The 144,179-nt window shown below is 51.8% G+C and overlaps 1 pseudogene; it reads left to right on the top strand.

Annotated features, from left to right (window-relative positions):
• Nucleotides 1–59,599: 59,599 nt before the first annotated feature.
• On the top strand, nucleotides 59,600–137,851 carry LOC109942836 (translation initiation factor IF-2-like; annotated as a pseudogene).
• Nucleotides 137,852–144,179: the final 6,328 nt, after the last annotated feature.

Here is a 144,179-nt window from a genome sequence, read left to right as displayed (position 1 = left end):
CAAACCCTCTTGGAAGCATGTTTGATGCTGTTATCAGTTTTGAATTTGGAAGGAAAAATTTATGCCTTTTTAAATCCTTTCGGTTTAAGTTGGAATCTATCATTTTGCTTTTAACTCTTTTCGCCGCGATTAAGCCTTAAACTTGGAGTTATGGTGTTAAGTATATATGTGGTTTTTCAGATGGCCGGGAGGCAGCGTCGTGGCCAGAATGAGCGCGTCCCTCCACCGCCGCCACCGCCTCCCACTCTGCAGGAGCTGATGGCTCAGCAGAATGAGATCTTGGGGCAGCTAGCTCAGCGTCAGCCACCACCTCAGCACTATGGTGGCGGAGACCATCAGCGTCACCCCGCGGCAGCTACCTACCAGGAGTTCCTCAGTACTCAGCCCCCATTGTTCACAAGGGCAGAGGACCCACTTGACGCAGATGTGTGGTTGCGAGTGGTGGAATCCAAATTCCCGCTACTCCATGGAGCTTGCTCAGAGGTCACTAAAGTCAGGTTCGCCACCCAGCAGCTTCGCGGACCCGCAAGGACTTGGTGGGACCATTTTCTTGCCATGCAGCCAGAAGATCGAGAGGTGGAATGGAGGGAGTTCAAGGCAGCTTTCAGAGGACACCACATACCAGCCGGGATTATGGACCGAAAGCTCAACGAGTTTCTAGCACTCACTCAGGGCAACATGACAGTGTTGCAGTATGCCCAGGCTTTTAATGACTTGTGCCAGTATGCTGGATATCACGCAGACACGGATGAGAAGAAGAGAGACAGGTTCAGGAGGGGGCTCAGCACTAAGCTCCGTGAGCGTCTCAACACCGTCAGGGCCAACAGCTACAATGAGTTGGTCAACATGGCTATCTCCCAGGAGGACTGCATTACAGCTCGACAGGCAGAAAAGAAGAGGAAGACCCCTGTGGCAGGACCCTCAGCTCAGCCACAACGCTTCAGGATTGTGTCCGACACACAAAACAGGGGACCCCAGCAGCAGCAAGGAAGATGGGTGATCCGACCACAGCAGCAGCAGCAGGCACCCAACCGTACCCAGTTTCCAGCTCAGAGGAACAACCAGCAGCAGCAGCAGTACCGCCAGGCAAATGATAACAAGTGTTTCACATGTGGCAACACCGGACATTATGCCAAAAATTGCCCCAGGAACCAGCAGAGGCAGGGGCAGAATGTTAATCAGAACCAAGGCAAGAGGCAGAAGGTGCAAGTGAGGCAGGGCAGGCTAAACTTCACCACCATGGCCGATATTCCAGAGGGAGCACCCATCTTGACTGGTATCTTTACAGTTTTGAATTATCCTGCTATTGTTCTTTTTGATTCTGGTGCATCACACAGTTTTATCAGTACCAAATTTAGTGCCAAGTGTCAATTGCCTTTTCACCACACCAATGGGGGCATTACAATCTCAACACCAGGAGGCAGGGTTGCCACCTATCAGATCAATATACACGTACCAATTAAGCTGGGTAGTTTCATTTTCAAAACCACTCTCTTAATAGTGGGATTGGATAGTGTGGATATCATCTTAGGGACTGATTGGTTATCATGGCACCACGCGGTGATTGATGTTGCAGCCAGAGCCATAGAAATCCACTCTCCTTTGGATGGCGAGATTACCTTATATCTGCCCGACCAGGGTTGTACCCGTTCTTGTGCCTTCGTTATGATAGAGTCCCCAGTGGAAAAGATCCCAGTGGTCCGTGACTACCCGGATGTGTTTCCGGATGAGTTGCCAGGGATGCCACCAGACCGAGACATTGAGTTCGCAATCGAGTTACAACCCGGGACTGCTCCTATCTCCAAGAGACCTTATAGGATGCCTCCCGCGGAATTGGCAGAATTGAAGAAGCAATTGCAAGAGTTGTTGGACAAGGGGTTTATTTGCCCAAGTACTTCACCATGGGGATGTCCAGCATTATTTGTGAAGAAAAAGGATGAAAGTTTGAGGATGTGTGTTGACTACCGCCCTCTCAATGCGGTGACAATCAAGAACAAATACCCGCTGCCCCGTATTGATGTTCTGTTTGATCAGCTAGTGGGAGCCAAGGTATTCTCCAAGATAGACCTTCGCTCAGGTTACCATCAGATCAAGATCCGTGCCAGCGATATTCCCAAGACGGCCTTCTCAACCAGATATGGGTTGTATGAGTTTTTGGTGATGTCTTTTGGGCTGACCAATGCCCCGGCTTATTTCATGTACCTGATGAACTCAGTGTTTATGCCAGAGTTGGATAAGTTCATGGTCGTTTTCATTGATGATATTAAGGTCTATTCCAAGAATGAAGACGAACATGCTGAGGACCTGCACATCGTGCTCTAGCGACTGCGCGATCATCGTCTTTATGCTAAGTTGTCTAAATGCGAATTCTGGCTAAAGGAGATCAAATTTTTGGGTCACACAATTTCTCAGGATGGGATATCAGTTGATCCTGAGAAGGTGCAAGAGGTGATGGATTGGAAACCCCCGACTACAGTGAAGCAAATTCAGAGTTTTCTGGGATTGGCAGGGTATTATCGACGATTTATTCCGGATTTCTCCAGGATTGCCAAACCAATGACTAAATTGTTGAAGAAAGGAGTCAAGTATGATTGGAGCCAAAAGTGTGAAGATGCCTTTCATACTTTGAGGCAGCATTTGACAACAGCCCCAGTGCTGGCTCAACCTGACAACACCAAGCCATTTGAAGTTTATTGTGATGCTTCTGGTACAGGATTGGGATGTGTCTTGATGCAAGAGAACAGAGTCATTGCTTATGCTTCCCGAGCCCTCAGGCCCCATGAGCAGAACTACCCTACACATGACCTGGAGTTGGCAGCTGTGGTTCATGCTCTTAAGATATGGAGACAATATTTGATGGGAGCTCACTGTAACATCTATACTGATCACAAGAGTCTCAAATACATCTTCACTCAGGCAGATCTGAACATGAGGCAAAGGAGATGGTTGGAGTTAATCAAGGACTATGATTTGGAAGTGCATTACCATCCTGGCAAAGCCAATGTTGTGGCAGATGCCTTGAGCAGAAAGGCCCAGTGCAATTGTATAAGCATGGATACAAGAGTTACCACCCTGTGCGATGAGCTGTGCAAGCTGAACCTGGAAGTTGTTTCTTCAGGTGACTTGAGTTATATCTCGGTGGAACCCACATTGCAAGAGCAAATAGTGAGGGCACAGATTGAGGATAAGGGTGTTCAAATGATTAAGGAAATGATCAAGCAAAAGGCAGAGAAATACAAGTGCTTCCGTCAGGACAACAAGGGAATTTTATGGTTTGGAGACCGATTGGTTGTTCCCAAGGACCCTGAGCTCAGAAAGAGGATATTGGATGAAGCTCACCTTTCCAAATTCTCCATGCACCCTGGTAGCAACAAGATGTACCATGATCTCAGAACTTTATATTGGTGGACCAGAATGAAGAGGGAAATTGCCAAGTACATCTCCGAGTGTGACACCTGCCAGAGAATCAAGGCTAGTCACTTGAAGACAGCGGGTCCTTTGCAACCCCTTCCCATACCATCTTGGAAATGGGAGGACATTTGCATGGATTTCATCGTAGGATTGCCCAATACCTCCAGGCACCATGACTCCGTTTGGGTTATTGTGGACAGGTTGACCAAGACCGCTCATTTCTTGCCAGTGCACACCACCCACAAGGCGGAGAAGTATGCAGAAATTTATGTTGATCAAATAGTGCGATTACATGGTATTCCAAAGACCATCATATCTGACAGAGGAGCACTGTTTGTGGCACGCTTTTGGGAACAGCTGCAAGAACCACTTGGGACCCAAGTAATACGAAGCTCAGCGTACCATCCCCAAACAGATGGTCAGACAGAAAGGGTGAATCAGGTTCTGGAAGACATGTTGCGAGCATGTGCACTACACTACGGGAAGGATTGGGACAAGTGTCTTTCTTTGGCAGAGTTTTCCTATAATAACAGCTATCAGTCCAGTCTGAAGATGGCACCTTTTGAAGCCTTATATGGGAGAAGGTGTAGGACCCCACCGAATTGGTCTCAAGCAGGAGAGAGGGAAATTTTTGGGCCAGACTTGGTACTTGAAGCAGAGGCAAAGGTCAGGATCATCAAGAAGAACCTAGAAGCTGCTCAGGCCAGGCAAAAGAGCTATCATGATAAGAGGCGGAAGCCTCTACAGTTTGAGGTGGGAGATCATGTTTATCTTAAAGTGTCACCCACCAAGGGTGTCGAGAGATTCGGGATCAAGGGCAAGTTAGCTCCTCGCTACATTGGACCCTATGAAATCAAAGCAAGTTGTGGACCTGTAGCCTATCAGTTGGAATTGCCACCTCACATGTCAGCAGTTCACAATGTGTTCCATGTATCTCAGCTGCGGAAATGTGTTCGTCTACCCACTGAAGTGCTGCCAGAACCAGATATTAAGATAGAACCAGACTTGTCCTACCAAGAGTACCCCGTCAAGGTATTAGATCAAAAGGAGAGATCAACTCGGGCAAGGTCGGTCAGAATGTATAAGGTTCAGTGGAGTCACCATTCAGCAGAAGAAGCCACATGGGAGACTGAGGATTTTCTGCGCTCTCATTTCCCCGACTTTCTACCCAAAGGAGTCGGTACGTAACCCCAAAACCCCACCCCCACCTGCCCTTTGAATTCAATTATAAGAAAAGCTTAGGTAACAAGGATAGTCTAAGTTGTGGACTTAACTTAAAAAGGGCTTCCTTCTGAAGTTGGAAAGAGAATGACATTCGAAGAGCAGATAACCAGAGAAACTTGAGTAAGAGAAAAAGTAGCACACCTTCAAGCACCCCTCCAAGGGACTATACCTAAAATCTCGGGACGAGATTCCTTTAAGGGGGGAGGGCTGTAACACCCCAGGTGTTACTCAGGGTGTCCACCCAGGGCTACCCCTTTTAACCTATTATCACATGAGGATTGATTTGGGCAAAGTACATCAAACATGGAATTCAAGGTCCTAAGCAAGTGCAAACCATCTTGGATATCATGCCCTAGCTTTTCATGCACATCTAAGGGGGGGGATTTCCCAAAACCCTAAAGCAAACCCTCCTTGAGCAATAGGAACCCTAATTGAAGCTAGGATCAAAAGGTCATGTACACCTTATGATCATGGCTTGGGCCAAATATAAAAGTTGTAGTATGCTTCATAACCTACAAATAATAGTAAGAAAGTACCCCCAAAACGATTTCAGAAAAGTCCCAAAAAGTTCACCAAATGTTGAGCACAAGGGAAAAAATCAGAATTTGCCTAAGTATAAAAACTAACCCTTGAGCAAAGATCCCACATGTTCACCTTAATCCAAAATTCAAAACACTTCGACCCAATTGACAAAGTGGCGCCAAATTAACCCTAGAATGCCCTGGAAAGAGGTGACACCTACCCTAGGACGTTTGACATGACTTCGCACCATTTTTGTCTCGGTTTGGACCTGTCTGACACAGCCGACTTCCCACCCTCATATCTCTCTAACCCGACCACATCTACTCTTGGAACTCACATGAACTAGGTAGCTCTAGGTGCAGGGAAGAGATCTCCCACAGGCGATAGGGTAAGATTCGTACGTTTTGGCCGCTCAGCAGAGGGAAGAACACGGGCAGAAGCAACGAGCCACGTGTTCGACGTGCTCTGAGCTCGCCAGAGCACGCCCGCGCGCGCCCCCGCGTGCCCCGCGTCGCGCCAACGGCCAGCCGGCGCCCTGTCCCGCGCTCGCGCCTATAAAGCCCACCCAGGCGTCGGTTACACTCTTCCGCGCACGCTCAAACCTCACCGGAGCTCAGTTCACCGCCGTTTGCTCGTGCGCGGCGTGTCCGCGGCCACCCGAGCCACTGCCGTCGTAGACCGGCCAGTCCAGCTTTCCCCAGCCCCATCCAACCCTCTGAGACGAGTAAGCACACCTCGGTGAAGCTCCCCGGGCGAGGAATCGAAGCCTACTTCGCCGGAGAGGCCAGTCCACGGTCGCCGGAGTTCACAACCCCGCCGGAGTTCACAACCCCGCCGGAGTGCGTGGACCGGGTAAATCACTGAGCCATTTCTCGATTCACTGCACAGATAGCCTATACGTCACCCCAGGAAGCTCACCGTGCCCTTGGATTGAACCAGATCGCCGTGGTTTGGCCGGTACACTCGCCGCCGATGAGAACACCCGCCTGCGCACGTGGACCGAGCGATTCCGGCCATCCCCGCCGTCGAGCCGCACCTCGCTGTGACCGCCAGAGCCTCCCCGAGCCAACCCTGCCCTTCGCTGGACCTATCTCACCGCCGGTAAGCCGCGCCACCCTTTTCTTTCCCGCGGGTACTGTTTACATTGGGGGAAGGACTGCGGGTGAGAGGAAGAGAAGGTCAGGGGGCTTTTTGAACTGTCAGCGACCCAAGGGAACAGTGGCGCAGGGGTAGATTTGTGCGAGTTGATTTAGTCTAAACCCAGGGGCCTCAGTGTAAACTGTTTTTCCAGGAAACTCTTATTCAATCTTTGTTTTTAAATTGAACAGAAGCTTTAAAAATTCATAACTTCTGTTTAGTTCATCCAAATTTGGTCAAACCAATTTTGTCAGACTCTAAATAATGTAACCTGCTTAAGAAAAATACAAAACCCCTATGTACTGTAGAAAACTATAAGGTTCTTATTTAAGTATAGTTTTGGCCAAAAGCTCAATAATAGAAAGAAAAAATAGTTGTACTATTTGACTAGGATTAGAAAAATTTGGGGAAGTTTAAATCTACCTACTGACCTGTTTAAAAATGTTAAACCTCTCTGTCCACTCCATTAAGTTAGTTTTTACCCCTTATTCTATAATATGCTTAAGGATAAGAAAAATAGAAAAGGTGATTCAAATAATGAACCAGAGGGCACCCCTATTTTTGTTAGGATACTTATTCAATATAGTTCACTGGAAAAATCTATCATACCCTGGTTGAGTATAAAATAAGTGGGATACCTTTTATTTGAATAAAACAATGAAAACTTAGAAAACAACAACAACAACAACAACAACAAAGCCTTTTTGTCCCAAGCACGTTGGGGTAGGCTAGAGATGAAACCCCGTATGAAAACCTCAGAGCTCAACCCCCAAAGAACAGAAAAGGGAAACAAAGGCAAAGGAGAACCGAAAACAACGAAACGGGGAAACACATAAAAGAGATAAAACCCACAAGGACCAGCAAGATCTAAAATGGACACAAGAAAAAGGTCAAACGATTAAGGAGGAAAAGCGAAACTATCAATCAGGGTTCTGGCACGTGAATTGCACACTTCCACCCCTTCCTATCTGCGGCGAGCTCTTTGTCAATATTCCACTCCTTCAGGTCTCTCTTCACAGCCTCTGTCCACGTCAAAGTTGGTCGACCTCTACCTCTCTTCACATTTTCGGGACGCCTAATTATTCCGATATGCACTGGTGCCTCTTCAGGTCTTCGTTGGATATGTCCAAACCATCTCAAGCGATGTTGCATAAGCTTCTCCTCAATTGGCGCCACTCCTACTCTCTCTCGTATATCATCATTCCGGACTCGATCTCTCCTTGTGTGGCCACATATCCAGCGCAACATACGCATCTCTGCCACACTTAGTTGTTGGACATGTCGTCTTTTAGTGGGCCAACATTCTGCTCCATACAACATAGCCGGCCGGATTGCTGTCCTGTAGAATTTGCCTTTTAGTTTGCGTGGCACCCGGTGGTCGCATAAGACACCCGCAGCTTGTCGCCACTTCAACCATCCGGCTTTAATTCTATGACTGACATCCTCATCGATGTCTCCCTCCTTTTGAAGCATTGATCCTAAGTAACGAAAAGTGTCTTTCTTGGGTACCACTTGCCCATCAAGACTAACATCGCCATCCTCATACCCCATGGCACTGAAATCACACTTCATATACTCTGTTTTAGACCTACTAAGCCTAAAACCTTTTGCTTCCAGCGTCTGCCTCCACAATTCCAACTTTTGAGAAACACCACTCCTACTCTCCTCAATAAGTACCACATCATCGGCAAAAAGCATACACCACGGTAAAACTCCTTGTATGTCCCTTGTGACCTCATCTATCACCAAAGCGAAAAGATAAGGGCTCAAAGCCGACCCTTGATGTAGTCCTATGTTAATTGGAAAGTCATCGGTGTCTCCATCACTTGTTCGGACACTTGTCACAACATTAGTGTACATATCTTTAATAAGATTAATGTACTTTGTTGCTACTTTGTGTTTTTCCAAGGCCCACCACATTACACTCCTAGGTACTTTGTCATAAGCCTTCTCCAAGTCTATGAAGACCATAAGCAGGTCTTTCTTTTGTTCTCTGAATCTCTCCATAAGTTGTCTTAGTAAGAAAATGGCCTCCATAGAAAAACCCTACAAAAATAACCCCAAGGTAAAAACACCCCCATCCTTGGGATAGTTAATTTTTTGTTATTAAAAACTTAGAAAAAATATGAAATCTGCTGTTTGGCATTTTTCAAATAACAATGTAGTAGAAAGTGCCTTTTTGACATTAAACTTTAGAAAATCATAACTAAATAACCACCCCTTAGCTTGCTGTGATTTTTTGCACAGAAGCCTATTATTACTGTTAGATGCCAACAAAAATAACCCTTAGGGCAGAACTCACCCCTAATTAAGAGATGTAATGTAAAGTGGCCCCTTTTACACAACTCTTGTTATTTTTGTCTAAAGCATAGCCTTTATGTTTTAAGCCTCAAATTCTGAAAACAGGCTAGAATAGCAGATGGCAACCCACTGTAATTTTTACAGAATTTTTGGAAAATATTAAACCACTGTCATAGTTCAAACCTACACTAGAAACCCTAAGGAGAAATTAAAGAAAGGAAAATGAAGAATGGTAATTAGTGTCATCCTAAAACCCTTGTAATTTGTCCAATGAAATGTATAAAGACAATACAAATCCACTAGGTTATCCTCAATGAAAACCTAAGCCTAAAAGTAATAAGCATAACCCACTGGAAGACCCGCATGACTAAGAAACCCTAAGTTACTATTTAACTTAGCTTTCTTTTTAGCATAATGTTATTAATCCTGCATAATCATGACATACATGTTCATTGCATTTCGATAGACTGTAACCTTGCTGACGGAGAGTACGTCCTCGTGCCGGAGCAAGGAGCTGCTCAGGAGGTAGCCCCAGATCCAGCACCAGAGCCTGCACTAGAGGACCTGTCTGCCACTGCTTTGGAAGGCAAGCCCCGGTTTATGCATAACCTGTTATTTATGCTATTTTACTTCACTTAATGATTGTAGGATTGATTGTGCACTTAGGTGTAGGAATTGTTTGAAACCCTACTTGCATGATCTCAGGAATCCTTTTGAGATGGATACTAATATGCTAGGTCGAGTAGTTGCTTTATTGAATTAGGATCTCGGTAGAAGACGAGTGATTTTTCTAGCACTCGCAGGAGATCAGGAATTGGTTGTACCCACTTTTCATATCATATTGATAGTTGGTTGGTGGACACGGATCCATGGGGATGCGTGGTCTGCGAGGTGAAATTGGAATAAGGATTAACGTGCGGATACCTGTGTCAAGCGATTGAACGTACTAAGCACATGCCGAGAAATATGGTAAATCGGTAAGCCTAGTACCTGATTGAACCTAGCAGTAGACTTTGCCCCTCACGCGACCTGAGACGTGGTCTCCCATTCCGGTTATGGTGGGTACAAGTGCGGTCACTGCACGACGGCAGTCGGGGTCAGTGAGGCATTGTACGCCAAGGCGGTGAGCCCTGTTCTGCTGACAGGGAATCGATGGGGACGGTTGATGTGTGTGGGGACGGAGTGCCCCTACATGTCGTGTGTTTAGGTTTACCTTGCAAGGATAAAAACTCGATTCGAATCGTCTGCTTCTCGCAGCTAATGAGACTGCTTGATCCATTGTACTGCATTGAGTAACAAGTGGAAATATGATGAGTTGATACAAGCTGTTGATTGCTAATAATGCTTGCTACCATGTATGAGTAGATAGTACACTTTTAGCCTTAAGAGAGTCACACTTAATTTGACAAAGTTAAAACTTGACTTAGAAACTCAGCTAGTGCTTTTGGCAACCAAACCCCACAGCCAAACAGCTGCATGTCTAGAGGTAGAGGAGTAGACTCCTCACACCGGGTAAGTCTAGCTGAGTATTAGTGTCGGGGACCATAATTAGGGGTACCCTCAAGGCTCCTAATTCTCAGCTGGTAAACCCCATCAGCATAAAGCTGCAAAGGCCTGATGGGTGCGATTAAGTCAGGGATCAGTCCATTCGAGCGACTCGATCACGCCTCGCCCCGAGCCTAGCCTCGGACAAGGGCAGCCGACCCCGGAGGATTTCCGTCTCGCCCGAGGCCCCCCTCCAACGGCGAACATATTTTCGGCTCGCCCGAGGCCCTGCCTTCGCTAAGAAGCAACCCTGACCAAATCGCCGCACCAACCGACCAAATCACAGGAGCATTTAATGCGAAGGTGGCCTGACACCTTTATCCTGACGCGCGCCCCCCAGCCGGCAGAGCCGAAGTGACCGCCGTCACTTCGCCGCTCCACTGACCGACCTGACAGGACGACAGCGCCACCTGCACCGCACCGACTGCGGTGCCACTTGACAGAGTGAAACTGACAGGCAGTCAGGCCCTGCCGAAGGCATCATAGGAAGCTCTGCTCCGCCCGACCCAGGGTCGGACTCAGGCTAAGTCCCGGAAGACGGCGAACTCCGCTCCGCTCGACCCAGGGCTCGGACTCGGGCTCAGCCCCGGAAGACGGCGATCTCCGCTCCGCCCGACCCAGGGCTCGGACTCGGGCTAAGTCCCGGAAGACGGCGAACTCCGCTCCACCCGACCCAGGGCTCGGACTCGGGCTCAGCCCCGGAAGACGGCGATCTCCGCTCCGCCCGACCCAGGGCTCGGACTCGGGCTCAGCCCCGAAAGACGGAGAACTCCGCTCCGCCCGACCCAGGGCTCGGACTTGGGCTCAGCCCCAGAAGACGACGAACTCCGCCTCGCCCGACCCAGGGGCTCGGACTCGACCTCGACCACGGAAGACAGACTCGACCTCGGCTTCGGAGGAGCTTCCACATCACCCAACCTAGGGCGCAGACCAGCCACGTCAACAGGAGGCGCCATCATCACCCTACCCCGAGCTGACTCGGGCCGCAGGGAACAAGATCGGCGTCCCATCTGGCTAGCTCCGCCAGACAGGCAATGATGGCGCCCCACGTACTCTGTGACGACGGCGGCTCTCAGCCCCCTTACGGAAGCAAGAGGACGTCAGCAAGGACTCGACCGCTCCGACAGCTGTCCCTCCGCCAGGCTCCATCGCTCCTCCGACGGCCACGACATCACACCAGCTGGGTGCCAAAATCTCTCCGGCTGCCACAACGGCATGTACTTAGGGCGCTAGCTCTCCTCCGCTAGACACGTAGCACTCTGCTACACCCCCCATTGTACACCTGGATCCTCTCCTTACACCTATAAAAGGAAGGACCAGGGCCCTCTTAGAGAGGGTTGGCCGCGCGGGGACGAGGACGAGACAGGCGCTCGCTTGGAGCCGCTCGCTCCCTCTCCCGCGTGGACGCTTGTACCCCCCTACTGCAAGCGCACCCGACCTGGGCGCGGGACGAACACGAAGGCCGCGGGATTCCCACATCTCTCACGCCGGTCTCCGGCCGCCTCGCTCTCCCCCCTTCGCGCTTGCCCTCGCGCTCGACCCATCTGGGATGGGGCACGCGACGACATTCACTCGTCGGCCCAGGGACCCCCCCGGTCTCGAAACGCCGACAGTTGGCGCGCCAGGTAGGGGCCTGCTGCGTGTTGACGAACAGCGTCCCGTCAAGCTCCAGATGGGCAGTCTCCAGCAACCTCTCCAACCCGGGACGGTGCTCCATTTCGGGAGTCTTGAGTTCATGTCCTTCGACGGCAGCTACGACATGATACTCCTTCCACCGCCGCGCGACAACGACAATGGCGGCCGACAGCCCGCCCGCCGGCGGCGGAATCGATGACGTCTTCCCCGCGTGGTGGAAGAACAACCTTCGAGCTCATCCTGCCCTTTCCCCCGCCGACGGAGGGGAAGGCAGGGCGACCAAGGCCAAGCAGGAGGCAGCGCCTCGTCGGCTGTCGAGCGAGTCGACAGTTCCGGCACCCCAACGGGGGGCGCACCGGGTATCGACTTCGTGCTTGAGACGAAGACGGCGCTGACTCCCCGCGACACGCCAATCCCGAGCAAGCGGACAACGCCAGCGCGCTCGCGAAAAGCTTGCTGGACGTCACCCTCGTACCTGAGACGACGGTGCAGTCAGTCCCCGACGTGACTTTATCGCTGCTCGTCGACCAAGAGGTACCGACCGATTCCCATCCCACGTCATTTGGATTCAGCCTCAACCCGCCTAGCGACCTCGCTTTGGCGGGCGCTCTCGTAGAGGCGAGTCCAAACCCTCTGGGGTTTCGCATGCGGTCGCCTTGGGACCGGCTAACGGACGTCTCGACCTACGGGCCCTCTGGGTCCGAGGAAGACGACGAGCCCAACATCTGTTGGGATTTCTCTGGACTTGGCAACATCAGTGCCATGCGGGACTTCATGACCGCATGTGACTGCTGCCTCTATGACTGTTCCGACGGTAGCCGCAGCCTCGGCGACGAGGACTGCGGCCCAAGCCGCGAATGCTTCCACGTCGATCTAGGGGGTCCCTCCGAAGGCAATCATCTCGGCATGCCGGAGGATGGTGATCTCCCTAGGCCGGTGCCCCGCGTTGACATCCCACGGGAGCTAGCTGTGGTCCCCGTTCAGGCGGGGGGCCATGACCCACAGCTCGAGCAAATCCGCGGGGTGTAGGCCAGGCTCGACGAGGGAGCAGGAGCGCTTGAGCCGATCCGCCGGGACGTCAGGCAGGCATGGGCGGGCCAACCCCCGGCCGGAGAAATACGCCATCTGCCCCAGGGCTTCCAGCATGCCGTGACTTCCCGATTCATGCGGGAAGCCTCGGTCTACACCGGGCGCACGCGCAACACCGCGCCTGCGGCCCCGGGCTGCCTCGGCAACGAGCACCATCACCGCGACCGTCGAGCCCACCTCGACGAGAGGGTGCACCGAGGCTACCACCCCAGGCGTGGGGGACGCTACGACAGCGGGGAGGATCGGAGTCCCTCGCCCGAACCATCCCGTCCGCAGGCCTTCAGCCGGGCCATCCGACGGGCACCGTTCCCGACCCGGTTCCGACCCCCGACTACTATCACAAAGTACTCGGGGGAGACGAGACCGGAACTGTGGCTCGCGGACTACCGTCTGGCCTGCCAACTGGGTGGAACGAACGATGACAACCTCATCATCCGCAACCTCCCCCTGTTCCTCTCCGACACCGCTCGCGCCTGGTTGGAGCACCTGCCTCCGGGGCAGATCTCCAACTGGGACGACCTAGTCCAAGCTTTCGCCGGCAATTTCCAGGGCACGTACGTGCGCCTCGGGAATTCCTGGGACCTCCGAAGCTGCCGGCAGCAGCCGGGAGAGTCTCTCCGGGACTACATCCGGCGATTCTCGAAGCAGCGCACCGAGCTGCCCAACATCACCGACTCGGATGTCATTGGCGCGTTCCTTGCCGGCACCACCTGCCGCGACCTGGTGAGCAAGTTGGGTCGCAAGACCCCCACCAGGGCGAGCGAGCTGATGGACATCGCCACCAAGTTTGCCTCCGGCCAGGAGGCGGTCGAGGCTATCTTCCGAAAGGACAAGCAGCCCAGGGCCGCCCATCGGAAGATGCTCCCGAGGCGTCGACTCAGCGCGGCGCCAAGAAGAAAGGCAAGAAGAAGTCGCAAGCGAAACGCGACGCCGCCGACGCGGACCTTATCGCCGCCGCCGAGTACAAGAACCCTCGGAAACCCCCCGGAGGTGCCAACCTCTTCGACAAGATGCTCAAGGAGTCGTGCCCCTATCACCAGGGGCCCGTCAAGCACACCCTTGAGGAGTGCGTCATGCTTCGGCGCCACTTCCACAGGGCCGGGCCACCCGCGGAGGGTGGCAGGGCCCACGACGACGACAAGAAGGAAGATCACCAAGCAGGAGAGTTCCCCGAGGTCCGCGACTGCTTCATGATCTACGGTGGGCAAGCGGGGAATGCCTTGGCTCGGCACCGCAAGCAAGAGCGCCGGGAGGTCTGCTCGGTGAAGGTGGCGGCGCCAGTCTACCTAGACTGATCCGACAAGCCCATCACCTTCGACCAAGCCGACCACCCCGACCACGTGCCGAGCCCGGGGAAATACCCGCTCGTCGTCCACCCCGTCATCGGTGACGTCAGGCTCACCAAGGTCCTCATGGACGGAGGCAGCGACCTCAACATCATCTACACCGAGACCCTCGGGCTCCTGCGCGTCGATCTGTCCTCCGTCCGAGCCGGCGCTGCGCCCTTCCATGGGATCATTCCCGGGAAGCGCGTCCAGCCCCTCGGACAACTCGACCTTCCCGTCTGCTTCGGAACGCCCTCCAACTTCCGAAGGGAGACCCTGACGTTCGAGGTGGTCGGGTTCCGAGGAACCTACCACGCGGTACTGGGAAGACCATGCTACGCGAAGTTCATGGCTGTCCCCAACTACACCTACCTGAAGCTCAAGATGTCGGGCCCCAACGGGGTCATCACCGTCGGCCCCACGTACAAACACGCGTTCGAATGCGACGTGGAGTTCGTGGAGTACGCCGAGGCCCTCGCCGAGTCCGAGGCCCTCATCGCTGACCTGGAAAGCCTCTCTAAGGAGGTGCCAGACGTGAAACGTCATGCCGGCAACTTTGAGCCAGTGGAGACGGTTAAGGCCGTCCCCCTCGACCCCAGCGGCGACGCCTCCAGGCAGATCCGGATCGGCTCCGGGCTCGATCCCAAATAGGAAGCAGTGCTCATCGACTTTCTCCGCGCGAACGCCGACGTCTTCACGTGGAGTCCCTCGGACATGCCCGGCATACCGAGGGAGGTCACCGAGCACTCGCTGGACATTCGAGCCGGAGCCCGACCCGTCAAGCAGCCTCTGCGCCGATTCGACGAGGAGAAGCGCAGAGCGATAGGCGAGGAGATCCACAAGCTAATGGCGGCAGGGTTCATCGAAGAGGTATTCCATCCCGAATGGCTTGCCAACCCTGTGCTTGTGAGAAAGAAAGGGGGGAATGGCGGATGTGTGTAGACTACACTGGTCTCAACAAAGCATGTCCGAAGGTTCCCTACCCTCTGCCTCGCATCGATCAAATCGTGGATTCCACTGCTGGGTGTGAAACCCTGTCTTTCCTCGATGCCTACTCAGGGTATCATCAAATCAGGATGAAAGAGTCCGACCAGCTCGCGGCTTCTTTCATCACACCCTTCGGCATGTACTGCTATGTCACCATGCCGTTTGGCTTGAGGAATGCGGGCGCGACGTACCAGCGGTGCATGAACCATGTGTTCGGCGAACACATTGGCCGCACAGTCGAAGCCTATGTCGATGACATCGTAGTCAAGACGAGGAAAGCTTCCGACCTCCTTTCTGACCTTGAAGTGACATTCCGATGTCTCAAGGCGAAAGGCGTCAAGCTCAATCCCGAGAAGTGTGTCTTCGGGGTGCCCCAAGGCATGCTCTTGGGGTTCATCGTCTCCGAGCGGGGCATCGAAGCCAACCCGGAGAAGATCGCAGCCGTCACCAGCATGGGGCCCATCAAGGACTTGAAAGGCGTACAGAGGGTCATGGGATGTCTCGCGGCTCTGAGCCGTTTCATCTCATGCCTCGGCGAAAGAGGTCTACCTCTGTACCGCCTCTTAAGGAAGGCTGAGTGCTTCACTTGGACCCCTAAGGCCGATGAAGCTCTCGGGAACTTGAAGGCGCTCCTCACAAAGGCGCCTATCTTGGTGCCTCTAGCTGCCGGAGAAGCCCTCTTGGTCTACGTCACCGCGACCACTCAGGTGGTTAGCGCCGCGATTGTGGTCGAGAGGCAAGAAGAGGGGCATGCATTGCCCGTTCAGAGGCCAGTTTACTTCGTCAGCGAGGTACTGTCCGAAACCAAGATCCGCTACCCACAAGTTCAGAAGCTGCTGTATGCAGTGATCCTGACGCGGCGGAAGTTGCGACACTACTTCGAGTCTCATCCGGTAACTGTGGTGTCATCCTTCCCCCTGGGGGAGATCATCCAGTGCCGAGAGGCCTCGGGTAGGATTGCAAAGTGGGCGGTGGAAATCATGGGCGAGACAATCTCGTTCGCCCCTCGGAAGGCCATCAAGTCCCAGGTCTTGGCGGACTTCGTAGCCGAATGGGTCGACACCCAGCTACCGACGGCTCCGATCCAACCGGAGCTCTGGACCATGTTTTTCGACGGGTCATTGATGAAGACGGGAGCCGGCGCAGGCCTACTCTTCATCTTGCCCCTCGGGAAACACATACGCTATGTGCTACGCCTCCATTTCCCGGTGTCCAACAATGTGGCTGAGTATGAGGCTCTGGTCAACGGGTTGCGGATCGCCATCGAGCTAGGGGTCCGGCGCCTCGACGCTCGCGGTGACTCGCAGCTTGTCATCGACCAAGTCATGAAGAACTCCCACTACCGTGACCCGAAGATGGAGGCCTACTGCGATGAGGTTCGGCGCTTGGAAGACAAGTTCTACGGGCTCGAGCTTAACCACATCGCTCGGTGCTACAACGAGACTGCGGATGAGCTGGCTAAAATAGCCTCGGGGCGAACAACGGTTCCCCCGGACGTCTTCTCCCGGGATCTGCACCAACCCTCCGTCAAGATCAACGACACGGCCGAGCCTAAGGCGCCCTCGGCCCAGTCCGAGGTACCCTTGGCCCAGCCCGAGGTATCCTCGGCATAGCCCGAGGCACCCTTAGCTCGGCCCAAGGCGCCCTCGGTCCAGCCCGAGGTACCCTCGGCCCTCAAGGGTGAGGCACTGCGCGTTGAGGAGGAGCAAAGCGGGGTCACGCCTGATCGAAACTGGCAGACCCCGTACCTGCAATATCTCCACCAAGGAGAGCTACCCCTCGACCGAGCCGAGGCTCGGCGGGTGGCGCGGCGCGCCAAGTCGTTCGTCTTGCTAGGCGATGAGAAGGAGCTCTACCACCGCAGCCCCTCTGGCATCCTCCAGCGATGCATCTCCGTCGCCGAAGGTCAGGAACTCCTGCGAGAGATACACTGGGGGGCTTACGGCCATCACGCAGCGCCTCGAGCCCTTGTCGGGAATGCTTTCCGACAAGGCTTCTACTGGCCGACGGCGGTGGCCGACGCCACTAGAATTGTCCGCACCTGCGAAGGGTGTCAATTCTATGCGAGGCAGACCCACCTGCCCACTCAGGCTCTACAGACGATACCCATCACCTGGCCCTTCGCTGTGTGGGGTCTGGACCTCGTCGGCCCCTTGCAGAAGGCACCCGGGGGCTACACGCACCTGCTGGTCGCCATCGACAAATTCTCCAAGTGGATCGAGGTCCGACCTCTGAACAGCATCAGATCCGAGCAGGCGGTGGCATTCTTCACCAACATCATCCATCGCTTCGGGGTCCCGAACTCCATCATCACCGACAGCGGCACCCAGTTCACCGGCAGAAAGTTTTTGGACTTCTGCGAGGATCACCACATCCGGGTGGATTGGGCCGCCGTGGCTCATCCCATGTCAAATGGGCAAGTAGAGCGTGCCAACGGCATGATTCTACAAGGGCTCAAGCCTCGGATATACAACGACCTCAACAAGTTCGGCAAGTGATGGATGAAGGAACTCCCCTCTGTGGTCTGGAGCCTGAGGACAACGCCGAGCCGAGCCACGGGCTTCACGCCGTTCTTCCTAGTCTACGGGGCCGAGGCCGTCTTGCCCACAGACCTGGAATACGGCTCCCCGAGGACAAGGGCCTACAGCGATCAAAGCAACCAAGCTAGCCGAGAAGACTCGCTGGACCAGCTGGAGGAGGCTCGGGACAAGGCCTTACTACACTCGGCGCGGTACCAGCAGTCCCTGCGATGCTACCACGCCCGAGGGGTCCGGTCCCGAGACCTCCAGGTGGGCGACCTGGTGCTTCGGCTGCGACAAGACGCCCGAGGTAGGCACAAGCTCACGCCCCCCTGGGAAGGACCGTTCGTCATCGCCAAGGTTCTGAAGCCCGGAACGTACAAGCTGGCCAACAGTCAAGGCGAGGTCTACGGCAACGCTTGGAACATCCAACAGCTACGTCGCTTCTACCCTTAAGATGTTTTCAACTTGTTCATATACCTCGCACCCACACAAAGTTTAGTCATCAAGGAAGGGTCGGCCTCGCCTCGGCAAAGCCCGACCCTCCCTCGGGGGCTAAAAGGGGGGGAACCCCCTCTGTGTCGAAATTTTCCTCGAAGAAAGATCTTTTCTGCCAGAATGACTTTCGTGCTTTTTGACTACTTCGAAAAGTGGATCCTGAAAACGACAGAGTACACGTAAGCAGCCAAGGCTGACCGAGCCGAGGGACTCCTACGCCTCCGGGATACGGATACCTCACTCATCACCTTCTGCGATAAGTAACTCACGTTCAGATAAGTGATTCCGCGGACCGAACAAGTCTTCACGTTCGGAAGTTCTTCTGCCGAAGCGATCCTTCGAGCCTTCTCGACCGAGTCGGTGACAGAGCCCCATGGACGGGTAAGAGTGCGCGTAAGCGGCAAGGCCGACCGAGCCGAGGGACTCCTACGCCTCCGGGATACGAATACCTCACTCATCACCTTCCGCGAGAAGCAACTTTCGCTCGCACAAACATCCCTGTTACCGACAAAAAAGTCCAGATACTCGAAACAAGAGGAAAAGAGACGCAGCTTTACAACACAGCGAGGGTGTGTTTTGGCCTCGGCGGCCGCAGGAGACACACGCTACAAGACAATCCGATCCTGCAGGCTCGGGTCTTGACGCTGGAAGGGGGCAGCAGCACCCTCGGCATCGACGACACCTTCGGCGAGGTCCGACCTGGCCTCGGACGGCGACGCGGTCTGAGGATCTCCACTCTAAAGGACGACGTCATCACCACGCCCGGGCAATCACTGCCAGGGTTTTCTTCGGGAATCCGGCCTGAGCAGGCGGCTCGGCCGGTCACCCCGGGGCCTCGGCCAGCTGTCCTCCAAGGGCGTCAGCCCAACCCGAGGCCTCGGCTGGTCAACTCCAGCGTCGGTCCCGCTAACGGACGACCCGGCCAGGCTCCGGCCAACCAGGTTTCATTTTCGAGCCGACTCTGCCTCTGTCCGTGCTGACACCGCTACCCCAGGCCTCGGCTCATCGAAGAGCGGCCGAGGGGTTCCTTTAACTAAGCAAGAGAAGCCTCGGACAACAAGGCCGACCGAGCCGAGGGACTCCTACGCCTCCGGGATATGGATACCTCACTCATCACCTTTGCACGGGGCGACTCACGCTTGGTGAAGCGGTTCAGACAACCAACAGGCGAGTCTTAGTGCTCGAAAATGAGGAAAAAACACGGCTCCGTGCCCAAAATTACATACATGTTCAGGCCTCGACAGCCACAATGAACAAAAACACTGGCATTCGAAGTGCCATTACAGACGGAACTCTGGTTCCGTCCCCGCGGGTATGTACAACCTCCACATCGGGGAGCCTGCGGGGCAACGAGCACCAGGGGACCCACCAGTGACCTCTGCAGCAGCAGCCATGGTCCCAGGATGGACGCGGCCGCCGGAGGGCTCTTGTTCGCGTTCCCGCTCAAGGGACGCGAACTAGCTATTAAAGCCAAAGAGCGGGCTGCTCCAAAGCGCACCGGCAGGTCCTCGCCCCTGTCCTCGCCACGAAAGCGAGGAAGAGGACGGAATGTTGCATCCTAGCTGGGCAGCAACAGTTCGCCTTCCCCGGCATGGCTGGAGGACGTCTCCTCCGCAGAGCTAGAGGATGGTTGCCACCACCAGAAGCTGGAAGAAGAGGTGGCCCGCCGGCCCGCACGGGAGGTAGAGCCCCGGCTCGCCTCGCTCCCCGCCCCAGCGAGGATGACGAACACCCTCGAGGCTGAGGGCGGGACCAAGATCACAGCCCGACTTGCCTCTCCCCATCCAGGGGCTGGAGGTCACCGTTTTGGGTGACCACCAGCGGAGGGGTGCAACCGGGCTGTGCGATGAAAATCCTTGAAGCCGAACGATGGCTGAAAGGTACCAACTCCCACGGAGTTGCATTCCTCCAACGATGAGGCGGAAAGACGGCGGGTATCCCCCATCCGGGGGCTTGGAAAGTGGAAAGACACGATGCATAAGGGAGCGCGAAGACATGGTCGCCTTCCAAAGGGGGTCGCCCCCTTTTAAAGGAGACTCTCCCTACTTGCGCCCCCAAGCGTCGCGGGCTGAGTCTTCTCCAACACACTCCAAGGTCCTCCCCTGCGGCGCGGGGGCTGGGTCCCACACGTCATGCAAACCGGCTCAGAGCAGAAGAAGCCAAACCGCCGTGCGCGGTGCGCCCAACCGCCCAGCGGTTACAAGTGACCCTCCACTTTTGCCCAGACCGACGGGCGAAAGGGGCGGGCAGCCATGCAGGCGGCATGCATCCGCGCCAAGTGGGCGTGCTTCTCCGACTCTCAACACGCCCAGCATGGAGGCCCAGGCCCACGCGTCATGTAACCGGTGCGCCGAATGCTTCGTGCATGCAACTGCACCGCCACTTGTGCCACCACCGCGCCTCCTCGACTGCGGAACCAATACCGCGACTCGAGGCGACCCAGCGCACGACCCAGCAGCCCCAGCCTGGCACGGCGGTCAGTGCGGCCAAAAATAGGCCGGCAGTAATGACGGTGGCAGGCGGGCAGGAGCAGCAGTCACGTCGTCAGCCAAGCTCACGTCCCATCCGGGGGCAGCGAGAGAACCCTCTCTCACGGCGTGAAGACAACGCGCCCGTGTTCCGTTCCTCGAACGGCTCGCGCACGCGCAACGGCCGCCCCGCGAACCACTCGCCCCGTCGCATTAACTCCGCGGCGGGACAGGCGGCGCCTCTGGCAGGAGAAGCAGGCGAAGCTTCACCTTCGCCATAATAACCGCGTCAAAAAAGGTACGCCGCGTCATTCGATTTAGTATCCTTTTCCTTTTTTCCTCTTTCTCTCTCTTGCAACAGGGACCGGGAAAGGGGGATACCCCGAAAAGGATCCTTCCCCGTGAAGGAACCAGGCTCCGAGCCTCCCTACTGATCATAGGTTCGAAGGCTGGCCCCCCGGAAGGGTTCGACAGCCGCCTCAGATCGCGTGGGCCCTACACCCACTACTGGTCAGAGGTTCGAAGGCCGGCCCCTCGGAAGGGTTCCACGGCCGCCTCAGGCTACTCGGGCTCCGCGCCTGTCGGCGTTTCGAGACAGGGGGGTCCCTAAGCCGACGAGTGAGTGTGCTGCATGCCCCAGCCCAGATGGGTCGAGCGCGTGGGCGAGCGCGGAGGGGGGAGAGGCGAGGCGGCCGGAGCCGAGCGTGAGAGAGGTGGAAGTCTCGTGGCCTTCGTGTTCGTCCCGCGCCCAGGTCGGGTGCGCTTGCAGTAGGGGGGTTACAAGCGTCCACGCGGGTGAGGGAAGCGAGCGGCCCCAAAAGAGCGCCTGTCCCGTCCTCGGTCCCGCGCGGCCAACCTTCTCTGAGAAGGCCCTGGTCCTTCCTTTTATAGTCGTAAGGAGAGGACCCAGGTGTACAATGGGGATGTAGCAGAGTGCTACGTGTCTAGCGGAGGGAGAGCTAGTGCCCTAGGTACATGCCGATGTGGCAGCCGGAGAGATCTGGGCATCCTGCTGGCGTGATGTCGTGGCTATCGGAGGTGCGGCGGAGCCTGATGGAGGGACAGCTGTTGGAGCGGTCGAGTCCCTGCTGACGTTGTCCTGCTGCCGTAAGAGAGCTGGGGGCCGCCGTCGTCATAGAGCTCGTGGAGCGCCATCATTGCCCCTCTGGCGGAGCTGGCCGGACGAGACGCCGGTCTTGTTCTCCGTGACCCGAGTCGATTCGGGGTAGGATGATGATGACGTTTCCTGTTGACGTGGCGGTCTGTGCTCTAGGCGGGGCGACGTGGGGTTTCCTCCGAAGCCGAGGTTGAGTCTTGCCTTCAGTTGCCGTGGCCGAGCCCGAGCCAAGGGGTCGGGCGAGGCGGAGGTCGTTCGGCCGAGGCCAGGGCGGAGTCCGAGCCCTGGGGTCGGGCGGAGCGGGGTTCGTCGTCTTCCGAGTCTTAGCCCGAGTCCGAGCCCTGGGGTCGGGCGGAGCGGAGTTCGCCGTCTTCCGGGTCTTAGCCCGAGTCCGAGCCCTGGGGTCGGGCGGAGCGGAGTTCGCCGTCTTCCGGGTCTTAGCCCGAGTCCGAGCCCTGGGGTCGGGCGGAGCGGAGTTCGCCGTCTTCCGGGTCTTAACCCGAGTCCGAGCCCTGGGGTCGGGCGGAGCGGAGTTCGCCGTCTTCCGGGTCTTAGCCCGAGTCCGAGCCCTGGGGTCGGGCGGAGCGGAGTTCGTCGTGGCACCCTTGGCAAGGCCTGATTGCCTGTCAGACTCACTCTGTCGAGTGGCACTGCAGTCGGAGTGGCGCAGGTGGCGCTGTCCTTCTGTCAGACTGGCCAGTGGAGCGGTGGAGTGACGGCGGTCACCTCGGCTCTGCCGGGGGCGCGTGTCAGGATAGAGGTGTCAGGCCACCTTTGCGTTAAATGCCCCTGCAATTTGGTCAGTCGGTGTGGTGATTTAGTCAAGGTTGCTTCTGAGCGAAGCCAAGACCTTGGGCAAGCCGGTGATGTGTCCGCCATAAAAAGGGGGCCTCGGGCGAGACGGAAGTCTCTCGAGGTCGGCTGCCTTCGGCCGAGGCTAGGCTCGGGTGAAGCGTGATCGAGTCACTCGTGTGGACTGATCCCTGACTTAATCGTGCCCATCAGGCCTTTGCAGCTTTATGCTGATGGGGGTTACCAGCTGAGAATTAGGCGTCTTGAGGGTACCCCTAATTATGGTCCCCGACAGTAGCCCCCGAGCCTCGAAGGGAGTGTTAGCACTCGCTTGGAGGCTTTTGTCGCACTTTTTTGCAAGGGGACCAGCCTTTCTCGGTTGCATTTCATTCCGGTGGGTGCGCGCGAGCGCACCCGCCGGGTGTAGCCCCCGAGGCCTCGGAGGAGTGGTTACACTCCTTCGAGGTCTTAATACTTCGCTTAACGCTTCGGCTGGTCTGGTCGTTCCCTCATGCGAACTGGCCGTAGCCCGGGTGCACGGTCGGGGCCCAAGCTCTCGGGCTGGTATGTTGACGCTGTCAACGATTTGGCCGGAGCCGGTTTTTGCGAGAGCAGCCCCCGAGCCTCTGCACAGGGCGAGAGGACGATCAGGGACAGACTCGGCTTTTTACATACGCCCCTTCGTCGCCTTTCCGCAAGGAGGAGGGGGGGAGTGCGCCATGTTACCCTCGATGGGCACCGAACATGGTGTCTCCGGTGAGCTGCAAGCGGGTAATCCGAGTGGACGTCCGTGCCCCGTTCGTTGGGGGTCGGCTAGGGGCCCAGAGGCACGCCCAAAAGTACCTGCGGGTGATTTGCCGGACCCGGTCCCCTGGCGACGGGGTCCGAGGGCTCGATGCCTCCCTCCGATGGGATTCCGTTACAAGATCGTTCCCGCTGGTCTCGGAAATGTCCTAGGGTACCTCGGGAGCGCAGCCCGAGCCTCGGTTATGTATCGAACGTACCCCTGGTCATCCCTCGCTCGGTGTCTGAGGCGACTGTGAACCCTTCGGGGGCCAGCCTTCGAACCCCTGATCAGTAATGGGCGCGGAGCCCGAGTAGCCTGAGGCGGCCATGGAGCCCTTCGGGGGGCTGGCCTTCGAACCCCTGACCAGTAGTGGGTGTCGGGCCCACGCGATCTGAGGCGGCTGTTGAACCCTTGGGGGGCCAGCCTTCGAACCCCTGATCAGTAATGGGGGGCTCGGAGCCCGGTTCCTTCGCGGAGAAGGATCCCTTTCGGGGTATCCCCCTTCCCCGGTCCCTGTTGCAAGAGATAGAGAAAGAGGAAAACGGAAAAGGATACGAAATCGGACGACGTGGCGTACCTTTTCTGAAGCGGTTATTACGGCGAAGGTGAAGCGTCGCGCGCTCCTCCTACCAGAGGCGCCGCGTGTCCCGCCGCGGAGTTAATGCGACGGGGCGAGTGGTTGGCGGGGCGGCCGTTGCGCGCGGGTGATCCGTTCGAGGAACGGGTCACGGGTGCACCGTCTTCACGCCGTGAGAGGAGGCTCTCTTGCTGTCTCAGGATGGGACGTGAGCCTGACTGACGACGTGACCGCTGCGCCCGCCCGCCTGCCACCGCTATTACTGCCGGCCCACTTTCGGTCGCTTTGACCGACGCGCCAGTCTGGCGCTGTTGGGTCGCCTCGAGTCGTGCATAGGCTTCGCAACCGAAGAGGCGCGATGGTGGCACAAGTGGCGGTGCGGTTGCTTGCATGCAGCAACTGGCGTGCCGGTTGCTCGACGCGTGGGCCTGGGTTCCAAGCTGGCGTGTCAGAAGTCGGAGAAGCGCGTCCATCTGGCACGGTTGCATGCCGCCTGCATGGCTGCCCGCCCCTTCTGCCCGTTGGTCTGGGCGAAAATGGGGGGTCGCCTGTAACCGCTGGACGGTCGTACGCACCATGCGCGGCGGTTTGGCTTCTTCTGCCCTGTGCCGGCTTGCATGACATGCGGGACCCAGCCCCCGAGTCGCAGGGGAGGGCCTTGGAGCGTGTTGGAGAAGACTCGGCCCGCGGCGCCTGGGGGCGCACGTAGGGGGAGTTGCCTTTAAAAGGAGGGAGGCTCCTTTCGTAAGGCAACCATGTCTTCTTCCTCCCTTAAGCGCCGGGTCTTCCCGTCTTCCAAGCCCCCGGATGGGGGATATCCGCCGCCTTTCCGCCTCCTCGTTGGAGGAACGCAACTCCATGGGAGTTGGTACCTCTCAGCCATCGTTCGGCTTCAAGGATTTTCATCACGCAGCCCGGTCGCACCCCTTCACCGGCGGTCACCCGAGATGGCGACCTCCAGCTTGATGGTGGGGGAAAGCGAGCCGGGCTGCGGCCTCTGCCCCTTCCTCAGCCTCAAGGATTTTCATCACCAAGGCTGGGGAGGGGAGAGTGCCGAGTTGGGGTCGGCCCCTGCGTGGGCGGTGGCCCGCTCCTTCACTCAGTGATGGGGGGAGAAGCGGGCATTGCCCGTGGCGTCCGGCAGCTGCAGCGTGCCTAGTCTTCAGCCGCGAGTGGCTTCGGGGCCCCTTGCGGCGTCGGCGTCTGCCACGGCAGCCGGAAGAGGTTCTTCCGCCGGCGCGGCGGCCGGGACCGGCCACGGGCTGACCTCCAACTTCTACGGCCTTCTGCCCGTCCTTGCCTCACGAGTTTTGGCACGGGCGGGGGCCTCCTGACAGCGGCATCCACCCTGAGGTCAGCGTTGCCGCTGTTCGGCCCCCCGGAGCAGAAGTCGCCGTCGTCGCCACTGCTGGAGCAGGTGACGGCGCGCCGTTCGTCGGTCTTCCGTTGCTCCGCAGGCCTTCCCCCTCGGAGTGGGGTTGTTCGTACCTGCGGAGGGGGAACCGGAGTTCCGTTTGTAATGGCACTTTGAATGCCAGTGAGTTCGTTCATTGTGGCTGTCGAGGCCTGAACGTGTATGTAATTTTGGCACGGAGCCGTGTTTTTTCCTCATTTTCGAGCACTAAGTCTCGCCTGTTTGATTGTCTGAACCGCTTCACCAAGCATGAGTTGCCCCATGTCAAGGTGACGGGTGAGGTATCCGTATCCCGGAGGCGTAGGAATCCCTCGGCCCGTTCGGCCTTGTTATGTGAGGCTCCTCTAGCTTAGTTGAAGAGACCCCTCGGCCGCCCTTTGGTGGATTGAGGCTGGGGGTAGCGACATCAGTATGAACAGAGGCGGAGTTGACTCGAGAATGGGGAACCTGGTTGGCCGGAGCCTAGCCGTGTTGCCCGTCAGCGGAGCCGACGCCCAAGTCGGTCAGTCGAGACCTCGGATCGGGCTAGCGCCCTTGGAAGCCGGTTGCCCGAGGCCTCAGGGGTAACCGGTTGAGCCGCCTGCTCGGGCCGGATTCCTGGAGGGGCCCCTGGACCTCGGCGCCGCCCGAGGCTGGGTCGGGCTTTGCTGTAGACGTCGTCGATGCCGAGGGTGCTACGGCTCCCTTCGGCGTGAAGACCCGAGCCTGCAGGATCAGATCATCTTGTAGCGTGCGCTTTCTGCGGCCGCCGAGGCCAGAAGAACACGCCCTCGCCGCGCTTGCGAAGCTGCGTCTTTTTTCCTCCTGCTTCGAGCATCTGGACTCTGTCGGTAACAGGGACGTTTGTGTGAGCAAGAGTTGCTTTTCGCGGAAGGGACGAGTGAGGTATCCGTATCCCAGAGGCGTGGGAATCCCTCGGCTCGGTCGGCCTTGCCACTTACGCGTACTTTCACCCGTCCATGAGGCCCTGTCCCCGACTTAGTCGGGAAAGCTTGAAGGACTGCTTCGGCAGGAGAGCTTCCGAACGTGATGACTCGTTCGGTCCACGGAGTCGCTTTACCCGAGCGCAAGTTACTTATCGCAGAAAGGGACGAGTGAGGTATCCGTATCCCGGAGGCGTAGGAGTCCCTCGGCTCGGTCAGCCTTGGCTGCTTACGTGTACCTCGTCGTTTCCAGGATCCGCTTTCCGAAGTAGTCAAGAGGCACGGAAGAAACCCTGCTAAAAAGAGATCCTTTTTCGAGGAAAAATTCGACGCAGAGGGGGTCTCCCCCCTTTTAGCCCCCGAGGGAGGGTCGGGCTTTGCCGGGGCTAGGCCGACCCTTCCTTGACAACTAAACTTTGCGTAGGTGCGAGGTATATGGACAACTTGAAAACATCTTAAGGGTAGAAGCGACGTAGCTGTTTGATGTTCCAAGCGTTGCCGTAGATCTCGCCTTGATTGTTGGCCAGCTTGTATGTTCCGGGCTTCAGAACTTTGGCGACGACGAATGGCCCTTCCCAGGGGGGCGTGAGCTTGTGCCTCCCTCGGGCATCTTGTCGCAGCCGAAGCACCAGGTCGCCCACCTGGAGTTCTCGGGACCGGACCCCTCGGGCGTGGTAGCGTCGCAAGGACTGTTGATACCACGCCGAGTGTAGCAAAGCCCTGTCCCGAGCTTCCTCCAGCTGGTCCAGCGATTCCTCTCGGCTAGCTTGGTTACTTTGTTCGGTGTATGCCCTCGCCCTCGGGGAGCCGTATTCCAGGTCAGTGGGCAAGATAGCTTCAGCCCCGTAGACCAGGAAAAACGGCGTGAAGCCCGTGGCACGACTCGGCGTCGTCCTTAGGCTCCAGACCACCGAGGGGAGTTCCTTCATCCATCGCCTGCCGAACTTGTTGAGGTCGTTGTAGATCCGAGGCTTGAGCCCTTGTAGAATCATGCCGTTGGCACGCTCTACTTGCCCATTCGACATGGGATGAGCCACGGCGGCCCAGTCCACCCGGATATGGTGATCCTCGCAAAAATCCAAGAATTTTTTGCCGGTGAACTGGGTGCCATTGTCGGTGATGATGGAGTTTGGGACCCCGAAGCGATGGATGATGTTGGTGAAGAATGCCACCGCCTGCTCGGACCTGATGTTGTTCAGAGGTCGGACCTCGATCCACTTGGAGAATTTGTCGATGGCGACCAGCAGGTGCGTGTAGCCCCCGGGCGCCTTCTGCAAGGGGCCGACGAGGTCCAGACCCCATACAGCGAAGGGCCAGGTGATGGGTATTGTCTGCAGAGCCTGAGCGGGCAGGTGCGTCCGCTTCGCATAGAATTGGCACCCTTCGCAGGTGCGGACAATTCTAGTGGCGTCAGCCACCGCCGTTGGCCAGTAGAAGCCTTGCCGGAAAGCATTTCCAACAAGGGCTCGGGGTGCTGCGTGGTGGCCGCAAGCCCCCGAGTGTACTTCTTGCAGCAGTTCCCGACCTTCGGCGATGGAGATGCATCGCTGGAGGATGCCCGAGGGGCTGCGATGGTAGAGCTCCTCTTTGTCGCCCAGCAAGACGAATGACTTGGCGCGTCGCGCTACCCGCCGAGCCTCGACTTGGTCGAGGGGTAGCTCTCCTCGACGGAGATATTGCAGGTACGAGGCCTGCCAATCTTGGTCTGGCGTGGCCCCGCTCTGCCCTTCCTCGATGTTCAATGCCCCGCCCTCGGGGGCCGAGGGTACCTTGGGCCGGCCCGAGGTTACCTCGGGCTGAGCCGAGGGTACCTCGGGCTGAACCGAGGGTACCTCGGTCTGAGCCGAGGGTACCTCGGGCCGAGCCGAGGGTACCTCGGGCTCGGGCGCGTCGTCGAGCTTGACGGAGGGTTGATGCAGGTCCCGGGAGAAGACGTCCGGGGGGACTGTCGTTCGCCCCGAGGCTATCTTCGCCAGCTCGTCTGCGGTTTCGTTGTAGCGCCGAGCGATGTGGTTGAGCTCGAGCCCGAAGAACTTGTCTTCCAGGCGCCGAACCTCGTCGCAGTAGGCCTCCATCTTCGGGTCGCGGCGGTGGGAGTTCTTCATGACTTGGTCGATGACGAGCTGCGAATCACCGCGGGCGTCGAGGCGTCTGACCCCTAGCTCGATGGCGATCCGCAATCCGTTGACCAGAGCTTCGTACTCGGCCACATTGTTGGACGCCGGGAAGTGGAGGCGCAGCACGTAGCGCAAGTGCTTTCCGAGGGGCGAGATGAAGAGCAGGCCCGCACCGGCCCCCGTCTTCATCAGCGACCCGTCGAAAAACATGGTCCAGAGCTCCGGTTGGATCGGAGTCGTTGGTAGTTGGGTATCGACCCATTCGGCCATGAAATCCGCCAACACTTGGGACTTGATGGCCTTCCGAGGGGCGAACGAGATCGTTTCGCCCATGATCTCCACCGCCCACTTTGCGATTCTGCCCGAGGCCTCTCGGCACTGGATGATCTCCCCCAGGGGGAAGGATGACACCACAGTCACCGGATGGGACTCGAAGTAGTGTCGTAGCTTCCGCCTTGTCAGGATCACAGCGTATAGCAGCTTTTGAACTTGTGGGTAGCGGATCTTGGTCTCGGACAGCACTTCGCTGATGAAGTAGACCGGCCTCTGAACGGGCAATGTATGCCCTTCCTCCTGCCTCTCGACCACAATCGCGGCGCTAACCACCTGAGTGGTCGCGGCAACGTAGACCAAGAGGACTTCTCCGCCCGCCGGCGGCACCAAGACCGGCGCCTTTGTAAGGAGTGCCTTCAGGTTGTCGAGGGCTTCCTCGGCCTCAGGGGTCCAAGCGAAACATTCGGCCTTCCTTAAGAGGCGGTACAGAGGCAGACCTCTTTCGCCGAGGCGTGAGATGAAGCGGCTCAGGGCCGCGAGGCATCCCATGACCCTCTGTACCCCTTTTAAGTCCTTGATGGGTCCCATGCTGGTGATGGTCGCGATCTTCTCCGGGTTGGCCTCGATGCCTCGCTTGGAGACGATGAAACCTAGGAGCATGCCTCGGGGCACCCCGAAGACACACTTCTCAGGATTAAGCTTGACCCCTTTCGCCTTGAGACACCGGAATGTCACTTCAAGGTCGGAGAGGAGGTCGGAAGCCTTCCGAGTCTTGACTACGATGTCATCGACGTAGGCCTCGACCGTGCGACCGATGTGTTCGCCGAACACATGGTTCATGCACCGCTGGTACGTCGCACCTGCATTCCTCAAGCCGAACAGCATGGTGACATAGCAGTACATGCCGAACGGCGTGATGAAAGAAGTCGCGAGCTGGTCGGACTCTTTCATTCGGATCTGGTGATACCCTGAGTAGGCATCGAGGAAGGACAGGGTTTCGCACCCAGCAGTGGAATCCACGATTTGGTCGATGCGAGGCAGAGGGTAGGGAACCTTCGGACATGCTTTGTTGAGACCAGTGTAGTCTACACACATCCGCCATTTCCCCCCTTTCTTCCTCACAAGCACAGGGTTGGCAAGCCATTCGGGATGGAATACCTCTTTGATGAACCCTGCCGCCATTAGCTTGTGGATCTCTTCGCCAATCGCTCTGCGCTTCTCCTCGTCGAATCGGCGCAGAGGCTGTCTGACGGGTCGGGCTCCGGCCCGAATATCCAGCGAGTGCTCGGCGACATCCCTCGGTATGCCGGGCATGTCCGAGGGACTCCACGCAAAGACGTCGGCGTTCGCGCGGAGAAAGTCGACGAGCACTGCTTCCTATTTGGGGTCGAGCCCGGAGCCGATCCGGATCTGCTTGGTGGTGTCGCCACTGGGGTCGAGGGGGACGGCCTTGACCGTCTCCACTGGCTCGAAGTTGCCGGCATGGCGCTTCACGTCTGGGACCTCCTTGGAGAGGTTCTCCAGGTCGGCGATGAGGGCCTCGGACTCGGCGAGGGCCTCGGCGTACTCCACGCACTCCACGTCGCATTCGAACGCGTGTTTGTACGTGGGGCCGACAGTGATGACCCCGTTGGGGCCCGGCATCTTGAGCTTCAGGTAGGTGTAGTTGGGGACGGCCATGAACTTCGCGTAGCATGGCCTCCCTAGCACGGCGTGGTAGGTTCCTCGGAACCCGACCACTTCGAACGTCAGGGTCTCCCTTCGGAAGTTGGAGGGTGTCCCGAAGCAGACTGGGAGGTCGAGTCGCCCGAGGGGCTGGACGCGCTTCCCAGGGATGATCCCGTGGAAGGGCGCAGCGCCTGCTCGGACGGAGGACGGATCGACGCGCAGGAGCTTGAGGGTCTCGGCGTAGATGATGTTGAGGCAGCTGCCCCCGTCCATCAGGACCTTGGTGAGCCTGACATCGCCGACAACGGGGTCGACGACGAGCGGGTATTTCCCCGGGCTTGGCACATGGTCGGGGTGGTCGGCCCGGTCGAAAGTGATGGGCTTGTCGGACCAGTCTAGGTAGACTGGCGCCGCCACCTTCACCGAGCAGACCTCCCGGCGCTCTTGCTTGCGGTGCCGAGCCGAGGTACTCGCCGCATGCCCTCCATAGATCATGTAGCAGTCGCGGACCTCGGGGAACCCCCCTGCTGGGTGATCTTCGTTCTTGTCGTCGTCGTGGGCCCTGCCACCCTCGGCGGGTGGCCCGGCCCTGTGGAAATGACGCCGAAGCATAACGCACTCCTCGAGGGTGTGCTTGACGGGCCCCTGATGGTAGGGGCACGGCTCCTTGAGCATCTTGTCGAAGAGGTTTGCACCTCCGGGGGGCTTCCGAGGGTTCTTATACTCGGCAGCGGCGACAAGGTCCGCGTCGGCGGCGTCGCGTTTCGATTGCGACTTCTTCTTGCCTTTCTTCTTGGCGCCGCGCGGAGCAGACGCCTCGGGGGCTTCTTCCGATGGGCGGCCCTGGGGCTGCTTGTCCTTTCGGAAGATAGCCTCGACTGCCTCCTGGCCAGAGGCGAACTTGGTGGCGATGTCCATCAGCTCGCTCGCCCTGGTGGGGGTTTTGCGACCCAGCTTGCTCACCAGGTCGCGGCAAGTGGTGCCGGCGAGGAACGCGCCGATGACATCCGAGTCGGTGATGTTGGGCAGCTCGGTGCGCTGCTTCGAGAATCGCCGGATGTAGTCCCGGAGCGACTCCCCCGGCTGTTGCCGGCAGCTTCGAAGGTCCCAGGAATTCCCGGGGCGCACGTATGTGCCCTGGAAATTGCCAGCGAAGGCTTGGACCAAGTCGTCCCAGTTGGAAATCTGCCCCGGAGGCAGGTGCTCCAACCAGGCACGAGCAGTGTCGGAGAGGAACAGGGGGAGGTTGCGGATGATGAGGTTGTCGTCGTCCGTTCCACCCAGTTGGCAGGCAAGGCGGTAGTCCGCGAGCCACAGCTCCGGTCTCGTTTCTCCCGAGTACTTTACGATAGTAGTCGGGGGTCGGAACCGGGTCGGGAATGGCGCCCGTCGGATGGCCCGACTGAAAGCCTGCGGACCGGGTGGTTCGGGCGAAGGACTCCGATCCTCCCCGCTGTCGTAACGTCCCCCACGCCTGGGGTGATAGCCTCGGCGCACCCGTTCGTCGAGGTGAGCCCGACGGTCGCGTCGATGGTGCTCGTTGCCGAGGTGGCCCGGGGCCGCAGGCGCGGTGTTGCGCGTGCGCCCGGTGTAGACCGAGGCTTCCCGCATGAATCGGGAAGTCGCGGCATGAGGTTCCGAGGGATATCCTTGCCTTCGGGATGCTGTGCTCTCGGCCCGCCGGGCCGCGGCGCCTTCCAGGAGATTCTTGAGTTCTCCCTGGATCCGCCGACCCTCGGTGGTTGACGGCTCCGGCATCGCGCGGATGAGCATTGCTGCGGTTGCCAGGTTCTGACCGACCCCGCTGGATGCGGGCGGCGGCCTGATCCTGACGTCGTTGGCGACGCGGTGCTGGAGACCTTGGGGCAGATGACGTATTTCTCCGGCCAGGGGTTGGCCCACCCATGCCTGTCCGACGTCCCGACGGATCGGCTCAAGCGCTCCCGTTCCCTCGTTGAGCCTGGCCTGCGCCTCGCGGACTTGCTCGAGTTGTGGGTCGTAACCCCCCGCCGGAGCGGGGACCACAGCTAGCTCCCGTGGGATGTCGGCGCGAGGCACCGGCCTAGGGAGATCACCATCCTCCGGCATGCCAAGATGGTTGCCTTCGGTGGGATTCCCTAACTCGATGTGGAAACATTCGCGGCTTGGGCCGCAGCTCTCGTCGCCAAGGCTGCGGCTTCCATCGGAACAGTCGGACAGACAGTAGTCACATGCGGCCATGAAGTCCCGCACGGCACTGGGGTTGCCAAGTCCGGAGAAATCCCAACCGATGCTGGGGTCGTCATCTTCCTCGGACCCAGAGGGCCCGTAGGTCGAGACGTCCGTCAGTCGGTCCCAAGGCGACCGCATACAGAACCTCAGTGGGGTTGCACTCGCCTCAATGAGAGCGCCCGCCAAACCGAGGTCGTTTGGCGGGTGGAGGCCGAGTCGAAATGACGCAAGATGGGAGTTAGTCGTTACCTTTTGGTCGACGAGGAGCGACGTAGTCACATCGAGGACTGGTTGCGCCGTCATCTCTGGTTCGAGGGCGACGTCCTGCAGGCTTTCCGCGAGCGCGCCGGCGTCGTCTTCTTGCTCAGGGTCAGCGTGCCACGGGGGGACGGCGCTCGCCTCCGTCTCGAACACGAGGTCGACGTCCGGCGTGCCTCCCGTCGGGGCGTCGGGGGCGTCGATTCGCTCGATGGCTGACGAAGCGCGGCCTCCCGTCTGGCCTTGACGGCTCCGCCTTCCCCTCCGTTGGCGGGGGAGAGAACGGAGCGAGCCCGAATATGGCTCTTCCACCATGCGGGGAAGACGTCGTCGATTCCGCCGCCGGCGGGCGGGTTGTCGGCCGCCATTGTCGTGGTCGCACGGCGGTGGAAGAAGTATCATGTCGTAGCTGCTGTCGAAGGACATGAACTCGAGAGCCCCGAAACGAAGCACCGTCCCGGGCCGGAGAGGTTGCTGGAGACTGCCCATCTGGAGCTTGACGGGGAGCTATTCGTCAGCACGCAGCAGGCCCCTACCTGGCGCGCCAACTGTCGGCGTTTCGAGACAGGGGGGTCCCTAAGCCGACGAGTGAGTGTGCTGCATGCCCCAGCCCAGATGGGTCGAGCGCGTGGGCGAGCGCGGAGGGGGGAGAGGCGAGGCGGCCGGAGCCGAGCGTGAGAGAGGTGGAAGTCCCGCGGCCTTCGTGTTCGTCCCGCGCCCAGGTCGGGTGCGCTTGCAGTAGGGGGGTTACAAGCGTCCACGCGGGTGAGGGAAGCGAGCGGCCCCAAGAGAGCGCCTGTCCCGTCCTCGGTCCCGCGCGGCCAACCTTCTCTGAGAAGGCCCTGGTCCTTCCTTTTATAGTCGTAAGGAGAGGACCCAGGTGTACAATGAGGATGTAGCAGAGTGCTACGTGTCTAGCGGAGGGAGAGCTAGTGCCCTAGGTACATGCCGATGTGGCAGCCGGAGAGATCTGGGCATCCTGCTGGCGTGATGTCGTGGCTATCGGAGGTGCGGCGGAGCCTGATGGAGGGACAGCTGTTGGAGCGGTCGAGTCCCTGCTGACGTTGTCCTGCTGCCGTAAGAGAGCTGGGGGCCGCCGTCGTCATAGAGCTCGTGGAGCGCCATCATTGCCCCTCTGGCGGAGCTGGCCGGACGAGACGCCGGTCTTGTTCTCCGTGACCCGAGTCGATTCGGGGTAGGATGATGATGACGTTTCCTGTTGACGTGGCGGTCTGTGCTCTAGGCGGGGCGACGTGGGGTTTCCTCCGAAGCCGAGGTTGAGTCTTGCCTTCAGTTGCCGTGGCCGAGCCCGAGCCAAGGGGTCGGGCGAGGCGGAGGTCGTTCGGCCGAGGCCAGGGCGGAGTCCGAGCCCTGGGGTCGGGCGGAGCGGGGTTCGTCGTCTTCCGGGTCTTATCCCGAGTCCGAGCCCTGGGGTCGGGCGGAGCGGAGTTCGCCGTCTTCCGGGTCTTAGCCCGAGTCCGAGCCCTGGGGTCGGGCGGAGCGGAGTTCGCCGTCTTCCGGGTCTTAGCCCGAGTCCGAGCCCTGGGGTCAGGCGGAGCGGAGTTCGCCGTCTTCCGGGTCTTAGCCCGAGTCCGAGCCCTGGGGTCGGGCGGAGCGGAGTTCGCCGTCTTCCGGGTCTTAGCCCGAGTCCGAGCCCTGGGGTCGAGCGGAGCGGAGTTCGTCGTGGCGCCCTTGGCAAGGCCTGATTGCCTGTCAGACTCACTCTGTCGAGTGGCACTGCAGTCGGAGTGGCGCAGGTGGCGCTGTCCTTCTGTCAGACTGGCCAGTGGAGCGGTGGAGTGACGGCGGTCACCTCGGCTCTGCCGGGGGCGCGTGTCAGGATAGAGGTGTCAGGCCACCTTTGCGTTAAATGCCCCTGCAATTTGGTCAGTCGGTGTGGTGATTTAGTCAAGGTTGCTTCTGAGCGAAGCCAAGACCTTGGGCAAGCCGGTGATGTGTCCGCCATAAAAAGGGGGCCTCGGGCGAGACGGAAGTCTCTCGAGGTCGGCTGCCTTCGGCCGAGGCTAGGCTCGGGTGAAGCGTGATCGAGTCACTCGTGTGGACTGATCCCTGACTTAATCGTGCCCATCAGGCCTTTGCAGCTTTATGCTGATGGGGGTTACCAGCTGAGAATTAGGCGTCTTGAGGGTACCCCTAATTATGGTCCCCGACAGCGCCCATTACTGATCAGGGGTTCGAAGGCTGGCCCCCAAAGGGTTCATAGCCGCCTCAGACGCCGAGCGAGGGATGACCATGGGTACGTTCGATACATAACCAAGGCTCGGGCTGCGCTCCCGAGGTACCCTAGGACATTTCCGAGACCAGCGGGAACGATCTTGTAACGGAATCCCATCGGAGGGAGGCATCGAGCCCTCGGACCCCGTCGCCAGGCGACCGGGTCCGGCAGATCACCCGCAGGTACTTTTGGGCGTGCCTCTGGGCCCCTAGCCGACCCCTAACGAACGGAGCACGGACGTCCACTCGGATCACCCACTTGCAGCTCACCGGAGACACCATGTTCGGCGCCCATCGAGGGCAACATGGCGTTTTCCCCCCCTCCTCCTTGCGGAAAGGCGACGCAGGGGCGTATGTAAAAAAGCCGAGTTTGTCCCTGATCGCCCTCTTGCCCTGTGCAGAGGCTCGGGGGCTGCTCTCGCAAACCCGGCTCCGGCCGAACCATTGACAGCGTCAACATACCAGCCCGAGAACTTGGGACCCGACCGTACACCCGGGCTACGGCCAGCTCGCATGAGGGAACAACCAGACCAGCCGAAGCATTACGCGAGGCATTAAGACCTCGAAGGAGTGAAACCACTCCTCCGAGGCCTCGGGGGCTACACCCGGCGGGTGCGCTCGCGCGCACCCACCAGAACAAAACGCAACCGAGAAAGGCTGGTCCCCTTGCAAAAAAGTGCGACGAGAGCCTCCAAGCGAGTGCTAACACTCCCTTCGAGGCTCGGGGGCTACTGTCGAGGACCATAATTAGGGGTACCCTCAAGGCTCCTAATTCTCAGCTGGTAACCCCCATCAGCATAAAGCTGCAAAGGCCTGATGGGTGCGATTAAGTCAGGGATCAGTCCATTCGAGCGACTCGATCACGCCTCGCCCTGAGCCTAGCCTCGGACAAGGGCAGCCGACCCCGGAGGATTTCCGTCTCGCCCGAGGCCCCCCTCCAACGACGAACATATTTCCGGCTCGCTCGAGGCCCTGCCTTCGCTAAGAAGCAACCCTGACCAAATCGCCGCACCAACCAACCAAATCGCAGGAGCATTTAATGCGAAGGTGGCCTGACACCTTTATCCTGACGCGTGCCCCCCAGCCGGCAGAGCCGAAGTGACCGCTGTCACTTTGCCGCTCCACTGACCGACCTGACAGGAGGACAGCGCCGCCTGCGCCGCTCCGACTGCGGTGCCACTTGACAGAGTGAAACTGACAGGCAGTCAGGCCCTGCCGAAGGCATCATAGGAAGCTCCGCTCCGCCGGACCCAGGGCTCGGACTCGGGCTAAGTCCCGGAAGACGGCGAACTCCGCTCCGCCCGACCCAGGGCTCGGACTCGGGCTCAGCCCCGAAAGACGGCGATCTCCGCTCCGCCCGACCTAGGGCTCGGACTCGGGCTAAGTCCCGGAAGACGGCGAACTCCGCTCCGCCCGACCCAGGGCTTGGACTCGGGCTCAGCCCTGGAAGACGGCGATCTCCGCTCCGCCCGACCCAGGGCTCGGACTCGGGCTAAGTCCCGGAAGACGGCGAACTCCGCTCCACCCGACCCAGGGCTCGGACTCGGGCTCAGCCCCGGAAGACGGCGAACTCCGCTCCGCCCGATCCAGGGCTCGGACTCGGGCTCAGCCCCGGAAGACGGCGAACTCCGCTCCGCCCGACCCAGGGCTCGGACTTGGGCTCAGCCCCAGAAGACGACGAACTCCGCCTCGCCCGACCCAGGGGCTCGGACTCGACCTCGACCACGGAAGACAGACTCGACCTCGGCTTCGGAGGAGCTTCCACATCACCCAACCTAGGGCGTAGACCAGCCACGTCAACAGGAGGTGCCATCATCACCCTACCCCGAGCTGACTCGGGCCGCATGGAACAAGACCGGCGTCCCATCTGGCTAGCTCCGCAAGACAGGCAATGATGGCGCCCCGCGTACTCTGTGACGACGGCGGCTCTCAGCCCCCTTACGGAAGCAAGAGGACGTCAGCAAGGACTCGACCGCTCCGACAGCTGTCCCTCCGCCAGGCTCCATCGCTCCTCTCACGGCCACGACATCACACCAGCTGGGTGCCAAAATCTCTCCGGCTGCCACAACAGCATGTACTTAGGGCGCTAGCTCTCCTCCGCTAGACACGTAGCACTCTGCTACACCCCCCATTGTACACCTGGATCCTCTCCTTACGCCTATAAAAGGAAGGACCAGGGCCCTCTTAGAGAGGGTTGGCCGCGCGGGGACGAGGACGAGACAGGCGCTCGCTTGGAGCCGCTCGCTCCCTCTCCCGCGTGGACGCTTGTAACCCCCTACTGCAAGCGCACCCGACCTGGGCGCGGGACGAACACGAAGGCCGCGGGATTCCCACCTCTCTCACGCCGGTCTCCGGCCGCCTCGCTCTCCCCCCTTCGCGCTCGCCCTCGCGCTCGACCCATCTGGGCTGGGGCACGGGGCAACATTCACTCGTCGGCCCAGGGACCCCTCGGTCTCGAAACGCCGACAATTAGTATACTCAGCCTTGCTCGTGGCATAATTTTATAGGTTCTCTGGAGGACATGGTTGCTGGAGTGACTTGGCCGTCCATCTTGCCACCGGGTTGGACTGTCGAGTGGGACCCTGCCTCGGCTGAGGAGGAGCATGAGGAGTGATGGGACAGGCTTCCCCATCTCTCTGTTTATTTATCGTTATTTTATTTCCACTGCACTTCAAACAATGATGACTACTTTTGCAAAACTCCGATGATGATGTAATAATTTAATACTCCTTAATGCATGGTTTTATGCTTTATTGTATTTGCTCTGTGACTCACCATCGAGTGAGATTGTGGTACTTGATCCTGTCAGTAGCCGTGTCGGACTAGATCCGAGGGATTGACGGGTTATTCCCATTTAAGTGTGGTCTAGCCTCTAAGGCGGGACTTAGGCACTTAAGTTGGAATAATTCGGGCAGTTCCGCCACAAGAGAGAGGAGAGAGAGGGAAAGGGAATAGAGAGGAAAGAGAGGGAGAGGGAGGGAGGGAAGAGAGAGGAAAGAGAGGGAGAGGGAGAGAGAGAGAGAGGAGAGAGCAGCGGAAAGCATGTTTTTTTGGCTTCCACTCTCTAGTATAAAATGTAGACTAGATTCACTTCACTTCTGCCACGGAGCAATTCAGTTTTTATCCGTTTAGCTTTATAGAGTTATGTGAGCTCTACCAGATGTCCCTGAATCATCCCTACTGCAAGCATGTGCGATGAGACATGCAGCTACATGTGGCACGACCTGGCAAATAGTTGTCTGATTGTCTCAAACAACGTATTCCATTGTAGTACTATTAGCTAGTGAAATTAGAAGACGACGTACGACACACTTGCGTTGCTTCGATTAAGAGCAACTCATCAGAACCCCACTTGACCAGAGCGAGTTCTCATCACCTGTCCTTTTTCTCTCTCACACAAAGAGTATGCATCAAGCTTCATTAGCAAAGCAAAAAAAATCAAAGCTTCATTAACAACGCCATTTCCTACGACTCTCCATCTCTCTCTCTCTCTACGTCCTATACGACTCCTCCTATACGTTCTATACGACTCTCCATCTCTCCCTCTCTACGTCCTATATGACTCCTCCTCTCTCCCTCTCTATACGTTCTATACGACTCTCCATCTCTCTCTCTCTCTACGTCCTATACGACTCCTCCTCTCTCCCTCTCTATACGTTCTATACGACTCTCCATCTCTCTCTCTACGTCCTATATGACTCCTCCTCTCTCCCTCTCTATACATTCTATACGACTCTCCATCTCTCTCTACGTTCTATACGACTCTCCCTCTCTCCCTCTCTATACGTTCTATACGACTCTCCATCTCTCTCTCTCTACGTCCTATACGACTCTCCTTCTCTATACGTAACTCGATAATATCCGTATCACAATATTAGGGGTTAGGGTTAGGGCTTAGGGTTAGTGTTAGTGGTTAAGGGTTAGGGTATTTGTTAATATGAATTTAATTATTGCTTATGTTAATATGTGTTAATATGTATTTGTATATATATAGCTCAATGAGTTCTCCAATCAAGGATTAGGGCACGACCACATGGACAAGAGTGTTGCTCAAGAACAATCCAGCAGTGAAGGATATGAAATGCCTAGCGACCCTTTTCCTACCACTAGCATAGATAGGGCCGCTGCGCGTGAGTTGCAACGTGACCCTACTTATGATCCACAAGACCATGAGGTAAATTACACATCCTTAATTTCGTGTGTGTACCTAATTAATTAGCTGATTTCACAATGTCTATTACACATGCATGATTTCTTGTGCATTTTATTACATGAATACGAGGTCTTGTCTCAATTTCGTGCGATGCTCGAAAAAGCTGCGGCACGATACCAAGACGCACCGGAACCGACCCAAGACGCACCGGAACCGACCCAAGGCGCACCTGAACCAACCCAAGGCGCACCGAAATCGACCGAGACAACCACCGAGAGGTCAAGGAAAAGGAAGCAGAGCGATCGAAATAGAGGTGACAGGGGGCTAAACAAGTTTCCTGACAAGACATATAAAATCGCAGACGTGAGCCCGAATGGTCAGCCCCTAGCTCCAAAAGAGGCACTGCCTAAGTTCCAGAATGCACTTGGGTTCTTAGTTAGAGATAATCTTGACATCACAATCCGACAGTGGAGAGATGTATTAGATGATGTCAAGAATCAAATGTGGAATAAGCTAATAACGAGGTTCATTTTGCCTCGGGGTTCAGAAGAACTCGTGAAAAAATACACGATGAAGCAGTTTGCAATCAATTTCCGAAACTGGAGGTCTGAGATGAATACAAAGTTTGCAAAGAAAGACCTAGACCCAACGAAAAATATAAAATCTCAGCAGGTCAGTGGGCAGTATTTAAAGAGCAGAAGAGCAGCCCTGATTTCATATCGCTAAGTGAGGCAAATTCGGAACTATCTAAGAAGAACAAATACTGCCACCACCTTGGCACAGGTGGTTACAAGCGTCAGGTTCCTAAATGGAGACAAGAAGACGCCGAGAAGAAGGCTGCAGGGTTGCCGACGCTGTCCGAGCAACTTGGTGAAAGGACAGCTAATTGGATCCGTGCTAGAAAACCAAGGGAAACTGAGTCTGGTGTATCTTTTGATGATCCCACTGTCGAAGAAGCGGCAAAAAACATATATGCAATTGCAGCTAAGCAGAGCCAAGGAACATTTAAGCCGCAAAGGGAGAGAGACATTCTAACGGCTGGTCTCGGTAACCCTGAGCATCCTGGTCGTGTACGAGGAATCTCATCTAAGGAAGGATGGAAGGAAGGATTCGGACCACAATGGGAAGGTATGTATAAGAAACGTGATCGATACAAGGAAGAGATGGCGAATTATTTTAAGGAGGAGGCCAAGAAAGAGTTCAAAGGCCTGATGTCTGAAATGCTATCGAATCCTCCTCCAGAATTGATGCAGCAATTGGCGATGGCGAGTGCGATGTCTGTTCAATAGATGACCACTCCACAGATGCAAATAATTCCAGCAGCTCAAACGTCGGCTTCCACCGAGGGTACGACCATCCCAAGCTCTGTCTCGTCAACGGGAAATAAGGTCCGCTATCCAGTTGATGACATCACAAGGCCTATGGCATGCACACTAGTTATAAGATATGGTATTAACAATCAGCGTACAAAGAAAGTAGCCACAGGCCTTGCGATCCCAGGACGCAAGTTCCATGGAAACGACATTCCAGAAGAATATTGCAAGGTAGAAGTGACGACAGTCATCCAAGGATACGAGGACGACATGCTAGACATCCCTGGGCCCGAAGGTATCGAGACACTTGGACAAGATATCAAGAATTTTATCCTTTGGCCTCGAAGGGATGTCGAATTGGTTGATCCACCACGACAGCCGTCATCGCAGGCCCAACCGTCTCCGCCTTCTCAAATTGTTGTTCCTATTGTACATCCATCATCACCTCCTCAAACTGCACATGCTGCTCCTCATCCTCTTTCTGACCCTCCTTCTCCACATCCTCATGGTGGCCCACCGTCTCCGCCACATACATCGCCCTTCAGGGATCCACCTTCTCCACAGCCATCTCCACGACCATCAAAGAAATCTAAAGTTTCTATACCAAAATTAGTGTCCCCGTTCGAGAAGAAAAAGAAGAGTAAATCCACTACTGGCACAGCTCGTTTTTTGAAAGGGATTGGACGGAGCCTCACGTCAGAGATTTGGCCGATCTCGAGGAGTCCGCAAAAAAGGCTGAGGCAATGGCCGCAAAGATAAAGAAGCCAACTAAGGCAGATTATAAAAACGTGCCTAAAAAATATGTGCTGGGTAGATCACTACTCACTTTTGAGAAACTAATGAAGGTCCCGGCTAATATTAAAAGGTTGCATGATTGGTACATGCGGGCATCTTCAGTTGGCATCGACACCATCAGTGTTAATATACCAGCCCATGCTTTTATTGGTTCAAATCAAAAAGTCGTTGTTGCATTCGAGGACATGTGGTTAATCAACCTTCAGAGACTCGACGTGCAACTTGTAACCATATTTGCATTGTAAGTGTCACTCATACTCCACATATATGTGTTATTATTAGTGAGTTGTATAAATTTTCAATATCTGACATGCACGTGTGCGTTGCAGAATGCAACATGATCAGCAGGAGATCCTTTATGGTACCAATCCCAATGCTAGTGCTAGTAAAAGGGTTGGGTATCTCAACCCAATAAAGATATGCGAGGATAACCACACTTTTAGAATCGGAAAAGGCAACGAAGCATTACAGGGACTAACGGACACTAACGGACGAAGAAATTGAGGTGCGTATCCAGGATCTGAAGAAGGATTTTGAAGCAAGATACGCCACCTACATAGCACACGCAATGCTTCAATTTCAAGACAGGGAATCCATAGTGGCCCCGTACAACTTTAAGTAAGTGTGATTTTGCATAAATAAAATTAATAATTTCAATACACATGTATCACAAGTTTGATTTGTACAGGGACCACAGGATATGCTTCTTCATTTATCCTAAGGTTGGAAAGGTGCTGGTGCTCGACTCCTTGCACACCGAGCCTTCGGCCTATTCAAAATTCCTCGGCATCTTAGAGCTGTAAGCCTTTTCTATGCATGCATACTTATATCGATGAGAATTGTAGAATAACATGGTGATTCTATTTGAGATCACAGGGCATTTAGGTTTTATAAGCTACGAGGTGGAAAGTACGACACGTCCAAAAAAGGCGTGCCACTAGACATCCATTATAACTGGCCGGTAAGTATGTGAATTTATGAATACATATCATACATGTACGTACATAGGACAATGTTGCAACTAAATAACCAATCTCCCGTTATGTAGTGCCACAAGCAACCACCCGGATCGGTCCTATGTGGGTTCTACGTGTGCGAGTTCATGAGAATGAACGGACGATACATCACGAACCCTGGCAAGGTATTATTAGTAATAGTCACGTATGTATTTATGTCATTAAAGATGCAAATGTGTTATTATTGAGTATAAATAGATAATGTTTATAAACTTCCTTTACAGCAATTTCAACAAGGAAGCCCGGAGAACTTGACTGAAGGTGCATTGTATGGCATAGTTGAGGACCTGTGCACATTCATATTGAAAGAGGTCATTCCCGTAGAAGGGAAATATCACGATGCTTCCGGAACATTAGCTTTGCCAGAGTTTAGAATACTAACAGAAATTAGTAGACTATCTCTTAGCCGAGATAGTTATTAGAGCTTAAGTGAAAACTTTGATGTATATAATGTGTGATGCATACATGGTTGTAAACAAGACTTTGATGTATATAAATGTATGATAGAATTTAATTCCATGTTGCTTTTAATATCAATACTACATGTTTATCAATATCAATATATATATATGTGTTTGTGTGTGTAAATATATAAATTTCAGTACGAAAATTTTAAAAAAGGCGGGAAAACTTTCCACTGGCGGCTAAATAAAACAAACCGCCAGTGGAAATAACATTTCCACTGGCGGTTTTCTTAATAAAACCGCCAATGGAAATGCTATTTTCACTGGCGGTTTCTTAAGAAAACCGCCAGTGGAAATGCTATTTCCACTGGCGGTTCTTGAATAACCGTCAGTGGAAATGGCGATTTCCACTAGCCCCTAGCACTGGCGGCACTGAAAAACGCCAGTGCAAACGTCTCTAGAACCGCCACTATAGAGGCTCTGTGTACTAGTGGCTGAGGCCTCGGAGAAGACGAAGATGGCGAGGTGGCTGAGGAGGCGGGCGCATCCACCGTGTGGTCAACCCACCTAGTGCACGTTCTGAAGCAGCGGTTGGATGAGTCCAACACGGGGGACAGCAGGGACACATGCCTAGTGGTGAGGTTGGGAGGAGACAGGGCTCGACAGATCTGGAACAAGAGAGAGAGAGAGGCGGACGAGACGACATGGGAGACCGGAGAGTGGGAGGGAGAGAGGAGCACGGAACCAGAACATCAATAGGTTGATTGAAGATAAAATTTTGGGTCCAGATTGTTAGGTGTCGCATGCGCATAGGTTGTCGCCCGCAGAAGCACGAGGGAGGCCTCAATTCCCAGCGTCTTTTAAGACATTAGTGGGGTGTTTGTTTGAGGAATCGCTCCATCCAAAATGAGGTGGTGCATCATAGATCTATTCCTCAAATTTGATGGGATGACCACATTCCTCATATTAGTAATAACTAACCATGAGGAATGAGGTGATGATGGATCAACTTATTCCATTCCACAAACCAAACAAATAAAGTGAAGAGTGAGAAGATAATGGACTAGCTCATTCCTCAAACCAAACACCCTATAAAAGTTTTTTTTTTCTCTATCTCAATCTCAACAATTATAAAACACTACTTTACATTGTCACTGTGTCAACACTTTTAAAAATATGCCTCATTTACAAACTTAAAATTTAGTATAGCTGCTAGCACAGAGATGTTGAATGCGGACCACTAGTGTATCCAGGATGGGGAAATATAGTGTGCCATGCGGCTCATGTAGAGGAAGCCCAGATTAGACAGTGCCATCCGGTCGAGCCGGACCAAGTCTCAGCGAATATAAAAGAAGACCCAGAGCGCTAGGGTTCAGTTTTTGACGCCTCACCCTGATTTAGGAGCAACGACGCCCAACCTAGCACGTGCGATGGCGGCGGTTGCTCGAGAGCGCCTGCGGCGGTGGACCTCTGTCCGGCGGTTACGATGGCGGAAGCTCCCCGACCTAGACGCGCGGTGGAGCTGGTGCTTCGATTCGGAGTAGCGGCGATGGTTCCCAGATCGGTAGCGCAGTGGCGGCGACTCCTCGATCCAAAGGGCGAGCGACGATGAGGCCATAGTGCGGGCAAGCGGCGGCTACCCGGGGGCCTGAGGCGGGTGAGAGCAGTGACACTCCCAAGGCGGGCGGGCAAGCAGGGACACACCCCTAGACCCGAGCGACGGTGACACACCCTAACCCACGAACGACGGCGCCGCATGAGGTGTTCAAGCGGCATCACCGAAGGCGCGAGGTGTTCGCGACGACGGTCGCACGTGACATCCTCCAATACAGGCGCAGTTCAGGTGGCCCAAGTGACGACCTCCCTCCATTCTTGTGTCCTAGACGGCGTCCTCTGGCGACTACCTACTCTGATTCGTGTTATGTCTTTCGATTATCTCTACTATATTAAAGCACCAGTTTCAACAGTCGCCATGCGTCATTTTTTACAAATACCCCCTGAAATTCTACGAATCAACCCACTGTCCTGCACACTTCTCTGTCCCGCCTTCCTCTGGGCCCACACCATTTTCATCGACCTCGCTCCTCACGCCGCCATCCCCAACCGTATGTTTTGCTTTTTGACCCTTTTGAGAAAGTTTTTCACACGTATGCCCTTTTCAGTTTGAATTCCACCAAGGTATCGCTTCGGAGCGTTGACGTGTCACCTATGTGGCAGGGGTCAATGTCATGGTGCGGATCCCCGGTGCCCACAAATGACCAGGCCCAGCTTCACGCCCGCGCCCGTGCATGGTCATGTGTATGTCACACTCGAATTTAAAGGATAAAGCCAGGTGCGTCTCATATGTGCGCCAAGGAAGAACTACACATATAATGACAGAATGTATAGAGATAAATGTCATAAATATCATAAATGTACTTATTACCTAGCGAAAGTCTTGCAAAATAAATGATAAAAATAAAGCAAACTAAATATTATTTCCCTGACGCCATAAAGCTAACTGAGAGACGCCACCTAGATCAGGTCGAACTCCTCGTTGTGTGGTTCCTCTTCGACCACCTGCTCTTCACCTGTGGGGGGCTTTATGTATCGCAAGAGTGTGCTCACAAAAGATCATAGCTCAACAAGTCGTGGGGAATAATGTGCATGAACTCACTAAAGGTGGGAGTTCATGTGAAGTGTAAGGCTAGTCAATAAATAAAGGTTAAGGCTGAGCATTGCTTTTATAAGTTGGTCAAAATTTTATTAGTAGTTACTAAATGTAAGTAAATACCAAACCATAGTAATAGTAAGTCAAAATAATAATAAATAATCCCAATGCAATGCAATTGACAAATTGAATTTAATTCCATAAATTAATCATGTGAGTGTCCGAGCTGCTCATGACCGTGAGCACGGCTAGTATACCAGTTTTACACTGTACAGAGGTTGCGCATCTTTACCCACAAGTCATGTACCCATTTGCCACGGAGTTGATCAGACCCCTACACCTCTACCAAGGAAGCGAAGCAGGGTTCCACTACGAGGCCTTTACAAAGTTCCACAAGCTTCTGAAACCCCGCTATAGTTTCTAGGAAGCTCCAGTGCAGGGACCCTTCGCCTGACCGCCATCGCAGCAAAATCAACCCAAGGGCCTCCCCACACTGACCACTCCCCTACTGCCCTTGCCCCTATCGGGTAAGGTAGTCCTCCACTAGCTTTCCTAGTTAGTCAGCCAAGGGCGTCCCATACCACCCTTGTGGTAGCACTGTTTTCCCGGGTGGTTCTCCATGTTCCAATTAACATAATGATCTTATCATGAACAGTAAATAATAAACTAATAATAAAAGTGTGAACATGAGTAATGTATATCTCCATACCCAAAACCACATAAAGCAATAGCATGTACTACCCAAAAATTCAGTGGTAAAACAAGGCATAAAGATAGCCAAACTAGGGTAACCTATTGGGTCCCATCAAAATTAACCTATGCAGATCATTATGATTAATAAGAACATGACTAGGTAAAAAGAAGTGGTCAAGGGCACAACTTGCCTTCAATGAGCTCCTACTCAACAGTCTCCACCTTATGAACCCCTGGATCCTCTGTGGCTTGCTCGTCTATTCGCATCAATGCAAAAATACAAAGTATAGCAAAAATTAACATCACACCAAACAGTAGAATAGAATGCATAATAATATTCTATGTTGTGTAACGAGATCGTAGGAACAAGAATCACTAAATTCGGATCTATGGTTATTAAGTTATGCATTTATGAAGTTATTTAGCACTTAGAATAGATTAATTCAAATGAACAATTTTAATTCAAGCTTCATGGCTAAATAGAGGTACTAAGTGATAGACAATATTAAAACAAAATTAATGTAACTGGAATGGATCAAATTGGAGCTAAAATGAATTTAATATGATTTATACAAGTTTCTAAATTTTTTTGTATTGAAAATCAGTATCCCGAATTGTTTCTCTATTTTTTTTCCCTCTGGAATGTGCGTCATTTACTCAGAAACACAGGGTCTAACTCGCAATTCTCCCCAGACTCAGTGCAAACCCGAGATGGACTGCAGGTTGGTTTTCTAAAAATAGAAGGGCTTTTCTGCAAAACGTGCACAACGAAGGGGTATAAGTCGATCTCAGTCGTTAGATCGAGCACGAATGGCCCATATTAGATCGGCTTTGGTTAAAATCCCGCTTTCACTCACCACCGTCGGATCTGAAATCCACGACCCATGGCGCACGATCTTCTCTCCCTCTCTCTTGGTCGCACAATCGCTAATCTACGACATAGATCGATCCGAGGCGAAATTAAATCGTAGCCGCAAGATCCACACCAACGGCGCGGATTCAACAGCTGAATGGGTATGGACCTTCTAATCTCGCTCGTCTATTTCCAATCCAACGGTCGCGATCCGACCGCCACCCTATCGCTGAGACCCGCCGACGCCCGAGCACCGACGGCGGCGCCATTGCCGGCGCGACGATGAACCAGGCCCAAACACATGATCCCTCAAATATGCTAGAGGATAAACAAAGTAGGGACCATGGCGAATATGGTTGACCACTCCTTACCGACGATTGAGCGGCTCAGGGGTCAGGCGACGATGTCCGGTGGCTCTACGGTGGTTCTGGGGCACCGACGATAATCCAAGGTCCTCCACAGCCTCCCACCCTCACCCAACGACACTGAGATGTTCCCTGGGGACGGGCAAAGGTCCAAGGCTCGAGGGCTGAACTTCGGCGCGGTCGTGGTCCCACTGACGGTGGCCGCGGTCTCCTTCTTCGTTGTGCACCGACAATCACCCACATCGCTCGATGATGGAGGAGAGGCTGATGCACAAGAGGCTCACGACGTGGAGGTATGTCTAGTCGACGAGTGGCGCGAGGGCTAGCTTTTATCCCCAAGAGGATTGGATCCGGAGTTAGCACCGTGCTCCCGGGGCCATCGGAGTTCTATTACCGCGACGGAAGATGAGCAGTAAAGGGGCCCCACTGGTCAGTTGGTATGAGGCTAGCATGGAGAGCGCACCGCGAAGTGAGGCTGACAGAGTGGGTCCGCGCTATGGTGATAGTTGTATACGCGAGCGAGCGCAAGAATAGCCTCTGACGACTAGGCCTCAGTTGTCGGCGACTGCTTCCGCGGGTGGGCTGCGCGGTGAGTGAAGATGGGCCAAAATGGCATCCCAGCCCGAGTAGCTATCACCTTTCTTTTTCTTTTTCTTTATTATCTTTTCCTTTTTATTTTTGAGTCTCAATTTTGAATTCAAATTTTGTAGTGAATTTGTACTTAGATTTGAATGTATGACTTGGACATTCCTTTATGGGTTGAGTCTATTTATTTATAAATTCATTTTGTATTTTATAGTATTTCTCTCTTCTTTTCCATTTTTCAAATCCCAATTTCAAATTTAGGTTTTGATCCAAATCTTCAACTCATATTATATTTTATTAGTGTTATTATTATTCAATGCACAAACAAAACTCCAATATGATGCATAAGTTGTTCATGTGTCTTTTGTTGATATTTTTCTTTTAAAAGTGAGTGTTCTCATATGATAGTATTTTGAAGCAAAATACACAAGAGTGTTATCCTTGTTTTCTATGGTCTACAACTTTGGGTATTACAGTGTACAAAATAAATGGAGACACCAAAAAACATGAGTCTATTGGGGTTTGAACCAACGACGACAAAGATTAATGCTAACGTCTGTAACCAACACAACTAATGCTTGCTTGTGCTAAACAAAAAAAACATTTATTTGAACAAGTGATTTGATGACGTGCATTGGTATTGTTTGATGGACATGCTTAATCACTTATTTGATTTCGAAAACACAAACTAATATCCACATTAAGCTGTTGGTATGTGTACGGTCTATTTTTTTCACACAAAAGCACAATGGATTATTGAGGAATTCGAACTTTCTGAAGACTTCAGCTTAATCCTTATTATATATATATATATATATATATATATGATGTCGGTAATGTAAGTCCTGGGCTTCCGATAGACATGGGAAGTCCCAGCCAGGGTAGTGGTCACGCGCGTATAATAGCAAGCAAGCAACACTCTCACCAACTACTTATACATTCACTATTTAACAAAAATTAGGAAGTAAATAGGTAGATAACATGTTTGTTGTTCGTTTATAAAATAAAATGACAATATGCACTAGGTTTGGTCGGGTTTAAAAAACCCACGGGTTCACGGGTTTGGGTACTATAGGAACAAACTCGTACCCATGAACCCGTCGGGTATACATTTATGCCCATTAACAAACCCATGGGTATGAAAATTGACCCAAACACGTACCCTAATGGGGTAAAAACCCATCGGGTTTCGAGTTCCGGGTACGCATTGCCATCTCTACGCGCGTGGTCAGGTCAGGCCAGTGGGGCATGTGCGTCCGCGCGATTGTGGGACACGTTTATGCATGCGTAAACATGTGTTATGTTTTGCGTAAACAGAAGGTCCGCACGTGATGGGGTCGAGTTAGGATGGACGAAGGTGGGCCAGCGTCGTGTTCGCTGGTCGGGTAGTTGGTTCCTACTCGTGTTTATGCTAGCATATTTAATGGTTTAGACTTGCATAACAGGAGAGCGACAACAAACTTTTCATTGGTTCGTTCAGGTGGGTCCACACACCACCGTGATTAGCGCGCCCACGAAGCTGGAAGTTACCATATATATCGAAACAGAAGATATGGATCGGGTCGTGTGTGGGAGCTCAGGTGGATTTCAGCGTAAAATGTGAACCAAAACAGCGTAAATGGGTATGAATTTTAGTGTAAATCATCGATCTATTTCATAACGAAAACATGTATGGGAAAAATCTGATTTAAATGCTTTATTTCCTCCATAAATATAGGATATCTCCAACATCCATGCATCAAAGCTCATTAGAACCAGTTTATGATATATATTGATACTAATTATACAACATGGTGAAGTTATTTATGCCCTACGGTAGACTGGTAAAACAATCTGTTTTCTACTGCATGTGCACAAATTTAGAATGGCAAAAATGTGGGTTGAAAAGGAAATGGACCGGCATACGCGAGATTTATGGAATCGTGGCAAATGACCTCATTTCTTAGAGCGGTTACCTTTTTCTAAATTTCTATTTTGTTGTGTAAATGTGTGAGTCGTAAATTTATCTTATGCATATGGCATAAATGGTAGAAACCCAAAACACGCTGGATTAAGTAAACGAGATAATGCATAAAATCAATAAATCGTTTGCGTATAATGTCAATAGAAATATCATAAACAGACAAATAGATGGAAGCGGAGCCATGAACTGAAATATAGGTCTTAAAAACCTATTGACATTGGCATAAATATATATACAAAATAGCATAAAAATAGGACCACTGCCCTGCGAAACCGCCACCTCACATCTAGGATGCGCCACCACTTTGTGCCTAGGGAGGCTGCTATCGTCGCTCACGCCTAGGGAAGTCCGCCATCGCCACTCCCACCTTGGATGACATCGCAGTAGTACACGCTCAGGGGTTGACCCTCGCGCGCGTGCATCCTGAGATCTATCGCACCAGCCATTCCACCTCGTCGTTATGCACGCCTTAGGGGTGCCGTCGTTGCTCACGTGCCCCCGAGATCAGCCGTCGCGCCGCCGCAGCCGCTCCCACGTCACCGTCGTGCGCACCTTAAGCAGTCGCTGCCGCGTGCACCTCAAGGAGACGCTACCGCGCTTGTGCCCCTCGGGATCTGCCACGCGGCCGCTCCCACCTCGCCGTCGTGCGCACCTCATGGGGCCGCTGTCGCGTTTGTGCCCTCGGGATCCGATGTCGCAGCCGCTCCCACCTCGCCGTTGTGCGCACCTCAGGGGGGCCATCGCCGCGCGCTGGCCTTAGGGATCCGCCGCTGCGAGCGTGTTCCCCGGATGCGCCGTCGCGAGCATGTCCCCCAGATTCGCTGTCGCGCGCTTGCTCCCAGGATCCGCCGCCGCGCGCACCTCTCGAGGATGGGGGCGTAACTGCCGGCGTCGCTAAAACTGAACCCTAGCGATCTGGAGCTTCTTTTATAGATGCTTCGGACCTGGTGCGGCTGAACCGGTTGGCAACATCCGGTCAGGGCTTTCGCCCAGCTATTGGAAGCCTAGGGCTCCTAATATCATATCTATATATATTAGCACGCAGTTTCTATTTACAACAGTTTGTCAACAACTTCTATTTTTCGTTGTCTCCAGCAATCATATGTACGTGCTCCAGGTCATAGCCATAGTGTTACGAGTTTTAATTTCAGCTACATGCCAACTGATAGGTACTTGCCATTGTACGTGTTTTCTTTTCAGGTTACTAACGTGAAGGAACGGGAAATAAATCCAGGAAGCGTTTAAGACTTATCCTAGACGTCCATTAGTGCAAGGGCAACTTATCCTAGACGTCTGTCGTTATTAGGAGGGCTACTAACGCACGAACGCAAGGGCCAAGCGGCCGTTTGCGGGCAGCAGGGGTCGGCGTCAATAGTGACAGCGCCAACCCCTACCACGTATGTGCCACATCAGCGCTCCGGAGCGATACCTTGGTGCCATTTATATTGGCATCGAGACGTGTAACCTTGGCGCAAATAATGATGGCGTCGAGGTAAGGGTCCATTTTCTGAATTGAAACTAAAAAGGGCTTACTTGTGAAAAACTTTCCCCAAAAGGGCCAAAAAGCAAAAAAGACGGTCATCCCCAACCTACCTCCCCACGCCACCTCCCCGCGCCCTCCGTCCCCACTCCACCTCCGCCATGCCTCCGCTCATCCGGATCTCCGCGCGACCTCCCTCCTCACTTCAATGATCCGCCTGTCGCCTCCTCGCGACCTCCCTCCCCACGCCGCCTCTACCATGCCTCCATTGTCGTGGAGCTTCCAACCGGCCCGAGCGCCCTAGAAATCTCGCAACCCCTCCGCTCGCCATGAACCCACAAGTAACCGCATGTGCTCCATCCGCGGCCTCACAAAATCCACATCATGCTTCGTTCTTGCCGTGTCTGCTCTAACCGCGTCCGTGCATGCCGCACCCGCCATTCTCGCCCACCCGCTGTCTACGCATTTTGCGCTCACCCAATAGCCTTATCACACCCTCCACCCTCACTAGCCCTCGTTCAACACATGCGCCAACCTTATCGTGCCCACCATCCTTGCTCGTCTGCGTTCCCAACCGCCGTCCTGGCAGCCTTATGTAGCTCACCCCACAGTAGCCACGAGCTGGAGCAGCAACACTTCCAACATCCTGTTCTCGAGACCCTGCGCCTCACAACATACCGTCTTGAGCCCCTCCGCCTCACAATATACCGTCTAGTGAGTCTCCAACTAACCTAAATGTGATTGTGTCGCCTTCTGTTTTGACATGAAATTGGTTCTAGCACCTTGCTAATTGTGGCTGTACATCGATCTGATGAAGCTACATGTGCATAGATATTTTTTCTTTATTACTATCCAAATATTTTTGTTTTTCCCCTATGTTTTTTCTTGCATCAATTTTTGGAAGGAGCATCAATTTTTTTACTACAATCGTCTGTGGCTTGATGCTATTCTCAGTTATTTCTTCGACAGAAAAGTTACAATAAGTGATGAATTTAACACATGATGCTATTTGTTGTAGAGACTTACTGATACTCCTTATCATCTTGATAGAAATTCATTTATGCAATATTTTTTTGTGATGTACAAAGCTCCTGCTGGTTAGAAAATAGAAACACATGGCATTTTGGTTGAGGTTATCTCCTGCTCCTATGTGAACCAAAAAAAATCATGTTGCTAACATGCATTTGCTATGAATGTATTCATCATTTTAGATTACTAAAATGTTCAGATAAACAAAAGCAGTAATTTGGATAGTAGCTGGCAATAATATGGACTACTTTTACAAATACCCCTTAAAATTCTACGAATCAACCTGCTGTCATACGCACTTCCCTGTCCTACCTGCCTTCGGGTCCAAACCATCTTCGTCCCCAACCTCTCGTGCCCTCCCCACGACCTGCTCCCTGAAATTTTGTATTGGTTGTTAACAAAGAATTTATAGGATTGAGATCAATAATATGTGATATTTATTTTTATGTAATCGTTGTGCACTAATACTTTGTCGAATATTTTATTTACCGTTGCAACGCCGGAGCACTTGACTAGTATACATTTTTGGATGGCAAGTACAGTCTTCAGCCACCTAGTGGCACGGGTGTACGGACCGGATCGTTCGTACGTAGGAATGAAAACGGTCGGAAAAATACCTCTACCGTTTTCATTTTCATATTTACCTTGTGTCATGTACGGTAATACATTCACTAGGCGCAGGCGCGCGCGTGATGTCCGGCGAGCAACCGAGCGCGCGGCCGCAGAGCAGGCAGCAGCGCATGCTGCAAATCAGCCACCAATGGCAAGTGGCTGAGATTAGGAAAGAGGGCTAAAATCAGGTGCTGCAAATCAGCCACAGATAGCAGGGGCTGAGATTAGGAAAGAGGGATAAGAATAGGAAAGAAGCAATCAATCAGGCTAGAGAAAATCAAGGAGACTTGCTCCATTTGTAGGTGGCCGACGGCCATATATACCCAGCTATGCTGCACGGTTATAGCAATAAGGAATTTGTCTCTTCTTCCACCTCCAGCCTCACAAGCCTGCGGTTAGGGGGGCATAACCCCAACCGGAGAGGACGGCCGACGGCTACGAGCTACGTAGCCGTGGTCCGGCAAGTCGGGGATTCCAGGTCCTTGACAGCTTGGTATCACGAGTCCGGCGATCTTCGTCCAGCAATTCCCAGTCCACCGAACCCCCCACCAGCCGCACAACACCACCATCTCCCACCCGCTCCTCTGCCCCCAGCACCATGTCGGAGTACACCCTTGCCGACGTCGTGAAGATGATGCAGGAGATGCAGGCCGACATCTCCGGCCTCAAAGAGAAGTCCGCGTCGTCGTCCGCCGGCGGCACCATGCAGGAACGCCCTCGCGACACCGACCGCCTGCCTAAGTTCCAGAAATGGGACTTCCCTCGGTTTGATGGCAAGACCGATCCTCTCCTCTTCATCAACAAGTGTGAGTCATACTTTCGCCAACATCGTTCCTCGCCAGAGGAGCAAGTGTGGATGGCCTCATACAGTCTCGAAGGCACCGCGCAACTATGGTACATGCAGCTGCAAGAGGATGACGGCACCCCGTCCTGGCGCCGGTTCAAGGAGCAGCTCAACCTGCGCTTCGGGCCGACCAGCCGGTCCGCGCCTTTCTTCGAGCTCACCAAATGCCGCCGCACCGGCTCGGTCGAAGAGTACTCCAACCGTTTCCAGGAACTCCTACCCCACGCCGGTCCGATGGAGGAGGCGCAGCGCGTCCAGCTCTACACGGGGGGGTTGCTGCCGCCGCTCAGTCACTCGGTGCGCATCCTACACCCCGACACTCTCAGCGCCGCGATGAGCCTGGCGCGGGAGGTGGAACAGCTGGAGATCGCCCGCGTCCAGGCGGCGACAAGACCGGCAGCGCGGGGTATTCTGCCGGCGCCCCCTCCACGACCAGCCGCTCCGACACTACCGGCGCCACCTCCTCCCTTGGCCCTGCCAGCGCCGCCGGTGGGTGCAGCACACGCGCGCGGCGAGGGCGCTCGCCGCCTGTCACCCGAGGAGATGGCGGATCGTCGTCGGCAAGGCTTATGTTTCAATTGTAACGAGAAGTACTCTCGGGGCCACAATCGTTTTTGCAGGCGTCTCTTTTTTGTGGATGGGGTGGAGATCGATGACACCGGGGTCGACGGGGACACGGGCGCGGCCGAGCCCAACGCCCCGCTCTTCTCCCTGCAGGCGGTGGCCGGGGTGGCGCCGACTGACACCATGCAGATCGCGGTCACCCTCGGTCCGGCCTCCCTGGTGGCGCTGCTCGACTCGGGCAGTACACACAACTTCATCTCCGCGACGGCAGCACACCGGTCGGGCCTCCCCATCCAGCGCCGTCCACGTCTCACGGCCATGGTGGCTAACGGCGAGCGGATCTCCTGTGCCGGCGTCCTCCGCAACGCGCCGCTCCTCGTCGAGGGCGAACCATACCCGGCCGATCTCTTCGTCATGCCGTTGGCCGGGTACGACGTCGTCCTCGGCACGCGTTGGCTGGGGGCCCTGGGACCGATCGTGTGGGACCTCGCCACCCGCCGCATGACGTTTCAGCGCCCAGGGCGCTCGGTCTCCTGGACGGGTACCCCACGCGCAGCGCAGCCGGCGGTGCGCACCATGACAGGGGGGGATGCGTTGATGGAGGCTCTCCTGGACTCGTTTGGGGGGCTCTTCGCCGCTCCTTCGGGCTTGCCTCCCAAGCGCGCCCACGACCATCGCATCCTCCTCAAGCCCGACGCATCGCCGGTGGCTGTCCGCCCGTACCGCTACCCGGCTGCCCACAAGGACGAGCTGGAGCGTCAGTGCGCCGCGATGATCGAGCAAGGGATCGTGCGCCGCAGCGACTCCCCGTTTTCGTCACCGGTTCTCTTGGTCAAGAAGCCCGATGGCTCCTGGCGTTTCTGCGTCGACTACAGAGCCCTGAACGCCCTCACCATCAAAGACGCGTTCCCGATCCCGGTGGTAGAGGAGCTGCTCGACGAGCTCCACGGCGCCAAGTTCTTCACTAAGCTCGACCTTCGGTCCGGCTACCATCAGGTGCGGATGCGGCCGGAGGATGTGCACAAGACCGCCTTCCGCACGCACGATGGCCTGTACGAGTTCCTCGTGATGGCGTTCGGACTCTGCAACGCTCCGGCTACGTTCCAGGCGCTGATGAACGACGTGCTCCGACCATTCCTCCGCCGTTTCGTCCTGGTATTCTTTGACGACATTCTAATTTACAGCAAAACCTGGGCCGATCACCTCCGCCATCTCCGGGCGGTTCTCGACGAGCTGCAGCGCCACCGGCTCTTCGTCAAGCGCTCGAAGTGCTCTTTCGGCGCGCCGGCCGTCTCCTACCTCGGCCACATTATCTCGGCAGCCGGGGTGGCTATGGATCCGGCCAAGGTGGCCGCCATCCGCGACTGGCCGCCACCTCGCTCGGTCCGGGCAGTTCGCGGTTTCCTCGGCCTTGCCGGGTACTACCGCCGCTTCGTCCACAACTACGGCACCGTGGCTGCCCCGTTGACGGCCCTCCTCAAGAAGGATGGCTTCGTCTGGGACGACGCGGCTATGACAGCGTTCGCAGCACTCAAGGCAGCCGTGTCCTCCGCCCCGGTGCTCGCCATGCCGGACTTCAGCAAGCCGTTCGTGGTGGAGTGCGACGCGTCCGCCACAGGGTTCGGCGGGGTGCTTGTCCAGGAGGGACACCCGGTCGCGTTCTTCAGCCGGCCAATCGCTCCCCGGCATCGCGCCCTCGCCGCCTATGAGCGCGAACTTATCGGCTTGGTCCAGGCCGTTCGCCATTGGCGGCCATACTTGTGGGGTCGGCACTTCACCGTCAAGACTGACCATTTCAGTCTCAAGTACCTCCTCGACCAGCGGCTGGCCACCATCCCTCAACACCATTGGGTGGGAAAGCTCCTGGGCTTCGACTTCGAGGTGGAGTACCGCTCGGGTGCCACGAACACCGTCGCCGACGCCCTGTCCCGAAAAGACACCGAGGAGGGCGCGCTGATGGCTATATCCGCACCCCGCTTCGACTTCATCACGCGGCTACGCCAAGCCCAAGCTACGGACCCGGCCCTCGTCGCCATCTGCGAGGAAATTCGCGCGGGCACACGTACGGCGCCGTGGTCCATCATGGGCGGGATGGTCGCCATGCATGGGCGCCTCTACATCCCGGCATCGTCCCCTCTCCTGCAGGAAATAGTGGCTGCCATACACGACGATGGCCACGAAGGCGTCCTACGCACCCTACATCGGCTGAAGCGCGACTTCCATTTTCCAAACATGCGCCGTGTTGTGCAGGATTTCGTCAAGGCATGCGGCACGTGCCAAAAATACAAGTCTGATCACTTGCGGCCGGCCGGTCTTCTACAGCCCTTGCCGATCCCCTCGGCGGTGTGGGCCGACATCGGCATCGATTTCATCGAGGCGCTGCCCAGCGCCCAAGGCAAGACGGTCATCCTCACCGTCGTCGACCGCTTCAGCAAGTACTGCCATTTCATCCCGCTGGCGCACCCGTACACGGCAGAATCGGTGGCGCAGGCGTTCTTCGCCGAAGTGGTGCGGCTGCACGGCGTTCCGCAGTCCATCGTCTCGGACCGCGACGCCGTGTTCACTTCGGCCTTCTGGACAGAGCTGATGGAGCTCACGGGCACCAAGCTCTTCATGTCCTCCGCCTTCCACCCCCAGACAGACGGCCAGTCGGAGGCAGCCAACCGCGTCATCGCCATGTACCTTCGCTGCTTCACCGGCGACCGCCCTCGACAGTGGCTCCGGTGGCTTCCGTGGGCGGAGTACACCTACAACACTGCCTTCCAGTCATCACTCCGCGACACGCCATTCCGGGTGGTGTACGGCCGCGACCCGCCAACCATCCGATCCTATGAGCCGGGCGATGCACGCATTCCCGCGGTGGCGCAAGAGATGGAGGAGCGCGCTGCTTTCCTCGACGACGTCCGCTACCGTCTCCACCAGGCTCAAGAGTCCCAGCGCCGCGCCTACGATCAACACCACCGGCGAGTCATCTACCAGGTGGGCGACTGGGCCCTTCTTCGCTTACGGCAGCGGCCGTCCGCGACACTGCCACGCTCGGCAGCAGGCAAGCTCAAGCCGCGCTATGTCGGGCCCTACCGCGTCAAGGAAGTCATCAACGACGTGGCAGTCCGCCTACAGCTTCCGGCCGGCGCCAGACTCCACGACGTCTTCCACGTGGGGGTTCTCAGAAAGTTTGTGGGATCGCCACCATCCGAACCGCCGGCGCTGCCAGCCACGCTCAACGGCGCCGCCGTGTCTGCACCTGCACGGGTCTTGGCTGGCCGCCTAGCTCGCGGCGTTAAACAGGTCCTGGTTCAGTGGCAGGGTGAACCAGCGACGGCAGCGACTTGGGAGGAGCTTGAAGACTTCACGGCCAGCTTTCCACAGTTCCAGCTCGAGGACGAGCTGGTTTTCGAGGCCGGGAGAGATGTCATGTACGGTAATACATTCACTAGGCGCAGGCGCGCGCGTGATGTCCGGCGAGCAACCGAGCGCGCGGCCGCAGAGCAGGCAGCAGCGCATGCTGCAAATCAGCCACCAATGGCAAGTGGCTGAGATTAGGAAAGAGGGCTAAAATCAGGTGCTGCAAATCAGCCACAGATAGCAGGGGCTGAGATTAGGAAAGAGGGATAAGAATAGGAAAGAAGCAATCAATCAGGCTAGAGAAAATCAAGGAGACTTGCTCCATTTGTAGGTGGCCGACGGCCATATATACCCAGCTATGCTGCACGGTTATAGCAATAAGGAATTTGTCTCTTCTTCCACCTCCAGCCTCACAAGCCTGCGGTTAGGGGGGCATAACCCCAACCGGAGAGGACGGCCGACGGCTACGAGCTACGTAGCCGTGGTCCGGCAAGTCGGGGATTCCAGGTCCTTGACACCTTGCGGGACGAAAACGGGATATATCGGTAACGAAAACGAACGGGATAAATATAGGAATCAAAAAAACGATACGATCCGGTCGGGTTAAAGCCAAAATCGGATGGGAACCGGTATTTTTGTTCGGTAAAATCATACAATGAAACCATATATTCAAAACTTAACAACAAATAAAAAATTGTAAACACAAGTCTTAATTAAACATAGATAAAACTATAAAAGCCATGTAAATCTGGAGCACACATAGTTTAATGTAGCATATAAGGACAGTGACGTTTGCTATGGCTCACCGCTGGGAGACCAGAGAGCAGGAGAGGACGACGGCGTTTGCTACAGCTCACGCGCGGCTGAGAGAGAGCAGGAGAACGGTGCCCAGCTGCCCGCTGGTCGCTGGAGCAGACGAGCAGTGAAGCTGTGGAGGGCGGACGGCGGCGTTTGCTACGGCTGGGAGAGAGCGGAGAGAGGAGCGGACGACGCTAGGTAACCTAGGTTAGGTTTTTGTTTAGATGGGCTGGGCCTCAAAGTTATATCTAGATTGGAGCAGGCCGTATTGAAGTGATCCTGAATTATAAAATACGGTAACAAAACGGGATCATCCCGATTAAAAACGGGATCCGGTTAAACGTTCGGAAAAACAACTCTACTGTTTCCGTTTATCGTTTTGTATATCACGTTTTCGTTCCGTTTTTGTTTTTTGTATCGGGTTCGAAATCGATCGGGACAAAACTAACAAAATCGGTTATACGATAACGGTCGGTTCAGGATTTTTCCATCATATTTTCGTTTTTTATATCGGGTTCGAAATCGATCGGGACAAAACTAACAAAATCGGTTATATGATAACGGTCGGTTCAGGATTTTCCCATCCTTGTCGAATATTTTATTTACCGTTGCAACTCCAGAGCACTTGACTAGTATACATTTTTTGACGGCAAGTACAGTCTTCAGCCACCCAGTGGCACGGGTGTACGGACCGGACCGGATCGTTCGTACGTACCTACGGCCACACGCTTGAGCGGGTCAATGCTCAAACTTCGTTCTTGGTAGCCGCTTTGAAGTGGTAAAATACGCACGAAATTGAGGTTGACTGCGGTCCACTTCATAACTAGTCGAAGTCAGACGCCACCCCCAGTTCCCCACTCGCTGGCTCGCTGCCTCCGCCCATGCCCATCGATCGCCTACTACTATAAAGCAATGCTCGTTCCATTCCCAGTGCAGACCGCAGAGACAACCACCGACGCCGCCAACGCATCGGCATCGGCACTTGGGCAGCAGCTCCGGTTCATCTACCCTCGCAACGCTGCAAGGGAGCGATCACATCGATCGTCACTTCTTCGGACGCATATCACCAACGACTCCAACTCTCCAAGCCAGCACATCACGGCCATGGCGTTGTCTCCGTCTGCGCAAGCGACAAGCCCGCTTGCGCGCCAGCTGCTGCGCCACGTGTCGTTCGGCCTAGTCGCCGCCGCCTTCCACCGCTCAGCTCCAACCATCAGCCGGCCAAGCGTGCCGCGGGGAGCGGACGACGTGGCCCTGGCGGCGTCTCACCACCAGGCCCGCTCCGTCACCGAAAGGGTGCCCCGGCGCCCCGAGGCAGGGGAGCGGCGGGCAAGTCCACGAAGCTCCGGCGATGGCGACGATAGCAAGCGCGGTTATGCCGCCCACGAACACCGTGATGGCGGCGGCGGCGACCACGCACGTGGTGACGCAAGGACCCGCCCGGCCTGGTCTCCCGGCACAAGGCGGCGGCGGCAAAACGCATGGCGCACCGGCGGCGGCGAAAGCGCGCGCGGCCATGCGAGGACCTGCTCCGCCGGGCCGCCCTAAGAAAGGCAGCGGCAGAAAGGTTCATGTCGTGTCCCCGGCGGCGATGTCGAGCGCAAGTGTGCTTATGCGAGGGCCCGCGCCGCCTAGTCACCCGGCAGAAGGTGTAACATCCCAAAAATCCCAACCCGAGGTTTGAAACCCTAACCCCCCTAATTCCCCCCCTCATTTGATCCTTCTCCCTTAACTCTACCCCTAGGTCACCTAATCATATGCATACACTTAAAATAATTTAGAGCACCTCACATAGACCATATTTATCACCCAAGTTCATTTAGAGAATTTTTGTTGCAAGGGAAAAAGAAACAAAAAGACACAAAAGTAGAAAAGGGAAAAGAAAAGAATTAGAATAAGAAAAGAACAAGGAAAACACTCTCCCCTCCATCGGCTGGGCCGATTTCCAGCCCAGCTCGCGCGCGCCCGCATCCCCCCCTCTCTTCCCGGCCCAGGCGGCCCAATCCGCGCGCCGCTCCCCTCCGCTGACACTCGGGCCCCGCCCGTCAGCGCCTCACCCCCTCCCTCTCGTGCAGACTCCTCTTGCTGGCAGCCAGGGCCCACTCGTCAGCTCCATCTCCCTCGCCCATCCCTCACCGGCGCGTCCGCCGCCGAGCGCCCCCTCGCCTCGTCGCCTCGCCATTAATGCTCGCCAACCTCCGCGACAACCCCGCCACTGTGCTTGAGCCGACCTCTCACCCCCTCAGCCTGCCCGAGCCGTCCCAATCGGCGTTAGCGGCATTTCCGCCATCATGGCGAGCTCGCCGGTGCTCGCCGTCTCCCCCATCCCCCTCCCTTCCCCGAGTGCCTATAAAAGGACCCGCCCGAGCCCCGTCTTCGCCACACAACTCCAGCCACCCCCACTGCCCTCCTCCTCGAGCCATTCAAGCAAGCGTCGCCGTGCTCCCTTCACCGCTCCGGTGAGCTCCCCTCTCCCTCTCTGGCGATCTTCCGTTCAATTAAGTTGTGCCAAGAGCTCCGCCACACTCCCACGTTCACGACACGCCACTTCCCCCACTCAATTATGGCCGGAAAACTCACCGGCGGCTTCGCCGCCGCGGGCACCCGCCACCGTGCCGCGGACCGGCCGCCATAGGCCCCCCAGCAGGCGAAATTCGCCCCGCCCTTGTGATCCCATCTACCACTCATGCTCCGCCACCGTTTCCCCGTCGCAAAACCGGACCGGGGCGGAGAACCGCCGCGGAGCTCGCCGTCGACCGGCCCCGGTCGTGCCCCTTCCCCCCCCCTCCGTTGCCGTCAACGCCGTCAGCCCCCCTCTCTCTCTCTGGCTGGTGGGCCCGCGCTACGGCGCCGTTCCCCGCTGTCGCTCCCTCGCAGCTGGGCCAGCTAAGCCGCAAGCGCGCCCACGCCCGCGCGCCCTCGCTGAGTGGGCCGAAATCCCCTCCCCTGGCCCAGTCATCTGGAGAATTCCTTCTCTTTTCTTTTTCTCATTTTCACATATATATTTAGATGCTAATATTTTATGCACCAAAAATTGTCTAAATAAATTATTAGGGCACAAAAATAATAAAGTATAAAAATTTGCACACCCCACAAAGGTCACTATGTTTGATGTATTGTTTTTATCTGTGTTTAATTAGCGGAAGAAGGATCCGATCCTCCGGAACTCTTAGCTCCGGAAGAAGGGCAAGAACCCAACCCCTCCGAGATTAACCTCTTGTGCCAGGAAAGCTTCGACGAAGGCAAGTCCATCCTTCCCTTGATGCATTATTTACCTATTTGTCTCTACCACTGCCTAAGCCTGGATTATGGGATGGGAATCGAATTGCATGGTGAGCACGAGAGGGCCCGCATTAACTATTACTTTGATTAAAAGATATGGGGCAAGTGAAAAGGGTACAAGTGGAATGTTTTCCCAATGTGTGCGATGAAGGGTACTCACCCTCATCACCTGGTGAGTAGGATGATCAGGGACTCCCTGGTTTAGGGGAGGGCCTAAGGTGCTGGCTCAGCTGGTTTAGGCGTGAGCAGAAGGATCGTCCTCTCGTATAAGGACCGGTTTGTCATCTTTCATTACCTATGCTCTCAAAAAGTACAACCACTTGAGGCTGTGTGGGCAGCCACTCGATCTAAACTCGTACGGTCCAACCCCAGGGTTATGAAGGCTGGGGTAGCACCGGGAGGATAAGGAGGGGGAATGTTTTGTCCGGTTTGGACATGGCGGTGGCCTGACTCCTTCCGGTATAACCGTTAAGGTTCGGACGTACAAGGAAGGAAAGAGTTTCGGATTCGGGTCTCATTGGCCATGAGATCGCAGAGCCGGACTAGTGGGTAAAGTGTACCCCTCTGCGCAGAGTCTAAACCTATTCGAATAGTCCGTGTCCACTGGTATGGACGGGTCTGGTATGGTATGACAATTAGTGTTTCTACTACAACTGGGAACAGGGAAATGTGTGTGTATGTTCTGAAAAGAAAGTGGTACCACGGGAGCAGGAAGCTCAGTGGTGGTCAAGCAAGTGTTACTTCTATTGTCTTGGGAAAACCATAAATAACGAATACTGCCCTTCTCTGAAAAAGTATGAGTGACTTCAACTCCACCATATAAAGCATGTACCATATAGGTCACTTTCTCTTTACGGGAGCCGGGTGGGCTTGCGGAATACCTAGTGTATTCACCCAGATTTATTTATGTTTTCAGCAGCTGAAGACTTCTTTTCTACTATGCTTGATTGATGGGGCTGTGTCTTCACCCAGTTCTGCCTGTGGCTTGGGCTATTTTATCTTCCACTGCGCCTTATGTTTCTCGGCTCACTTCCGAGCTTGTATCCCCCGGTATTGTAATAACATTATTCAGACTCTGTAACTATTTGAAGTAATGAATGTGATTACTAGCCTCCTGGGACTAGAAATTGTATCACATTTGAGTCCCAAAGGATCGGGACGCTTCAGGTGGTATCAAAGCCTATAGGAATGGCCGTAGACCACAGCCCTGACCTTAAAAGTTGCCTTAACAAGAAAACACCTCTTACCCCCAAGAAACACTCTTCCCCTTTTCCCCGATATTGATAGACCTTTCTTTTCGTCTACCAGATGGAAAACCCCTGGGTGATTAGGACATCCTATTGCTCAGAGGAGGAAGGCTTTCCTCACCTTCTTCGGAGTTGCACGCTACGCTTGGGGATCCGCAAGAAGCCCGAATATGTCTGGAAGGAGTACCGTGAAAATGAAATAGAAAAGTGCTCTATGGCGGTCTACTTGGGAGAAAGCCGGAACTACCCAAACCACCCTCCCTTCCAAATTACCTTCATCGGGCACCGCTTCCCAGACACTTGCCAGAGCGTCGCTCGAAAAGCCCTCAAACAACTGTGCCAAAACTATAGTCGAGAGATTTCCGAGACCCCCCTCCGATATTTCCCACCCTACAACAAAAACACCCCCACCTGGAGGAAAAGTCTCCAGGCTCTGTCAGGAGGAAACCCCACAGAAGATGACCCCACTATCGTCTACATGGCCGGATACCTCCACACCCTCGACAACCACTACGACGAGCTCTCCTCCCACTGCACCCACCTAAACTCCCGAGTGGAAAGCCTAGAGCAGCAAGTCAAAGAACTTAAGCAAGAGAAGGCATCCCTCCAGGAAAGTCTCAACATAGCAGAAGGCGAGGAAGCCAACACCCGTGAAGCCTATCGGACTTTAAAGATGGACTATGATAAGAAGCTAAAGAAACTCGCCCCCAAGAAGAAAATCCAGAAGAAGACCACCAACCAAGGATGCCAGATAGAGAAGAAGAAGAAGAAGGCCCCTCTAGCCCTACCTCCCCCCAGAATAGATGATTGGTCCGACGACGAGGATGTATCCCTAGCAAGCCTCGATGATCTTCTCAAGGCATTTGGGGACACCTTAGATAAGGAATTCGCTAGTACCTCGGGGAACGCTCTCGTGTAGTTCCACCTGTAGTAGTCTTAGGCTTGTAATGCGATGGTGTAATGAATAAAATAACTTGGTTAAAAACAATTTGCATGTGCATAATAGTGACTCTCTTCCCTGGCAGATGGCTTCGGATAAAACCACGCCTACCGCCTCTGGTATTGGAGCAGGGTTTCCCATGAGAGCTGAAGGGGAAGTCGTTAGAGAAGAAAGTGAAACCCACCTCCCCGCACCTCCACCATTACCCTTAGATCTAGCCCAAGTTCTAGCCAATCAAACCCGACTCATCGAGGTCCTCACTCGAAATCTAGAAAATCAACGGCCGAATGGTGGAAGACCACAAGACAGAATGGGGGATTTCCTGAGACTCAAACCTCCCACGTTCGCCGGATCAAGCAACCCCCTCGATGCAAACGATTGGATGCGCACGATCAAAAGAAAACTATAAGCCATTGGTTGCCTAGAAAATCAGCATGTTCAACTGGCTGCCCACCAACTTTTTGGGATGGCCTTAGCCTGGTGGGACACCTTCAACGTCACCATCAGAGATGCTACCTGGGCGGAATTCGAAGCAGCTTTCTGGGAGCACCATGTGCCCCAAGGACTGGTACAGCTTAAGGAGGACGAGTTCCGAGAATTGACTCAAGACGGAAGATCTGTCAGCGAATATGTGCACAAGTTTACAGAGTTAGCCCGCTATGCGCCAGATGATGTTAGTACCGAGAGCAAAAAGATGGCCCGTTTCCTGAAGGGACTCAGTCCAGAACTCAAGACAATCCTGGCTAGCCAAGACTTCCTCAACTTCTCTCACCTTTCCAACAAGGCCATGCAAGTTGAAATGGCAAAGGAGGAAGAAAAAGGGCATCTTAAAAGGAAGTTCCAGGTTCTCCGGGCACAGCAGCAGGACCGGCACCAGAAGACTCGATCATTTGGGTTTCCACCCAAGGGGCCAAACTTCAGTAGACCAGCTGGACCCACTCCGTCGCGATTCAGCCAGCAGAGTCAGAGCTCTTTCCATTCCCCTCAGTGGCAAGCAACCAACCCCCGGCAAATGCATGTTGGCACTGTGGTGATCCCAGTCACTTCAAGAACAACTGTCCGCAGCTGAAGCCACCAGTACCCGCCTACTCCAACTCGGTGAATGGCCCCAAGAATACCTCGGCATCCGCCCCCAAGGCGCCCTCCGCCGTCAGCCAGCAGAACAAGGCTCTGTACCAAGGAAGGGCACGTGTAAATCATGTCGATGCCCAGGAAGCTCAGCAGGCTCCGGGAGTAGTACTCGGTGAGTTCCTTATTGAATTTACTCCCGCTACCGTACTTTTCTATTCTGGAGCATCCCACTCCTTCATAGCCACTAGTTTTGTGGAAAAGTATGGCATTCCCTCTACTCCTCTAGAGATTCCCTTGGTCACCCGAACCCCAAGGTCTGTTGGGGACTTGTTCTCAAATGCTATGAATTAAGAACAAGGCAACATAAAATGTTAAATACTAATGCCCTTCGTCCGCTGAAGCATTATCTCCCCAAGGATTTAATGAGCTTCGGACGAAGGCCATAAGCAAAATATCACAAAGGTTATACCTTTGTGATCAGACTTGAAAAACAATACGAAGTAAAATATAACACATGAAACATTATGGAAAGACATACCGAAAATAAATAGCATTGTTCACATATTTTATTATATGAACCTAGATATTAAAACATAATATTTAAATACATTTATACCTTCGTCTTGGCAGAAAGCAATAATCCCAGCGTAATGTGCCAGTAATTACAAGATTGCGTGAACAGTACAGGGGTACTGTTCACCTATTTATAGGCACAGGGCACAGCCTGTGAGGAATTACAATTATGCCCCTCATAAGGGATTACAACAGCGACTCAAACATTTATGGACTAAAAGGTCATTCTACTTTTATGTCGGTGTAACACCCCTGGTGTTACTATAACTAAAACTTGAGCATGACATCATAAACATTAGCATTTGCATATGTTTGACACACCTAGAGTGCATTCACTAGGTAAAAATTTCAAACAAGTTGTATTGTTTTAAATGTTTTGCAAATGGAACCCTGGTTAAAGGACTTAACCCTAAATGGTGGTTAAAGGGGTAAAACTTAACCCAAGTTGAGAAACCCTAAAAGCTTTAGGGTAAAAGTCATAAAATGACCCTAAGAATAAACTTGAATCACTTTTATACCCCTGGGATACCAGAAACCCTAATTGGAACCCTGGAAAACCCTAAAACCAAACCCTAGGGGCTTATATGCAAAATTAGTCCACTTTTGGACTAAAGTGCAAAAACCAAGCCAAATAAGTATTTGAAGTCAATTGGTTCACAAATATGTGGACTTGAAAGCCAAACCCTAAGTTTTGGACTCATTTGCAAAAAGGACCTTGATTTTGATTCCTATGCTAAGTCTGAAAACAGGGTTGTAGGCCCAACTTTGGGGCTGTGTAGCTTTCAAAATAGTGAGAATTCATGATAGGTGACCACATCAAAGTTGAAGATCAATCTTAGGGGAACAACTTTGTTTAAGGATTCAAGCCATGGTCTTATGTGAAATTTGGAGAAAAACCCAATCAAAGATGGGCTGTCAGACTGCTTGAAGTTGAATTTCAGAGTTACAGTGTTATGAGGTGAACTTTGAGCTCGATTTTGATTTGGATCCAGTGCTCAAATGAGTTCAATCCCTATAGTCGAATTGTAGCTGGTTTGTAGCTTTGAAACTTTGCTACAGAGAGTGGAGTGAGTTACTAGAGAAACTTTAGAGAGATTTGGTCCTAAACTGTGACTGTCAGGCACACTGATGAACATATCCCATGGTACAGTAGTCCGATAAGGATCAGACCGCCAGCGCAGGGTCCTCGCCGCCGATGACCTATCCGCCGCGATTCGTGCCACCACCGTTCCGATTCGTGCTCAGGGAGGAATGGATAACACCGGGGATGGGTAAAAAGATCTAGCGCGGGATGGATCACAACTGTTAGCTGGTCCGGCCATCTCATCTACTTGCCGCACGGCCGGCCGAGTTTATCCTCACCGGAGCTCGCTGTTTACCTGGTGAACGCCACGTGCTTTGGCGATCTACCACGTCGCCAAGGACATCCTGCGTAGGTTAGTTCCTCGCCGGAGGAATCACCCCGGGGCGCGCCACGATAGACTGCGCCGATGACTCACCCTTCGTCTCGGCCGCCGGTCTCTCTGCGCAAAATTAGACGCCACCGCTTACCCTCACTATAAATTGAGTGTCCCCGCGGCTCCGTAGGATAATCACACATCAGTTGCACCAAACCTTGCCCCGGATTATTCACCTGGGACCGAGAATCGCTCGTTTCCCCCAATTACAGTCCCCGCCACCGTGAAAACAACCGTACTGCGGCCAGCACAATCCCGGTCAGTTCATCTTCTATGCCTTCTCGTTTGAGTGCTTCCACAACCCCGTGATGCTCACCGACCCACCCAATTGAATTATACTGCCACCAATCTTTGGGAACGCGTTGTTCTTTGGATCACCCGCACTGTCACCGTGGCCAGGACATTGTAGTGCGCCGTTGGTGAAATTGATTTAGGGGAAGTGTTCGATAGGAGTTTAATTGTGTCCCTGTCGCACGGGAGCTCCAGCCATGGCGTTGGCCGGCCGGAATTGGCTCGCTGGGGTGCGGCGAGGGCTGTTCCTCGTCGTGGACCTCCCTCTGTGAAGGATTAGAAACCTGAGGGCGTTTCTGTAATTTGTCAGCGACACACCGGAACAGTGAAGAAACTCGTTTTCATTTAGTTAAAAACGCGGGGGTCGTTCTGCAAAACCGCCAGGGCGCGGGGCGCGCGGGCGCCTTTCCTCCCTGGACCTGGGCCGCTGGGCTGAATCCGGCCCAGTTCTGTTTAACCCTTTTCCTTTTCTTTTTCAGGAAAACTTGAGAAATATGTAGAAAAATGTAGAAAAATGCTAAAATTGTGAAACTAATTTTCCTAGGCTTGTTATTTTCCCTAGTATTTAATAAAAATAGTTTTGTGATTTTTAGTGGAAATAAGAAATTTTAAGGTATTTAAAGTAGTTAAAAGTCTTGGTTATAGATTTTTAGAAAATAATTGGTAAGTCCTAAAATGCCCAAAATTTTTATATGAGTGTTATACACTATTTAGAAGCCTTGGGTAGAGTTTGAATTGATTTGGACCTTGTTTGATCACCAAACCCCAAAACACCCCCCTGCCCTATGAACTCCTTTACCGACTCCGGAAACCCTAAGTTCCCGGAACTCCGTGAAGGAAAGTTGTATTCAAGACATAAATAATAAGTTTATGCTATCTTTGCATCCTCATGAGCATCCCATGGCATCCATTCTTATACTTATGTTTGGTTATGATTAGAACGTGAAGAAGAGGTAGATGTCCCCGAAGACAGGACACCACCACCTTCGGAATCCCAGGCCGGGAATAGTTTCTACTTCGATATCTGTGGATCCGAACCCGAATCACCTGTAAACGAAGGCAAGCCCCGGTGCATTTGCCACCTTCCTTGCTATTTTAAAATCTTTCTCACTTGATTGCTGCATTAGGTGATAGGAGTTGCTTGATAAAACCCTTCCTGCATTACCTTCCTTGAATCTGATTACCTTCCTTGATCACCTGTTTTACAAAAGCTTTTTGATGCTTAGCTTTGCTTTAGAAAAACAAAAGGTTTTTTTTTACAAAAGATGTTGTGGCAAAAGTGGGTGGGCTGTTTTCGAAAATAAAATTTGATGGTGGATCCATCAGGGCCCTGATGGGTTCAACATCGGAAAAGATGTACCTCTGCCAGGTACCAAGTTTTGGGTTGAATGATTAAGCTGAGACCGGGCGGGTGACTTGCACGAGAAGAGAGTCTCGGTGTAGTGTCTCTGTCTGAGTCGATTAAGGACCTTGTCGATGTAGGCCTGCTGACCGAGGACCCTTTAACTGGTCACATGCCTCGTCATGGGTAAGCCTTGCCTCGGGTAGACTAAGGCCGGAATAAGATAACACGAAATGGGCGTGGAGCGGTGGCGAGAGTAGCGTGTACCCTCCGTGGCAAGAGGCTGGACGGTGGTGTAGCTGTGCTCTCGGTTTGCGTGAACCTGATCCGGTCTTAAGAACCCCGGTGGCGGGTTGACATATGCAAGGGTTAAGTGCTACATATGTCGTGTGATTGGAGATCCTCAGCTGAGTATAATCGATTCGGATCGCCGTACCTCCGCGGTTATGGAGACTTGGCCACTGACTTACACGTAGCATTCCACTAAAGATAAAGGGTTTTTGTTGAGAAATTGGCTAGTACAGGACCAGTGATTGAACTAGGGTAGAAAGAACTCTAGTCCAGGTAATTTTACCTAACTTGACAAATAAAATTGGATTTTTAAGGATCCACTTTAGTAAGCATTTCTGCAAAACAGAGTCTTTGAATATTGAAAAGCCTTACCTTGACTCCCATATAACCAGCATACCCTTGAGAGTCTTTTCTTTAGTCGGGTAAGACTTGCTGAGTATTCCATACTCAGGGTTTATCCCTTCGTTGTTTTTAGGTGAGGAAGTAGCAGACTTTTGCTGCTTCTGTGCCAAGGTGGTTCCAAAAGAAGAAAGACATGACTAAAGTGCGGGAGGGCTCGGTCCTCCACTTAGGATCTTTTACTTATGACTAATCGGGAGGAGTTCGTGCCTCCCCTGGTTTGTATAATGTTACTACTCTGCACTCACTTTTAGTCTGGTCTGTAATAAAATAACTCAAGCTTGCTTTTGAAATAAATGTAAGTTTATGTAATTCGCTTCTGCATTTCTTTATCTCCGATGTTCTGTAATGTCTGCAAGACGGGTAAAGCATTCCTGGTGAGGGAAGGAAAGATACCGAGCTTGTCAAGTAGTTCAGGGGCACCTACAGGGTTGTCTGAAGTCCGTTGGACAAGGACAACTGTAGGTGGGCCTAATTACTTGGGAGGTTCCGTCACAGCTGGTATCGGAGCGTAGCCCTTCTTGGCAGATATTATGAGGCATCTTCAAAAGGATTTTCAAAAGTCTTACCAAAGAACTCTTTTCTCTTCTTACCTAAGTATTCTGAAGAAGTCTATCTTAAAGACCAGATAGGAAGAGTGCAACGTATAGAAGGTTGAATCGACTAAGGTTGATTCTGTAATTATACATGCATCATGCTAAGCACTATACTAATAACATTTTCCCCCTTAGAAAAGATGCCGCCACGTACCAGGCTAACGGCACGCAAGTCTTCGGGACCGATTGGGGTGCCTCGGCATCAATTGGCTCCCCGACATGAAAGCAGCAGCAGTGGAAGTAACGACCCCATCGGAGACCTTGAAGCCCGTGTGAGTCGACTTCAAGCAGCGCTGCAACATAGGACCGATGCTTGGGTCGCTGACGGAGATAGAATCAATGAACTGAGAAGGGACATCCGACACTTGCAGGATCAACTCGCTGATCGAGACTTAGCACTTGACTGGGCCGTACAGTCTCATTTGCTAATGTGTGCTAAGGAAGCAAGGGCTCAGGCCCGAATTAAAGAACTTAGCTCAACGGTTGATAACCTGCAGGTTTACTGCAATACGTTGCACGAGGAAGTCCATATACTATACTCACAACTACACCCAAGTGAGCCTGCACAACCTGCTGAGGCGGAAGCTGGACCATCTCACGTTGCGGGACGTGCGCTGGGTGGGGAGTTAGACCTTTTTGAGCCCCCTCCTTCTTTGAGGTTGGTTGATGTCTGGACTCCCACACCTGACGATGAAGCCGCCAAGACTAATGGAAAGCAGGAATAAGAGTGTAATAGAAGTAAAAGTAGACTAGGGTATTGTAGGGTGTACTGTTGTATAATAGGTTGAACTTTTGTATAATGGGTATTGTATCCTGTTATGTAATATCGAGTCTGTATCATTACTTTTTATAGTAATGTAAAATGGAAGGTTTTCTCTGGCACATTTTGTTTACTTCAAATGTTCTTTGCCACAGATGCCGACCAGGACTCGAGGACAGGACGCAGCCGGAACTTCTGGGGGCAGGGATGTTACCCCAAACCCACCTCCGGTTCCTCACACGTTAGCCGAGGCGATCGCCGCCTTGGTGAATGCCACCGCAGACAATACCCGCTTCCTTAGGGAAATGGCGGGTCAGCAGCAATTCCAGTAGCAGGCGGGAAGAGGTTACCCGCAAGGCCCCCGTGAGACCACCTATCTGGATTTCTCGGAAACCCGTCCACCTCTATTCGTCAAGGCAGAAGATCCCCTAGAAGCTGATGAGTGGATTCGGGTCATTGAACAAAAGTTTGGTCTTCTCCGTTGCTCAGAGACGCAGAAGCCGTTATTTGCAGCACAACAACTCCGTGGTCCTGCCAGTACCTGGTGGGGAAATTTTGTGGCTATTCAACCTGTCAACCATCAAGTCACCTGGGATGAGTTTAAAGCAGCCTTCCGTGAACACTATATCCCCGAAGGAGTGCTGCATATGAAACAAGAGGAATTTATGAAGTTACAACAAGGTGGAGATACCGTCAACCAATATCTCAACAAATTTAATCACCTGTCGCAGTATGCCATCGACCAGGTGAATACGGATTTAAAGAAGAAGAACTGTTTTATGCGGGGACTGAATGATCGGCTACAAAGGAAAATGGCCACATGCATAGATCTCACGTATGGAAAGGCTGTCAGCACGGCCTTATCTGTTGAAGCCCAATACACAAATTCTGGGAAGAATAAGGGATTCGGTGGTGAGAGGCCTAATCAGGGCCAGGCGAAGAAGCAACGGTTTGTGATTCGACCTTCAAACCAAAATCGCACTTTTTCTTGTCCACCCTCATTCCCCTTTAAACAGCCAATCATTATCCGCCCCAACAATACCCCCACTACCCCAAAACAGCCGGGTGCCCCAGGCACTCGATTCCCTGCCTTGCCTAGTTCTTCCACTGGGTGTTTTAATTGCGGCAAGTCGGGACATTTTATCAAAGACTGCCCATATCCTAGGCAAAATCAATCAAATGCTTCGCAAGGATCTGGGAAATCAACTCAGCCCAAAGGAAATGCTATGGGGAAAAATACGAAGAAGACGGGGCGTGTGTATTACACTCAAGTGGCTACTACACCGGAAGGAGAACCGGTGATGATGGGTACGTTTCCCGTGGCCAGTCACCCAGCAATTATTCTTTTTGATTCTGGTGCTTCACATACATTCATTAGCAAGAAGTTTGTGGAACAACATCATATTGCATACCATGAATCGAAAGAGGGATTTAAAATTCATTCACCTGGGGGACACATTTATACTAGAGAAGTGGCCTATGGAGTGCCAGTAACAATGGCCGGACGGAACTTTCCTGCTAACATGATTGTTCTGAAGGGCCAGGATATAGATGTAATCTTGGGTATGAATTGGTTAACCCAACACAAGGCAATCCTCAACACTGAACTCAGAACCGTCAGGTTGAGCTATAACCAAGAAGAGATTCTTTTGACTCTCCCCGCAACCAATCCAGCCAAAGCTTCTGGTAGAGTCTATGAAGCCATTGTACCGGAGATCAAGAACATTCCGGTAGTATGTGAGTTTCCAGATGTATTTCCGGAAGATTTGCCTGGACTGCCCCCTGAAAGAGATGTAGAATTCGTAATTGAGCTAAAGCCCGGTACGGCTCCCATCTCCCGAAGATCGTACCGCATGCCCCCTAATGAATTAGCGGAATTGAAAATTCAATTACAAGATCTACTGAATAAGGGATTCATCCGGCCAAGCTCGTCCCCGTGGGGTTGCCCCGCCATTTTTGTTAAGAAGAAGGATCAAACCTTGAGAATGTGCGTGGATTATCGACCCCTAAATGAGGTCACCATCAAGAATAAGTACCCTCTTCCAAGGATTGACATCTTATTTGATCAACTGACTGGGGCGAGGGTATTTTCTAAAATTGATCTCAGGTCGGGCTATCATCAAATCCGTATTCGGCCCGAGGATATACCGAAGACCGCGTTTACTACGCGATATGGATTGGTTGAATACCTGGTAATGTCTTTCGGGCTCACAAATGCTCCTACCCATTTCACTTATTTGATGAACTCGGTGTTCATGCCCGAGTTGGATAAGTTCGTGGTAGTCTTCATCGACGATATCTTGATATATTCCAAGAATGAAGAAGACCATGCTCAGCATTTACGGATTGTATTGACGCGCCTCAGGGAACACCAACTATATGCCAAGTTCAGCAAGTGCGCATTCTGGCTGGAAGAAATTAAATTTTTGGGGCACGTGTTATCGGCTAAAGGAATTGCGGTAGATCCTAGCAAGGTCAAAGATATTCTGGAGTGGAAACCCCCAACAACTGTTCACCAAGTCCGGAGTTTTCTTGGACTAGCTGGGTATTATCGCAGATTCATACCAGATTTTTCTAAGCTTGTGAAGCCAATCACAAGTTTGTTGAAGAATGACATTAAGTTCAATTGGTCTTCTAAGTGTAATGAAGCTTTTGAGCAACTGAAGACACTATTGACCACTGCTCCGGTATTGGCTCAACCGGACATCACCAAGCCTTTTGATGTTTATTGTGATGCATCTGACAGTGGGCTCGGCTGTGTACTGATGCAAGAGGGCCGAGTAATTGCGTATGCTTCAAGGCAGTTGCGCCGACATGAGGAGCACTATCCAACTCATGATCTAGAGCTAGCTGCTGTGGTTTATGCCCTAAAGATTTGGCGTCACTATCTGCTGGGAAATATCTGTCACATATATACAGATCATAAAAGTTTGAAGTATATCTTCACCCAGTCAGAGTTAAATATGAGGCAAAGACGATGGCTTGAGCTCATTAAAGACTATGAACTGGAGATCCATTATCACCCAGGCAAGGCCAATGTGGTGGCAGATGCGTTGAGTCGTAAGACTTCCTGCCACTGTCTTATGGCGAAGACCTCCGAGAACACTTTGTGTCAAGAAATGGAAAAGCTAAACCTGGGAATCATCCAACAAGGGACTCTAAATCAACTAAAGCTTGAGTCAATCATTTTGCAAAGGATAATTGATGCTCAAAAAGATAATCTGGGTATGAAGCACATTCGAGAGAAGATAAAGGCTAGAGTAGCCATGTGTTTCAAGGAAGACGATCAAGGTGTGATATGGTTTAAAAACCGCATAGTAGTGCCAAAGAACGAAGAACTCCGCCAGCAAATTCTTGATGAAGCACATCTTAGTCGTTATTCTATTCATCCCGGAAGCACTAAGATGTATCAAGACTTAAAGCAACATTACTGGTGGACAAAGATGAAGATTGAAATTGCACGCTATGTGGCTAAGTGTGACACTTGCAGACGTGTCAAGGCCATACACATGAAAACTGCTGGTCCATTACAATCTTTGCCAATCCCAACATGGAAATGGGAAGACATTAGTATGGACTTTATTGTGGGACTGCCCAGGACGATAAAAGGGTATGACTCTATTTGGGTTATAATTGATCGGCTTACAAAGGTTGCTCACTTTCTGCCAGTCAAGACAAATTCCCCAGTTACTGTCTACGCCCAATTGTACATTGCTCGTATTCTTAGTCTGCATGGTGTTCCAAAGACCATAGTGTCGGATCGTGGACCTCAATTTGTAGCCAAGTTTTGGGAAGCACTTCACAAATCCTTGGGTACTAAGTTACTCCACAGTTCGGCCTATCATCCTCAAACCAGTGGGCAGACTGAGAGAGTGAACCAAATACTTGAAGATATGTTGCGGGCATGTGTCCTGGACTTCTCACCAAAATGGGATGAATGTTTGCCCCTAGCGGAGTTTTCATACAATAACAGTTATCAAGAAAGTATCAAGATGGCACCTTTTGAAGCTTTATATGGACGTCGGTGTCGAACTCCGCTAAATTGGTCTGAACCTGGAGAAAGGTACTTCTTTAGGCCTGATATGGTAAAGGAGGCCGAAGAAAAGGTTCAGAAAATTATTTATAATATGAAGAAGGCACAAGCTCGTCAAAAGAGTTATGCAGACAAACGGCGAAGGCCCTTATATTTCCTGGATGGAGACTATGTTTACCTGAAGGTCTCACCAATGAAAGGTGTATCGCGTTTTGGGGTTAAAGGGAAACTTGCACCCAGGTACATTGGTCCATTCCTGGTGCTTGAGCAATGTGGACCAGTGGCATACCGACTTCAGCTCCCCGAAACATTGTCTGCTGTGCATAATGTGTTCCACGTGTCACAATTGAAGAAGTGTCTTCGGGTTCTTGATCGAACCGTTGAAGTGACTGATGTTGTCCTGGAACCAGATTTAACATACTCGGAACATCCTATTCGAGTTCTGGATCAAAAGGACAGGGTCACCCGAAGAAAGACTCTCAAATTTTACAAGATACAGTGGAACCAGCATTCTGAAGATGAGGCTACATGGGAAACCCAAGATTTTCTAGAAAAGAATTTCCCAGGCTTTTTAGCCTCATGTAAATTGTAAAGTCTGTATAGCTGTGTACTAAAGAAGTGACCCCCACATCACCCCTGCCTTGTACCAAAATTAAGGAAATAAAAATGTGATGCGTTTCCTTTACCATTACCTACCCTAGGATTTTTAATCTCGGGACGAGATTCTTTTATGGGGGGAAGGATGTAACACCCCTGGTGTTACTATAACTAAAACTTGAGCATGACATCATAAACATTAGCATTTGCATATGTTTGACACACCTAGAGTGCATTCACTAGGTAAAAATTTCAAACAAGTTGTATTGTTTTAAATGTTTTGCAAATGGAACCCTGGTTAAAGGACTTAACCCTAAATGGTGGTTAAAGGGGTAAAACTTAACCCAAGTTGAGAAACCCTAAAAGCTTTAGGGTAAAAGTCATAAAATGACCCTAAGAATAAACTTGAATCACTTTTATACCCCTGGGATACCAGAAACCCTAATTGGAACCCTGGAAAACCCTAAAACCAAACCCTAGGGGCTTATATGCAAAATTAGTCCACTTTTGGACTAAAGTGCAAAAACCAAGCCAAATAAGTATTTGAAGTCAATTGGTTCACAAATATGTGGACTTGAAAGCCAAACCCTAAGTTTTGGACTCATTTGCAAAAAGGACCTTGATTTTGATTCCTATGCTAAGTCTAAAAACAGGGTTGTAGGCCCAACTTTGGGGCTGTGTAGCTTTCAAAATAGTGAGAATTCATGATAGGTGACCACATCAAAGTTGAAGATCAATCTTAGGGGAACAACTTTGTTTAAGGATTCAAGCCATGGTCTTATGTGAAATTTGGAGAAAAACCCAATCAAAGATGGGCTGTCAGACTGCTTGAAGTTGAATTTCAGAGTTACAGTGTTATGAGGTGAACTTTGAGCTCGATTTTGATTTGGATCCAGTGCTCAAATGAGTTCAATCCCTATAGTCGAATTGTAGCTGGTTTGTAGCTTTGAAACTTTGCTACAGAGAGTGGAGTGAGTTACTAGAGAAACTTTAGAGAGTTTTGGTCCTAAACTATGACTGTCAGGCACACTGATGAACATATCCCATGGTACAGTAGTCCGATAAGGATCAGACCGCCAGCGCAGGGTCCTCGCCGCCGATGACCTATCCGCCGCGATTCGTGCCACTGCCGTTCCGATTCGTGCTCAGGGAGGAATGGATAACACCGGGGATGGGTAAAAAGATCTAGCACGGGATGGATCACAACTGTTAGCTGGTCCGGCCATCTCATCTACTTGCCGCACGGCCGGCCGAGTTTATCCTCACCGGAGCTCGCCGTTTACCTGGTGAACGCCACGTGCTTTGGCGATCTACCACGTCGCCAAGGACATCCTGCGTAGGTTAGTTCCTCGCCGGAGGAATCACCTCGGGGCGCGCCACGATAGACTGCGCCGATGACTCACCCTTCGTCTCGGCCGCCGGTCTCTCTGCGCAAAATTAGACGCCACCGCTTACCCTCACTATAAATTGAGTGTCCCCGCGGCTCCGTAGGATAATCACGCATCAGTTGCACCAAACCTTGCCCCGGATTATTCACCTGGGACCGAGAATCGCTCGTTTCCCCCAATTACAGTCCCCGCCACCGTGAAAACAACCGTACTGCGGCCAGCACAATCCCGGTCAGTTCATCTTCTATGCCTTCTCGTTTGAGTGCTTCCACAACCCCGTGATGCTCACCGACCCACCCAATTGAATTATACTGCCACCAATCTTTGGGAACGCGTTGTTCTTTGGATCACCCGCACTGTCACCGTGGCCAGGACGTTGTAGTGCGTCGTTGGTGAAATTGATTTAGGGGAAGTGTTCGGTAGGAGTTTAATTGTGTCCCTGTCGCACGGGAGCTCCAGCCATGGCGTTGGCCGGCCGGAATTGGCTCGCTGGGGTGCGGCGAGGGCTGTTCCTCGTCGTGGACCTCCCTCTGTGAAGGATTAGAAACCTGAGGGCGTTTCTGTAATTTGTCAGCGACACACCGGAACAGTGAAGAAACTCATTTTCATTTAGTTAAAAACGCGGGGGTCGTTCTGCAAAACCGCCAGGGCGCGGGGCGCGTGGGCGCCTTTCCTCCCTGGACCTGGGCCGCTGGGCTGAATCCGGCCCAGTTCTGTTTAACCCTTTTCCTTTTCTTTTTCAGGAAAACTTGAGAAATATGTAGAAAAATGTAGAAAAATGCTAAAATTGTGAAACTAATTTTCCTAGGCTTGTTATTTTCCCTAGTATTTAATAAAAATAGTTTTGTGATTTTTAGTGGAAATAAGAAATTTTAAGGTATTTAAAGTAGTTAAAAGTCTTGGTTATAGATTTTTAGAAAATAATTGGTAAGTCCTAAAATGCCCAAAATTTTTATATGAGTGTTATACACTATTTAGAAGCCTTGGGTAGAGTTTGAATTGATTTGGACCTTGTTTGATCACCAAACCCCAAAACACCCCCCTGCCCTATGAACTCCTTTACCGACTCCGGAAACCCTAAGTTCCCGGAACTCTGTGAAGGAAAGTTGTATTCAAGACATAAATAATAAGTTTATGCTATCTTTGCATCCTCATGAGCATCCCATGGCATCCATTCTTATACTTATGTTTGGTTATGATTAGAACGTGAAGAAGAGGTAGAAGTCCCCGAAGACAGGACACCACCACCTTCGGAATCCCAGGCCGGGAATAGTTTCTACTTCGATATCTGTGGATCCGAACCGGAATCACCTGTAAACGAAGGCAAGCCCCGGTGCATTTGCCACCTTCCTTGCTATTTTAAAATCTTTCTCACTTGATTAATGCATTAGGTGATAGGAGTTGCTTGATAAAACCCTTCCTGCATTACCTTCCTTGAATCTGATTACCTTCCTTGATCACCTGTTTTACAAAAGCTTTTTGATGCTTAGCTTTGCTTTAGAAAAACAAAAGTTTTTTTTTACAAAAGATGTTGTGGCAAAAGAGGGTGGGCTGTTTTCGAAAATAAAATTTGATGGTGGATCCATCAGGGCCCTGATGGGTTCAACATCGGAAAAGATGTACCTCTGCCAGGTACCAAGTTTTGGGTTAAATGATTAAGCTGAGACCGGGCGGGTGACTTGCACGAGAAGAGAGTCTCGGTGTAGTGTCTCCGTCTGAGTCGATTAAGGACCTTGTCGATGTAGGCCTGCTGACCGAGGACCCTTTAACTGGTCACATGCCTCGTCATGGGTAAGCCTTGCCTCGGGTAGACTAAGGCCGGAATAAGATAACACGAAATGGGCGTGGAGCGGTGGCGAGAGTAGCGTGTACCCTCCGTGGCAAGAGGCTGGACGGTGGTGTAGCTGTGCTCTCGGTTTGCGTGAACCTGATCCGGTCTTAAGAACCCCGGTGGCGGGTTGACATATGCAAGGGTTAAGTGCTACATATGTCGTGTGATTGGAGATCCTCAGCTGAGTATAATCGATTCGGATCGCCGTACCTCCGCGGTTATGGAGACTTGGCCACTGACTTACACGTAGCATTCCACTAAAGATAAAGGGTTTTTGTTGAGAAATTGGCTAGTACAGGACCAGTGATTGAACTAGGGTAGAAAGAACTCTAGTCCAGGTAATTTTACCTAACTTGACAAATAAAATTGGATTTTTAAGGATCCACTTTAGTAAGCATTTCTGCAAAACAGAGTCTTTGAATATTGAAAAGCCTTACCTTGACTCCCATATAACCAGCATACCCTTGAGAGTCTTTTCTTTAGTCGGGTAAGACTTGCTGAGTATTCCATACTCAGGGTTTATCCCTTCGTTGTTTTTAGGTGAGGAAGTAGCAGACTTTTGCTGCTTCTGTGCCAAGGTGGTTCCAAAAGAAGAAAGACATGACTGAAGTGCGGGAGAACTCGGTCCTCCACTTAGGATCTTTTACTTATGACTTATCGGGAGGAGTTCGTGCCTCCCCTGGTTTGTATAATGTTACTACTCTGCACTCACTTTTAGTCTGGTCTGTAATAAAATAACTCAAGCTTGCTTTTGAAATAAATGTAAGTTTATGTAATTCGCTTCCGCATTTCTTTATCTCCGATGTTCTGTAATGTCTGCAAGACGGGTAAAGCGTTCCTGGTGAGGTAAGGAAAGATACCGAGCTTGTCAAGTAGTTCAGGGGCACCTACAGGGTTGTCTGAAGTCCGTTGGACAAGGACAACTGTAGGTGGGCCTAATTACTTGGGAGGTTCCGTCACAGTCGGTTTGTAAATTCCGAAGCTTCATGAAGAGGAACCTTCGGTCATCACATGCGGACAGCTTCAGCCGAAGATGTTTCTTCCTACCAGACCTTCGACGACGAAGCATAGTCCCAATAGTAGCCCCTTCGCGGTGCTAGATCGTTTTTCGTAACGAGCTTGATCCGTGAAAAAAGTATCTTAGGCTTCGGGAAGCCGAAGGTCCAAAAAACACCTTCCCTGAGCTCGTTGTCGAGAAACGATTCAGTTTCCGAGCGCGTAGCGGTCCCACCTTGCAGAGTTACTATTTGGCTTCTGCGGTCCACCACACAGCGGGTGCAAGCAGCTGTTCGCCTGGTGCAGAAATCCTGGTGATTCACCTTCTTACCTGCATTACTATATAAACAGACGGGTAGGTGTGAAGTTACCACAGCATTCATTGCTATTTGCACAGTTTTGCTGCCAAAATTTTTAACTATAGCCGAAGCTTGACTCTCGAAATCAAACGAAGCTCCAGCTCGAAGCCTACTTCGTCAGAAGAAAAAAGCTTCGGAAGAAAAGTATTTAGTTTCCAAAAAATCAGAATTAAATGGCTAGAGTGCGCTCTACCGCTAGAGTTGAGCGTGAGGGAGGCGAAGCTGAAGGATCGGAGACTGTTCCCATCTCCGAAGCGATGCAACGATACGGACTGGTAATCACGGAAGAAATCCCCACTGCTGAAACAGAACAGGCAACTGCCGAAGCGGAAGAAGGAGACATTGAGGAAACTGATTCCGAAGATGATTATCATATTGCCATGCCAAGTAAGCCCAGCCATTTGGACTTCGGAAAGTCGACTGTCTCTAAGGCTGATCTCTCCAAGATGGTGAAGTCGGGTTATTTCAGTGAGAATCAGAAGAAGCTACTTCGCTTCGGGGGGGGAAGAAACTACCCCGAAGCCGGAGAAGGATGAGATAGTCATTTTCAAGAGCTTTCTAAAGGCTGGGTTGAGATTCCCCCTACATGGGATTATTGGAGATGTATTGAAGAAGTTTGGGATCTACTTTCATCAGCTGACTCCTAACGCTATCGTTAGGCTTAGTGTTTATATCTGGGCCCTCCGAAGCCAAGCGGTGGAGCCGTTTGCCGACAGCTTTTGTCGAGTTCATGAGCTGCACTACCAGACGAAAGCTAGAAAAGATGGATTGCACGATAACTTTGGTTGCTATAATTTTGCTTATCGGAAAACCACAAAGTTTCCTGTAATCAGCTACCGAAGCAAATGGCCGGCAGGTTGGAAGTCGGAATGGTTTTATGTGAAGGTTGATGAAGACAAAGAGAAGCTAGTACAAAGCCCTCTTGAATTGATCTTCGGAGAAACAAGACCGCGATGCCAAATGTCATTAGAAGGTCCCACTTGGGCTGCACTGGCTGAATTTAAAATTATTTCAGAGCATATCGGCACAAGAGACCTGGTTCAAGAGTTCTTGGCCTTCAGGGTTTTTCCTACTTTAAAAGAATGGGAAATGCCGAAGCTAGAGGGGGAGAAGAAAGAAGGGGAACTTGTGCAGTTACCTTACTATTACAAGTTTAAGAAATACTTTAAGACACCTTGCCAAGAGTGGCTGGACACAATTGAAATAATGTGCAATGAAATACTCGGTAATTACTCCAAAAAAGAAGATCAGTTGATGACTGCGGCCTTCGGTACCCGTCCGAAGCGAAGACTGAATCGAGTGCTGGACGCCTTGGGTTTCGAATACCCTGACTACGAACAACTGAATAAAGGTGTCGAAGGCCGGAAAAGGAAAAGGGTAGCCGAAGCTTTAAATGAAGATGAGAAAGAACCACCAAAAGAGAAGAAAATTCCGAAGAAGAGAAAAGTATCATCTCCGAAGCGAAAAGTATCCGACGAAGAAGAGACTCCCGCATCACGCTCTGCCACTGACGTGGAAGAAATTTTGAAGGTAATGACTGAATCTCTGCCTGTGAAGCTAAGTCCATTAGGGCCTCAACTGACGAAGTTTTTTCAGAAGGAAAAGGAGCCCGAAAAAACGAAGGAAACAACTAAAACAAAGAGACAAAGAATCATCGCAGTGACAGAAGTCATTAACAAGACACCACCGAGAGCCTCAACCCGGAAGATACTAGCTGCTGAGGAAATAACAAATATTGAAGTCGCACCTTCGGAGATCGCGGCTACCGAAGCTACCTCAACCGAAGATTTGAACTTGGAAACAACAATCGAACATATCGACAAAATACTGATAGAAGAAGTTACGACTGCCGCCGAGGAGACCATGGCCGCAGTGTCTGGGAAAGAAAAGGAAATCTCTGACGAAACTTCAGAGGACGAAGCCTTCATGTTTCAAAATTTAGTTGGACAAGAACTGTCAAAAACCGAAATAGAAGAGCTTAAAGAATATGCCAAATCTTGCGGATATAAACCAGGAGCACTCCTCTTCGGGGGTATTGACGATGAAAAATTAGACTGTATCCGGGATCAAACTGGAGCTAAGATTATCGGTACTCTATCAAAGAGTATCGGTTTTCCGAAGCTAGAAACGGATATTAGCCGCTACCGACGACAACATATCGTTGGTAGTTTATTTTATTCCAATTTCAAGGTGAACTACTTTTCCCTTGACTTTTATTGTTTTTAATAACGAAGACATTTCTAACGAAGGTTGTTTATGTGCAGAGTATGCTGTTGAGTAAAGCTTTGAAAATGGAGCAAGATCTGGAAAACAAAAAACACGAGGTTATAATTGAAAATTTGGAGAGCAAAATAAAAGAGCAATCAGCTACTATTGAAAAGAAGAACTTCGAGCTTCAGGCAACTGAAGGCTTATTGGCAGAAGCCGAAGCTAAAATAACAGAATTGAATACGAAGCTTCTCTACCAATCTGAACAGTTTGAACAAGAAAAACAAGAACTTAATGCGAAACTTGAAGCCGAAGTCCAACAAAATTCAGATTTGAAAAAATTATTGGCAAGCCTTCAAGACAAATGTTTGGAGTTTAGCAATAAATGTATTCAACGACTGAGAAAAATCTTCCACTCAGTCGGGGCTAGCAGTGGGAAGTTCACCCCGTCAACTGAAGATTTACCAAAAACCTTCGAACATATTGAGGGTGAAATTGATGAGCTTGACGAAGTTATAGCCGGGCACGGTGACTTCTGTGCCTGGGTAGCTTCTCGGGGCACTGCTGCAGCTTTTCTGAAAGCTGGCTGCGACCATGGAAAAATTGTGAATAGGCCCAATTTCACTCTATCACCATCAATTTTAGATGATATTCCTGACCTCGCCCGAAGTATTTCTAATAGATTTGTAAAGATGATATGGACAAAAGGCGGGCGAGAAAAGGCTGGAGACGAAGCTCGGAGTCATCTTGAACCAGTAAGAAATCATACCTTGTGCTTACCTTTTCCTTCAAACTTGGTTTTGACTCTCAGCAACTTAATTCATGTAGGATGACGAAGCCAAGACCGATGCTTAGAGTACGATGCCAAAGCTGAGGCCCCATGAAGATCAGTAGAAGTAGACTGTAGAAAAACTCAAGAAACTTTTGAAATAACTTTTGTAAATATGGCTAAACGGTTCTTAATGAATTTTTCTCATACCTTGTAATATGCTCTTACCCTTCCATTAATGTATGTGGTGCTTTGATGTGGACGAAATTATCTTTTTGAGATGAAAGGCGAAAAAACACCTTCCCTTCTTTTCGTACACAGCGAAGCATAAAAAACAGCTTTTTCTTTTTGCCGAAGCTCTTCTTTTCGTACACAACGAAGTATGAAGGACAGTTTTTTCCTTTTTGCCGAAGCAACCACTTATGCTATGACGATGGTTATCCTACATATGCCTGGATGAATGTTTATGAATGCAAATGTTATGATGTAATGTGGTGTGCAAATGAATGTCCAAACACATATCCGAAGCCATAATCACAACCGTTATTTCCTTAAAAACAATCACATATCAGCGCTGACTTTTCGCTGTAAGCCTCCCTTAGGAGCTTCTTCGCCTTTTACTTCAGCGGAATCAGCGTTGACTTTTCGCTGTAAGCCTCCCTTAGGAGCTTCTTCGCCTTTTACTTTCGTCGGTATCAGCGTTGACTTTTCGCTGTAAGCTCTGCATTCCCTTTGGAACGACTTTGGAGCAGAAAACTTACACTGCGCTCCCTTTGGAGTGACTTCTTTAGTAGCTTCGTCGTGCTCCGCATCCCCTTAGGGACGACTTTCGAGCTTCTTCTCTGTTTCTTTTCGGCACTCGATGGTGCGTTCTCAGTTTTTACATTTACATCTTTGGGAGATTTTGCTCTTATAGAACTAAAAAAGGAAATTACATGTGATGGCCCCATTAAAAACTTTTCTCCCCCTTCAGAAAGGAAAAGGGTGCCATGAAAGAAAAATAAAAAATATAAAAAATTACATCGAGTTATACATAATATCGCCGAAGCTCATCCGCATTCCAAGATCTAGGAATGTCGTTGCCGTCCTGTATGAACCGGGTCTTGACGAAGATACTACCAAAAAAGGTCCCTCCCATTTCAGCTGCAACTTGCCCACTGTATCTGGGTTAGCCACCCTCCGAAGCACCAAATGTCCTGGCTCAATATTCTTTAGCCGAACCTTTCTATCACGCCATTTGATTGTTTCGGCTTGATATTTATTGATGTTCTCCACAGCTTGAATCCTGATCCCTTCTATAGCATCTTTTTCCACAGAATGATCAGCTTCAGAATCTGATGCTGCTGAAGCTACTATTCTTATTGATCCAGTTTTAGCTTCCTCTGGAGTTATTGCTTCGTCACCAAACAATAATTTGAATGGAGTAAAGCCTGTTGACCTTGATGTTGTTGTGTTGTGGCTCCATACCACTTTGATTAATTGATCTGGCCACTTTCCCCTGGGTTGATTGAAGATTAACTTCATTATTCCTGTCATTATGATGCCATTGGCTCTTTCAACAAGTCCATTTGACTCTGGATGCCTGACTGATGCAAAATGGATCTTCGTGCCAATTTGATCACAGAATTCTCTGAAAGCTTCGGAGTCAAACTGCGTTCCATTATCTACAGTGATGGCCTTTGGTACTCCGAAACGACAAACAATATTCTGCCAGAAAAACTTTTGAATGGTGGCCGAAGTTATTGTGGCTAAAGGTTTTGCCTCAATCCATTTAGAAAAATATTCCACAGCCACTACAACATATCTTAAGTTTCCTTGGGCCGGTGGTAACGGACCTAACAAGTCAAGGCCCCACCTTTGCAATGGCCAGATGGGTTGTATCAGCTGAGTTAAAGACGAAGGTTGTTTTTGATCTCTTGCACATTTCTGACAACCTTCGCACTTTTGAACTAATTCCGTTGCATCCGAAGCTGCCTTCGGCCAATAAAACCCTTGACGAAAAACTTTTCCAAGTAACGGCCTAGATCCAATGTGAGATCCACACAGGCTTGCATGTATTTCTTTCATCAATTCTATGCCTTCGGCTCTAGATAAACACTTGAGTAGTGGAGCACAGACTCCATGCTTGTACAACTCCCCTTCTATCATGACATATGGACGAGCTCTTGCCTCTATCCTCCTGTTATAAGTTTCGTCATCTGAAAGGAAGTTACCCTGAAGGTAAGAAATGATCTCAGTTCTCCAATCTTCACTATAAACAGGAGATATATTGAGGACTGCTCTTTCAAGAAGTTCCACTGAAGGTGCTTTTATTGTTTCGAAGAACACATCCGAAGGTAAGGGCAGCCCCTGTGCTGCTGACTTAGCTAGCAAATCAGCATGCTCATTTTGTCCTCGAGGGATATTTTTGACAGAGAATCCTTCGAAGGAAGATTCAATCCTTCGGACCGTGTCTAGATATTTTTTCAAGCTTCGGATCTTTAGCCTTACAACTCTTGTCGATATGACCCGAAACAACCTGGGAATCAGTTTTAAGAATGGCCCTTCTGATTCCCATTGCTTTTAACTTCCGAAGGCCCAAAAGCAGGGCTTCGTACTCAGTAATATTGTTTGTACAACTAAAATCGAGTCGTGCCGCATAACAAGTTTTAACTTTGGATGGTGAGACCAACACAACGGTTGCTCCTGCTCCGAAGGTTCCCCAAGACCCATCGCAAAACACTGTCCATACTTCGGCATTTTTATTTGTTTCTTCATCCTGAGCCCCTGGCGTCCAGTCAGCAATGAAATCTGCCAACGCTTGAGACTGGATCGAAGATCTATGCACATAATCAATGCAAAATTCATTGAGCTCTGCAACCCATTTTCCAATCCGTCCAGTAGCTTCTCTATTTCTCATAATATCATTCAACGGTTGCGAAGAAGGAACAACAATATTGTATGCTTGAAAGTAATGCCGAAGCTTCCTGGATGCCATCAAAACAGCATATAACACCTTTTCCAATTCTGTATAGTTTTTCTTCGATAAACTAAGAACCTCAGATACAAAATATACTGGGACCTGCCTCTTGACTTGGCCATCAAGCTTCTCCTGGACAAGTGCTGCACTTACCGCTGAGTGCGAAGCTGCCACATATAATAACAAAGGAGCCCCTAGTGTTGGTGGAGTTAATGTTGTTAAATCTATCAAATATTGCTTCAGTTCCTCGAAGGCTTTTTGTTGGCTTGGTCCCCATTGAAAGACTTCGGCTGATTTCAGCACTTCGAAAAATGGTAAATTTCTCTCTGCTGATCTGGATATGAATCTATTGAGAGATGCCAGCCTCCCTGTCAGTCTTTGGGCCCCCTTTTTGTATTTGGTGGCTCCATTCGAAGTATAGCTTCAATTTTACTTGGATTAGCTTCAATTCCCTTTGTTGAAACCAAGCATCCAAGAAATTTCCCCTTCTTTACTCCGAAGACACATTTTTCTGGATTCAGCTTTAGACCAGCTTGTCTAAAACTAGCGAATGTCTCTTGCAAATCAGCAATGTGATTTTCTTGTTTCGTGCTTTTTACAATGATATCATCAACATAAGTTAGCACATTTCTGCCTATCTGAGACTGAAGAACCTTCACAGTCATTCGGCTGAAACTTCCTCCAGCGTTCTTGAGCCCCTCGGGCATCCGAAGGTAACAATATGTTCCACTGGGGGTTATGAAACTGGTCTTCGGCTCATCCTCCTTCTTCATCCAAATTTGATGATAGCCTGAATAACAATCTAGAAGACTCATAAGCTCTAACGAAGCTGCTGCATCAACTAAGGAATCTATCCTTGGCAATGGGAATTCGTCCTTCGGACAGGCCTTGTTGAGATCCGTAAAGTCGATACACATTCGCCATTTTCCATTGGCCTTTTTTACCATAACAGTGTTAGCTAGCCATTCTGGGTACTTTACTTCTCTGATAACTCTTGCACTGAGGAGTCTTTTGACTTCGTTGCGAGCTCCTTCGGCCTTGTCTTCAGACATTTTCCGAAGCCTCTGCTTTCTGGGTCTAAAGGATGGGTCAACATTGAGCGAGTGTTCAATAACATCCCTGTTAACTCCGCAAAGATCATTGGCTGACCATGCAAAAACATCTTTGTTGTTGAACAAAAACCTTATCAAGGTTTTCTCCTGTTCTTCGGATAATTGAGAGCCCAACAGCACCTTCTGCTCTGCTATGTCCTCACATAAGAGCATGGGCTTCGGCTGATCTGCCGAAGCTGCTTTCTCCCTTCTGAATTTGTACTGTTCACAAGTTTCAGCTTCATCTATATTATGGATTGCTTTTGAGTTAGTCTAGTTTCCCTCGGCCCTTCTGGCAGCTTCCTGACTTCCATGAATAGCAATGGGTCCTTGATCCGAAGGTATCTTCATGCAAAGGTAAGCAGGATGAAGGATTGCTTCGAAAGCATTGAGGGTGCCACGACCAATAATTGCATTGTAAGGGTATTCCATGTCAACAATGTCAAACACAACTTGCTCAGTTCTGGTGTTGTTGATGAATCCGAAGGTCACTGGCATGGTGATCTTGCCCAGTGCTACAATCTGTCTTCCTCCGAAGCCACAGAGAGGGTGTGTAGCATCATGAATCTTATCTTCTAGCTCTTGCATTTGTCTGAAGGCCTTAGCAAATATAATATCAGCTGCACTGCCTGTATCAACCAAGACATTGTGGACCAGAAACCCTTTGATAACACAAGAAATAACCATAGCATCGTTATGAGGAAAATCCTTGAGCTGAAGGTCCTCTTGGGAGAAGGTGATTGGAATGTGGGACCATCTTGACTTGATGAAGGGTCCCTGCACTCCAACATGTTGTACCCTTCTCTGCGCCTCTTTCTTCTGCTTTTTGTTGGCTGGTTCTGAGCACGAACCACCTGTTATCGGGAGCACCAGCTTCGGGGCCGAAGCAGCTCCAACTTGATCGTTAATCGAAGCCATCAGCTCAAAAAGTGGAAGTGAGTTGACCGGAGGTGGGCGCTAATGTTGGGGACTTGTTCTCAAATGCTATGAATTAAGAACAAAGCAACATAAAATGTTAAATATTAATGCCGTTCGTCCGCTGAAGCATTATCTCCCCAAGGATTTAATGAGCTTCAGACGAAGGCCATAAGCAAAATATCACGAAGGTTATACCTTCGTGATCAGACTTGAAAAACAATATGAAGTAAAATATAACACATGAAACATTATGGAAAGACATACCGAAAATAAATAGCATTGTTCACATATTTTATTATATGAACCTAGATATTAAAACATAATATTTAAATACATTTATACCTTCGTCTTGGCAGAAAGCAATAATCCCAGCGTAATGTGCCAGTAATTACAAGATTGCGTGAACAGTACAGGGGTACTGTTCACCTATTTATAGGCACAGGGCGCAGCCTGTGAGGAATTACAATTATGCCCCTCATAAGGGATTACAACAGCGACTCAAACATTTATGGACTAAAAGGTCATTCTACTTTTATGTCGGTTTGTAAATTCCGAAGCTTCATGAAGAGGACCTTCGGTCATCACATGCGGACAGCTTCAGCCGAAGCTGTTTCTTCCTACCAGACCTTCGGCGACGAAGCATAGTCCCAACAAGGTCCGACCTTCTATGCCAGCTAAAATGCTCCCAAGTCAGAATCCTTTTAAGTGGGGTAGTATTCCTGGCAGACTTAACCGTCTTGCCATCCAAAGGAATTGATGGGATCCTAGGGATGGATTGGCTAACTAAACACAAAGGCATCATCAGTTGCGCAGACAAGACAGTCCTCCTCACCAACCGGCAGGGAAAGTCAGTCTCTTGTCAGGCACAGCCACCCGCCAGTGACCCAATGATGTTCAATCTGGCAACAGAAAGTATATCAGTAGTAGAAGAATTCATGGACGTATTTCCAGAAGAATTACCAGGAATGCCACCAGAAAGAGAAGTGGAGTTCTACATAGATCTGATCCCTGGAACGACACCTATCGCAAAGAGACCATACCGCATGGCTCCAACCGAGTTAGCAGAACTGAAGCTTCAAATCGTAGATCTTCAGCAAAAGGGGTACATTCGTCCCAGCTCATCGCCTTGGGGAGCACCAGTCTTGTTTGTCTCTAAGAAGGATGGAAGCATGAGAATGTGTATTGATTACCGCTCGTTAAATGAAGTTACCATCAAGAACAAGTATCCACTCCCTCGGATTGACGACCTCTTCGATCAGCTTCAAGGAGCCAAGTATTTCTCCAAGATAGACCTAAGGTCCGGTTACCACCAATTGAGGATCAAGGAAGCAGACATCCAAAAGACTGCATTTGTCACCCGATACGGGCAATATGAGTTCACAGTGATGCCGTTCGGACTGACAAACGCACCCGCCTTTTTCATGAACCTCATGAATAAAGTGTTTATGGAAGAGCTAGATAAGTTTGTCATAGTCTTCATCGACGACATACTTATCTACTCCAAGAACCGCGAAGACCACAAGCGTCACCTTTGGATCGTCCTTGGAAAACTCAGAGCACACCAACTTTATGTGAAACTCAGTAAATGTGAATTCTGGTTGGAAAAGATAGCCTTCATTGGGCATATCTTAACCGCAGAAGGGATAGAAGTGGACCCTTCCAAGGTGGAAGCAGTATCAAAATGGAGGCAACCAACCAACGTCAGTGAAGTTCGAAGCTTCCTAGGAATGGCAGGGTATTACCGCCGCTTCATCAAAGGATTCTCCAGCATAGCAAGACCAATGACAGAACTTCTCAAGAAAGACCATAAATTTGTGTGGACCCCAAAATGTGAAGGAAGTTTCCAAATCATAAAGGAGAAACTTACAACAGCACCCGTTCTATCACTGCCAGATATTCATCAAGATTTTGTCGTCTTCTGTGATGCCTCGAGGCAAGGCTTAGGGTGTGTGCTAATGCAAAACGAGAAAGTCATTGCTTACGCATCACACCTACTCAAGCCGCACGAACAGAATTACCCCACCCATGATTTGGAATTAGCAGCCATAGTGCATGCCTTGAAGATATGGAGGCATTACCTAATCGGAAACAGATGCCACATTTTCACCGATCACAAGAGTCTGAGGTATATATTCACTCAACCAGATCTCAACCTCCGATAGCGAAGATGGTTAGAGTTGATCAAGGATTATGACCTAGAAATTCACTATCACCCCGGGAAGGCCAACGTGGTAGCCGACGCCCTCAGTCGAAAACCATTCGGAATAAAAGGAACCAACTTTCTAGAAGACTGGAAGAAAGAATCAGCACAACTAAATGCATGTCTGGGAAACAACGACAGTCTTGAAGTCAAACCAATGCTAGAAGACCTCATCTGCAAAGCTCAACGTCTAGACTCAGAGACAGCAAGGCTTGTGGAGAAAGCCCGCAAGGAACAACTCCCGGACCTCAGGACAAATGACCAAGGAGTCCTTTGGTTCAAACATCGTCTGTGTGTACCAAAGGGGGAGGCCCGAGAAGTCCTACTCAAGGAAGCTCACGACTCGGCCTACTCCATCCACCCAGGAACTACCAAGATGTATCTGGACCTCAAAACCAGATACTGGTGGAAAGGGATGAAGAAAGAAATAGCTCAGTATGTGGCCCGATGTGACATCTGCCAAAGGACGAAGGCCGAACACCAAAAACCTGCAGGCCTATTACAACCCCTTCCGATACCTGAATGGAAGTGGGAAGAAATAGGCATGGACTTCGTAACCGGACTGCCCCGGACGCAAAAAGGGAATGACTCCATCTGGGTAATAATAGATCGCCTCACCAAGGTAGCCCATTTCATCCCAGTGAAAACTACCTTTGGAGGAGCCACCCTTGCCCGGATTTATCTCAAGGAGATAGTCAGACTCCATGGCATCCCAAGGAAGATAGTGTCAGACAGGGGAACCCAGTTCACATCCAAATTTTGGACAAGCCTTCAGAAAGCTATGGGCACCAAGCTAGATTTCAGTACCGCTTATCACCCTCAGACAGATGGGCAGACAGAAAGAGTCAACAAAGTCCTTGAAGACCTGTTAAGAGCATGTGTGTTAGCTTTTGATAGAAGTTGGGAATCCAGTCTACCCTACGCAGAGTTCTCATACAACAATAGCTATCAGGCCAGCATCAAGATGTCGCCATTCGAAGCACTGTATGGACGGAAATGCCAGACCCCTCTCATGTGGTCCAACGTGGGGGAAAAAGCACTAGAAGGACCTGCCTTTGTCAAAGAGGCAGAAGAGAAAGTTGCACTGATCCGCAGAAGGTTTCTCGAAGCTCAGAGTTGACAGAAGAGTTATGTAGACAACAGGCGGAGGGAACTCCGATTTTAGGAGGGAGACCTCGTCTACCTCAAGGTTTCTCCAATGCGTGGTGTCAGGAGGTTCCAAGTCAAAGGGAAGCTAGCCCCACGTTTTGTAGGTCCCTATCCCATCATTGGCAGGGTAGGACCCGCAGCATACCGTCTGGAGTTACCAGAATCCATGTCCGACGACCACAATGTGTTTCACGTATCCCAGCTCCGCAAATGCCTGCAAGCACCAGAAAGTCACCTCGAAGAAAAGACAGTACAGATTCAGAAAGACCTTCAGTACCGTGAAAAACGAGTGAAGATTCTTGATTCAGCAGTCAGAAAGACCCGCACCTCAGAAGTAAAGCTCTGTAAAGTTCAGTGGAGCAGAGAAGGAGAAGAGGAAGCTACCTGGGAGAGTGAGGACTTCTTGAGGAAGGAATACCCTTATCTTTTCCCAAATCCCGTCTAAATCTCGAGGGCGAGATTCCTTTAAGTGGGGTAGGTTTGTAACATCCCAAAAATCCCAACCCGAGGTTTGAAACCCTAACCCCCCTAATTCCCCCCCTCATTTGATCCTTCTCCCTTAACTCTACCCCTAGGTCACCTAATCATATGCATACACTTAAAATAATTTGAAGCACCTCACATAGACCATATTTATCACCCAAGTTCATTTAGAGAATTTTTGTTGCAAGGGAAAAAGAAACAAAAAGACACAAAAGTAGAAAAGGGAAAAGAAAAGAATTAGAATAAGAAAAGAAAAAGGAAAACCCTCTCCCCTCCCTCGACTGGGCCGATTTCCAGCCCAGCTCGCGCGCGCCCGCATCCCCCCCCTCTCTTCCCGGCCCAGGCGGCCCAATCCGCGCGCCGCTCCCCTCCACTAACACTCGGGCCCCGCCCGTCAGCGCCTCACCCCCTCCCTCTCGCGCAGACTCCTCTCGCTGGCAGCCAGGGCCCACTCGTCAGCTCCATCTCCCTCGCCCAACCCTCACCGGCGCGTCCGCCGCCGAGTGCCCCCTCGCCTCGTCGCCTCGCCATTAATGCTCGCCAGCCTCCGCGACAACCCCGCCACTGTGCTTGAGCCGACCTCTCACCCCCTCAGCCTGCCCGAGCCGTCCCAATCGGCGTTAGCGCCATTTCCACCATCATGGCGAGCTCGCCGGTGCTCGCCGTCTCCCCCATCCCCCTCCCTTCCCCGAGCGCCTATAAAAGGACCCGCCCGAGCCCCGTCTTCGCCACACAACTCCAGCCACCCCCACTGCCCTCCTCCCCGAGCCATTCAAGCAAGCGCCGCCGTGCTCCCTTCACCGCTCCGGTGAGCTCCCCTCTCCCTCTCTGGCGATCTTCCGTTCAATTAAGTCGTGCCAAGAGCTCCGCCACACTCCCACGTTCACGACACGCCACTTCCCCCACTCAATTATGGCCAGAAAATTCACCGGCGGCTTCGCCGCCGCGGGCACCCGCCACTGTGCCGCGGACCGGCCGCCATAGGCCCCCGCAGGCGAAATTCGCCCCGCCCCTGTGATCCCCATCTACCACTCATGCTCCGCCACCGTTTCCCCATCGCAAAACCGGACCGGCGGCGGAGAACCGCCGTGGAGCTCGCCGTCGACCGGCCCCGGTCGAGCCCCTTTCCCCCCCCCCCCCCCCTCCGTTGCCGTCAACGCCGTTAGCCCCCCTCTCTCTGGCTGGTGGGCCCGCGCTACGGCGCCGTTCCCCGCCGTCACTCCCTCACAGCTGGGCCGCAAGTGCGCCCGCGCTGAGTGGGCCGAAATCCCCTCCCCTGGCCCAGTCAGCTGGAGAATTCCTTCTCTTTTCTTTTTCCTATTTCTTTTTCTCATTTTCACATATATATTTAGATGCTAATATTTTATGCGCCAAAAATTGTCTAAATAAATTATTAGGGCACAAAAATAATAAAGTATAAAAATTTGCACACCCCACAAAGGTCACTATGTTTGATGTATTGTTTTTTATCTGTGTTTAATTAGCGGAAGAGGGATCCGATCCTCCGGAACTCTTAGATCCGGAAGAAGGGCAAGAACCCGACCCCTCCGAGATTAACCTCTTGTGCCAGGAAAGCTTCGACGAAGGCAAGTCCATCCTTCCCTTGATGCATTATTTACCTATTTGTCTCTACCACTGCCTAAGCCTGGATTATGGGATGGGAATCGAATTGCATGGTGAGCACGAGAGGGCCCGCATTAACTATTACTTTGATTAAAAGATATGGGGCAAGTGAAAAGGGTACAAGTGGAATGTTTTCCCAATGTGTGCGATGAAGGGTACTCACCCTCATCACCTGGTGAGTAGGATGATCAGGGACTCCCTGGTTTAGGGGAGGGCCTAAGGTGCTGGCTCAGCTGGTTTAGGCGTGAGCAGAAGGATCGTCCTCTCGTATAAGGACCGGTTTGTCATCTTTCATTACCTGTGCTCTCAAAAAGTACAACCACTTGAGGCTGTGTGGGCAACCACTCGATCTAAACTCGTACGGTCCAACCCCAGGGTTATGAAGGCTGGGGTAGCACCGGGAGGATAAGGAGGGGGAATGTTTTGTCCGGTTTGGACATGGCGGTGGCCTGACTCCTTCCGGTATAACCGTTAAGGTTCGGACGTACAAGGAAGGAAAGAGTTTCGGATTCGGGTCTCATTGGCCATGAGATCGCAGAGCCGGACTAGTGGGTAAAGTGTACCCCTCTGCGCAGAGTCTAAACCTATTCGAATAGGCCGTGTCCACTGGTATGGACGAGTCTGGTATGGTATGACAATTAGTTTTTCTACTACAACCGGGAACAGGGAAATGTGTGTGTATGTTCTGAAAAGAAAGTGGTACCACGGGAGCAGGAAGCTCAGTGGTGGTCAAGCAAGTGTTACTTCTATTGTCTTGGGAAAACCATAAATAACGAATACTGCCCTTCTCTGAAAAAGTATGAGTGACTTCAACTCCACCATATAAAGCATGTACCATATAGGTCACTTTCTCTTTACGGGAGCCGGGTGGGCTTGCGGAATACCTAGTGTATTCACCCAGATTTATTTATGTTTTTTAGCAGCTGAAGACTTCTTTTCTGCTATGCTTGATTGATGGGGCTGTGTCTTCACCCAGTTCTGCCTGTGGCTTGGGCTATTTTATCTTCCACTGCGCCTTATGTTTCTCGGCTCACTTCCGAGCTTGTATCCCCCGGTATTGTAATAACATTATTCAGACTCTGTAACTATTTGAAGTAATGAATGTGATTACTAGCCTCCTGGGACTAGAAATTGTATCACATTTGAGTCCCAAAGGATCGGGACGCTTCAGAAGGCGCCGGCGGCCGTGGTGGAAGCATCCACGCTATCGCTTCTTGATTCTTGAGATTGAGGCTGCTATTTTTCCTTCGACGTCTTAGCCTGGTGGTCCAAGTGCTTGACGGTGAATCGTACCAAATTTTCAGTAACAGTTGGTATTGTAAAAATCAAAAGTGCGTGATTTGGAAGAACCGTCACATTTACTTTACTCGTCAATGAAATACATATATTTATGCTATGTTGGCTACATTTTTCATATAAAAAACAAAGCAACATAAATTAAGAAGTGGAGCCAATCCGTGGAGCCAATCCGAGCTGTGATACAAGATGATGGCGATTCCCTCCTCCCCATCCCTCCTCCTCTGGGAAGATTTGGCTGCCAGCTCCTTCTTCATCAGCGGATGAGTATGGCGGGTGGATCTCAATTGTTCTCCGCACTCTCTTCATCTTCAATTAGCTCTCGGGATTGGTCTGCTTTGAAGTGCTTTTCTGTTCCCCCTCTCTTCTCCTACTTGGTCTTCTTCGTTTTTTCTAGATGGATCTGGCAAAATTGGATTTTCGGTCGGGATTACTCTTCGAGGATGATATTAGGCGCCACTTAGCTTCTCCAGTGTGTCCTGGGCATCCGGATATTCCTTTGACATTTTGGTTGGTCATCTCTTTTGGTCGCTGCTTCTTCAAGCTTGACTCGATTGCAGTGGGTTATCTTCTTCAAGCCGCTCTGGGAGGTTTTGCAAAGGGTTTCAATGTATCCCAGCTCTCTGATCGGGTTTTTCGCTTCTCGGTATCCTCCAAGGCCGTTGGTTTTCATATCTACAATTCTAAATGCATTGATCGCTCGGAATTTAGGGCTTTCTTCAATCTTTGGAATCATGGTGGACCAAATTGGACTTATGAATACAGGAAATTCATTCAGGAAGAAAATGCCAATTGGTGGATTGTTAAGGGCAAGAAGAAAATTTCTTTTGCCAATATTGTTAAGCTTCCTCTGTTATCTGGTGCAAATGCTATCCTGATTCATCGTAGTAAGATGCTTTCTCACTCTGCTGGGAATTTTGATGAGACAAGGCTTTCTGTCTTCAAGCGATTAGGTTCTCCTTCAAGATTTCTGGGCTCTCGGAATTCATTCAAAGCGAAGAACTTGGCAATTCCCATGAGTATTCCTTCTCGCTGGATGTTCTCCATGGTGAGTTACTCTAATCATAATGGAGGCATGATTAGCCGCGGTCGTCGCGGGCGCGATGCTTGCCACATTTCAAATTCAAATTCAAATTTACCTAGAGCTCGTAAGCTTCAATGGCGGCCCATTTTGCGGAATGGCCTTTCACGTCTGGGCCTGGGCCTGCGGCCTCAAACATCTCTGTGATGACTGGTTCGTTTGGTTGGGACCCTTCAGCTTTTCAATGCCACTTTTGTAAAGTCAAGGGACATTTGGAATTATTTTGTAATTTAAATAAAACAGATTTCGGATTTCCTCTCTCTTCGTTCCCTTCCTTTGAGTGCGGTTGCATTTTGGAAGGGACGTTAAATTTCCTAGACTACAGTTCTTGGTTCCGCCCTCTCCTAGGGTCCCTGACAGATGGGTCTCCCCTAAGTTTGGTTGCTTTGAAGAGTTCGCCAGGGTGGTTTTATTTAAAAAATCCGAACAGACACCTATCGCGTCCTTGAGCTCTCGCTGGGTGTCACTTCACCAAAACCCCAAACCGCTCTTTTGCCTCTTGTTCGCTGGCGATCTTCGGAAACTATTGCAATGGCGTACCGGTGTGTCGACCCTGAGCCTTTCCTCCCGCCAGGCTTCAGCGCCATGGCGGTCCAGCATCGTGAAATCATGACCAGGTCAGTCTCGCGGAGACTTCCGCCAATGCATGAGGATTGGGTGATTATTAATATCCATCCTTTACCTGAGCATGAGGTCTTATTTCCTGCGGTCAGAGATGTGATTAGGGAATATTTAGTGGAGCATCGAAGGATAGGGGTGAGAGATATTCAGCGTTCTCACTTGGGTCAGGTGCTGGTGCAGTTTCATAGTGTTTTGGAGCGTGATAACCTTGTTTTGCTTGGTCCTTAATAGTACCTGGATGCTACTTTCACTGCTCTTCATCATAATGACGCTTGGAATCATCGGGCTCTTTTTTTCAATCGTGAATGTTGGCTCATGTTATTGGGTTTTCCTCTGGACTACCGTTCTTCAGAGTACCTGCAAGAAGCTATTGGTTCGTTTGGCAGGTTGATTCTTTGGGAGGAGGATCACCATAATGTCACCAGGACATTGCTTCATGTCCGTGTCACTTCCCTTGAAGAAGTCCCTCCGTTCATTGTTTTTCGGAAGCAGATGGTTTCATTGGGGATTCCTGGACAGTCTAGTGTGAAATCATCCAACAAAACATGCTTGGTGGGCAAGCTCAAAATGCGGACCCAATTCCGCTTGCTCTGGAAGATGGTCAACAGCTTCCTCTCGTTTTTTTGGTTTGGGTCAACCTATGCCACCAGTTGGCCTCGACCTCAACTTCCCGCTGGTTCCTTTGGGAGGAGAAATGTCGGCCCTTCAAGAGGACAATGTCTAGGGGGAGTGGGATCAATGGATAGAAAATATTCACCCTGAACAGCAGGTCCCGCAGCCCATTCAACCGGATGAGCAGCAACTTAGCAATCAACACTCTAGATTGTCGTCGGATAGCTCCATAGGACCCATTCAGGATGCACCCCTTCAGAATGGCCACATTTTAGAGGTTGGGCCTATGATGCCAGGGAATGGGCCTGCTCTAAATGATGCTCCTATTAATGGGCCACAAGAAGCTGATGGCCCAGTTATTCAGATGGACCCTCTTGCTGTTAATGATGACCAGCCACCAGAGGCCCAAGATGGGGGACAAAATAATAATCATTTCTTTCACAATATGGAAATGAACTTCATGTTCACTCTGGAGTGGCAACCAGATCCAGTGTTTCAGATGCACTTGGAGAGGAAAAGGTCTGCTTAGCTTTACAGGATTTGGGCCAATTATTTTGCTCCAGCAGGAATCCCAGACATTTCAGTGAAGATTCCCAAAAAATGGGCACCCTTCTTCCTATCAAATTTGCTTCAACCGGAAGCTTTTAACTGGTCCAAGTCCTTCTTGTCATCAGAAATACCTTCATTGTTGCTGGAGCCAGAACTTGAGTCCTTATCTTTTGCCATTCCTAAGGGATGCCCGAAAGATAAATTCCTAGATGATGTTTGTTCGGAGAATACCCAGTCAACAAACTCTGAGCAGGAAAAGAACAACTTTGATGTCCGTACCCCAATCATTGTGGAATCAGAGCTCAGAAGGAGTAAGCGCCTGAAAGACTCCAGAGCTGGGTTCAGACAGGGTTCTTTCCCAAAAAGGAACTGTCTGATGTGCCATCATAACTTTGATGGTCCCCCATCTCTATTTTCCAAGGTCATCCGGAACCTGGGGACCAAATTCTGTAACATGTCAGATGAAGACTTATCTGACAACAATTTGAAGAAGAAGAAATTTTCATCAGGATCTATCGGTCCAAAGAAGACGAGCAAAAAGGACAAGAAAAATGAGAAGAATGATGATACCACTAAAGAAGACAAACAATAGGTTGAAGAAGTGCTGGTTGGAGTCTGGCTTTTGTCTTTTGAAGTTCTGGGTTTTTGGGTTGGTTAATCTCAGAACTTTATGTTCCTTGGCTGGCACCTGGGTGTGCATGTTTTCTGCCTATGATACTCTTTTACTTGTTGATTGGCACTTATTTACCCACTCGGTGCTTGGATTTGGGTCTCTCTCTGGCAAAAAACCTTCAATTTTACTTAATGAATAATTTTAATGCTGCTAATTATTCAGAGTGGTCTGTTCTGAGTCACAACGTTAGAGGAATTAATTCCAGTGTTAAATGGAATGGCATTCGTTGTGCAATTCAGGAATCTGGCTGTGATGTTATTTGCTTACAAGAAACTAAAAAGGAACTTATTGATATAGTCTATCTAAAAAACTTCTGTCCTAATCATTTTGATTCTTTTGCCTATGTTCCTTCGATGGGGAACTCGGGGGGCTCAGTTATCATTTGGAAAAGTTCAAAATTGACAGGAAATGTCATTTTTCAAAATGATTATGCTCAATCAGTGGAATTCATATCCAAATTATCGGCGTGCTTGTTGGGGACTTGTTCTCAAATGCTATGAATTAAGAACAAGGCAACACAAGAAATGTTAAACGTTAAAGCCCTTCGTCCTTCGAAGCATTATTTCCCTTAGGACATAATGATTTTCGGACGAAGGTTATGAAGGACATACCTTCACAAATTCAACATATAATAATGAAGAAGGAATCATATGAGACACAAAAGATAGCATAAAACATTATGTATTATTATCAACTCATTTCTGTATTATTATTATAGAAAAGTAGAAATAACATCATATTACAAATGTACCTTCGGTTTGAAAGAAGGCGAAAGTACAAGCGTGACGCAAAAGCAAAATGCCAAGTCAGCATCAGTAGTACGGGGGTACTGTTCACCTATTTATAGGCACGGGACGCAGCCCATATAAAATTACATCCATGCCCTTTACATTTGGTAGTAATTCTATAGTAATCCACCGAGGTCTGAATAGCCCTTTCATCTTTAAGTCGGTTTCCTTTTCTGCTACCACGCCGAAGCTTTCCTGCTCACATCTTCGGCGCTGTATCAACCTTCGTATTATTTGGGCTTCTCCTACTTGTGATATCGACTCGAGTCCGAAGATACCTGTTCACACATTATACTCCAGAAACACTGTTAAATCTTGTTTTTGAGGACCTTCGGAAGCCGAAGGCCCCCAACAGTAGCCCCTCGCAATATTAATTTGTTAGAATAATAAATTTAGATTGCGACATGGACGAAGGCCTTAAGCCGAAGGTCCGAAAAAACACCTTCCCTTTGCTAGAATAGCAACATTCACTGACAAGCGGGGTTTTCAATTTTCAACGCACTGGGCATATAAATAAGAGCATACCGCGAGCTCATTTGGTACGCTCTCTTGCCATCTGCTCTTGCTCACTCAATTTTTAGCTCTTGCGCACCAAGACTTGCTTAGCTTTTTAAGTTTTTAAGCTTCGGCGTTGAAAACAGTTTTTTAGGGTTTCCGAAGATGTCTTCAGATAAGAAGGCTGCTGCCGAGATGAAGCTGAGTCTCTCTGAAGAGAAAAACCTAGGGTTTCTTATAGCAATGTCGAAGACCAATACAGAAAAAATCACCAAAGGGATTTTAGAAGGTTTGTCTGAAGATACTGATGACAGCGACAGTTATGATGTGGATAGTGGTGGTGAAGACTCCGAAGATCGCCCTTGGCGACCAAGCCATGCGGTTTTCGGCAAATCAAGTATCAAAGAAAATCATCTTGTCAACATGAGGGGAAGATATTTCCGGGACTTGTCCGTTGTGAGGGCTGACGAAGGAGAAAAGACTTGTCCGAACCCTGAAGAAAATGAAGTCGTAGTGTACCGAAGCTTTTTGAAAGCTGGACTTCGATTTCCCCTCAGCAACTTTGTCGTAGAGGTGCTGAAAATATTTGAAGTCTATCTTCACCAACTTACCCCCGAAGCAATCATAAGGCTGAATATCTTCGTGTGGGCCGTGAGAAGCCAAGGTCTGGAACCTGATGCGAAAAGTTTCTGCAACATACACGAATTATCATACGAAACAAAACCCTGGGGTAAGGAACAGTATCACAATAATTTTGGCTGCTACAATTTCGTTTCTCGGTCTGGGTCAAGCTGTCCCGTGCCAACCTTTCGGAAGAGATGGCCCGGCGACTGGATGACAGAATGGTTTTATGTGAAGAATGACCTGAAAACACAGGAAGATATTAAAGGTATAATTATGCGCCCTATTTGGCAAAGCTTCGGCCTGCGGAGGCCGAAGGTTGAAATGAATGAAGCTGCCGAAGAATGCCAGAGAGCCTTCGGAGTTATTTGTTCTTTTATTGGAACGAGAGATTTGGTCCAAGAGCATATTGCCTTCAGAGTATGGCCGCTCGTGGAAAAATGGGAAATGCCGCAAGAGACCATAAAGGAGGCTGACGAAGGTGGTCTTATCAGGCTGAAGTATACTTTCAAGTTCGGAGATAAATTCGTTGAGCCAGATGATGACTGGCTAAAAAGCGTTGAAAATGTAAGTGATGAACTACTTGGGGCTTATTCGAAGGCCGAAGATACTGCATTGTCAGCAGCCTTCGGAGGCCGGAAAAAGAAAAGACTGAACCGAGTGTTTGACGCAATCGGGTTCGTCTACCCTGACTATCGTTATCCCATTCGAGGGCAGAAAAGAAAAGGCACGACTTCTGCGAAAGAAGAAGCTGCAGCTGCTCCTAGTGAGCCAGCACCGAAAAGAAAAAGGATAAAGGTCCTCACACATCGGCCACGCTATATTGAACTAGCCTCGGTGCCTGAGTTCACCGGAGAGACCTCTTCGGTCACCGAGGCTGAAGAGCCAACCTTGCTGCCAGAAGTCGCAGAAATGGCCGAAGCGCCAACAAGAACAGAATTGGAAGAACCAAAGATTTTGTTACCAGAAACCAAAGAGATGGCCGAAGCGCCATCGACAGAAAAAATGGAAGAAGCAAAAGGATCAACTGAGGGATCAAAAATATCAGAAGTTTTAAGTCCTTCAGCAAATGTTGAGACAATAAAAAACCAAAAGGGTCCAGCGGTGACTCCGAAAAGAAAAAGAATGGTCAATGTGCTAGATGTTCTGGAGACAATTAAGTCTTCAAGCACAACTCCGAAGAAGACTGTTGAAACTTCCGAAGCGAAAACTGAAATTTTTGATACTAATGCTCCTAAGCAAGAAACTGAGGCTGAAGCTGGGCCCTCAGAGCCCACGAAGGTAAAATCCTTGGAAACTGAGGAAGAAAAAATGACAGAGCGAATTCTTGTTGAAGAAATCAGTGCTGTTGCCCCCGAAGCATTCCCCAAAGTCCTTGATTATATTGTTCGACATGCTTCGGGGAAAAAATTATCAGAAAAAGAAAAGCAAGAGGCCCAGCTTTACGCCCAAAAACTGAAGTATCCAAAGGGGGCGTTAATATTCAACGGCAGCGGAGAAGAAGACTTCTTGTATTGTCTCCCTGATAGCAAGGAGATTTCTGTCTGTTGGGAGATGAGCAAGAGCTTCGGATTCCCAACACTAGAAGACGGGCTCTCGGTGCTGTCGAAAAACGAACTGGCCGACAGCCTGGCGTACAATAGCTTAAAGGTGCAATAAATGAGATCTTTGTATTTTTTCTTGAGACCAAAATTTTTCGTTTGCTTAAATTTATTGACGCACACACATTTTTCTTTGCAGGGCCTTATACTTAGCAATGCCCTCGGGGCCCAAAAAGATGCCGAAGACGAAGGGTGCGTTATAGTCCTGAGCAACCTTCGTTCCGAAGTAATTGAACTAAGGAACGAAGGTCTCGAAAAAGATAAAATATTACATTCATTGATAAATAGAATAAAAGAAGACGAAGCTACTTTTAAAGGTCAAGCTGAGGCTCAGAAGCGTGAAATTGAAGATCTTCGAAAACAACTGGCCAGAGCTAAAGAGGAACGCATACTTGAAGAAACGAAGCGAGAACTTAGCGACCAATGGGCAAATCATTTAGAAGGAACTGTTGAAGAGCTTCGTTCGTCCAAGAAAAGATGCTATGATAAATCTATGGGGTGTGTTAAGAAGATGAAAGCTAGATTCGCCAGCGTCGGCGCATTCTAGAGCGAAGAAAACTTTACAAGAGGCAACCCCGAAGGTCCCATCGAACGGATTAATCACGAAGCTGAGGCCTTTGAGGAAATTTTAAATAGCCGCAGAGACATATGTGCTTTCTCGGGTGCCAGGGGGATTGCCACCATTTTGGAGAAAAAGGGCTGCGAGCATGTAAAGATTTTAGCGCAATCCGAAGCTACCTTGTCCTTCGAAGATGCAAAAGATCCTTCAGCCGAAGCTAGCATGGTTGGTGGAAAATTTTTCACCGATGTCTGGGATAATGGTGGTCGAGAAATGGCCCGAGAAATTATCCAAAAAAGCGAAAAGGGCATCCATGATGCTAGAAAAGTAGCAGAGGCTACTGAGAAAAGCGCAGAGCCCGAAGGGCAAATAGGTATTAACTAATGGTTTTTATTGTGTTGTAATTTTTGGTTTTAAACTTTGTTCGCAATTTGTAATAGCAATGTAGCCGTATCCTGTCCTCTTTCAGATCCTACTAAAGCGTCTCCGGGCCCTCACCCGAAAGGAGACGACGAAATTAAAAAGATGGCTGAAGCTATCATGGATGAAGTTGTTAATCGGCTCCTGAACGAAGCTGCGGAAGTTGTACTTAGAGAAGATTAAGTGCTATTGTAAAAACTTCTGAAATGTAATATGTGTAACATCTTGTAACCCTGAATATAATATACTTGTTTTTATGGTTCAATTCTTTACGATGCATGAAATTTTACATACGTACTGTTTTTTAGTCTTTGACGAAAAAACACCTTCCCTTCTTTTCATGCTTCGTGAAGAAGAATTTTCATTTATCACAACAATATCCGTAGTGTTCTGATGATGAATATCCAAGCTTCGTGAAGATATTTTCCGAAGCTACACTTCCGAAGATCAATAGTGTATCTCCTTGTGACTTAGCATGATTTTCCCCTTTTTCAAAACATTCTTCTAAAGATCGATATTGTGTCCCCTTCTTGTGCCATATGCAGCATGATGTATGATGCTTATGCCATGCGAAATGATGTGATGATGTTATGCTATGTAAGATGGTATTTGTTCCGAAGATACACGCACATCCCTGTAATAAAACACATAATCTTTTTAAATCAGCGTTGACTTTTCGCTGTAAGCCTCCCTTAGGAGCTTCTTCGCCTTTTACTTCAGCGGAATCAGCGTTTATTTTTTGCTGTAAGCCTCCCTTAGGAGCTTCTTCGCCTTCTACTTTTAGCGGTATTCGCGTTGACTTTTCGCGCTTCGCCTTTTACTTAGGCGGTATCAGCGTTTATTTTTCGCTGTAAGCTTTGCATTCCCTTTGGAACGACTTTGGAGCAGAAAACTTACACTGCGCTCCCTTTGGAACGGCTTTTTGTAACTTCAGCAAACTTACTCTGTGTTCCTTAGAACGACTTTTTGTTGCTTCGAAGAATTTTTGATAATTCGAAGGTCCTCCTTGTTATCGCAAATCTTTAAGCTTCAACAACTTAAGCCTGTGGAGAAAATATATTCCTTGTGGCAAACAACGAAACTATTACATGAAATTTAAAAAATGTCCTTTATTACACAGAAAATAAAACTGAATGGAAAAGACTACTATCAAGGTAGGATATTTGTCAATAGATGTGCTTCGACTCTGGCACAGTGCTATTGACTGTGTGAGCTTCGGACTGTTCTCTTAAGTCCCTTTGGTGTTGAGCATATTGGCCCCCTTCTGGCTGCTGGCCTTGTTGCAGCGGTGGTGGAGGCGGAGGCTGTTGCCAGGAAGCTTGAGGTTGACTCGCCGAAGCAACAGAAACTGCAGGGTGGTTGCCTACATATTCTGGGATGTAAGGCGAATGATACGAAGCAGTGTGCATGATTTGCATCGGATGAGCCTGTTGTGTTGCAGCTTCGGCTATCTCCTTTTGCTTTTGGATGGTAACATGGCACATCCTGGTGGTATGGCCCTTGTTTTCACCACAGAACAAGCAAAATATTCTCCTTGGTTGATCTCCAAACCTTCCGCCGAAGCCCCTGGTGCCTCTGCCTCTTGGAGCTGGCGGCCGGAAGGAGCTTTGCTGTTGCCCCGAAGCCTATGAGGAGCACTGTGGCCTTTGCTGCTGACTTCCCTTATCATCATTTTGAGTAGAGTTGTGAATTGACCTAACATGCCTCGGATAAAATCTTCCTCCGAAGCCCCTGGTCATTTCAGAAAACCTGAAAGCCTCCTCCCTTCTTTGACGAAAATCATTGTCGGCACGAATATACTCGTCCATCTTCTGGAGCAGCTTCTCCAAAGTTTGAGGAGGCTTCCTAGCAAAGTACTGAGCTGAAGGTCCTGGCCGAAGTCCCTTGATCATGGCCTCAATGACAATTTCATTGGGCACTGTTGGTGCCTGTGCCCTCAAACGCAAGAACCTCCGGACATACGCCTGAAGGTATTCTTCGTGATCCTGGGTGCACTGGAATAGAGCTTGAGCAGTGACCGGCTTCGTCTGAAACCCTTGGAAGCTGGTTAACAACATGTCCTTCAGCTTTTGCCATGAAGTGATCGTTCCTGGCCAAAGGGAGGAATACCAGGTTTGAGCAACACTCCTGACAGCCATAACAAAAGATTTTGCCATGACTGCAGTATTGCCACCATACGAAGATATTGTTGCTTCGTAGCTCATCAGAAACTGCTTCGGGTCTGAATGGCCGTCGAATATAGGAAGCTGAGGCGGCTTGTAGGACGGAGGCCAAGGTGTAGCCTGCAGCTCAGCGGACAGAGGAGAAGCATCATCAAAAGCAAAATTTCCATGGTGAAAATTCTCATACCAGTCATCTTCGTTGAGGAAACCCTCCTGATGAAGGTCTTTATTCTGAGGCCTTCGGTTGTGCTCATCCTGAGTAAGATGACGAACTTCTTCAGAGGCTTCGTCTATCTGCCTTTGCAGTTCAGCTAGCCTGGCCATCTTTTCCTTCTTCCTCTGCACCTGTTGATGAAGCATCTCCATGTCTCTGATTTCTTGGTCTAGCTCATCCTCTGGCGGTGTCGGGCTGACAGCCTTCCTCTTCTGGCTTCGGGCCTCCCGAAGGGAGAGAGTTTCCTGATTGGGGTCTAGCGGTTGTAGAGCTGCAGCCCCAGTTGCTGAAGCTTTCTTCGGCGCCATAGCGAAGGTTTATGATCGCCGAAGGTGTTCAAAACTCAAAGAGTGGAAGTGAGTTCACCGGAGGTGGGCGCCAATGTTGGGGACTTGTTCTCAAATGCTATGAATTAAGAACAAGGCAACACAAGAAATGTTAAACGTTAAAGCCCTTCGTCCTTCGAAGCATTATTTCCCTTAGGACATAATGATTTTCGGATGAAGGTTATGAAGGACATACCTTCACAAATTCAACATATAATAATGAAGAAGGAATCATATGAGACACAAAAGATAGCATAAAACATTATGCATTATTATCAACTCATTTCTGTATTATTATTATAGAAAAGTAGAAATAACATCATATTACAAATGTACCTTCGGCTTGAAAGAAGGCGAAAGTACAAGCGTGACGCAAAAGCAAAATGCCAAGTCAGCATCAGCAGTACGGGGGTACTGTTCACCTATTTATAGGCACGGGACGCAGCCCATATAAAATTACATCCATGCCCTTTACATTTCGTAGTAATTCTATAGTAATCCACCGAGGTCTGAATAGCCCTTTCATCTTTAAGTCGGTTTCCTTTTCTGCTACCACGCCGAAGCTTTCCTGCTCACATCTTCGGCGCTGTATCAACCTTCGTATTATTTGGGCTTCTTCTACTTGTGATATCGACTCGAGTCCGAAGATACCTGTTCACACATTATACTCCAGAAACACTGTTAAATCTTGTTTTTGAGGACCTTCGGAAGCCGAAGGCCCCCAACAGTGCTCTTGGATTATTACGAACATTTATGCACCATGTACTCCTCAAGGGAAAATAGATTTCCTCAACTGGCTTTATAACATTTCTATGCCATCATATAAGCTTTGGCTTCTTGTTGGTGATTTCAATTTAATCCGGTGGCCAGAAATAGGAATAAAGCTGGGGGCGATATTAATTTAATGTTGAAGTTCAATGAAGCAATAAGTAATCTAGATTTGGTTGAAATTCCCCTTCACGGTTTATCGTACACCTGGTCGAATAGGCAGCGGGAACCCCTTCTTCATAGATTAGATTGGTTTTTCATCTCGCAAGAATGGTCTATCGTTTATCCGGATACATGTGCAAAAACGATGCCGTGTGACATCTCTGACCATGTGCCTTGTCTGGTTTCTTTTAAGTCCAAGATTCCTAAACCTAAGATTTTTAGGTTTGAAAATTTTTTGCTAGAATTTGAAGGATTCATGAATATCTTTCAAAGCACGTGGCTTGGCCTTCCATGTCTGCCTGATAAAGCAAAAAACTTAACAGCCAAGTTTAAGATTGCACGGAAGGTTCTAAAGGATTGGCAAAAATCATTACCAAAAATTGATAAAACGGTGAGCGATACCAAGCTGCTAATAGAGTTTATAGACAATATTGAAGAACATCGTGATCTTTCTATTGAGGAATGGAACTTCAGAGATATTATGCAGCAAAAAGTGGCTGAATTGCTAAATATTCAGAAAATTTATTGGAAGCAATGGGCGTCTATCAAATGGATCACTGAAGGAGATATTTGCTCCCATTTTTCATGCACATGCCACGATAAAGCACAGAAGAAATACAATTTCTTCATTGACTGATGAGAATGGGATAATTCACTCGGAGCATGATCACAAATCAAATCTTCTTTGGGATGCTTTCAAGAGTAGACTGGGATCTTCTGATTTCTTAGGTATTCATTTTGATCTATCAGAGCTTTTAATCAGAAATGACGATCTACAATGGTTAGACTCTCCATTCACTAAGCAGGAGATTGACAACATTATCAAATCCCTACCTTCTAACAAATCCCCTAGTCCTGATGGATTCAACACCAACTTCATTAAAAAATGTTGGCACATCGTTGCTCAAGACTTTTATGATCTATGTGAAAAGTTTTATCACAAAGAGGTTTGCCTAAGAAGTATTAATGGATCGTTCATTGTTTTGATCCCGAAGAAGGACAATCCGCAAAAAGTGGGAGATTATAGGCCAATTTCGTTACTAAACAACAGTATGAAAATTTTAACGAAGCTTTTGGCAAATCGGCTGCAATCAATGATGACACGGTTAGTTCACAGGAACCAATATGGTTTCATAAAAGGAAGAACAATTCAAGATTGCTTGTCTTGGGCCTATGAATACATTCACTTATGTCATTCCTCAAAAAAAGAAATCATTGTGCTAAAACTGGACTTCGAAAAGGCGTTTGATACCTTAGAACATGAACTGATTCTGCAGGTTATGATTCATAAAGGTTTTGGTACAAAGTGGATTAACTGGGTTCGAAATATTCTACATTCTGGCACTTCTTCGGTGTTACTCAATGGAGTCCCAGGGAAATCCTTTCACTGCAAGCGAGCAGTTAGACAAGGAGATCCTCTTTCGCCATTGTTGTTTGTCTTGGCGGCTGACCTTCTTCAAAGCATTATAAATAAGGCTAGACATCTGAATTTGCTTCAGCTTCCTCTGCCAGATAATTCTGAACAAGATTTTTCTATTGTTCAATATGCAGATGATACTCTCTTGATAATGGAGGCCTGCCCGAAGCAATTATTCTTTCTTAAGGCAATTCTCAATTCCTTTGCAACCTCAACTGGTCTTAGGGTCAACTATAACAAATCAAGTATGTATCCGATAAATGTTAACCCTGAGAAGATGGAGATCCTGTCAAGAACTCTCAATTGCCAGATAGGTGCAATGCAGTTCACTTACCTTGGATTGCCTTTGGGTCTTTCAAAGCCTAGACTTCAGCAGTTCCTGCCTTTAATCCAAAGAATTGAAAAGAGATTGTCATTGTCACACCCGGTTTTAGAAGGCAAACCGAATGTGAACCATGTACGTGCCAGGATCAGCAATTCACGTACACAGCAGTTACATAACATGGACATCATCACACAGTGCTCAAATAGTATTAAAAAGGGAAATAGTCGATTACATCATATGTCTGAGACATCCACATAGTCTTTACAATAAATCAAAGTGCGGAAAAGAAACGTAGATAAACGCGGCCTTCACAGGCAGCCGACTGGGGGTTGCCGCTAACCCATGCCTAGAACTCATCATAATCTTGGAACTCCTGATGGTCTCCTTCCACGGCTTCATCTTCTCCTGAGCAGTGGTTGCAATGCTGACAACCTGGGGATGGGGGGTTTGGCGTGTAGAGCAAGGGTGAGTACACATCAACATACTCATCAAGTATCCTATTTGGCTGTAGTGGACTAGCTTTATGTGGGGATAAGTCAAGCAGTTGCTTTTAGTTGGTCAGATTATTATTACTAGTAGAGAAAGCCAAGTTTTAGATTTAGCCCACGTTATTACCCAAACGTACTCCTTTCCAAACGGAAAGAGTACCACTTACCATTACCAGAGTCAAAACCAAGAACCATCAATCTCATTGCCACCTGCAAACCGAACATCTCTGATCAAGTATCACTAATCACTGGAGCTCCCTTGGCCGCTCATAACCGCGAGCACGGCTGATATATCAGTTTTCAAACACTCTGCAGAGGTTGTGCACTTTACCCACAAGCCGTGATTCATTTTCTGCCTGGAGAGAGCTACTCCCCATTGACCACTGCCTAGGTGGTCCAGCAGGGCATCACTACGTAGCCTTTACAAAGATTCCCCGGGGCTGTAGCCGCCCGTTAGGTTTCCTAAATGCATCGCACTCCTCCCCAAGGGGGGCGAACCCAAGCTTGGCAGAGCGAGCCGCATACACCGAACCCCATTGACGGCACGACGGCTAAGCAAACTACACCCCAGCTCCTCTAATTATTCAGCTAAGGGCACCCCATTCCACCATCATGGTTGCACTGTTTTCCCGGGTGGTCATCCAACGAACAGGTCCTTACGGAGAGGCACTCGAGAAACCGCTCGAGCCCCCTTGAAGACCACAAGTATGACATCATAATAAAAGAGGGGAAAACAACGTATCATTGATAATTCTCATCATGTTCATTGATTAGAGTTGAGCAATAGCATAAGATTAAGCAATAATAATCCAACCCAGATAGGTAACAAGGACATGGATAACAAAAGCTAGTCAATCCTTAGGTATGAATATGTAATGCGGGAGGTAAATTAAAGTATGTATAGGACAGAGATAGGTCAAGGGACACTTGCCTCCACCAACCGACTGCTGCTCAGGGGCTTCTCCTGCGAGTTCTTCGGGCTCCTCAACCGGATCGTTCTCTATTCGAGCGCAAACATACATACATCCACACATTTAATACAAAAGAACAGTACACCACACAATAGGATGCAACAAATAAACAGACGTTCCACGCGGGCTCACAATTACGCTTAAGAGAGAAAGAGGAAAATACAGTCGAGAAATGATCACGTTACATTATTATAAATTAAACCACTCGCTCAATTGAAGGTCATTAATTTAGACACTACGTTTAGCATAAAGTAAAGTCATGTTTCATGTCTAATCATTATAAGCAGATGAAGATAAATTCAAAGGATTGTCGCGCGGCGAGACGCGCGACATAATACTCTAAATCGAATTAAGAAATCAACGACTCGTCGTGCGAGAGAGCGCACGACAAGACACTTGCATTAATTACAAAGAGACGTTGAGCGTCGCGCGGCGAAACGCACGATGGCATACGTCAACAGAACTGAGTTTAAAGTGGAACGTCGCGTGGCTCGACGCGCGACGTCACACATTAAACAACCTGAAATTACAAAGGATCGTCGTGCGACGAAGCGCACGACGCAACACATCAATAGAATCTGAAATTAGATAAATTCGTCGCGCGACGAAGCGCGCAACACAGCACGCTAACTAACGGAGTTTGAAATTAACTAAAAACCAAGAATATTCGCCGCGCGCGTGGGGTTGCGCACGCGGGAACGCGTTAGGGGGTAAACGGGGGAAGCGCGAGGCCGCGCCGAGGCCACGCGAGCCACGCCGAGGGCCGGGACGTCGCGCGCAGGGGCCGGGGACGCCGCGCCGGGGGTCGAGCCACCGTGCCGGGGCAGGGGACCGCGCTGGGGGCTGAGCCGCCGCGCCGGGGGCCATGTCGCGCGAGCAGGGGAGGGGCGGGGGCCGCGCGCCGTGCGAGCAGGGAGGGGGCGGGGCCGCGCCGCCGCGGGCAGGGGAGGGGTGGGGGCCGCGCGGCGCGCGAGCAGGGAGGGGGCGGGGGCGCCGCCGCGCGAGCAGGGGGGCAGGGGCCGCGCCGCCGCGCGAGCACGGGAGGGCGGGGGCGCGCGCGCAGGGGAAGAAGAGAGGGCGCACGCAGGGGGAGAAGAGGAGGGAGAGGGAGAGAGAGAGAGAAGAAGGGAGGGGAGGGGAGCTCACCTCGGGATCCAACTCCGGCGATCACCGTCTCCAAAACCTAGGGCACCACGGGGAGAGAGAGGTGGAAGAGGGAGAGGGAGGTTGCTGCGCGGGAAATCCAAATGACAGAGGGAGAGGAGGAGGGGGCGCATGGGGGTGTGGGGCGCCGAGGGCGCGCGGGCCGGGCCGGGCCGGGCTGGGCTGGGCTGGGTTGGGCCGCGCCACTTCGCGGATCAAAACCCACGACACGCATGACTATCAAACAGACTCCGATCGTGAACCGAAAACCGAGACAGAACGAGACGAACACGCAATATCAGACAAAGAAATGTGCTTTGGCATGATGCAACACCCATGACACTTAGGTTTTTGTTCATACACGACACAGACACTTGTCACTATACTGGTTTGAAATTGGGAAGAAAGAGCGAAACAGGAAGAGAAAAGAGAGTAACGCCCGAATTTGGTGAGAGAAAAGAAGAAAAAAATTCTACCCCCAAATTCAGGGCGTTACAAACCTATCCCCCTTAAAAGAATCTCGCCCTCGAGATTCAGGGTTGGCTAGCAAAGAGCTCAGGGTATTTAGCCATCAGATCATCTTCGCGCTCCCAAGTTGCTTCTTCCTCAGAGTGATGACTCCATCTGACTTTGCACATTCTGATAGTCTTCCTTCGGGTGACTCTGTCTGCAGTCTCAAGGATTTGCGCTGGTTTCTCTGTGTAGGTCAAGTCCTCCTGGACTTCAAGGCCTTCCACTGGCAACTGCTCCTCTGGCACTCGCAGACACTTCTTCAACCGAGACACATGAAAAACATCATGCACAGCAGACAAATTTTCTGGCAAACTGAGCTGATAGGCCACCTCTCCACGCCTTGCGAGGATTTGATACGGACCGATGTAGCGGGGCGCTAGCTTGCCTTTGACTCCGAATCGTCTGACTCCTCTGATCGGTGACACTTTCAGATAGACAAAGTCTCCAACCTCAAAACTCAGCTCTCTTCTTCTTGTGTCTGCATAGCTTCGCTGCCTTGATTGTGCTATCTTCAGATTCTCTCGGACCATCTTGATGTTCTCTTCAGCTTCAAGCAAAATGTCTGGCCCAAACACTTGCTTTTCTCCAGGCTGATCCCATTGCAACGGAGTTCTACAACTTCTCCCATAGAGCGCCTGAAATGGTGACATCTTCAAGCTGGCCTGGTAACTGTTGTTATAGGAAAACTCTGCATAAGGCAATCTCTTGTCCCATCCGGACTGATCTTGCAACGCACAGGCTCTCAACATGTCTTCAAGAATTTGATTGGTCTTTTCGGTCTGACCATCTGTCTGCGGATGATAGGCGGAACTAAAATTCAGATGTGTGCCCAAGGCTTCATGCAACTGCTGCCAGAAATGAGAGGTGAACTGCGTTCCGCGGTCTGACACTATCTTCTTTGGCACACCATGAAGACAAACGATCCGAGACATGTACAATTCTGCCAATACTGCACTGCTGTAGTTGGTCTTGACTGGTATGAAGTGGGCTGACTTGGTTAGGCGGTCCACCACAACCCAAATGGAATCGTAGCCGGCTCGAGTGCGAGGCAATCCGACTATGAAATCCATGCCAATTTCATCCCATTTCCACTGAGGGATTTGCAACGGTTACAACAATCCAGCTGGTCTTTGGTGCTCTGCCTTGATCCGCCGACAACTATTACACATCGCCACATGCTCTGCGATTTCCCTCTTCATTCCGTACCACCAGAATTTCTTCTTCAGATCCTGATACATCTTCTCACTACCAGGGTGAATCGAATAGGCTATCTCATGAGCTTCCTTGAGGATCAACTCTCGAATGGATTGGACATTGGGAACACACAAGCGGTCTTTGAACCATATCACACCTTCTGCGTCTTCCCAAAAATCTTTGCCTCTGCCGTCTAGAATCAGTCGCCGGATCTCACTGATCTTCTCATCATTCTTCTGCGCTTCTTTGATTTCCCGCCCCAGGGTAGGTTCCAACTCAATTGTTACTCCTCACGAATTATTCAGAAATCCGAGACTCAACCTGTCAAACTCTTTGGCCAACTCATAAGGCATCAGACGAGCGACCATCAGATTGACCTGACTCTTCCTGCTCAAAGCATCTGCCACCACGTTCGCTTTGCCTGGATGGTAATGAATCTCCAACTCATAGTCTTTGATCAGCTCTAACCATCTTCGTTGCCTCATATTCAGCTCTGACTGAGTGAATATGTACTTCAGACTCTTGTGGTTTGTGTAAACCTCACATTTCTGTCCATACAGATAGTGCCTCCATGTCTTCAATGCGTGAATCACTGCTGCCAACTCCAGGTCATGGATTGGGTAATTCTTCTCATGAACCTTCAGCTGTCAGGACGAGTAAGCCACAACTCTTCCCTCTTGCATCAACACACATCGCAAACCTGTGTAACAAGCATCGCAATACACCGAGAAGGGCTTGTGCACGTCAGGCAAGACTAAGATAGGCGTTGTAGTTAACTTCTCTTTCAGCGCATCAAAAGCCTCTTGACATTCTTGGGTCCACTTGAACTCAACCTTGTTGCCTAGCAACGCTGTCGTTGGTTTCGCAATCTTCGAAAACCCTTCAATTAATCGCCGATAATATCCGGCCATTCCAATGAAGCTCTTGATTCCTCGGGCATCTGTTGGTGCTTTCCAGTTCAGAATGTCTGCCACTTTCTTCGGATCCACGACCAATCCTTCTTTGTTGATTATGTGACCCAAGAACAGAACTTCACTGATCCAGAACTCGCACTTGCTCAACTTTGCATACAGCTGGTGCTCTCGCAATCTCTGCAATACCATCCTCAAATGATCTGCATGCTCTTCTTCACTTTGAGAGTATATCAGAATGTCATCAATAAATACCACCACAAACTTATCAAGATAATCCATGAATACACTGTTCATCAAGTTCATGAAGAAGGCCGGTGCATTTGTTAGACCGAAAGACATCACAGTGAACTCATACAACCCATACTTGGTAATGAATGTCGTCTTCGGAATGTCTGAAGGTCGAATCCTGAGCTGATGATAACCTGACCTCAGATCTATCTTGGAGAACACACTGGCTCCTCTCAACTGGTCGAACAAGTCTTCTATTCTGGGCAAGGGGTACTTGTTCTTGATGGTGACCTCATTCAGAGCTCGATAATCGATACACATCCTTTTGGTGCCATCTTTCTTTTCCACAAATAGGACAGGGGCGGCCCAAGGCGAGGTGCTTGGCCGAATGTAACCTTTCTCTGATAGCTCATCAATTTGCTTTTTAAGCTCAACCAACTCTAGTCCAGATACTCTGTAAGCTCTCTTAAAGATGGGGGCAGTGCCAGGGAGTAGCTCTATAGCAAATTCAACTTTCCGCTCTAGTGGCATACCTGGTAAGTCCTTTGGAAACATGTCTGGGAACTCAGACACAACCTTGATACTCTCAATTGGGTCTGCTTCACTGCTATCAACAGCCATCTGATAACAACTTCCTTTCTTCGGCTCAGGCGGGACTAATTCGGTCACCACTTCCTCTCCTAGTGGGGACACCAACTTGATTGTCCTCTTATCACAACTGATGACTGCCTGATACTTATCAAGCCAATTCATCCCTAGGATGACATCTATTCCCTGAGTACCCATTACTATGAGGTTAGCGGGAAACGCTATTGCCCTTATTTCCACACTTACATTCAAACAAATGCTATCAGCTCGAATTCTACCACCGGCTGAGTCAATTTGAATGGGGGTTGACATGGTAGTTATTGGAAGATTATGTGCTTTTACCCATGATGCAGTAATGAAAGAATGCGTTGCTCCAGTATCAAATAACACTTCCGCAAGATGGGAGTCGACTGGAAACATACCTACTATCATGCCGGGGGTCTCCTGAACTGCTTCAGCCTCCAAGTGGTTCAGTCTCCCATGATTATAGCGCGGTTGAGAGAGGTTGCTTGCTCCAGGCTGAGACACATTCTGCTTTGCTGGGGCATTAGGACCTGACTGCTGCTGGGCTGCCTTCTTCGGACATTGCATCACCCAATGGCCTTGCTCTCCACAGTGGAAACATGCTCTGTTTCCAACCTGAGCTGGTGCTACCTGACTGTTCTGCTGGTTTGCTGGGGCAGGAAGATGAGGTGCCTGCTGATTCTGCCTCTGGAACTGACCTCCTCCTGACTGATTGTTCTGACGATTCTGATACTGGTGCTGAGGATACTGCCTTTGAAACTGCTGCTGCTGCTGAGGTGGACGCTGGTTCTGCCTGAACTGCTGAGGTTGATTGCCTGAGAAACGAGGACGATTGCTGCTTCCAGGCTGGGGTCCACTGATCTTGCGCTTGCGATCCTCCATCTCCTTACGCTTCCTCTCTGTCATGATTGCTCTGTCAATCAGGTGCTGGAATCTCGGGAAGGTATGATTCATCAGCTGATACTGTAGAGGTCGACCAAGCCTCTCAGGAAACAGTACTGTCTCTTGGCGTCGGTGTTGACATCTTCAGGAGCATAGCGAGACAACTGCAGAAACCTGTCCCGGTACTCACTGACAGACGATGACCCTTGCTTGAGAGCCAGGAATTCCTCCTTCACTGTCATCAGACCTGCAGGAACATGGTACTGACAAAAGCTACCTCTGAACTCTTCCCAGGTGATGGTGTCGGGGTTGGCATGGGTGGCGAGATAAGACTCCCACCATGACTGAGCTACTCCTCTCAACAGACAGGGACCATACAAAACTTTCTCCCTGTCATCGCACTGAGCAGTATGCAATTCCCGTTCCACAGTGTGCAGCCAGTCTTCAGCATCCATGGGGTCAGAAGAATGAGCAAACGTTGGGGGATGACCTCTCATGAATTCAGCACGCTTGTCCCTAGGCATCTGAGGCATCTGGGGTTGAGGTGGGGCCTGCTGTTGTTGCTGCTGCTGAATGGCGGCCAGAGTCTGACTGATGGCTTGAACTGCCTGGGTCTGCATCAGGAACATCTGCTCGATGGACATCGGGGGCGGGGGCGGCAGTTGCTGTTGCTGGGGTACCTCTTCCTGCTGAGCGGCTTGCTCCTGCTGAGCACGCCTTCCTCCTCTACGCCTGTTTTCTGACATCTGCAGAATGCAACCACACATCAGAACTGGTCTTGAAAATCTTGCAGCATAAGAAAAGGGTATAGAATTCTTCAGCAACACTGAACAGATGAGCATCTTCACTGATCTTCAACACAGACCACACAGCTTCTTAGATAAAGAGGAAAGTGGAACAAATGGCTTCCCAACTAAATAGCTAACTCCTTTAACATATAACAGGTAAACCAAAATGCAGGGGATACCCACACTCTGGTGACAGTCATTACAAAAATCCAAAGCAAACATAGTTCATCATGATAAACATAAATGCACAGGATAAGCAAACTACCCTGTCTAACTAATACTGACTAAGAGCGAGACTAACGCTAAGACTATAGCTTCTGGGGTCGGGCAAGGCAGAGACTGTCTTCTGAGGCCGAGGCTGTGTCCGAGCCCTGGGGTCGGGCGAGGCGGAGTCCGTCGTCCAGCGTCGAGGTTGAGCCCGAGCCCTGGGGTCGGGCGAGGCGGAGCTTCCTATGGCGCCCGAGGCTGGACTTAGCTGCTGTCAGCCTCACTCTGTCGAGTGGCACAGCAGTCGGAGCGACGCAGGCGGCGCTGTTTTCTTGTCAGGTCGGTCAGTGGAGCGGCGAAGTGACTGCGGTCACTTCGGCTCTGTCGACTGAAGAGCGCGCGTCAGGATAAGGTGTCAGGAGATCCTTGCATTAAATGCTCCTGAGATACGGTCGGTTGGCGTGGCGATCTGGCCAAGGTTGCTTCTCTGCGAAGACTGGGCCTCGGGCGAGCCGAAGGTGTGTCCGTTGCTTGAGGGGGCCCTCGGGCGAGACGTGAATCCTCCGGGGTCGGCTGCCTTTGCCCGAGGCTGGGCTCGGGCGAGGCGAGATCGTGTCCCTTGAGTGGACTGAGCCTTGACCTTAATCGCGCCCATCAGGCCTTTGCAGCTCTGTGCTGATGGGGGTTACCATCTGAGATTAGGAGTCTTGGGGGTACCCCTAATTATGGTCCCCGACAGTAGCCCCCGAGCCTCGAAGGGAGTGTTGATACTCGCTTGGAGGCTTTTGTCGCACTTTTTTGCAAGGGGACTGGCCTTTCTTGGTTGCGTTTCGTTCTGTGGGTGCGCGCGAGCGCACCCGCCGGGTGTAGCCCCCGAGGCCTCGGAGGAGTGGTTTGACTCCTTCGACGTCTTAGCGCGTTTCGTGATGCTTCGGCCGGTCTGGTTGTTCCCTCATGCGAACTGGTCGTAGCCCAGGTGCATAGTCGAGTCCCAAGTTCTCGGGCTGGTATGTTGACGCTGTCAACGGTTTGGCCGGAGCCGGGTTTGCGAGAGCAGCCCCCGAGCCTCCGCACAGAGCGGGAGGACGGTCAAGGACAGACTTGGCTTTTTTCATACGCCCCTGCGTCGCCTTTCCGCAAGGAGGAGGGGGGAAAGCACCATGTTGCCCTCGGAGGGCGCCGAACATGGTGTCTCCAGTGAGTTGCTAACTGGTAATCCGAGTGGACGCCCGTGCCCCATTCGTTAGGGGTTGGCTAGTGGCCTGGAGGCGCGCTCCAAAAGTACCTGCGGGTGATTCGCCGGACCCGGTCCCCTTTTGACGGGGTCCGAGGGCTCGATGCCTCCCTCTGGTGGGATTCCGTTACAAAATCGTTCCCGTCGGTCTCGGAAATGTCCTAGGGTACCTCGGGAGTGTAGCCCGAGCCTTGGTTATGTATCGAACGTACCCAGGGTCATCCCTCGCTCTGCGTGCTCTGAGGCGTCTGTCGATCCCTTCGGGGGCCAGCCTACGAACCCCTGATCAGTAGTGGGCGTGGAGCCCGAGTGGCCTGAGGCGACTGTTGAACCCTTCCGAGGGGCCAGCCTTCGAACCTCTGACCAGTAGTGGGCGCGGAGCCCGAGTGCTCTGAGGTGGCTGTTGAACCCTTTCGAGGGGCCAGCCTTCGAACCTCTGATCAGTAGGGGGGCTCGGGGCCCGCTTCCTTCGCGGAGAAGGATCCCTTTCAGAGTATCCCCTTTCCCGGTCCCCGTAGCAAGAGAGAGAGAAAGAGGAAGTGGAAAAGGATACAGAATCGAATGACGTGGCACACCTTTTTTGACGCGGTCATCATGGCGGAGGTGAAGCGTCGCCTGCTTTGCCTGCCAAAGGTGCCGCCTGTCCTGCCGTGGAGTTAATGCGACGGGACGAGTGGTTCGCAGGGCAGCCGTTGTGCGTGCGCGAGCCGTTCGAGGAACGGGCGTCTCGCTTTGAGTTTTGAATCTCGCGGCGGGTTCGGGCGAAGTGTTGAACGGGTCTCGCCTGGGCCTTTATATATTCGGGAGAGGGATCGGTGACGGTTCTTTACTCTGCTGCTCGCCTCCCACTTAGGTTTTCGCAACCCGAGGGAATAGCCAAAGAAAGGAGACCGCGCACCTCGTCCTCTCCGCCGCCACCTCTTCTGCTCGGTGATGCCGACCGGGTGACTGTTGTTTCGCCGCGTGACCGATGGCCTTTCTCCACCGTCACGGCGGATGATCTGGAGGCCCTTGTTGCTGATGGTTTGCTTCACCCTCTCTCCGGTGACTCGCAGCCAGAGTGGATGGCCCCTCCGAGCGGAGCCGCCCCGTCCCGGCCGCCGGGGTATGTGCTGAGCTTCGTCTCCTTTCACGAGCGGGGGTTCGGAGTGCCGGCAAGCCGTTTTATGCGGGCGATTCAGCACGTCTACGGGGTGGAGCTGCACAATCTCAGTCCCAACTCCATCTCGCAAGCAGCCATCTTCGCGGCGGTTTGCGAAGGATATTGGGGATTGCCCCCCAATGGGACCTATGGACCCATCTCTTCTCCGCGGAGCTTTTTGCCTCGTCGACGGGGGAAAGAAGAGTTCGCATGGCGGTGCGGGTCGGTGGCTGCATCCTCCAGTTGAGGCAGGTGCGGGCGCTGCAGTACATCCCTGCCATCCTCTCGTCTTCGAACAAAGGGTGGCAGCGCCAGTGGTTTTATCTCCGAAATGATGACGGGAGGCTCCCGTCGTTTTCTCAACGATTGGTGACCGCCGCCGCCAATAACTGGCGCTACGGGGCCCCGCGCGAGAGACAGAAGAATCTCCAGCCCCTTTTGAAGGCCTTGGAGGAGCTGCGAAAAGGAGGGCTCACCGCCGTGGGGGTGGTTGCCGCCATTATCGCCGGAGGGTGCTCCCCTTGACGGAGCGGCGGCTGCCGCTTTGGGAGATGACGCCGGGGGTCGACTTGGAGGGTTTGCAGATGTTCTCGGACCCCCTTCCCGCCGATGACCTCCACAGGCGGGTAGCCGGCATGGTAGGGAAGTTAGACGCCGGCGCCTTTTCCCAGCTCTCGATGCGTCCCGATCGCGGGTGTGTGTCCCTGGTGAGTGTCCGCTCCTTCTTCCTTCTTGTGTCGGATTGCCCTTGGTTCTCACACCCGAGACTTTTCATCCGTCTCCAGGAGGTGGGGTTTCACAAGCCTTCCCTGCCACCGGTCCCGGAGGACGCGTTGGACCGAGCTGCGCGGAGGGTCGCCACAGAGAAGAGGAAGGAGAAGAAGGACGCGAAGAAGGCTCGGGCCCGCGAGCGGATGCGGGCTCGGGACGCCTTGGAAAGGCTTCGTCGTCGGGAGGAGAGGGATGGGCTCCCGAGGGAGCCGTCGCCGGAGACGCCTGATGACGACAACGACGATGAAGACGATGATGAAGACGACGACATGGCTGCCCGCCATGGCCTCAGCCCGGATCTGAGGCTGGGCCAGGGGTCGTCGAGTCAGCCCCCGAGCGGGCTGGCGCCATCGGTATCCGGGGCCGGGACGTCGGGGTCCCAGTCCGAAGAACGGGGGCAGGCCGAGGGGGTACTTGACCCCTTGGCCGAGGTAGTTGGGGTGACCCCGGGGAGTCAGGCCGAGCCGCCTGTTCCCCAAGAACCGTTGCCCGTGCCGACTGCGCAGGAGGGTGATCCTCGGGTCGTCGTGGCTGCGCCAGGGCAGTCTGTCCCTCTGGTGCCTCTGGCGCCCAAGGCAAGGATGGTGCCGAAGCTAGCAGCGGGGCTGACCTCGGTGGTACCTTTGGGGATCGAGGCTCGAGAGACCTCCCCACAGGCACGATTGATCATGGCCGGAGTGGGTAAGTATCTTAGGATATCTTCGTCCTGGTTCCTCCTTTGTGTGTCCTGATCCTGCTCTTCCTTTTCTTCCTAGCAAACGGAGGCATGGTTCGACCGGTCTGGCTCCCCGGAAGGCCCTCAAAACGGCGCCAGCTTCTGCAGCTAGTGCCGCACCAGGCCTCGCCGGCCAGCTGGCCTTCTTACAAGATGCCCCAAAGCGGGGGGCCCAGGCGGCACAAGTTGCCGTGGGGCGAGCTCCCGAGGCCGACTCCTCCGTCGAATCGGCCGTCGTGCCGAGGGAGACTGCTGGCGCGGCTGTGGCCTCGAGCCCACCAGACGTGTTGCCGGCGCTGGCACCGGCTTCTGCCGAGGTGGTTGCCGTTCTGGTTGTGGAGCCACCCGTCGCCGCCGACACTGAGATGGCTGAGGCGTCGCTACTTGGTGCCTCGAAGGAGGGGGGCGTGGAACCGCGACCCGTCCTGGGGCGCGGAACCGCGACCCGTCCTGGGGAGCGGCAACCTCATCCCCGCACGGCGCAGTCCCGACGGGCGGCGTCAGTCGCTCTGTTTCTGGACCAGTGGGGCTTCAGATCCCCTCTTCGTTCTTGACGATGAGCGAGAGGAGCAGTCTTGGGACGGGCTTCGTGAGTGTGCCGAGGCAACGGTGGGGTCGCTTCGATCGACCTTGGAGGTCCTTTGCAGGGACGTTCCCAAGATCCTCCAGGTAATGATTTCAAGCATACCTTTCACGTGATCAAGGCATTCTTTGTGACGCCCTGCTTCCTTTCCTCGGGATCTGACGGATCTGAGCGCCGCCAAGTCGTCGTTCATCCGCCGTGAGGCCGATGTCTGGGGTTCGCTGCGGTCCCTGAGGACCACGCTTGCCGGGGCTACCGAGCGCCTCTCCCAACGGAGCGCCGAGGTGGCGGACCTTCGGTTGCTCTGTGTCGATCTGGGAGCAGAGGCAGCGGCGGCACGCGCAGAAGCGCAGCGGCAGCAGTTGGAGCTTGGCCAGGTCATCGGCGAGCGGGACCAATCTCGAGGCCGGGCCGCCGAAGCTGAAAGCCGGGCTGAGGCTCTTGGAGTCCAGTTAGCCGAGGCGTCTGCTCGGGCCAGAGCCCTTGCGGCAGAACTAGCCGTGGCCCAAGCCGCATCCTCGGAGCAGCGTGCCCGAGCAGAAGGTATGTCTTGGCTGTTTTAATATTTTGATTCAGCTTCGTTCCTCAACTCATGTTTGAAGTCTTCTGCTTTGGCTGTTTGCAGAGCTCGAGTCTGCCCTTGATGAGTCCACCAAGGCACTTGCCCAGGCGGCCGAACAGAGGGAGACCGACCACGTGGCCATGTCCGAGGCCATCTCGGCCTTCTGTCGGGTCTTTGGTTTCGACGACGTCCCCTCGGGAAGCTCCCCTCAGAGTCGCCTGCAGGCCTTGGGTGACCACGCGCGCGGCAGACTCCGCGAGGCGCTGCATCACGGCGTCAGGCGGGCCTTTGCCGTGCTCGCTTCCCACTACGACGTGGATCTGGAGCGGGTCAGCGAGGGGTATTGCCTTCCCGACAAAGATGAAGCTGCCCTGGCCGAAGTCCAGAGGCTTGACGCGGCCGCCGCGGGCCCAAGCGCGGTGCTGGCGACCACCTTCGAAGCAGAGATCCTCCCACTTGCGCCGTCATCCGAGGCCGGGGCGGATCTCGCCGAGGGTGGGGACGAAGCCGAGGGCGCGACTCCTTCTCCGGGCGACGCCTGATTCTGCCGGAGCAGTTTATTTTGAATGCATATGTGTCTTTTGCGGCCGCCGAGGCCCGAACACTTTATCATTGTAATATAAGGTTGTGTATCTTTTCCTCCTGTTTTGCATATTCGGACTCGTTCGTCAGTAGCAGGATTGCTTACCCAAGTAAGAGTTATTTTTCGTGGTAGGCGATGAGTGAGGTATCCGTATCCCAGAGGCGTAGGAGTCCCTCGGCTCGGTCGGCCTTGCCACTTACATGCACTCTTATTCGTTTCTTGGGGTCCTGTTACTGATATAGCCGGGAGACACGAAAGTCGTTTTGATGGAAGACTTTTTTCGAGGAAAATTTTGACGCAGAGGGGGTTCGCCCCTTCTAGCCCTCGAGGGAGGGTCGGGCTTTGCCGAGGCAAGGCTGACCCTTCCTTGATGGTTAGACTTTATTGGCGTATGTAAACGAGGTGTATGAACGACTTGAAAACATCTTAAGGGTAGAAGCGACGTAGCTGTCGGATGTTCCAAGCGTTGTTGTAGACCTTGCCTTGACTGTTGGCCAGCTTGTATGTTCCGGGCTTCAAAATATTGGCGATGATGAATGGCCCTTCCCAGGGAGGCGTGATCTTGTGGCGCCCTCGGGCGTCTTGTCGCAGCCGAAGCACCAAGTCACCCACCTGGAGGTCTCGGGACCGAACCCCTCGGGCGTGGTAGCGTCGTAGGGACTGCTGATACCGCGCCGAGTGTAGTAAGGCCATGTCCCGAGCCTCTTCCAGCTGGTCCAGTGAGTCTTATCGGTTGGTCTGGTTGCCTCGGTCGTCGTAGGCCCTCGTCCTTGGGGAACTGTATTCTAAGTCTGTGGGCAAGATGGCCTCGGCCCCATAGACTAGAAAGAATGGCATGAAGCCCGTGGCTCGGCTCGACGTTATCCTCATACTCCAGACCACCGAGGGGAGTTCCTTCATCCATCGTTTGCCGAACTTGTTGAGGTCGTTGTAGATCCTCGGCTTGAGTCCTTGCAGAATCATGCCGTTGGCACGTTCTACCTGCCCATTTGTCATGGGGTGAGCCACGGCGACCCAGTCCACCCGGATGTGGTGATCCTCGCAGAAGTCTAGGAACTTTCTGCCGATGAACTGGGTGCCATTGTTGGTGATGATGGAGTTCGAGACCCCAAAGCGATGGATGATGTTGGTGAAGAACGCCACCACCTGTTCGGACCTGATGCTGTTTAGGGGTCGGACCTCGATCCACTTGGAGAATTTGCCGATGGCGACCAGCAGGTGCGTGTAGCCCCCGGGTGCCTTCTGCAAGGGACCGACGAGGTCCAGACCCCACACAGCAAACAACCAGGTGATGGGTATTGTTTGCAGAGCCTGAGCGGGTAGGTGCGTCTGCCTTGCGTAGAATTGACACCCTTGGCAGGTGCGGACAATTCTAGTGGCGTCGGCCACCGCGGTCGGCCAGTAGAAACCTTGTCGGAAAGCATTTCCAACAAGGGCTCGAGGCGCTGCGTGATGACCGCAAGCCCCCGAGTGTATTTCTTGTAAGAGCTCCTGGCCTTCGACGATGGATACGCATCGCTGGAGGATGCCGGAGGGGCTGTGGTGGTAGAGCTCCTTCCCGTCACCCAACAAGACGAATGACTTGGCGCGCCGCGCCAGTCGCCGAGCTTCGGCTCTGTCGAGGGGTAGCTCCGCTCGGTGGAGATATTGCAGGTACGGGGTCTGCCAGTTTCGATTAGGCGTGACCCCATTCCGCTCTTCCTCGATGCGCAGTGCCTCACCCTTGGGGGCCGAGGGTGCCTCGGGCTGAGCCGAGGGTGCCTCGGGCTGAGCCGAGGGCACCTCGGGCAGGGCCGAGACCTTCTCGGGCTCGGGCGTGTCGTTTGTCTTAACTGAGGGTTGATGTAGGTCCCGGGAGAAGACGTTCGGGGGAACCGTTGTTCGCGCCAAAGCTATCTTCGCTAGCTTGTCCGCAGTCTCGTTGTACCGCCGGGCGACGTGGTTGACCTCGAGCCCGTAGAACTTGTCTTCCAGGCGCCGAACCTCGTCGCAGTAGGCTTCCATCTTCGGGTCGCGGCAGTGGGAGTTATTCATGACTTAGTCGATGACAAGCTACGAGTCACTGCGAGCGTCGAGACGTCGGACCCCTAGCTCGATGGCGATGCGCAACCCGTTGACAAGAGCCTCGTACTCAGCCACGTTGTTGGACGCCGGGAAATGGAGGCGTAGCACGTAGCGGAGGTGCTTCCCGAGGGGCGAGATGAAGAGCAGGCCCGCGCCTGCCCCTGTTTTCATCAGCGACCTGTCGAAGAACATGGTCCAGAGTTCTGGTTGGATCGGAGCTGCTAGGAGCTGGGTGTCGACCCATTTAGCCACAAAGTCCGCCAAGACTTGGGACATGATGGCCTTCCGAGGGGCGAACGAGATTGTCTCGCTTATGATCTCCCCCAGGGGGAAGGATGACACCACAGTCACCAGATGAGACTCGAAGTAGTGTCGCAACTTCCGCCGCGTCAGAATCACCGCGTACAACAGCTTCTGAATTTGTGGGTAGCGGATCTTGGTCTCGGACAGCACCTCACTGATGAAGTAGACCGGCCTCTGGACGGGCAATGCATGTCCTTCTTCTCGTCTCTCAACCACGATCGCGGCGCTGACCAACTGAGTGATAGCGGCGACGTAGATCAAGAGGGCTTCTCCGGCAGCGGGGGGCACCAAGATGGGCACGCTGGTAAGGAGCGCTTTTAGGTTCCCGAGGGCTTCCTCGGCCTCGGGGTCCAAGTGAAGCGCTCGGTCTTTCTTAAGAGGCGGTACAGAGGTAGGCCTCTTTCGCCGAGGCGCGAGATGAAGCGGCTCAGAGCCGCAAGGCATCCCATGACCCTATGTACGCCTTTCAAGTCCTTGATGGGCACCATGTTGGTGATGGCCGCGATTTTCTCCGGGTTGGCCTCGATGCCCCGCTCGGAGACGATGAACCCCAAGAGCATGCCTCAGGGGACTCTGAAGACGCACTTCTTGGGATTGAGTTTTACGCCTTTCGCCTTGAGACACCGGAATGTCGTTTCAACATCGGAGAGGAGGTCGGAGGCTTTCCTCGTCTTGACTATGATGTCATCGACGTAAGCCTCGGTCGTTCGACCAATGTGCTCTCCGAACACGTGGTTCATGCACCTTTGGTACGTCGCACCCGCATTCCTCAAACCAAATGGCATAGTAACGTAGCAGTACATGCCAAAAGGTGTGATGAAAGAAGTAGCGAGCTGGTCGGACTCTTTCATCCTGATTTGGTGATACCCTGAGTAGGCATCGAGGAAAGACAGGGTTTCGCACCCAGCAGTGGAATCCACGATTTGTTTAGACCAGTGTAGTCTACACACATCCGCCATTTCCCTCCTTTCTTTCTCACAAGCACAGGGTTGGCAAGCCATTCGGGATGGAATACCTCTTTGATGAACCCTGCGGCCATCAGCTTGTGGATCTCCTCGCCTATGGCTCTGCGCTTTTCTTCGTCGAATCGACGTAGAGGTTGCTTCACGGGTCGGGCTCCAGCTCGGATATCCAACGAGTGCTCGGCGACATCCCTCAGTATGCCATGCATGTCCGAGGGACTCCACGCAAAGACTTCGGCGTTCACGCGGGGAAAGTCGACAAGCACTCCTTCCTATTTGGGGTCAAGCTCGGAGCCGATCCGTATCTGCTTGGAGGCGTCGTTGCTGGGGTCGAGAGGGACAGATTTGACCATCTCAGCTGGCTCGAAGTTGCCGGCGTGGCGCTTCGCATCTGGCGCCTCCTTGGAGAGGCTCTCCAGGTCGGCGATGACGGCCTCGGATTCGGTGAGGGCCTCAGCGTACTCCATGCACTCCACGTCGCATTTGTACGCGTGTCGGTACGTGGGGCCGATGGTGATGACCCCGTTGGGGCCCGGCATCTTGAGCTTGAGGTAGGTGTAGTTGGGGACGGCCATGAACTTGGCGTAGCATGGCCTCCCCAGTACTGCGTGGTAGGTTCCTCGGAACCCGACCACCTCGAACGTGAGGGTTTCCCTTCGGAAGTTGGAGGCAGTCCCGAAGCAGACGGGAAGATCGAGTTGTCCGAGGGGTTGGACGCGTTTCCCGGGGATGATCCCGTGAAAAGGCGCCGCGCCTATCCGGATCGAGGACAGATCGATCTGCAGGAGCCCGAGGGTCTCAGCGTAGATGATGTTGAGGCTGCTGCCTCCGTCTATGAGGACCTTGGTGAGCCCGACGTTGCCGATGACGGGGTCGACAACGAGCGGATATTTCCCCGGGCTCGGCACGCGGTCGGGGTGGTCGCCCTGGTCGAAGGTGATGGGCTTGTCGGACCAGTCTAGGTAGACTGGCGCCTCCACCTTTACCGAGCAGACCTCCCGACGCTCTTGCTTGCGGTGCCGAGCCGAGGCGTTCGCCACTGGCCCACCGTAGATCATGAAGCAGTCGTGGACCTCGGGGAACTCCTCTGCCTTGTGATCCTCCTTCTTGTCGTTGTTGTGGGCCCTGCCACCTTCCGCCGGTGGCCCGACCTTGTGAAAGTGGCGCCGAAGCATGACGCACTCCTCAAGGGTGTGCTTGACGGGCCCCTGATGATAGGGGCACGACTCCTTGAGCATCTTATCGAAGAGATTGGCACCTCCAGGAGGTTTCCGAGGGTTCTTGTACTCAGCGGCGGCGACAAGGTCCGCGTCGATGGCGTCGCGTTTTGCTTGCGACTTCTTCTTGTTCTTCCTCTTGGTGCCGTGCTGAGTGGACGCCTCGGGGACGTCTTCCGGCTGGCGGCCCTGGGGCTGCTTGTCCTTTCGGAAGATGGCCTCAACCGCCTCCTGGCCAGAGGAGAACTTGGTGGCGATGTCCATCAGCTCGCTCGCCCTGGTGGGGGTCTTGCGACCCAGCTTGCTCACCAGGTCGTGGCAGGTGGTGCCGGCGAGGAACGCGCCGATGACGTCCGAGTCGGTGACGTTGGGCAGCTCGGTGCGCTGCTTCGAGAATCGCTGGATGTAGTCCCGGAGAGACTCTCCCGGTTGCTGGTGGCAGCTTCAGAGATCCCAGGAGTTCCCAGGGCACACGTACGTGCCCTGGAAGTTGCCGGCGAAGGCTCGGACCAGATCGTCCCAGTTGGAGATCTCCCTCAGAGGCAGATGCTCCAGCCAGGCTCGAGCGGTGTCGGAGAGGAACAGGGGGAGGTTGCGGATGATGAGGTTGTCATCGTCCGTTCCACCCAGCTGGCAGGCCAGTCGGTAGTCCGCGAGCCACAGTTCCGGCCTCGTCTCCCCCGAGTACTTTGTGATGGTAGTCGGGGTTCGAAACCGGGTCGGGAACGCGCGCCCGTCGTATGGCCCGGCTGAAAGCCTGCGGACCGGGTGGTTCGAGCGAGGGGCTCCGATCCTCCCCGCTGTCGTAGTGTCCCCCACGCCTAGGGTGGTAGCCTCGACACACCCTCTCGTCGAGGTGGGCTCGACGGTTGCGGTGGTGGTGCTCATTGCCGAGGCGACCCGAGGCCGCAGGCGCCGTGTTGCGCGTGCGCCCGGTGTGGACCGAGGCTTCCCGCACGAATCGAGAAGTCGTGGCGCGATGCTCCGAGGGTACCCCTGCCTTCGGGAGGCAGAGCGTTCGGCCCGTCGGACCGAGGCATCCTCTAGGAGATTCTTGAGCTCTCCCTGGATACGCCGCCCTTCGGTGGTCGATGGTTCCGGCATCGCGCGAAGTAGTATTGCTGTTGCAGCCAGGTTCTTGCCGACCCCACTGAAAGCCAGTGGCGGCCTTGTCCTGACGTCGTCGTCAATGCGGTGTTGGATGCCCTAGGGTAGATGACGCGATTCTCCGGCCAGAGCTTGGTCTGCCCATTCCTGCCCGATGTTCCATCGGAACTGCTCAAGTGTTCCTGCTCCCTCGTCGAGCCTAGCCTGCATCTCGCGGATTTGCTCGAGCTGTGCGTCCTGACCCCCCGCAGGGACTGGGACCACAGCTAGCTCCCGAAGGATGTCAACGCGTGGCGCAGGCCTAGGGGGATCGCCGTTTTCCGGCATACCAAGATGGTTGCCTTCGCCGGGACCCCCTAGATTGACGTGGAAACATTCACGACTTGGGCCGCAGTCCTCATCGCCGAAGCTGCGGCTACCATCGGTACAATCGGAGAGGCAGTAGTCGCATGCGGTCATGAAGTCCCGCATGGCACTAGGGTTACCGAGCCCGGAGAAATCCCAACAAAAGTCGGTCTCGTCATCTTCCTCGGAACCCGAGGGTCCGTAGGTCGAGACGACCATCAGTCTGTCCCAGGGCGACCGCATATGGTACCCCGGAGGGTTGGTACATGCCTCTATGAAGGCTTCCATCGAAGCGAGGTCGCTTGGTGGGTCGAAGCTGAATCCAAAAGGCACAAGATGGGAATCGGTCGGTACCTCTTGGTCGACGGGCGGTGACAAAGTCAAGTCAAGGGCGGACTGCACCGTTGTCTCAGGTACGAGGGCGACGCCCAGCAAGTCCTTCGCAAGCGTGCTGGCGTCGTTCGTCTGCTTGGGGTTGGCGTGTTGCGGGGAAACGGCGCTCGTCTTCGTCTCAGATGCAAGGTCGAAGCCAGACGTGTCCCCCGCTGGGGCGCCGACGTCGTCGACTTGCTCGACAGCCGACAAGGCGCCGCCTCCTGCTTGGCCATGGTTGCCCCGCCTCCTCCTCCGTCGGTGGGGGAGGTGACGGGACAAACCCGGATGTTGTTCTTCCGCCATGTGGGGAAGACGTCGTTGATTCCGCCGCCGGCGGGCAGGCTGACGGCCGCCATTGTCGCTGTCGCGCGGCGGAGGAAGGAGTATCATGTCGTAGCTGCCATCGAGGGACATGAACTCAAGACTCCCGAAATGGAGCATCGTTCCGGGTTGGAAAGGTTGCTGGAGACTACCCATCTGGAGCTTGACGGGAAGCTGTTCGTCAACGCGCAGCAGGCCCCTACCTGGCGCGCCAACTATCGGCGTTTCGACCCCGGGGGGTCCCTGGACCGACGAGTAAATTGTCGCCGCGTGTCCCAGCCTAGATGGGTCGGCGTGAGATGGAGCACGAAGAGGGGAAGAAACAGGCAAAGAGGAAACTCGCGGCCTTCGTGTTGCCCTGTGCCCAGGTCGGGTGCGCTCGCAGTAGGGGGTTACAAGCGTTCGCGTGGGAGAGAGAGAGAGAGCGAGAGCCTTATGCGTCGGCCTGTTCACCCGCGCGGCCAACCTTCTCGTACGAGAGCCCTGGACCTTCCTTTTATAGGCGTAAGGAGAGGGTCCAGGTGTACAATGGGGGGTGTAGCAGTGTGCTAACGTGTCTAGCAGAGAGGAGCTAGAGCCCTAAGTACATGTCGTCGTGGCAGTCGGAGAGGTTTTGGCACCCTGTTCATGTGATGTCGTGGCCGTCGGAGGAGAGCTGGAGCCCTGCGGAAGGACAGCTGTCGGGGCTGTCGAATCCATGCTGACGTCTCCTTGCTTCTGTAAGGGGCTGAGAGCCGCCGTCGTCATGGAGCACGCGGGGCACCATCATTATTTGTTTACTGGGGCAAGCCAGATGGGACACCGGTCTTGTTCCCCGTAGCCTGAGCTAGCTAGGGGCAGGGTAATGATGGCCCCCTGGCGACTTGGTCGGTCCAAGCCCTAGGTCGGGCGAGGCGGAGGCTCCTCCGAGGTCGAGGTCGAGTCCGTCTTCCGAGGTCGAGGCTGAGTCCGACCCCTGGGGTCGGGCGAGGCGGAGACCGTTTTTCCAAGGCCGAGGCTGTGTCCGAGCCCTGGGGTCGGGCGAGGCGGAGTCCATCGTCCAGCGTCGAGGTTGAGCCCGAGCCCTAGGATCGGGCAAGGCGGAGACCGTCTTCCGAGGCCGAGGCTGTGTCCGAGCCCTGGGGTCGGGCGAGGCGGAGTCTGTCGTCCAGCGTCGAGGTTGAGCCCGAGCCCTGGGGTCGAGCGAGGCGGAGTCCGTCGTCCAGCGTCGAGGTTGAGCCCGAGCCCTGGGGTCGGGCGAGGCGAAGCTTCCTATGGCGCCCGAGGCTGGACTTAGCTGCTGCCAGCCTCACTCTGTCGAGTGGCACAGCAGTCGGAGCGACGTAGGCGGCGCTGTTTTCTTGTCAGGTCGGTCAGTGGAGCGGCGAAGTGACTGCGGTCATTTCGGCTCTGTCGACTGAAGATCGTGCGTCAGGATAAGGTGTCAGGCGATCCTTGCATTAAATGCTCTTGTGATACGGTCGGTTGGCGTGGCGATCTGGCCAAGGTTGCTTCTCTGCGAAGACTGGGCCTCGGGCGAGCCGAAGGTGTGTCCGTTGCTTGAGGGGGCCCTCGGGCGAGACGTGAATCCTCCGGGGTCGGCTGCCTTTGCCCGAGGCTGGGCTCGGGCGAGGCGAGATCGTGTCCCTTGAGTGGACTGAGCCTTGACCTTAATCGCGCCCATCAGGCCTTTGCAGCTTTGTGCCGATGGGGGTTACCAGCTGAGATTAGGAGTCTTGGGGGTACCCCTAATTATGGTCCTCAACACATATGTATAGTAAATAATACTATATCTATATCAAAATAGAATTTGTTTTGCTTCTTTAGTGGATTCATCATCATCTAGTTGAATGTAAACATAATAATCAAGAGATAAAACAAATACTATTTTAGAATGGATGGAGTATTCGATAAGTAATTGAGACATTAGTTTAACAATCTAAACGAGACTGATCGATGGCGCATCGCTCTTTGTGTATTTGTGTCTAGGATAAATATGTTTAACAGGAAAAAGTGCTAGCGTCCAGTGGCTAGGGGCCCCTCTGTTTTTGGAGGGCTGGTGCGGCCGCACCCTCCGCACCCCTCAGGTACGACCCTGGTTGCTCGTGCGTTGTGACAGCTCACAATAATACCTACGTAAACTATCTACCAAAAAGATCTGAAGATTTTTTATTGATTGTCTCCGCTCTTCGCATAATATTTTTTTTTGATTTGACTAACTGATGTTGTTGTTTACTCCATCCAATATGTCTTGGTACAACACGACCAATGAAGGGAGCGATTAGAAGAGAGTTCACAACAACTAAATGAACGGATAGATATTATAGAACGACATAATTCCACTATACAAAGACCAAATAAGAGCAAGTTTGTGAGTTCAAGTTTTTAAAATAAGTCACATGAACTCAAACTTATAAAAAGAATAGATCAAAATATGGAGTGGTTGCTAAACTGGATGCGCTCCATACAAATTATTATACTTCGTAGCAATTACTAATGTTTAAAACCAACAAATAACTTTTCCTTTTACTGTTAGTGCGACAAATCATTGTTGCTCCATCCAATTCAACAACCTCAAACACCATGGAGTCCATTGCGCCAATGTAGTCTCAGAAACGACCTAATGCTTGCAAGAGCCAAGAACACAAGAGACGAGCACCCTGTGGTAGTGTCCGCATGGATCTCCAAATCCTAACACATATTTTGCAGGATCCATGAGCCATCATCAGAAGAACACAAACCATGTGTAGACAATAAATAAAGTATTAACACACCCAAATTATGTTCAGTCCTTAGCACAACAAAAAACTAACACCCAAAACAACAGATGAACAACACAATAATTTTTGCAATGACATAAGGATGGGTGACATGTACATAGAAGCGGTAGAAGCATACCGAGTTGACATCGTGGTAAGGAAAATGCCATGTAGACAGGCGATGTCGAGCCATTGAACGAGTACCATAGGCAGCAAATCAGTGACCCCCTTCCCTCGCCTCCCTAGTTCCAAGGTTTCGTAGAGTAGTAAGGGAAGGGAAGAGGCGGCCATACATGTTTGTTGTCGGAGAAGGACACGACGAAGACCTAGACATCTAGAGGCGACATATATAGTATACCTCTAGATACATATAGGGAGAGAGCATGCAAGCGGAGAAAGTAGCCTAGCTGGAGCAGCTCCAAACCGAGAGGCACCCGCACCAGGCATCAGTCCGGGAAGGGTGAGAGAATGTGAATGCCTTCCCAGCCCTAGACCCACCAAGGCGACACAACACCACCACCAACTCTGTAGCATATGTCGACTATTGCCATGCTATGGGCCTTGGTTGTCTAATATCTTATACCTGGACTCCTCATCGCCAAGATAACCTAAGCGTGGCAGGCGCCACCATGTCCTCCTCGACGGCACGCACGAAGAAAGGCTAGGAGCAATACCGACTCGCTTCGTACCCGCGTCGAAGATCATCGGTCGGCACGCGGCTGCGACGGTGAGCAGGGGGGCAGTAGGTTGGGGAGGAAGAACAAGGCGAAGGACGGGAAGACGAATGAGACATCCGACGACGTTGAAAACGATGGTGCACGCATACTATGAAACGTCCTCGTGGACGTGCAATAGCCACTGCGCGGGTCTGTGTCGGGGCTGGTGTTGGACGAATAGAGGGAGGAGGCGCCTGCTCCCACGTTCTCTGCCGAGAATGGGGTGGCGCGGAGGCGGAGGCATGAGGGGAGAGAGAAAAGAAGCAGGATGACGAACGAGGTTGCAGCAACTGAGGCGAGGACCATCATTATCGTGCAGAGGTATAGATGACCAAATGGGTTGTGTATGACAAGCCAGCCCAAGGCATGACCCAGTTAAAAGTGCCTAGGCCAGCCCAGCACGAGCGTCGTGTTGTGCTTGGGTTGTAGGCTCGGCCCGTAGTGCTGGCCCAGCCTGACACGATTTTTTTTATTTTACAAAAAAACGTATATAAATATGTACAATTTATATTCAATATTAAAACACCTGATTATGATGTTCTACTGGTTAGACAGCTTCACCCAGTGTCTCCCGCCCTTCTTCCATTTAACCAAATGGCCCGACGGGCTAACGGGTCGGCCCGACACAGTCATCAGGCCGACATGTCGTGCCCGGGCCAGAGTTGTGGCCCACGGGCATCAAGCCCATGTCGGGCCGCCATTTGGCCATCTATATGCGGATGTGTGTTTTGGGACGTGGAGGTTGGTTGCGCGGAGCGGACGGTCGTACAGCGGGTTAATTTGAAATAGATGTGAGGGGTTATTTGTAATAAAATGACGCGGGACGACCGTTGAAACTGATGCTTTAATATAGTATAGAAATAATTAGATAGTAAAAGTAATATCTAAACAACACAATAGCGCAACAGATTTAGGCGAAAAGACATTAGAAGCTAAGATTAATATAGGTTGCGTAACGATGACAAGTAACAAAGAGCAATTTAAAATAAAATTGAAGGCTCAACATTTTTACCATCATTCCTAAGACTGTAGCAGCAGCACTATCACACCCGGTTTTAGGGGCAAAACTGAATGCATAGCATATGTGTGTCAGAATCCATTTTCCACATATATCACAAGTGTAATATATCAAAATACAATGCAATAAAGGCGTAAAAAGTGTATAATAACTTTATTACATCATCCAGACATAAATGTCTTAAATAGTATTATCATCAAAGTAGAGCGAAAATAGCATGGGTAATCTTCCACAGGAAAATGACTGGCGCATCGCTAGACTCAGTACCCGTCATCACCATCACCACAATCTTCCTCATCAGCTTCTGATAAAAAATTTAGCAAGGGGTGAGGTCACTTATGGTGGGGGCTCTGCAAGTGGGAGGAGTTATGCAAGGTTAACAAGGTAGTCTATGGTTAAGCGATAAGCATTTTAGTTGGTCAATATTTTATTAACAACGCCTAACTAACTAATTGTAAGTGTATCCCAAAAATTCCCAATTAATAATAAGCATATGATTATGTCAAAAACACTTAAGTGAAACCACTTAAGCAAACCATTTATAAATCATCGGATCACGATTTATTCTCCATCTTTAAGTTCAGTTATCATGTGAGGGTCCAGGTTGCTCTTAACCGTGAGCACAGCTGACAGATCAGTTTTACACTCTGCAGAGGTGGTACAACTTTACCCACAAGCCATGTATCACATCTAGCCTAGGTTGTACAGACCCGTAAACACAGCCGAGGTGAATGACTAGGGATCCATTATGATGCTTTCATAAAATATCCTTAGTACAAAGCCACATTGCTAAGGTTTCCACGTCAATATTGGTGACCCTCTGGGCAAGGTAACTTAGCCAAGAATACCACCCCATGTTAACATGAGCAGCCACCAAACCACTGCCGCCTCCTCTTCCCCATCTTTTATGTAGGGTTGCTAAGCACTAAGTCTATAGAGCTATTTACCAAAGTCAGGGCCTTGATAGCACTCGTGGTTGCACTGTTATCCTGGGTGGTCACTCCATGTTCCATTTAATACAAATGATCTTGTTTAACCATTGGGTTAACATCATAATACAAATTTCATTTCCGGAACAAAAGTATCATTAAAGAGTGACATCATAATGATCAAGTTGAGCAGTAGCACATTTACTAAGCATAGTGTTTATCCCATGGTAATCAAGGAATAAGGTTGGTATTTCTAGGTAACCCTATTTAGGCAAATACCATCAAATTTATGCAGATATCCAAAAGTAAACATTATTATATGCATTATTTGGGTACAAACAGAAATGCAGAGGGAGAATCCACTTTCCTTGCTCAAAGGTGTCCCGCGGATCATCTTCAAACGTATTTTGGTCTTCTACCACGAAATCAGGTTCTAATATAGATTCGCATATTGTACATAAAAACATTCATCAAATAAATAAACATACACCATTACATGAGTAACATACCCCATTACATGAATAACATTCACCATACAAACCATACTAAAAAATGTCTAGAATAAAACCTAGTTCGTAATCATATCATTAGTCTACACGTATTGACATCCATTTGCTACGACATAAAATATAAATTCTATTTTTGGATTATCAATAGTGAAAGATATATGGAAATTCGACTACAAAGTACTTTACATAACATAGCTTAGAGGTAGTGATTTAACCAACTCTACGGAAATAAATTAATTAATTATTTCTACCATAAACACGTGTCTACTTTTAGTTTTATCTGTTCTTTAAAGGAAAAATGTCATCATAATAATTAGAGGTCAAATAATTTTATTAATAAATTAAACCACTGATTGGAGTACACTATTTGGATTATTATGAACACGGGTACTACTTATATTATCTCAATGTTAATAAAGCTTCTATTATTTATTTAGTGGATCTAAATTAAGTATATCAACCTATGAGTACATACATCTCGACTAAACTCTAAATTCATTATAAACAAGATTTATGTACTATATTTAAAGCACCAATTTCAACGGTCGTCCTGCGTTATCTTTTTATAAAAAAGTCCCTACATTTTTTCCAAATCAACTCAGCGTAAAATGTTAAAAAGTACAGTATTTGGATTATTATGAACACATGTACTACTTATATTATCTCAATGTTAATAAAGCTTCTATTATTTATTTAGTGGTTCTAAATTAAATATATCAACCTATGAGTACATACATCTAGACTAAACTCTAAATTCATTATAAACAAGATTTCTGTACTATATTTAAAGCACCAATTTCAATGGTCGTCCTGCATTATATTTTTACAAAAAAAGTCCCTACATTTTTTCCAAATCAACTCAGCGTAAAATGTTAAAAAGTGGTGCAGGAGGTAGGGTTTGAACCCACACCCTGATGGAAGAAGGGTGGGAGACATTGGGTGAAGCTGTTTAACCAATAGAACATCATGCTCAAGTGTTTATAATATTGAATATAAATGGTACATATGTATATTTGCTTTTTGTAAAATAAAAAAATCATGTTGGGCCGGGCCAGCACTACGGGCCGAGGCTACGCCCCAAGCACAACACGTCGCTTGTGCCGGGTTGGCCCAGACACTATTAAATGGGTCGTGCCTCGGGCCGGCTCGCCAGACACGACCCATTTGGCAATCTATACCTCTGCACGATAATGATGGTCCTCGCCTCAGTTACCACCACCTCGTTCGCCATTCTACTTCTTTTCTCTCTCCCCTCATGCCTCCACCACCGTGCCACCCCATTCTCGGCAGAGGGCATAGGAGCATGCGTCTCCTCCCCGCATTCGTCCGACACTAGCCCCGACACCGACTCGCGTAGTGGCTATTGCACGTTCACAAGGACGTTTCACATCAAGCGTGTACCATTGTTTCCGCCGTGATCGGACGTCCCGTTCGTATTCCGGGCCTTCACCCTGTTCTTCCTCCCCAACCTACTGCCCCCACCCACGGTCGCAGCCGCGAGCCGACCAACGCTCGTCGACGCGGGTACGGGGCGAGTTGGTTATGCTCCTGGCCTTTCTCCGTGGTGCAGTAGAGGAGGACATGGTGGCGCCTGCCACGCTTAGGTTATCTTGGCGATGAGGAGTCTAGGTCTGAGATATTGGACAACCAAGGCCCGTAGCGTGGCAGCAGTCGGCATATGCTACGGAGTTGGTGGTGGTGTTGTGTCGCTTCAGCGGGTCCAGGGCTGAGAAGACACTTGCATTCTCTTGCCCTTCTCGGATTGACGCCTGGTGCAGGTGCCTCTTGGTTTGGAGTTGCTCTGGCTGGGCTTCTTTCTCCGCTTGCGTGCTCTCTCCCTATATATCTCATGGTATACTACCTATGTCGCTTCCAGATGCCCATGTCTTCGTCGTGTCCTTCTCCGGCAACGAACAGGTATGTCCGCCTCTTCCCTTCCCCTCCTGCTCTATGAAACCTTGGAAGTTAGGGAGGCGAGGGATGGGGGTCTCTGATTTGCTGCCTATGGTACCCGTGAGTTCATAAAAATATTATGTGAAGAGTGGAGACAATCAATAGAAAATCTTGAGATCTTTTTGGTGGATAATTTACGTGGGTATTGTTGTGAGTTGTCGCAACGCACAGGTAACTGACTAGTAATTGTGAAATCACTCATCTAGTGTTTTCATCACTAACACCTGGTCTACAAAATCCTGTCATTCTTCTTTCTAAACATAAATTCTAAAATAATTGTAAACAATTAACATACACCATAAGACAGATAATAATATACTAATTCATCACATACACTTTAAATTAAGCGTTTACATACACATCACTGTCGGTACCCTGAAACTAGGGTACCCCTTACTACTGTATAAAGATGCAGTACCCACGCGGCTATTCTTAGTCGCGTGGTAAAGGAGCTGTGTGTGGGACCAGGCCATGACTCGCCCCAAGCCTCGGGCGACTACTCTGGGCCAGCAACAGCACCTGACCCCACCACATGGGAGGGTTCGGTGCCGCCACATGTCCAGAGAAAGTGACATACTCTGAGGTATCACCAACGAGTCCGGACCCCCATGGGAAGGTGCCGGACCCCGGTATATACGGTCCGGGCCTCCAAGTTTGGTCCAGTACCTCCACGTGTGCGAACCGAACCCCTGGAATGGGATCCAGACCCCCTGTATTGGGTCCAGGCCGTCCACATTGGGTCCCAGGACAGAGCATACCCGGGCCTTAATCAGGACCCAGGCGGGGGTCCGGTGCCGACACGTGTCCAGACCTGATCTGGTGAGATCCGGACCTTATCACATACACTCCTGCTCCCCGCCCAGGCAGAGACCCGATGCTGCCACATGGCCTACTGCGCGCGGCGTAAGCCAACGGGCGGAGCCTGACATAAAGCCTCTGGGCTACGCGCGTCTTTGCATTTATTACGGATAAGACGTGCGTCTGTCCATTCCAGTGACAGGCGGCGTGCCCAGTCCACGTTGCGTGGGTTGTGCTGTTACTCACACGTTACCATAGCAAGGACAATGACTCACCATTAACCCGTGTTACCAGTAAAATGGTCACTGCCTATCAAAACTGCATGGACTATAGTCATCATGACTCCCGCTGATTACTCATGCGTTACTAAGGCAGGGGGAATCTAAACGGCTCTACCTATACACCTCTACTCATATGTGTTGTCAGCATTAATTATTCACATAATGTATTCCTTCCATTATGCTCCTGGGCCCGCATGTCGGAGCTCAGCATCCTTGTATGTACCCCCCTTAAACTATAAAAGGGAGGGGACACAGCATTACAAGGGACACGCTCAATACAACTTACACACAGTGAAGGTAGGGTATTACGCTCCAGCGGCCTGAACCACTATAATCCCTCGAGTCCTCTTGTGTTCATCGAAAATTCACCAAACAGGCAAACGCTTAGGCCCCCTCCTCATCTTAAGATTAGGGTGGGTGCATTCCACCACCCGGCCGGAGGATTTTTCCCACCGACATTTGGCGCACCAGGTAGGGGGTCTTGCTTTAGGTTTTTCGCCTATTTTCTTGCTCGACACGATGGTTCAGATCGTCGAGCACCACGACTTGTCTCCCGAGGACTTCCTGATGGAGGAAGGGACAGCATCTTCCGTGCCACGAGGCTCTTACTGCCCTGCGCCTGGTGCTGCTGCTATGCACGCTGCGTAGCAGCACACGCCCGCACAGACATCTAGGGCTCCGTCGGGAGCTGCTCCTGGTGGGGCATTGTCTGCAGCCAGGGAGTTACTACGTAACCCTCCTAGCTCCATGGCCTCACCGGGCGCCATGAGGCAGTGGCGCGAGGATGTCGATCGTCTTCTCGGCATGGCCCATCCTAGCTCGGCAAGGTCTAGGCCACGATCATTCTGGCGTCAACGCGAGGCGTTGGCATCTGTGCGCTCACCCTTAGTGAAGGGTGCACGGACTGACGACCTGCGGGCAGAGCTCAACCGCAGGCGTGCGGGCGAGGATGCTCGAGTCTCTCTGGAGAGGGCGCGTGAGCGCCGGCAAAACATCGAGGGTCACAACCTCGACAAGACTTCACTGCAAGGGGCGCCCGAATCCAGGCGGGTGTCCCTTTGGTCGGCGTGGGCTGTGCCGCACTAGCGGATCATCTTCGCGTGGCGACTTGGCCACCCAAGTTCCGGCCACACCTGCCGGAGAAGTACGACGGTACATCAAACCCGTCAGAATTCTTGCAGGTCTACGTCACCGCCATTACGGCAGCTGGTGGAAACACTGCCGTAATGGCAAGCTACTTCCATGTAGCCTTGACCGAGCCGGCCCGGACCTGGCTCATGAACCTCACCCCGAGGTCGATCTACTCCTGGGAAGAGCTCTGTGCACGGTTCACAGCAAACTTCGCCAGTGCTTATCAGCAGCATGGCGTGGAGGCTCATCTCCATGCAGTGAGGCAGGAATCCGGGGAGACTCTCTGGGCTTTTATCTCCCGCTTCACCAAGGTACGAGGGACTATACCTTGCATTTCTGATGCCTCTATTATCATTGCTTTCTGACAGGGAGTGCATGATGAGATGTTGGAGAAATTGGCGACGCATGAAGTAGAAACCATCACTACGCTCTTTGCTCTAGCCGACAAATGCGCCAGAGCTGTCGAGGGTCGTGCATGGCACTCGGCACCGCAGACTGGAGTTACCCAGACGGGCGGCTCAGGTGTTGCCACCCAGGGCGGTGGCAAGAAGAAGAAGAAGAACCACGGTCACGATAGGCCGCAGTCTGGTGCTCCAGTCGCCATAGCAGCGGCTGGGGGCCGGATCGAGCGTGGCAAGCGTCCACGGCAACAGGGAAGTAACAGTGGTTCATGCCCTGTCCATCCCAACAGTCGTCACAGCGCCTCGGAATGCCGAGAGATCCTCAAGCTCGTGAAGCGCATCAGCGAGCGGCGCGAGCAGGCCTCCAAGGATGGCTCGCCGCCTCGTCGCCGGCCTAGCAAGGAGAAGGTCGACGAAGGTGACCTGGCCGCGGGAGAACGGGACCTCGGGTATCAGTCCCCCGAGCAAGTCCTCAAGGACATCCTCACTGGAGACTCTGACTCCGGTGATGACAACGACCGCCGCAAGAAGCTGTACGTGATGTATGGCGAAAGCTGGGAGCTCACCACCCGTAGGAACGTGAAGTCCCTACGTCGTGAGGTCCTTTCGGCGACCCCAGGGGTCCCGAAGGCAGCCCCACATCAGCGGTGGCGGAGCACCACTATCTTCTTCGGGGCATCCGACTATCCCGAAAACATGGCAGGGGCTGGCATACTACCACTCATCACCGCCCCTGTCATCGCCAACGTGAGGCTACATCATGTCCTGATTAATGGTGGGGCTACGCTCAACGTCATCAATCACGCTGCGTTCAGGCAACTGCAGATCCTAGGATCCCGACTGGGACCCTCTCGCCCATTCTCCGGAGTGGGCCCTCAACCGGTGTAACACCTTGGGAGCATCGCACTCCCAATTACATTCGGGACTGAGGAGAACTTCCGCACTGAGAATGTTCAGTTCGACGTTGTGGAGGTTAACCTCCCTTTCAATGCCATCATTGGCAGGCCGGCCCTGTACCAGTTCATGGCCATTGCCCATTACGGGTACTTGGTCCTCAAGATGCCGTCCCCTTCTGGGGTCCTCACTGTGCGGGGCGACCGCCCCGCTACGCTTGCAGCTATCGAGAAGTTGCATGCCCTAGCGACAGAAACCGCTCGCCCGGATGACGGGGGGAGGGACCCCTCGACTTCCTTTACCAAGGCACCTACCAAGGTGCCTAAGGTGAAACCATCTGGAGCAGACGGCGGTCTTGTCAAGACTATCCAGCTCAGCGGGGATTCCTCCCTGACCACTCGCATCGCGGGCAATCTGGAGGAGAAATAGGAAATCGTGCTCGTCGCCTTCCTTCAGGCAAATGCCGACGTATTCACATGGGAACCGTCGCAGATGCCTGGGATCCCCAGGGAGGTGATCGAACACCATCTGAAGATCCACCCTGACGCCAAACTGGTGAGTCAGAAGCCTCGGAGATAGTCCATTGAGCGGCAGGATTTCATCTGTGAGGAGGTCCAGAAGCTGCTGCGCGCTAGCTTCATCGAAGAGGTCTATCACCCAGTATGGCTGGCCAATCCAGTCATCGTTCCCAAGGCTAACGGGAAGCTTTGGATGTGCATCGACTACACCAACCTCAATAAGGCCTGTCCCAAGGACCCATATCCACTTCCACGAATAGATCAAATCGTGGATTCTACCTCTGGGTGTGACCTCTTGTCCTTCCTAGATGCTTATTCTGGTTTCCATCAGATCCAGATGTCTATGCAAGATATGAAGTATACCGCTTTTGTAACTGTGGATGGGCTTTACTGTTATGTTGTAATGCCTTACGGTCTGAAAAACGCCTTGCCAACATTTGTACGAGCGATGAGTAAGACTTTTGGTGACCTGATTAGGGACAGGGTAGAGGTATACGTTGATGACATCATGGTCAAGACTAAGAGAGGGTCAACCCTAGTGGAAGACTTAACCCTGGTCTTTGGCAAGCTACGGGCAACACGCACGAAGCTGAACCCAGAAAAGTGCGTCTTTGGTGTCTCCACAGGGAAGTTGCTGGGATTCCTGGTTTCGCACCGGGGCATTGAAGCAAACCCAGAGAAGATCAAAGCAATTGAGACAATGAGGCCTCCGGCCCGAATCAAGGACGTCCAGAAGCTTATGGGGTCACTGGCCGCCCTTAGCCGCTTCATCTCAAGACTGGCTGAGAGGGCGCTACCTTTCTTCAAGCTATTACGGAAGTCCGGCCCATTCTCTTGGACTGAGGAGGCAGAACGAGCCTTTCAAGAGTTGAAACAGCACCTTGTGTCCCTACCAATACTGGTAGCTCCAGAGCCAGGGGAGCCGCTGCACTTATACATTGCAGCGGCAACAGAGGTGGTGAGCATGGTGCTGGTCGCCGAAAGGACAGCACAACATCCCCAGGGGAGTCAAAAAGTTCCCCTACAAGAAGGTGGTGGTCCGACCACCACGATGGTGATGGAAGGTCAAGAGTTTGAGGGCTTAGGACCAACCGCAGGGGTCCGAACCATCCAAAAGCTAGTCTACTACGTTAGTGAAGTCCTCCATGAGGCAAAGGCCAGGTACCTTGAGACACACAAGCTTATCTATGATATACTTGTTGCGTCCAGGAAGTTGCGCCACTATTTTCAGGCACACAAAGTTGTGGTGGTGACCTCCTTCCCGTTAAGGGCCATTCTCCACAACTCTAACGCCACAGGCAACATCGCCAAGTGGGCCGCGGAGCTTGCTGAGTTCCAACTGGACTTCCATCCTCACCACGCTGTCAAGAGCCAGGTTCTGGCTGACTTCATCGTGGAATGGACCCCTTCACCGAGCGCTCCTGGGGGTCCGGATCCCGATTCGGGCCCCACACCTACGGAGCCTAGGGCTCCGGTCTTCACCGAGCCCCACCGGACGCTCTTCTTCGACGGATCCGCCCGCCAGCAGGGTGGTGGTGCAGGAGTGGTCCTCATCGACCCAAGCAGAGATCAAGTGAAGTACATGGTGCACCTTGAGTTCAAGGCCACCAACAACATGGCAGAGTATGAAGCACTGATTTTTGGCTTGACTGTGGCCCTATCCCTAGGGATCCGCCAGCTCCTTGTGAAGGGGGACTCCCAGCTGATTATCAAGCAGGTCCGCGGAGAATGTAGCTGCAACAAGCCCAGGCTCGCAGCTTACCTCCTCCATGTAAGGAAGCTGGAAAAGGATTTCATTGCCCTGGAACTGCAACATGTTCCTCGGGCTAACAACTCAACAGCAGATGAACTCTCCACGAGAGCATCAACTTGGGCACCCGTGCCCGAGGGCGTCTTCGAAAGACGGCTGCTAAGGCCTACCGCCCATCTTGCCGAACCGGGCGAAGGGGGCGAGACTAGCACCTCGAAGCTAGCAGTCCCGGTGGCATTCCATCTGCAGAACCCACCAAGGATTGTGTGTGCTACAGAGGGTCCTGCCAACCTCTTAGCGCCATAGCCAGTAGCTTAGAGTGGTCGCGATGCATGGATCTCTGAGGTCTGGGACTACCTGAAAGAAAATATCCTTCCTGAAGATCATGTGTCTGCAGAGCGCATAATGCGGTTGGCTAAATGATACACGGTGGTAGAAGGGGATCTATACCGTCGTGGCGCCAACGACATTCTCATGCGGTGCATCACCCAGGAGGAGGCCCGTGAGTTGCTCACGGAGATCCATGGAGGTGAGTGCGGAAGTCATTCATCATCCCGCACACTGGTTGGTAAGGCCTTCCGGCACGGTTTCTATTGGCCAACCGCTCTCCAGGATGCAGCTAAGTTGGTAAAGTCCTACAAAGCATGTCAGTTTCATGCAAAGAAGATACACACACCGGCTCAGGCTCTGCAAATGATTCCACCCTTCTGGCCATTCACCGTATGGGGGGTGGATATCCTGGGACCATTCCCCAGGGCTGTCGGCGGGTACCGTTTCCTCTTCGTCGCTATCGACAAATTCACAAAGTGGCTAGAGGCCACCCCTGTGGTCAGTATCACCCAGGGTGCTGTTGTTGCCTTCCTCAAGTCGATTATTTGTAGATTTGGGGTCCCAAGCCGTATCATTACAGACAACGGGACCCAGTTCAAAAGTCGGCTCTTCCAAGAGTATTGCGAGGGCATCGGCACCCAGCTCTGCTTTGCGTCTGTTGCTCATCCCAAGAGCAACGACCAAGCTGAGAGGGCAAATGTTGTAATCCTTAGGGGACTCAAGACACACACTTATGACTGCTTAAAAAAGCATGGTGCAAATTGGGTCAACGAGCTTCCGTGTGTACTATGGAGGAACCGGACCACACCCAGCCGAGCTACCGGGGAGACCCCGTTCTTCCTGGTCTACATGGCTGAAGCCTGTCTTCCCCCCGAAATCATTATGGGCTCACCACGGGTCCAGGCTTTCGATGAATCTATGCAGGAATAACTGCGGCATGAGGACATGGACTTCATCGATGAACGTAGATGGCGAGCGGCGATCCGGAATGCACGGTACAACCCAGCGCTCAAGCGCTACCACCAGCGGTTTGTGCATAGTAGGGAGCTCAGGGTCGAGGACCTAGTCCTAAGGTGAGTACTGAACCGAGAAGGGCTCCACAAACTCTCCCCCAGTTGGGAAGGACCCTTCAAGGTGACGGACATATGCCGACCCGGGTGTGTCCGCCTTGCCACAACAGAAGGAGTACCTCTTTCCAATCCCTAGAATATAGAGCATCTCCGTAAGTTCTATCCATAGAAGGAAAACTGGGGGGTTGAGTTTTCTTCCTTTGTAACTAGGTTGCGCATATGTGTACATCAATCCGGTGAGGCCCGCCCTCGTAAGCCCGGTCTATTGGTCTACACCCATGTATATCAAGTTATTAGGAAAATATTTACCCCCTAGATGTGCTTTTGTGATGGTTTTATTCTACTTCAGTTTACAAGCATTATTTTTTATCTAACCCACCCATACATTTTCCCACCCTTGCTGGTATGATGAAATCCGAATTGAGTAGCCAGGCTGGCAGTTTGGGACCCCTCTACTGCTGCAGGGGGTCCGACAACCTCGGGTCCAGTTCCAGAGAATGGACGCTCGTCTCCTGGAATGGTCCGGAGCTGTGTAGCTGCTTAGCATGGTTCCGTACCCTAAGCCTGCACACTCCACCGCTCTGCAACAGGTGTCCTAGTATTTGGAACTGTGATCCTGTGGGTCCGGGCATACGGCTTGGATTCTCAGGCTAAATCCTGCAGGTCATGTTGCATGAATCAAAGGATGAAAGATACCAGATGGTGGGTCCTATGGGTGTGCTCCTAAAACTTCAAAGCCGAAGCTGTGTGCAGGTCCAGGTCCCAGTCCTGTAGGGATGGCTATGGGTCGAGTTCGGATCGGGTATGGTAAATATCCGCCCGCGACAATACCGCGGGTATTACTCATACCCGCCCGTGACTATACCCGTGGGTAGGATTTTG

The sequence above is a fragment of the Zea mays genome, chromosome 10 (genome assembly GCF_902167145.1).
Source record: "Zea mays cultivar B73 chromosome 10, Zm-B73-REFERENCE-NAM-5.0, whole genome shotgun sequence".
NCBI classification, from domain to species: domain Eukaryota; kingdom Viridiplantae; phylum Streptophyta; class Magnoliopsida; order Poales; family Poaceae; genus Zea; species Zea mays.
Note: the sequence above shows the minus strand (reverse complement) of the source record. Positions and strands in the feature narration are given on the sequence as shown.